Source organism: Lepus europaeus, chromosome 7 (genome assembly GCF_033115175.1).
Source record: "Lepus europaeus isolate LE1 chromosome 7, mLepTim1.pri, whole genome shotgun sequence".
In the NCBI taxonomy this organism is placed as follows: domain Eukaryota; kingdom Metazoa; phylum Chordata; class Mammalia; order Lagomorpha; family Leporidae; genus Lepus; species Lepus europaeus.
The window spans coordinates 83,037,572-83,181,750 of record NC_084833.1 but is presented as its reverse complement, the minus strand read 5'-3'; the positions used below and the strand labels follow the sequence as shown (position 1 = coordinate 83,181,750).

Below are 144,179 nucleotides of genomic sequence, written 5' to 3'. Positions count from 1 at the left end.
CTTCCCAGGTGCATTAGCAGGGAGCTGGATCAAAAGTGGAGCAGCTGGGACTTGAACTGGTGCTCATATGAGATACTAGCACTGTAGGCCAGGGCTTTAACCTGCTGTACCACAGCACCAGCCCCTCCTCCTTCTTCTCCTTCTTCTTCCTCTTCCTCCTCCTTCTTCTGATCTACTTTTCTGAAAGGCAGAGTTGCATACACACACGGAGAGAGACAAAGAAAGAGAGGAAGAGACAGAGGATCATGATATTTTCATCCTAATTTCTTTTGCTTTATTCCTTCCAGAATGGAATAGATTTCTATCAGGATTAGGGAGAAGTCATCTATTTCTTAAAATGCTAAGTTTTAAAAAATTGGATGCAAAATGAATGCCCATCAGCCTTGGAAATTTACTTAACCCATAGGGACAAGATTAAGTAAACTGTACTATTGTTGAGCCTGAGCAAATGCAAACAGAGGAGTACCACACATTGATAAAATTTGACAGTCTTTTATTGCCAGCTGCCCAGTGGGCTCATGCCCTAAAGAACTCTCAACCCTGAAACTCATAGCAACAGGGTTTACAAAGGCAAAAACCACAAGGAGGGGAGGGGTAATACATGGTTGCTAGGGTTGGGGGGATACGTGGTTGCTAGTGTCAAGCTGACCTAAAGCATGTGGGAAACTCACATCCATTACAATCTTGACAATACCAATTACAGTCTCCACATCAGTCCAGATACTGACCTAAATCACATGCGGGACATAGACAAAGTATAATCTTAACTTTAATCCAGGTGCAGTCTATCCATTTTAAGCTTGAGCAATCATGCTAGGGGATTTCTATGTTTTGCCAAGTGGGATGTAATGTACTGTTATTGTCTTAGTTGTAGGCCTTAGTTTCAGACCATAGTCTCATGGTGGAAGGTGCTTTCTCAAAATGGAGACTTGGTACTCTAAAATGTGAGTCCCTACTGTCAGTCAGGGTGTCACTTCACTACAGATAGCCGTATCATGATATATAATCTATGAAATCATAATTTAAAATAGATTACCTAGGAAGCAGTTATAATGTATCGATAAGTGAAAAAAAGCTATAAAAATATGTGTAATTTGCTAGTATTTTTTAAAACAAAATCAAAAACTCACTATGTAACTTCCATCTGTATAAATATTTCAGTTGTAGACAAAGGATTTCTTTTGGAAAGTCAGAGTAACAGAGAAAGAGGGAGAGACATAGAGAGAGAAGTCTTGCTGCTACTGGTTCACTTCCCAAATGGCCACAAAGGCCAAGGTTGGATCAGATTGAAGCCTGGAGCCAAACACTTAATCCAAGTCTTTCCTTGTAGGTGGCAGGGACCCAACTACTTGAGTTGTAGTCTATTTCCTCCCAGGGTCTGCATTAGCAGGAAGCTGGAGTTGGAAGCAGAGTCAGGATTCAAACCCAAGCACTGTGATATGGGGTGTGAGCATTACACCCAGTGGATTACACTGTTAGGCCAAACACTTGCCCCTTAAAGTTGGTTTTAAAAGAGTTTTTATTTTAAGTGCTTGTTCAATTAAAAAGTCAAACAAAGTGGTTGCATCATATTATATAATATTTTTTGAAAAGATTTATTTATTTATTTGAAAGAGTTACGCAGAGAGAGGGAGAGGGAGAGGGAGAGAGAGAGAGAGAGAGAGGTCTTCCATCCACTGGCCCACTCCCCAACTGGCTGTAATGGCCAAAGCTGTGCCAATTCGAAGCCAAGAGCCAGGAGCCTCCTCTAGGTCTCCCACATGGTTGCAGGACCAGCGGATGAAAGACCTCTCTCTCTCTCTCCCTCTCTCTCTGCCTGTCCTCTCTGTGTAAATCTGCCTTTCAAATAAATAATAAATCTTAATAAATAATGCTGGCACAAAAAAACTCTGTGCATAAGTCCAATTGGGAAAATATATAGTGGAGCAATAAAGAACAGTACAAAATGACCAGTGGAATTAGAACAGAAACTCTAGCAAGGACACGGTGCTATGAGTCCAGTCCTTGTTAGCACCAGAGGCTGGTGAGAAAGGGAGAGCCTGATTCAGAGCAGCCGGCCTGGGTAGCAAGGCTGAAAATAAACAGGGGTAGAGCTTGTTTATTGGCAGGCATAGAGTAGAAATGAGAAAGGAAGTCTCTGAACATGTTTATAAAGGCACACTGGAAACTCAAGAACAAAATGTCATTATAATGGGTGAATAAATGTCTGTGCCCTCAATCCTTTGTATGATATTCTAACATATATGCGAAATGGCTGGTGATGACATTTTTCAGAAGCTTAAGATTTGAGATTGGTAGTAATAGTAAATATTTGATTGTTCCTACAAACCTAACTCTAGATAGTTTTCGGTGTTTTATTTTTGACAAGCTGAAGATGTAATCCCCCACTTTTAGCCATTGGCCTGCAACACTGTTTTTGGAGTAGCCAGTGATGACAGAGTTCCATAAACATGGTGGTGGTTAGAACTGGCTTACTTGCAGCATCTCATCTAGTGTGCATTAACTAAATGGAAGTTTTTCTATTAAACCTGGGAAAATTTGGATTTTTGACTCAAGAAAGTATTGACTGTTTCACAGTGTAAATATTTATAAGTAGGGAAGGGACACACCCACTAACAAGTCTGTTGACAGCACTTGATTTGTTACATTAAAAACAGCAATGAACTTGAGAATGGTGAACTGGAGGAAGTTTTGAAATGAACTTACAGAGGAAGGAGAATGAAAAGCAGGTAGCTAGAATCCCAGGAAAAAGAACTATTTTTTAAATTTTTATTTATTTATTTTCATTTTATTTGTAAGTCAGGGAGATGGAGAGAGAGAAAGAGAGAGAGAGAGAATCTTTTTTCCACTTGTTCACTCTCCAAAATGGCTGCAGCAGTCTGCTTTGGACCAGGCCAATGTCAGGAAGCTGAAACTCCATCCAGATCTCCCACATGGGTGGCAGGGACTCAGGTACTTGCTGCTTCGCAGGATGTGCATTGGCAGAGTAACTGGGACTTGATCCAGGCACTCCAGTATGGAATGCTGGCTTTCCAAGCGTGACCTAAGTTGCTGTGCCAAATGCACACCTCAGAAACAGAACTTTTTAAGAGGTAATACAGGGGCCGGCACTGTGGCTCAGCAGGTTAAAGCCCTGGTCTGCAGTGCTGGCATCCTATGTGGGCTCCAGTTTGAGTCCTGGCTGCTCTACTTCCAATCCAGCTCTCTGCTATGGCTTGGGAAAGCAGTAGAAGATGGCTCAAGTCCTTGGGACCCTGCACCCACATGGGAGACCTGGAAGAAGCTCCTGGCTCCTGGCTTTGGATGGGCACAGCTCTGGTCATTGCAGCCATTTGGGGAGTGAACCAGCAGATAGAAGACCTCTTTCTCTCTCCTTCTCCCTCTCCCTCTCTCTCTCCCTCTATTTCTGCCTCTCTGTAACTCTGCCTTTCAAATAAATAAATCTTAAAAAAAGAAGAGGTAATATCAGTAAATTACAATAGTTACGTATAAAATGAAAAAGTGAAAAAACCAAATATCAAAGACTAATAAATGAACACATTTAGAGCAAATATGTGAAAAATTTTATGTAATTATTTAATGTGATGTTTTAATGAGTAAGAAATTACAAAATGCCAGTGACTGTATCTAGAAATTATAGGTGAGATTTTCTCTTTATATTTTCTGATCTTTCTAATTACATATATAAGTGTCCCTCAAAAAGTTTGTGGAAAATAGAATTTAAAGGTAAGTTTACTTTGGTGAAAAACATTTTGAAATCCATGCATAGTTTTTTTGTACATGCATTTTCCATGGGATTTTTTTGAAAATCACTCATATGCATGTATTTCATAAATTATTTTGCAGCAAAATAAATATCTTTTAATTCTATTTTCCATGACATTTTAAGAATAGTCTCATTTATTACTTTGAACATTTGAGGAAAAGGAATATTTTTTCTTTTTTCAACTTCTTTTAAACTCTGCAATATTATTAAACTACTTTTAGATCTCACTATAATTTCCTAGGTGTTTATAATTTAATAAATTCTAGAGAAATGAAGGCTCTACCAAAAGTAGCATAAAAATGGTTATCCTTGAGTCAGACTTTTCATCTTGCTAACCATTATCTATCCCTGAACTCATTTATGCTTTTTTAAATTGGTGAACATATTATATTGTAATGAATGGAGGTTTGTGTTTTTAATGCTTATCTTGAAGTAAAGACTCAGTAAACCAGTTTTTGTTTCATCATATGTCATATATTTAATAGAGGCTGAATTAGAAGCCGAATATATTCCAACAGTGACAATCAAAAATAAATATAATGTTTTCCTTCCTTATTTTCAGCTGCTTCCTTTCAGATAGGTGTTGATACCAGTAATAGGAATTACACAGTAATATACATTTTTGTACATTTTAAATTGTGAATCCAACTTGGGTTTCTTCTCTGTTCTTCAGACATCAGAAGAAAAAGGTCCCATCTCAGTGGAAAATTGTGTATTCATCTTATCCTAAAGTAAAAACCATATGTAAACAGATAAGTGAGCATTTTACTTTGAGGAGATGCTCTTTAATTCCAACCCCATTTTAAACTACATTGGACTTTGTGTGCCCAACAGTATGTCATTTGGGAAAACAGAATATAAAAGCCATTCCCAGCTGATCCCATTAACTGGAAAAACCTCTATGCAGTGTTGCTTGCCCTCACTACTCTGAGTGTGGTCTCCAGACAGGTAGCATCAGCATCGCCTGGGAGCTGGTTACATGTGCAGACTCCCAGACTCCAGCCTAGACTACGGTATCAGAATCTAAATTTTAACAATCCTTACTTGATTTGGAAGTGCATGGAGGCCCAGAACTGGGCTAGACAACATTTTTGGGAGACGGGGTAGGAGGAGGGATGTTATAAAGCATAGAATAAGAGGAACATGTAAAAATAAAGGAATACGGTTTGTTAGTATGATAAAAGCAGTAAAGGCTTCATTATCTGAAACAAACAAATTTTGTTTATATGGTTTATATGGTTTCAGAATTTGTTTATATGGTCATGATTCTACATTTGAAACTCCAAATGGCATGTATGAGATGCTCATGAGAAAGGAAAACACCACAAGTGAACAGAAAAAAAGGTGTCAGTGAGGTTTAATTGAATTGTCTAACTGAAGCAAAGTTTGTTGGAGAATATACTGGAAATCTCATGGTTACCTATAGTAACCCTCTCTTTGAAAGCATTAGTTCCAAGGTATATATAAAACATATGCAACTTTTCATGATTGACTCCTGAAAACAGTAGGTTCCTGTGGGGCATGAGCGCGGCCAGGCCAGGCCAGGCCCGGCCCGGGGGCTCCGCATGCGCAGCTGCTCCAGGGTGCCCCCGCCCGAGCTGCGCGGAACGAAGCCGTGTGGAGCCAAGTAAGATGGTGCCCAGAGGAAGTAAGATGGGCGGAATCCAAAGTTGTTTACCACTAAAGCTAATTGGCTGCGCAACATCCGGGGAGGTAACAAAACTAGTAACAAGTGTATAGACATAGGGCTAGTCCTATAGAAATCCCCCCGTAAGGTGACTGTGTAAAGTGATTGGCTGGTCCTTAGCCCTGCCCCAATGACTCTGCAGTTTTGTGCTATAAAAGGTTCTGTTTCTCAGGAAGTAAATGAGTCCTTGCTAGACTTGGCTCCCCGCTGCGTCTGATTGTCTCCGGGACAGGGAGGCTGGGGAACGGGCGAGCGGTCGCACTTACCTTTCCTCGGACCCAGTCCATCCTTGTACGGGTGGACTAAGACCCAACATCTGGCGCCCAACGTGGGGCATGAACAGTTACTTTTCGGCCGAGGCTAAGCGGTCTCTCAGGGTAAGTGAAAACCTTAGTATGGTTTATGCAGTTTCGTCCCAAAAGGACCTGGCCTTAAAGGCCTTACGCTATATGTTAAAAAGTGTCTGGGTAGCTGTCATAACCTTGGCCCTTTGGATTCAGATGGCCAATCTCTTTTCTTGGAACACTTGGTCATGGGTGGAAAAACTCACCCTTAAGAGGGAGAGACACTTTGATACTGCCCTTAAAGCATCCTTCCACCCAGATGCTATAACCCTAGCTTCAGAGGGCGAGAGGGAGAAAGAGGAAGTGCAAGACTTGGGAGAGTCTAAAGCCTCAGAGGAAGATGGCGGGGAGAGAAAATGGGCTAAGTTTGATCAGGAATGCAGAGAGCCTGTGGAGGCACGAACTGTTGAGGTAAAAATGAAAGTAAAAATCGTCCCGCCTAGCCCATCCACCCTAGAAGGGCCGGGACCACCCCCATACCTCCCCGGGGCAGAGGCGGCCTCCCCCTATGTAGAGCCACGGAGGGAGCTTTGTGATCGGGGCACTTATGATTGCCCAGGAGGGGAGAGGAGAAATGAGGCGACCTTTGAGGAAGCTTATCCGGTAGACATAAAGCAGCATAGGGAATTGAACTCTGGGCCAGGGAACCTGCTGCTTCAGGCCTACCCTGTTAATCTAGCTCCAGGCGGCAACAGAGCTCTGGAGTGGTATCTCTGGGAAGCGAAGGACTTAAAGGAGCTTCTCAAGGCAGTGGTGGAAGACGGGCCAAATTCCCCCTGGGCCCAAACCCTGCTGCAAGATATAGCCTATCACCCATGCGTCCCCAAGGACTGGTTGGACATGGCCAAGGCAGTCCTCACAAGTTCACAGTTCATAAAGTGGTGCGCCTTCTTTAAGGAGGATTGCCGGGTGAGAGCTGAAGCTAATGAAACAGCCCAGCCAGCTATCCCTATTACATATGCTATGCTGGCTGGGACGGGGGAAGGATTCTCTACGGGGGTCCAGCAAGCTGCGCTGCCTGCTCCGTACCGTGAACAAGTGAGGCAGGCAGGACTTAATGCCTGGTACAAGCTGGATGAGGGGCCCACTGAATCTCCCATCGCAGGGGTGCGACAAAAGCCAAGAGAGTCATTGCCAGATTTTGTAGCTAGGGTCGAACACAGTCTCCGTCGTAAGTTGCCAGCTGGGGACCTTCGGGATCAGTTTGTTAAAATGCTTGTTTGGGAAGAAATGAATGCTAATCATCTGAAGGCCTGCGCTGGCCTGAGGGAGGCTCATAAATCCCCAGAGGCAGTTAAAACTAAGGTGAAACTTTCAGGTGTGGCGGCAACCCCTCAACGCACTGCGCCTCCAATTCCGCCCATGTGGCCACCCCTTTATGGTTATTCCCCTCCCTTGAATCGCCCGCCGCCATCTTGTAAACAGCGTGCCTACTCAACCCCACAGCCAGTCCTACTAGGCCCCGACGTGCACAGTCTTCCCTGTAAATGGGGGACCACGGCCTTTCTCTGCACTCTCTTCCAGTCAGTGTAGCCTGTTGCACCCGTGCAGGCCACAGCTAGATACTCTAGGGAGACTAGTCCTTGGGCTGCTTTTTTCCTCTCCATTTACGATTCAATGCTGTCCTCACTAGGAGGAAAAATGCCTTTGGCTACCACTGGCCTTACCTAAAGGAACAAAAACTTTCATCCATTAACCCTTTCCAACCTAATGAGTCTTTATTTGCAGTTAATAAGACTTTTTCTCCAGCACTACGGAAGTCTCATTCCCTGCGGCTTTGTTTCAGATGTGTTTCCCTGTCCTAAGCAATGGGCTCCCATGCTGATGACCAGCTCTTTTCTGTGCTGCTGTAGTTAACTTGTCTAAGAGTTTGCACGTGTCTTGAAGGTTTCGTGTTTTATTGGATTTGTCTGTCTTTAATGTTTGAGTGATTACCTAACTCTGATCAGATCTACCCCACAGCCTTGGTTAAAATACTCAGGTTATACGTACTGGTTTTTGGATGAGTGGTTTGACTCTCTAACAGTTTAAATTCTCAAATGGAGTATACCAACTTTGGGACTTCCAGTAGGATCCCTGGAACTCTCAAAGGATGGGACTCTAAATTTGTTAAAGTAACAACTGTTTGGGTCAATTCAAATTATACAAAGTGTATTAAAATGTTGTGAATAATGTCAGACCTGTGCTGTATTCATGTTCTTGCTTTCCAGCTAGAGTGGCCTTAGGAAAATGAGTAAATTCTGTGTATACAAGCCTTTATGTTGCTAACTAAAGTAAGCCAATACAGATTGGTTCAGAGAATTAAGTTAATGCCAAAGCCCTTCGGTTTGCTTGGTAGCTCACTTGCTCAGTTTTATGCTTTAAACTTGTTTCTCTTAACGATGAAGATCTTTTTTCAAAGTTGTAAACATGTACTAGTGTCCATGTTTGCTGTCCAGGAGGAGTTAATGGTGTGGTATTCATTAATAACTCAGTGTCTTATGTATTGTGTACTTTTCACATCTTAAATTCGATAAGAGAGTTAGCATGTATTCTCATAGATTGTCCATACATGACAATTCAAGACTATGTAAAAGTAACTACAGGTATAAAGTTTCAGAAGGTGTGAGCAAGTCATGAAAGGTTTTAAAAGGTTTACAACTTTAAAATTGTTTACAGAGTTTTCTTTAAGTTATGTGCTAATGCCAAAATTACATTGACTTAAAGTTAAAGTAAAAAAATGTGCACTAATGTTAGTAAATATCTGAAAATGGTCTAAGTCGTAAATCTTGGAATCTGTGTTTTTGCAAAAACTGTAATGTCTATTTTAACAGTGTCTGCTTAATGGGTTACTCTGCCATTTCTAAAGTTAGGTCCTTTTTAGCTCTGTTAAGTAGTTCTAAGTCATGTAATCATTTTGTATACTATTATGTTCAAGGTGTTTATTCAATAACAAAAAAACATAAAATTCATGTTCTGTCAAGGTAATCTATTGTGTACTCTACTGTCTCTGTTAAGTTCAAATTGATGAAAAGCATTGCTAAATACCTTTATGATTAGATCTGCTCTAAAAGTGTTAAGATCATCCTGTCTAATAAAGGGTTATCATTTCAGAATGTTAAAAAATTCTATTCTAACCAGATACTCTAAGTTCTCTTGGCACCTTTAACAAACTTTCTAAAAATCAAAGTTCTAAATTCTCTAAACTTTTGGTATCTCCAAAAGGGCCCCTGGAGATATCAAAAGATATATCTCTCATCTTACAGAGATAATAACCAATTGGGATGTTTAAAAGTGCTGCCAAGATGTAAAATAATTCAACACTCTACTAAAATTCCTCACAACCCACAGGAACAGGCTATGGTGGAAAAAAACCATCAATGCCTCAAAAAACAGTTATTAAAACAAAAAGGGGGAGCGGCTACCCCCCATCTACAGTTACATAAGGCCTTGTTCACCATCAATATTTTAAATTTTTCAAAAGGGTCAAGGGAGTCAAGGTTCCAAAAACATTGGGGACATTTAAGCCCTAAACCACAGATGCTCGTTAGATGGAGAGACCCTCTCACTCGACTCTGGAGAGGGCCTGACCCACTGATTCAGTTGGGAAGAGGATTTGGCTGCGTGTTCCCCATAGGGGAGTTAACTCCAATTTAAATACTGGCCAAAAATATCAGGCCTATGCCCGAGGCAAGTAACAACCCACCCAGGGAGCAGTTTGCCCCTGAGGGAGATCCCCTTGTCTTTCCTCTTCCAGAAATGGATGGAGATCGAAATCGAAAGGCAGGCGATAATGTGGACACTACTCTTCACTGTGATCCTGACAAGAAGTGCCCAGCCCAGTGACGGGGGATTCGATGACCCAAACGAGATCATCAAAACACTTCAGGAGGACCTGAAAAAGACGAAGAGAACTCCAAAAAAGCCTCTTTTGGACGAGCCTTAATGGACTCTTTCCCTACCTCTGCTCTCTTCTTGGACTGCTTCTTGCCCTGCTTTTAATCCTTGCTATTGGCCCATGCATAATGAATAGGCTTATACAGTTTATACAACAGCGCATAGAGGCAATAAGGGTAAGACAGGTTGAGGTTCATTACCAGAGGCTGCTAGCCACAGAGGGCTACGATCCCCTGAACTGGGGAAGCGCCCCCGGTGCTCTCCACATTGCCAATGACGGGTAAGATTCTGGATGGACCGGAACAACCTAAGACAGGCGGTGGAGAAAGCTCACCACGCCCCCATAATTACAAGTCACGCGACACCCCAAGACGGGTAAAGCACCCAGCGTCCTGTACCAACCTAAGACAGGGCTCATGGCCAAGCTGCCTGGGTTACCAATGACGGGTAAGGGCAAGGACGGCTGGGGGCAACCTAAGACAGGGATCGCGTGCTAAAACAAAAAGGGGGAATCTGTGGGGCATGAGCGCGGCCAGGCCAGGCCAGGCCCGGCCCGGGGGCTCCGCATGCGCAGCTGCTCCAGGGTGCCCCCGCCCGAGCTGCGCGGAACGAAGCCGTGTGGAGCCAAGTAAGATGGTGCCCAGAGGAAGTAAGATGGGCGGAATCCAAAGTTGTTTACCACTAAAGCTAATTGGCTGCGCAACATCCGGGGAGGTAACAAAACTAGTAACAAGTGTATAGACATAGGGCTAGTCCTATAGAAATCCCCCCGTAAGGTGACTGTGTAAAGTGATTGGCTGGTCCTTAGCCCTGCCCCAATGACTCTGCAGTTTTGTGCTATAAAAGGTTCTGTTTCTCAGGAAGTAAATGAGTCCTTGCTAGACTTGGCTCCCCGCTGCGTCTGATTGTCTCCGGGACAGGGAGGCTGGGGAACGGGCGAGCGGTCGCACTTACCTTTCCTCGGACCCAGTCCATCCAAGGCTTCATTATCTGAAACAAACAAATTTTGTTTATATGGTTTATATGGTTTCAGAATTTGTTTATATGGTCATGATTCTACATTTGAAACTCCAAATGGCATGTATGAGATGCTCATGAGAAAGGAAAACACCACAAGTGAACAGAAAAAAAGGTGTCAGTGAGGTTTAATTGAATTGTCTAACTGAAGCAAAGTTTGTTGGAGAATATACTGGAAATCTCATGGTTACCTATAGTAACCCTCTCTTTGAAAGCATTAGTTCCAAGGTATATATAAAACATATGCAACTTTTCATGATTGACTCCTGAAAACAGTAGGTTCCTTTGGTTTTCCCTCTGTTGTCTGTACTCTAACAATTTCACAGTCTCAAGCAAGAAAAGCCATATACTTTTGTACAGATTAGAGGGAATTTATGAGTGTACTTCCAAGAGTTAGTGACAGAATGGAATTAAAAGATAAGTTTCTTCTGGTGTAAAACTTTTTGAAATCTACGCATAACTTGCCCACAATATGTATTTTCCGTGAACTTTTGGAAACCTCATTGTATGGTTAGCAGCAAGAAGATTCTGAACAGAAAGTAGACATTAAATATATTCTTCCTGGGCCGGTGCCGTGGCTCAACAGGCTAATCCTCCGCCTAGCGGCGCCGGCACACTGGGTTCTAGTCCCGGTCGGGGCGCCGGATTCTGTCCCGGTTGCCCCTCTTCCAGGTCAGCTCTCTGCTGTGGCCCGGGAGTGCAGTGGAGGATGGCCCAAGTGCTTGGGCCCTGCACCCCATGGGAGACCAGGATAAACACCTGGCTCCTGCCTTCGGATCAGTGCGGTGTGCCGGCCACAGCGCACTGGCCGCGGCGGCCATTAGAGGGTGAGCCAACAGCAAAAAGGAAGACCTTTCTCTCTGTCTCTCTCTCTCTCACTGTCCACTCTGCCTGTCAAAAAATTAAAAAATAAATAAATAAATATATTCTTCCTGGTTAATTCTTTCACTGGTTAAGTGCCAGATACACAGTGGTGAGTGAAAGAAATATAGTCTCTGCTTTCAGTGAGCTTTTGATAATGAATTACTACTGGAAATTTTTGAAAATTACTGCAGATTTTGTTCTGGGCCTAGCACCTTCACTTTCCAGTGATAATACAAAGTGTCTAATTCTTAATTATCAGCCATGTAGATGGATCAGTTGAGACTATATAGCAGATAGTAGCAGTTCATAGCTTGTGGCAAAAATGCAGCTGGTAACTAACCAAGTGGAAGCTAAGATATACTTGTAAGGGCTGGGTATGGGCTAAGGATGGAGGGTTAGGAGAAGCTATGAAGGTGGTGTGGATGAATAACAATGAGGAGCCATGAACAAGTCTATTCTGAATGGCATAGATGAAAGTTACACAATTATGGTTGAAATCAAATACACATTTTTTATCATGGCTCCAGGTGATGAATTGGATAATTTATTGGACCTGCATGACTTCAAACAAAGATAATTTTTTTCTTCAGTCTTAGGATTTTCATCTAGGAGACTATTTGTCTTTAAAAGGAATTGCTTTGTGTTTTCTTGGAATGATGGATTAACCCTCTGTAAGTAAGACTTGACAAACAGTGGAAATTTGAGGTAAACAATGCCCAATATACAGGTGGCCCAGCCTTGGGTTGAGTCAACCATTACTTCAGGAAACCAATACTTGTGTGGATTATGGGTGTAGGAGCCTCCCAGATTCCCAACTCTGTGTTTCCATAGCCTTGGCACTTGTGCCTATTTAACCACAACCCTACAGCTAGTTCTGACTTTGTTGCCCAGTGGTTACATTCTCTGCCGTGATGGCCCAGTGGTTAAGGACATAGTCTTAGAAGCCTGATGGTCACGGGTTAGTAGCTCTGGCTTCATTACCTCCTTGGTGTGGGCTCTCAAATGATGTAATGTCTCTATGCCTCAGGTTTCTTACCTGGAACATGGTGATTGCAATCTTCAACTCATGATCCTGTGAGTTACATGACTACATAAGACACTTTATGCCAAGCCTGGCACTCAGTCATTGGTGTCTACTTCTATTTTATGATTAAATCTATGTTTCCATAACTGGTTCCTGTTTGCCACATGAATCTCTTTTAGAATAAGGTTTTTATTTTTGTTTTTAACGTTGTGCATCAGCTTCTGAGTGGCTATATTTCCCCCAACTGAGTACATACCCCAGAGGCTGCATCCCTGGCCTAGGGCCCTGTCTCATATGTGGCACTGTTTCTGAACTCTACTCTCACTCCAGATTCAACAGACACCCCAGTTTGTGGCAGTGTTTGACTTTTTCCAAATTGATGTCTTATCTTTCTTAATGTCTCAAGCTAGATCCTGCTAAGACATGTTAAAAGTTAGTATAAGTTTATTTTGATGCAAAAAATTCTCCACAGCATAGTTTCTTAATAATGTGGAGTTTCCAGAAATTTTTTGATGCTCCCTCATATTATTATACATGTAAAAATTTTTGAATAAGCACTGCCAAATAGCATTTGCTATTTAGGATTCCTATCTTGGCTCAACGTACCCAAGCTTGGCTTTTCCCTACTTCTTCCTTGTAGCTCAGGGCTACCCCCAGCGGTAGATGGTCTTCAGCACTGTGCACCCAAATTGCATGTCCCAGAGTAGCTGGGGCTGTTTCCAAGCTGAGACTTCTGGCCTTTCCCGCATCCTGCTATAATGTTCCTGGCAGCCCCTGGCTGTGGCAGTGAAGAAAGCTCCCGAGGTTATATCTGCAGAGGAGCGGTACACTGGGGCCTTGCTGATGGCCTCTTACCTAGAACAGGGTGAAACTAACGGAGCCAAGAAAAATAGTTGCCTTGTTCTTTCTCAATTCCCTTACCTCCCTTTTCTCATTTTCACTGGTAAATAAAGACCTTTCACCTAGAAGGAAAAATAGTGTGGGATTCCTCTTCCCGGGGACTGACACTGTGCTCCTAAGTCCTCTGTGGGGAACAAGTCAAGAAACAAGGCAGGAGGGTAGCTCAGAGTGTGAACCTCTATTGTATCTATGGGGGCCACTGGTTACTAAGCTGTTACTGGTTGAGGCCCATAATGCTGTATGGAAGCTAAAGTAAAAGTACCCTGCGAGAGGCAAGCCAGAGGAAGGTTGAAGACTGACCGAGACCTTGAAACAATGCTGGAGCACTGGTTTGTAGACTGTGCAGCACCCTGAGGGGCTTCAGCGGGAGGCAGTGGTATCGCCATCTTACTTCTCAGCCCTCCGTGCCTGGAATAGTACTTGGTTTGTGGCAGTAAATTGTTTCTGCTCGGCGGTCCTGGCTTCAGGCCTCCCACAGGGAGATTCCTTTTAATGCTCCAAATCCTCTCCAGAGCCACTGTCAATATTCCCAAAAGCAAGAGATGATTAGTAGCATATTCTCTCTTTAGCAAAGAGTGCTTTTAAAGTTTTTACGTGGTACTTATTTGTTCAGTGATGTGTGTGGAGGTTTATTTGGCTTAATTGATCAAATTACCCCAGATCTTTATCATTCGTTTAATCTTTTTTTCCACTTCATTTACCCAATTATTTCCTATGCAATTAAACCTCTATAGGGATCTTTGATAATTTAACTTAAACAATTATGTGAAAAGGCAGTATGGATACATACAAAGCACAGGACTAGAAATAAATAAGCTAATATATAGAATTTCTTCAGTTAACCTTATCTGATTCTTATTTAATTCATGTAGAACGTGGAACTATTTCCAGAAATAATGGAACTAAAAGTTAGCATCCAAGAATATTCTAAAACTCACAGACTAAATGTTTTTTAAACTCCCCTTGAAAGAAGCAGCACAAAACCTATTGGATCCTACATTTAATCCTCTGCCTTGCGGCACCGGCACACTGGGTTCTAGTCCTGGTCGGGGCGCTGGATTCTGTTCCGGTTGCCCCTCTTCCAGGCCAGCTCTCTGCTATGGCCCAGGAGTGCAGTGGAGGATGGCCCAAGTGCTTGGGCCCTGCACCCCATGGGAGATCAGGAAAAGCACCTGGCTCCTGCCTTCGGAACAGCGCGGTGCGCTGGGCGCAGCGCGCTAGCCGCAGCGGCCATTAGAGGGTGACCCAACGGCAAAAGGAAGACCTTTCTCTCTGTCTCTCTCTCTCACTGTCCACTCTGCCTGTCAAAAAAAAAAAAAAAACACCATAGCAAAATATTGGAAAGTGATGTCTACACATGGGTACGTGTAAAAGTACAGGTCTTGAATCCTGATACTATCCAGTAAGGTTCAATAATGACGATAATTTGCATTGGGTTATCCTCTCTATCTGAAAATCGTTTGTTTGGGTGTTGTGAGTCAGTCAACAAACATTTGGTGAATATCTACTGTGTAGACAACCAAAACTCAGGTCAAGTTAGATGATAAATTCAGGTTAGTTTCAGTAAGTTGTTTTTCCTATTTCAGAGTTTGAAATTTTAATGATGAGTAATCTTCCCATATCCAAGGCTACCAATTGTCATCATTGACATTTGTTCCTTCCCAAAGGGGCTCCATACAAAGCAGGGACAAGGGGCACAGTCTTACAGTTCAGAGGGGAGCTGGGTTCCACTCTTGCTTCCCCCACCTACCAGCTGTATGCCTTTGGGCAATTTATTTAACCCTGTATTTCTCAGTTTCCTTGTTTTAAAAATGGGGATAATAATATCTACTTTGCAAGATTATTATGGGATTTATATGAAATGCACACAAAGTGCTCTGTATTCAATAAGTAGTAGCGACTATTTTCACAGAGACAATGATTTTGCTGTCCAAGCATAGCGTCAGCTCCCATGTCTAGAGGTGCAGTCACTGAGCTGACTCACCGAGCTGATGCCAGTGCTTGCCTCTCCCTGTCTACTCGTGGGCAGGGTAGCTGAAGCTCTCTGTCAACATTAGTTTCTCCCTTCTTCAAAGGACGTCAAGCAAGACTCCATAATCTCCTTCTGCAAGACCGTATGCAGTTTAAGCTGCTCCTTATATCTAACCTAAATCTTCCCCCCTGACATTTAAGTGATTTCCTAAAAGTGCTGCTCTGCAACTCCTGGGTGATACACTAAAAATCGGGAGCTCACAACACGTAGGAAATGCGCTACGCCTTGTAAGAGACAAAGATTTAGATGTGTTCCACACAGAGGACAATCTGGCAAATAAAAAACACCTTAAAATTAGGAACCATGGGAGCAGGTGTATGGCCTAGCAGTTAAGGTGGAATCTATATCAGCCTTGCTCCTAACTGCAGCTTTCTGTAATAGGCATTGCTGATGGATCAAGTGATTAGGTTCCTGCTAAATAGATGGGAGACTTAGATAAAGTTCCAAGGCCCTAGGCCATTAATGACATTTCGGGAACTAAAAGGTGGATAGGGATGGGAGCTCTCCCTCCTCTCAAATACATTAAAAATTAAAAAACAACCAAAAATGGTTGTACTATTCAAATTTAGTTGTGTGTTTTTCAGGTACAATCACAGGATTGTCTAGAAGTTTACAACTTAATAGGAAAATTACATGAAATTTAAAGACAAATGCTCAGAAATGCTTTTTTAAAAACTCAATGCAAAATAGTTATGCATACATATTTAGTGTATTTGAGGATAGAGGTTGCTGGGGAAAAACAAATCCAGCACTACTCCTACTGGATACAGTGCTTGGGTGAAGTTGCAGAGGTGATATATTCCGTTAGAGACAAAGAGGTCTAGAAAGAAGCACAGTGCCCTTTGAAGCACTCTGGGCACACGCGTTCCAGTAAGAGGAAGGCAGACAAGGGAGGAAGTAGAACCACAATGACTTCAATGATGGCAGTGTAGCCCAAGAAGGAAGAGGGCAGCAGGCATAGGAGAGGAGCAAGGCGAAAGCAATCAGATCTTTTCTTTGAATCTTCTCTCTTTCCTTCTTATGCCCCAGACACAGTTTTTTGATCTATATTTTAAAAAGATTTATTTATTTACTTGAAAGGCAGAGTTACCGAGAGGCAGAGGCAGAGAGAGAGAGAGAGAGAGAGAGAGACAGGTCTTCCACCTGCTGGTTCACCCCCCAGATGGCCGCAACGGCCAGAGTTCTGCTGATCCAAAGCCAGGAGCCAGGAGCTTCTTTGGGTGCAGGGGCCCAAGAACTTGGGCCATCTTCCACTGCTTTCCCAGGCCATAGCAGAGAGCTGGATAGGAAGTGGAGCAGCTGGGACTTGAACCAGTGCCCATCTGGGATGCCGGCCCTGCAGATGGCAGCTTTACCTGCCCCTTTAGGTATAGTTTTTTTTTTTTTTTGTTTTTTTTTTATTTTTTTGACAGGCAGAGTGGACAGTGAGAGAGAGAGAGACAGAGAGAAAGGTCTTCCCTTTTGCTGTTGGTTCACCCTCCAATGGCTGCCGCGGTTGGCACGCTGCGGCCAGCGCACCGCGCTGATCCGATGGCAAGAGCCAGGTGCTTATCCTGGTCTCCCATGGGGTGCAGGGCCCAAGCACTTGGGCCATCCTCCACTGCACTCCCGGGCCACAGCAGAGAGCTGGCCTGGAAGAGGGGCAACCGGGACAGGATCGGTGTCCTAACTGGGACTAGAACCTGGTGTGCCGGAGCCGCAAGGCGGAGGATTAGCCTATTGAGCCTCGGCGCCGGCCAAGGTATAGTTTTAATCTAAATTTTAAAGTCTCTAAACTTGGCCTTTATGCCAAACATTTTAGCCAGAATTTTTGCCTAGCCTAGTCACACATGGAAAGTAAGCTTGCCTGTATAAAACACTTTGGCTCCTTTCTGCTGTTTCTGGACTATCAAGAATGAACATGAGAGCTTGAAAGGCCAGTTTAGAGCCACACCGTCAGTACTTCCCTGTGTAGATGTGGTTGGAGGGGTGACCAGAGGAAGACAGAGTTCATTAACCTTAATGACTAACTGGTGACTCCCAGGTGCTATGATTATCTTGGCATGCTTTCAGTGTCTAGTGAATTTCCTGTGCATTGTGGGTATGCAAAATATTTTTGCTGAATGAATAACATATCATCACTTCTTTAGCAACATTTTGTCCTTTCTAAAATTGTACTAAACATAGGGGAGAAGCCAGGCTCAACATTAAGTTTTCATCTATTAAGGTGTATAGAAGCACAAATTAATAGATTTGGCAGGAAACTTTTAAATTCATTGGAAAAGGCAGCGTTGAGTATGGGAGAGAAACTTCATTAATTGAATTTCTCATAACTACTCTAACCTCTTCAGATTTAAGCCAGGAAAATACAAAGCCCTGACAACATGAAAACATTAAATAACTATCTTCGTTTATTTCTGCAAAGCACTTTATAAAAGTTGTTAGTAATGTGGGAATAGCTTTTAGATAGATGGTAAAATAAATGCAATATAGTGCTATAACACTTATTTCACAAGTCTGCCTTTTTTAAAAAAAATAAAGTTGTAAGGAGGAAAAAATCCTCACAGAATCACTGAGAAAATATGAGTGATGACATTAGCTAAATTCTTTCTTATCCAGAAAATTCCATAAGTTGCCCCAAATTCTATTTTCATGTATTAGAAGATATGATCAGACATAGGACTTCTTTTATCTCAGGATGATGGGAATCTTTTGGGGGCAGATCAGACTGTTTGTCCTCATCTGGAACCTGTTCTACCTACACTTGAACCTGGAAGCTGAACTGAGGCTGAACCAGGGAAGAATGACAAATATTTTTTTTCACTAAAGAGAATATTATATTACTGGCTACTAAACCTATTTCAAATATTCCTCTTCTTGTATGGTTGTGTTATAGAGAGAGACAGACTAACCTAACAGCTCAGGGCAGGATGATTAGCTGCTGAGAAGCCTGCGTTCAAGTCTCAGCTGATCCACTTGCTAGCCGTGGGACACTAGACAGGTCACTCCACCTCGAGCCTCAGCTTCCAGATTGGCAAGATGTGAGCAACAAGAACTTATATTTCTCAGGATTGGTGGAAGAATCAGAATAGATCATAAAAAACACACACATCTGTAAATGATAGCGATTATTATTATTGCCACCATCACCATCAGCAATGTAATTATATATATTCAGCTGAGAGCCTGATGGAACAGCTCTTTCTCCTGAGTCCCCTGTGACTACAGCAAAGAACATTATCCCAAAAGGAATAAAATCTTTCACCAATTTCATCCAATGAAAGAAGAAGGAAAAAAAATCACAAAAACAATTCTTAAGCTTCCAAAATGGCCATTATTTGCTTAGTCACTACTAAAACATGCTATACTTTAAGCTGCTTAATCAGGCAAATCTTCCTGTTAATAGAAAGTATAAGCTCAGGGCCAGTGTTGTGACATAGCAGGTTAAGTTTCCACCTGCAGCACCAGCATCCCATATGGGTGCTGGTTTGAATCCCGGTTGCTCCACTTCTGATCCAGCTCCCTGCTAACGTGTGTGGGAGAGGCAGCAGAGGATGGCCCAAGTGTTTGAGCCCTTGTACCCATGTGGGAGACCTGGAAGAAGCTCCTGGTGCCTGACCTCAGCCTGGCCCAACCCCAGCCGTTGTAGTCATTTTGGGAGTGAACCAGCAAACTGGAAGGCCTCTCTCTGTGGCTCTCCCTCTCTCTGTAACTCTGCCTTTCAAATAAATAAAATAAATTAAAAAAACAAAAAAACAAAGTATAAACTCTTGAGTAAGTTCTCCCATGCTTTGTTATGTGGGCCAGAGTTGTAGTGCTTAATCTATGGTTGTGGGAAAATCAGTCTGCACTCTTGAATTCTCACCTTCACCAGTGAATTAATTGGATTGTTGTAAGGATATGTGCAGTTGATTGCTTAAAAATTCAGAGGCCTGCATTGTAGCATATTGGTTAAGCCACCACTTGATATGCCCATATCTCAGTTATTACACACATTTGAGGAATAAACCATCAAATAGAAGATCAACCAATATCTCTCTCTCTGTCTCTATGTCTCTCTTTCACTATGCCTTTCAAATAAAAAATAAACTTAAAAAAATCAAACAAGCCCAAGCACTGCATATATATCCATGCATATTCCTTGAGCTCCCTAGAATTTACATAGACTTGGGCATGTCAGGATATCACATTTATCTAAAGTCACAGATTCAAATATATATATAGGGATAAAACAGACAGGTAAGATAAATTACTAAGGCAGGCCAGAGGTAAGAAATAATTAACTCTCCCAGTCCTTTATTTTCCCACTTAAAAATAAAAACTTTATGATCTCTGTTAAACATAGGAGTGGGAATAAGAGAGGGAGGAGATATATAGGTTGGCACATGCTCACTCGGACTTACCGCCAATGATGGCACTAGAAATGTGCCAGGGGATTTCAACTCAATCTTACCAAGGAGGCAGATACCAATGCCAGCGCACTTGGTAAAGTAATAAGTATAAATACACAACCGATCAAAAATATAGGATATGTGTCGAAGAGATTTCACAAATAAGACCAGTGTAAGCAAATAATGAAGGATAGAATTAAAAGGGAGAGAATGATCCTGCGGGGGAAGCAGGACACACAGCAGACTCATAGAATGGCAAACGCCCAAAACAGCACTCTGGCCTCAGAATCAACCCTTGGGACATTCGGATCTGGCTAAAAGGTCCATGAGAGTCTCACAGGCATGGAAAGCCATGACACGGTGGCAAAAAACAATCTAAATGAAAGACCCTGGTGAACAAGACACCAGCAGAAGGAGCAGGCCATCAAGGAGAGAGGCACCTTTCTCTGAAGGGAGGAAGGAACCTCCACTGTGACACGGCCTTGACTAAACAAGTTCAGAGTCGGTGAACTCAAGGGGCTTCTATAGCCTAGACAGCTCATAGCAAGAGTCTCGGGTGATTGCTGACGTCATAAATAAGCGTGCCAATTGTTAAATCAACAACGGTAGTCACTGGGTACATGCTCCCCATGTAGGATCTCTGTCCTTAATGTGTTTTACTATGAAACTTAAAAACAACACTACTAGTCGAACAATACCCTGTACCTTGTACAGTTGTGTGAATGCAGCCTGTTGAAATCCTTGCTTAGTATATACTAAGTTGATCTTCAGTATATGAAGGTAATTGAAAATGAAACTCGATGAAGGATGGGATGGGAGAGGGAGTGGGAGAGGGGAGGGCCACAGGAGGGAGGGAGGTTGTTGGGGGGGGAAGCCACAACAATACAAAAGTTGCACTTTGTAAATTCACATTTATTAAATTAAAAAAACTATATAACAAACAAAAAAAACTTTATTTTTATATCTTTGAGGGACAGAGGGACTCAGCAAGACAGAGGGAGAAAGGGAGGGAGGGGAGGGAAGGGAGAGAGAGAGAGGGAGGGAAAGAGCTGTCATCTACTAGTTCACTGCACAAGTGCTTCTAACAGCTGGGGCTGGGTCAGCCCAAAGACAGAGGCTGGAAATTCAATCTGGGCCACCTGTGTGACAGGGACACAAATACTTGAGCCATCACATGCTGCCCCCAGGGTATACATGAGCAGGAAGCTAGAACTGGGAGTAGAGCCAGGACTTTAACTCAGACACTCCAAAATGGAATGCAGGCATCCCCAAGCAGCTTCTTAGCCTCTAGACCAAACAACTACTCCTCCGACTTGTGATGGGCCATGGATACTGGAGAAATATCTTTTTTCCTATTTCTACCACAGAGGAGAAAACCTGCAGTGGATATGGTAACATCAATGACCTGTGATATCTCCCCCGAATGGGGAACTTGGTGTGCAATTGCTAACAGTGGTATGGGCAAGTTAGCCAGGGCATCATACCCACCTCCAGCCACCGCTGCCAGGTGTGATTGTCAACTCAGTGTTGTCACATCTTCTCTTGCACTTCTCCTGATCTCCCCACCCAAGATAATCAGGGAATCTTGTTTCATATGCAAAAGATCCTGATTTTTTTCATGTTGACAACTGGATCAGATATTTAAATAGAGAATATGGTGGCAGAGAAAATAAATATGTCTACAAGGTGACCCTGGCATATGGGTCAACAGTTAGGGATCCTGGGCAAACTAAGCCTAATTAAAAGAGGGACACAGTGGCCTGGAATTGGGGATGAGGAAGGCTCTCTGGTTTTGGACTTGGACCTTAGCCATGTTATTCATTGGAATGGATGATAGAGGGGAAGGAACAAGTAGAGGAGAGGTAAAAGTGTCATTTTGGACATGATGATCCTAAGGACTTATGTGATATCCAGAAAGAAAAGTTTGACCTGAAAACACAGATTTCAGAGACAATGGGAGATGGAAATTGGGAACGGCGGAGACAATCCAGGGAGAGCTGGATTAGGTTACATGGTTAGAAGACTGGGAACTCCTTGATAAGCATCAGTGTTTAGAGTGGGAGCTAAGTAAAAAGAGCTCTTAAAGGAGGATGTGGAAGACTAAACATGGAAGTAAGAGGAGAATCAGGACAGATTAGTAAAATGGAATTTGAAGAAACAGCAAAGTTTATGGAAAGAACCATCAGCTATTTCAAATGTCTCAGAAGTCACAAGCCAGCCTAAAGGCAAACAGCACCCACTGGAGTTAGCCATAGGATATCACCAGAGACACCATAGTGAGTAGAAAGGCTATGGGATTTCCAGTCAGACCTGAATTTGGAATCTGGTTCTGCCACTTGCTTAAGGCTCAATTTGGACAAGTTAAAGACCTCTCAAAATTTCAGTTTACTCATCCTAAAATGATCATCATGACACCTGTTCACATAGCTTCTGTGAGGATTTGTGACTAGCAAAATGAAGTCCCTGTTCTCAGGTAATGTATGTTCTAGTGGGAGAGACAGTTAATAAGAGAGTATACAAATAAATATATAATTTCAGGTAGTGATTTTTTTTAACAGCAGAGGAACAGGTATTTGGTGCATCAAAATTAGGAAGGGAATTATATTTTATGCAGCCAAATTTTGAAGATTGTTATAGTTTAATTTCACAATTGAGACAATATAAGTGTACTACAGAATACTTGAGTCCCTGCCACTCATGTGGGAGACCCAGATTGAGTTACCAGCTCCTGCTGTAGGCCTGGCCCAGTCCTAGCTTTTGTGAGCATTTGGGGAGTGAATGAAGAGATGGGAAAAATCTCCATATCTCTCTCTCTCTGTCTCTCTCTTTCTCTCTGTGTGTGTGTGTGTGTGGTGTATCTGACTTTCAAATAGAATGAAAATAATTCCTTAAACTATATATCGAGCCCATAAACTAATCCTATTGAGCTGCTTTCAAAGTACATCCTTAATATCCCCAGCTACATCCTTGCCCAAGCCCCCATGACCTCTTGCACTATTTCTTTAAGAAAAAGAAAGCAGGCCAGTGCTGTGGCTCAATAGGCTAATTCTCTGCCTTGTGGCGCCGGCACACGGGGGTTTTAGTCCCCGGTCGGGGCGCCGGATTCTGTCCCGGTTGCCCCTCTTCCAGTCCAGCTCTCTGCTATGGCCTGGGAAGGAAGTGGAGGATGGCCCAAGTGCTTGGGCCCTGCACTCACATAGGAGACCAGGAGAAGCACCTGGCTCCTGGCTTCAGAACAGCGGGGTGCGCCGGCTGAAGCATGCCGGCTGCAGCGGCCATTGGAGGGTGAACCAACGGTAAAGGGAGACCTTTCTCTCTGTCTCTCTCTCATTGTCCACTTTGCCTGTCAATAAGAAAAAAAAAAAAAAGAAAGAAAAGAAAAGAAAAAGAAAGCAGTAGAAAAGAGAATAGTGTGTGTGTGTGTGTGTATAAAGCAGTTTCTGTTTTAACATGGTAGAAAGGAAAGACACCTTTGAGAAGGTGACATTTGAATTCTCATCTGAATGAAGGTGGAGGAAGACACTCAATGGTCTGGGTGAAGTAAAAGGGTTCTGAGGTAGAAATGGGTTTGGCATGTCTAGAATGTCCAGAGAGCCTGTGTGGCCCACTTGGACTGGGAAAATATATGAGATGAATTCAGAAATTGAATTGAAAGGAAAATAACATTTATTGATTTTAAGGTTCTTGTTTATTAATATAAAGGCAAACGGGAAGATGGAGAGAAGTCATCCCCCTGCTATTTCACTTCCCAAATGCTTGCAACAACCAGGGTTGAGCCAGGCTGGAGCCCAAAACGTGATCCAGGACTCCCACATGGGTGGCAAGGACCCAGGTGACTGTGTCATCACCTGCTGCCTCCTTGAGTGCACATTAGCAGAAAGTGGATTAGAAGTGCAGTAGCTTGGACTCAAAGCAAGCACCTGATATGGGATGGAGGTGTCCCAAGCAGTGATTTAACCAGTGTGCCAAATGCCTACCATAGGAGAATAAAATTTGGTGTAAGAAGAAGAAGCCACTAGAGAGCTTTGAGCACGGAAATGGTGTAAAGGAGCCCTCTGGTTTCTGGGTAGAGCACAGATTGTCAGGGACAACTGTAGAAGTGGGCCTAGGAGGTTATTACTGAGTGCAAGAGGCGGTGGGGGCTTGGGCAAGGATGCAGCTGGGGATATTAAGGATGCGCTTTGAAAGCAGCTCAATAGGATTAGCCTATGGGCTCGATATACAGTTTAAGGATTTGACTTCCATGGGCGTAGCCTAATCTATTGTGTGAATGGTAGAACCATTTCTTGATGTGGGGAAGACCTATTGAAGAATGGGTTTTTATGTCTGGGGGACAGAGTGAGAGCTTTGTCCTAACCATGCCATCCAAAGCAGAGTCAAGTAGGCTTTTCAGGTTTGAGGGGGAAGCAGAGGTTAGAGATACACACGTTGGTTACTACAATAGTGCTAGATGTAATCACTCAGAGAGAAAAGGACCTATGACCAAGTTCTGCAAATTTTAGAAGCAAGAAGAGGGAGTGTTAGAAAAGAAGGTGGAGAAGAGTGGCCAAGAGATAGGAGCAAAATCAGGAGCTAGGAGATGGTGACCTACAGGCCAAGCTAAGACTGTTTCCAGAGGTAAGGGGTACACACTCATGTCAGATGCTGCAGAGAGACTGCATATGAGGGAGTGATCACTGGATCTGACCTTTGAGGAGGGCTTTTCTAAGATCTGACAATGAACAGTCTCTCTTGCACTTGGGGAAAGAGTAAGTGCAGGAGCTAAGGATCAGCAAAGAGATGAAGACAACAGATTACATGCACTTCCTCTGAGCATCTAGGACTCGGTGGTGTAGGAGCCACACAGTCCCTAAAAGCTACATGCAGAATTCTGGGAGTATGTGACAAAGTTTGTCTGCCAGGAGGAGAAGCCCCTGCTCTCATCAGGTGTCTAAAGGAGTGTGTCACTCCAAACCTGGAACTAGAAGATCTACACTTGGTCCAGTGTTGCCAACACTCTGAAACAAGGTTGGAAGAGCGTGATATCTGCTCTGGATGCTAGTTCCCTATTGGGGTGGGGGGGGGAGCAAGTCAAGCTATTGCCTGTGATGCCTGAATCCCTTATGTGTACCGGTTGAGTCTCGGCTACTCTACTTCTAACCCAGAATTCAGATCCCTGCTAATGCAACTGAGAAAAGCAGCAGGAGATGGTCCAAGTGTTCAGCCCCTGCACTTATGTGGGAGACCTGGGAGAAGTCCCTGGCTCCTTGCTTCAGCCTGGCCCAGCCCCAGCTGTTGTGGCCATTTGGGGAGTGAACCAGCAGATGAATGATCTCTCTCCTCGCTCTCTATAACTCTGCCTTTCTAGCCATGAAAAAAAAAATCAGGTGAATTTTCCATAAGTAGAACCCTTAAAAAGTTAAACTTATGGAAACAATCATCAGCTTTGAAAGATTTTTCTAGGCTAAAATAATACCTCTGTGCGGCTTTTAGTAGATGTGATAAAAATGCAACCCAGATGGTCTCCATTTTATGTGATGGATATTTGAAAAGATTTCTTAGAAGAACAAATTCTTATAAATGGAATGATATTTCCTATTCATTTAGACTGCTTCATAATCAAATGTATTCAGTAACAATAATACAACATACAACTTTGTCTTTGAAAACAATGTTAAAAACAACATTAAATCCAATACGTAATGAACTTTAAAAAGTTTTTTTAACTACCAGAGAAATAATACATGTAGACTGAATTTCACAGTAGAAACAGTAGGTAATTCTGCATCCATTCAGAGTTCAAAATAGACTTCAAAGCTCTCCTGGAAGACAGCAGATGAGCAAATTCACTCATTCTACTGTTTCCTTATTTTGTAATGGCTGAAACAATAAGGCCCTAAAGGCATTTCTGTGGCTGGCTTATGAGTACAAATTGAGCATGCAGGTCATGACATCTGCAGTGATCCAACTCGGGGTCAGCTGCAGCTGCTCTTAGGAATCCTGAGTGAATTTGAGCCCCAACTGCAGATGGGTCAAAATTCCTCAGAAAATGTCAAGTTCTCTGAGAATAACAGTCCTGTCTCATGTTTCATTTATATCCTCTGGTGGCTGCTGATACCCAAGAGCATTGCAATAAAAACCTAATGATTGGGAGAGTGTGAAATATGCACTCACTTATCATCAAGAAGAGACTTGAAAATGACAGGCACCAGCAGTTTCAGAATAACACCTGTGAGGGATTCTGGGGCTCCTAGAACTCCTTTTTTTCTCACATGAACAATCAGTGAGGGCCATCAATGCCCAACCCAGATGACAGAACTGATACTGTGTTTGTGGGATAAAATCCCCAGATGATTTGGCCTATATAAATGATTAAGAGGGGTAGACATTAGGCACAGTGGTTAAGATGCCTGCATTCCAGCATTGCGGCTCACCAGGCTAATCCTCCACCTGTGGCGCCGGTACCCCAGGTTCTAGTCCCGGTTGGGGCGCCGGATTCTGTCCCGGTTGCTCCTCTTCCAGTCCAGTTCTCTGCTGTGGCCCAGGAAGGCAGTGGAGGATGGCCCAAGTCCTTGAGCCCTGCACCCGCGTGGGAGACCAGGAGGAAGCACCTGGCTCCTGGCTTTAGATCGGCGCAGCACGCTGGCCATAGTGGCCTTTGGGGGATGATCCAACGGAAGGAAGACCTTTCTCCCTCTCTCTCTCATGGTCTAATTCTGCCTGTCAGAGAAAAAAAAAAAATGCCTGCATCCCATATTGGAGTGCTGAGGTTTGAGTCCCAGCTCTGCTGCTGCTGCTGCTGCTGCTGCTGCTGCTGCTTCTTCTTCTTCTTCTTCTTCTTCTTCTTCTTCTTCTTTTTTTTTTTTTTGACAGGCAGAGTGGACAGTGAGAGAGACAGAGAGAAAGGTCTTCCTTTACCATTGGTTCACCCTCCAATGGCTGCCGCGGCCAGTGTGCTGCAGCCGGCGCACCGTACTGATCCGAAGCCAGGAGCCGGCTGCCTCTCCTGGTCTCCCATGCGGGTGCAGGGCCCAAGGACTTGGGCCATCCTCCACTGCACTCCCAGGCCACAGCAGAGCCAGCTCTGCTTCTGATTCTAGCTTCCTGCAAATGTGCATCCTGGGAGGACACAGGTGATGGCTCAAGAACTTGGGTCCCTGCAACCCACATGGGAGACCCAGATTGAGTTTCAGATTCCTGGCTTTAGCCTGGCCCAGTTCTGGCTGCTGTAGGTATTTGGAGAATAAACCAGCAGATGAAAGTCTGTCTGTCTTTCTTTTGTTCTCCCCTTCACTTTCTTTCTTTCCCCCTCTCCTCCTCTCTCTACCTTTAAAGTAAAATGAAAATAGAATTTAAAAAAAACAAAAAATGTGCCACCCATAAAAAATGAAAACAAGTGATGAAGATTCTTCTGGCTCAGTGCTTTGCAGTAGGGTCTCTGGGCCAGCAGCATCACCATCACCTGGGAACCTGATAGAAACGCAAATCCCTGGGCCCCATTCTAGAACTTCTGTGACAGCTACTCTAAGATCGGGGCCTAGCAATCTGCTCCCAGGTAGTTCTGATGCAATCTACAGTTTGGGAGCCACGGTTATTGGTCAGACTGACATTCATAAAGATGGAAGATGCTGGAAAAAAATTGTCATTAAATAGAAATAACAACCAAAAAAGTGGAACAGCAAAGTACCTTTTGATATCAAGTCATTTTTTCCTAAATATAAAGGTTTATTTGGCTATATGCAAAATAATTATAGACTTGCTCAAAAATTTCCCAAGAACCTATTTTTCTTTTGATAGTTATAGTTTTGTAACAAATAAAATAATCACCCTGCCATCAAATAGGTAATTTCATATTCATTCCATAAGTATACTTCATTTGTGTATTACCTGCAGGTGAATTTTTAATGTGGCATTCATCTCTCTTAATATAAAGTTCTTCTTCCAGTACTTCCTTAATTCTCTTATGTGGTTCACAATATAAAAATTTCTTCCCTGTTAAGGAATTAAGAATATTGGTTACTTTTCATAAATCCTGCCCAACCCTCTATCCATTATATCTACATGAATCACTCTTTATATATATACATATATATGTATATATATAAAGAAAGGCATATCATTCCATTCAAAACAAGATGGTTTGTCCTGCAGATCCTGCATCTTCCATTGTAACTTTTAGTTCTCTGGGGACTTCATGCCTGCATGCAATTCTTGAACCTGTGAGTAAGTTTCAGATATCTCTTTCAGGTATGAGGAAATAATAAAAGGAATTCTTTTCGTTAGCTTCAAGAATACTTTCATCATTTATTCAATAAATTCTTATTCAATAAATTCTTTGCCAGGCATTTGGCTAGGGATGGAAAGACACAGGTATGCATGGAGCTTGCAGTCCAGATACAGAACACAGAACAACCTTGGCATTTTAGTCATCTTTTTAAGGATTAAACCGCAGAGGCCAGCGCTGTGGTGTAGCGGGTAAAACCACTGCCTGCAGTACCAGCAACCCATATGGGTGCCGGTTCAAGTTCCAGCTGTTTCAGTTCTGATCCATGTCTCTGCTATGGCCTGGGAAAGTAGTAGAATTGGCCCAAGTGCTAGGGCCTCTGCACCCTCATGGGAGACCCTGAAGAAGCTCCAGGCTCCTGGCTTCAGATCGGCGCAGTTCCGGCCATTGTGGCCATTTGGGGAGTGAACCATTGAAGGAAGACCTCTCTCTGCCTCTGCCTCTCTGTAACTGCCTTTCAAGTAAATAAATAAATTTTTAAAACAACAACAACCTGAATTGTGGTAATGATCTAATTATGGACATGACTTTTTCCTGGCCTCTAAATCCAGTCCCATATGACGGTACTACAGGTGTCAAAAACCGGATTGTTAGTTCTAAATATCTTAGCTACTATTTTTTAAAAAAGATTTATTTATTTACTTGAAAGCAGAGTTGCAGAGATGGAGACACATACACATACACATACACATACACATACACATACACAGAGAGAGAGAGATCCTTCATCCACTGTTCACTCCCTAAATGGCCATAATAGCCAGAACTTGGTCAGGCTGACACCAGGAGCCAGCTTCATCTGGGTCTCCCACGAGGGTGTCAGGAACCCATGAGCTTGGGCCATCTTTTGCCACCTTCCCAGGCCATTAGCAAGGAGCTGGATTGGAAGAGGAGCAGCCAGGATTCGAAATGACACTCAAGGGGATGCCAGTGTCACAAGTGGTGTCTTTGTCTGCTGAGTCACAATGCCAGCCCCAACTACAATTCTTTTGCTCACTCTGGAGCATAGAACTGGAGAGTAACAAAAGAGCTCCGTGCACTCTGGCCGCACTTATCTCTCCATTCTCTCCTGTTGGCCTCTTTCATGCTCACAGAGCTCCAGCCACACAACCCTCTGACACTCCCACCTTTGCACGTGCTGTGTTCTCTGTCTGAACTTCCTTCTCTTACATTTTTGCCTGCATGACTTCTGCTCAGATTTAGGTCTCAGCTTAAATGCCAGTTCTTTAGGGAAATGTTCCCTGACCCAACAATCTAGAGATAACTTTTTCCTCATAGTTCCCTCCTCTTTCTTTGTCTATTTATTGTAATCTACATGAAGTTTCATTTCATTTCCATACAATTAATTGTATAGCTACTAGTTTAATATCTGTCCTTTCTATGAGACCACAGATGTTGGGTCATCAGAATCCTAGCCCAGAGGTTGGCATAAAAATACGTGAACAACAATGTTCTGTTCAGGTAGAACCAAGCACTGTTCAGGTAGGCAGAGATCTAAGTGAAAGCTGCTCTATGTGCATGTCTGCCAATGCAGCTCTGTGAATGTCCGGGAACCAGTGGTTCTAGTCTCAGTACCCAAAAGCTCAATTCAAGGAGCCGCTGGAAATCTAAACAAACATTTTCATTATTTATAATGTTTTAAACTCACAAAGATTAGGAATCTCATCTTTTCCAGACTAATCAATAAAGAATGCAACCAAGTCAATTTGACTCGAATGCAGACTGGCCCAAATGGGACAAGAGACCTGCTGCTTCTGACCCTGAGTCATTCCTGGGCGTGAACAGCTAAATACAGGCAAGGTGGAATGAACACTTTGGGGGTTCCTTTCTTGCTTCCCAGCAAGAGTCCTATGAATGAGAGATGGGGTCAGCATTACTCAAGCTTAATTTCATTCTAACTCCTTTCCAATAAAGCATGATTTTGAAGCAGATAGGAGTTTACAAACTCGACTACGAAAGAAGCAAAGGCTAAAACAGGACATCAGAGAGAAGAGATCACCTTCTCTAGTTCAAGTCTCCTGACAAACTCCATCCCTGCTGCTAAGAAAACTTAGAGGAAATCAGTGAGGGTGGTGTGAGGGGCTGTGAAAAGGAGCTAGTTGGGCAAATATTCTCTGGGGGTGGGGGGTGAATACTACAGTCTATAATAACAGCAGTTTCATGTTAATTTTCACCAAAATTTTTGGAAAGTTGGTCAACACATGGTTTATATTAAACAGAAGCAATGACATAAGTGTTCAGAGAAACTCCTAAGAATATTATTCCAGTCTTTCTTCTGGAAGCATTGTTTCAGACATTTTTTTTCAATAAGAGCTACGTGTTGCTGCAGTTTATTGAATGGTAGCATGCCCTAGGCACCTTACATATATTTGTTTTTCTCACAGTTACCTATGGGCAAATAGAATTATTCCTATTTTTATTTAAGAAGGAAACTTCTTTCTAAAGTCATAAAGCTAAAGCCATAAAAAGGAGAAGCCATACCTACCTGATCCTCCCAACCCTCCAAGGTAACTAAACCTAGATTAGGGAGGTGTTTTAGTCACAGTGTATCTGAATTTCAACAAGGCATTTGATAAAGTGAATATGCGGGAGGCAGAATGCCCATTCCAAAGATGCTGACTGATGGATCAGGGGCTTGCTAGAGACTCTCCTTAGTCCTGCTGGGAATCACCATCTACTTTGTTGATTTTGATAAAGGAACTTGCAGCAAACTCACCACATGTGAGAATGGCATAAACGTGGGTGAATGATTAACTTGCTAAATGATAGACTCAAGACTCAAAGGACAGCTTACTATAGCTGGAATGAAGTGCTGAAGTCCATAGGATAGTATTGATGGGGATAAATATACTGACTTCTATTTAGGAACAAACAAAGCAAATGTGGAAGTATAGGACTGATGAGGTCTGGATCAAACCTTTTCTACTGAGGAATGGGGGGAAGAGAAACCAAGGCTGTTATAATAAAAGTGTTAGAGGTATTAATAATGTATTTGTAAAAATAGCTAATTTAATTTTGGATGAGCTTAACAGAAGTATGGTGTTTAGATCAAAGAAGTTTTAGTTCTATCAAAGTCTACTAATCTGATCAAACCTAAGATACTGGGTTCAGTGATTCAGTTAGTAGACGCTTGGATCAACCAGCAGGGAAGAGAGCACAAGTGATTTTAAAGGTGACATTGAAAAGTGAGTCTATAAAAGATCTGGTGGGTGCTCAAATAGCCACCTTTACATAATTCAAGGATGTTTATAAGGGTAAGGACCACCCTTTATCTCTGTATATGTCAGACCACACCTGTGAATAGCGAACAGAAGCTGTAGAAAGACTGAAGATCTTTCCAACGCTTAGAGACATCTGGAAATTGAATTGGGACTTTGTGCAGTTGTGAACTACCTGTCTCTGCTTGGGCTGAGAATCCTAAAAGGAGGTTCTCAGGAAGGCTGAGTCAGAAACTGCATAGCTCTGCTTTGACGTTGTGAGCTCATGAAAGTTTGGACATGGGGCCAGCATTGTGGCATAGGCACAGCCACCACCTGTGATGCCAGCATCCCATATAGGCACTGGTTCAAGACCCAGCTGCTCCACTTCTGATCCAGCTCCCTACTAATGTGCCTGGGAAAGCAGTGGAAGGTGACCCAAGTGTTTGGGGCCCTGTACCCACCTGGGAGACCTGGAAGAATCTCCTAGCTTTGGCCTGGCACAGCCCTGGCCACTGCAGCCAAATGGGGAGTGAACTAGCTGATGAAAGATCTCTGTCTCTCTAACTCTGCTTTTCAAATAAATAAAAATCAATCTTGAAAAAAAAAAGTTTGGACACCTCTCTTAATTCATTTATCGTGTCCCTGCAACTTGCCCGGTTCCTGGCGTATAGAAAAGACTCAATACATTTTGACTTGATGAGTGAATGATTAATTCCACCTTTTACTCCTACAGCCATGGGGCTATAGAATCTTTGGATACCAGCACCGTTAATGGGAATGTTCCCAGATGGATTTTAGGAAGGAGCCAAGATACAGGATTTAGTTGCTCTAAGTAAAGCCTCAGCATGCTATTGGCGATGATGACCAGATATATGAAGTGTTACAGTTACCCTGGAAGGAAAAGGATGCTTTCACAGGGAGGTGATAGTTCCACAGCTGACTCTGATGAGGTCTCTGGGGAGGAGGGGTATGGCGGCTGGAGAGTAAGTGCTGAGCTGCTGCATCCCAGCCTCCCTCCTGGGGCCTCGCAGTGTGCAGGGAGCCGGCAGAACCCCAGGTTGCCCTCCAGAGGCCCTCAGGCAGGTGCTGCAGGAGGGCTGGAAACTGCAGGCATTTCCCTGGCCGATTGTTTTCACAATCATTCCTTAGCACCTGCTGAAACCTGTGTGGCACAAGAAGCTATGAGATGCCTGTAAATTCCTGAAACACTATGGATGAGTGTGCAAGCTGGCTAGGACTCAAGTCACCACCATGTCAGCTGTGGTGACTGTGCTTATGCCAATATTGTTTACATGTGTGGCAGGGCAAGGAGGAAACCACAGTGTGGCCCGTTATTATGAGAAATGAAAAGATCAGGCAATAATTTATGGACTGAGAGTCTAAAAGATGGGAGTTCAAATGTTCTCAGTATTTTTCCAGCACTGATTGACTATGGCAAGTCATTTTCTTTCCTCTGATCTAGACCTCAATTTCCTGATCTGTAAAATAAAGGAATTGGCAAAACGAGTTGCAGGTTTCCGTATGTGTGTGCATACACATAAAATACAAAAATACATACATATATAAACATATATATAATATACACACACATAAAGTTAATTTTGGTGTAAAAAATTGTTGAAATCCATGCATGATTTCTTCATAATGCACATTGTCCATGGATTTTTTGAAAATCCTTTATATGCACGGTTTTCAATTATTTAGTACCAACCTAAACTAAAATATATATATATATATATATATATATATATATATATATATATATTTGAAAGAGTACCAGAGAGAGAGGGAAGGAGGGAGAGAGAGAAAGCGATCTTCCATTCTCTGGTTCAGGAACCAGGAGCCAGGAGCTTCAGCCGGCGGGGTTTCCCACGAGAGTGGCAGGAGCCCCCAAACACTTGTTAAACTAAATTGTTAATTCCATTTCCACGAATTTACACACTCCACTTGTATATATCCGTCTCTAGCCTCCTATAGGGAATGCGGGTATTGACCGAGCGATACTACATATCCAGATACACGCCTTGCAGAATAACGCCAGTTCCTGGGAAGTTGGAGGCGATGCCCAACTCGTGGGCTGGAGCTGCCTCTCTGAAGCAGGGCTAGGGACGTGCACCGGACGCTTTCGGCCACAGTGCCTTCACCCCTGCTTTGCCAAAACAGCCGCCCGCCCTGAATCTGGCGGCTTCAGTCAGCCCCGCTCAGGTTCCCCCAGCCCCGTTTCCAGGTTCTGCTCGCCTACCATCCCCGTACGGTCCACGGCGGGGCTAGACTCACAATGTTTGCCGGGCTCCTGGAGGCTGCCGCCGCCGGCCTCCTCGCGTGGCCCGCACCCCAGCCCTGCCGCCAGCCGAGGCTGCCCCGGGTCGCGGCCCGCCTCGGATCCCGCCGCTGCCGTCAGCACCGCCACGTCCTCCCGCCTCATGCCGCAGGGGTCTTCGCCACCGCACTCCTCAGCTCCACCCGACTCAGCCACCCGCTGCCGGCAGCCCGAGGCGTCTCCGGTTGCTATAGTGACCGCGGAACCTCCCCGCCCCCAGCCGTTCTTGGATGGCTACTCCGAGGGCCCCTGCGGAGAAGGCGCTGAAGTTAGGGATTTGCAATTGGTCACCAAAACAAAGGACTTTCCAGTAATCTCTCGAATGATCATGGACACCAGCTTTTCAAGAGAGCCTTTACAGTTATCACACAGGGAAAAGATTCGCAAAAGCGAAGGGAATCCTGGCACAGTTGTAATGTGAACTCAGAAAATTCTGGCTCTGAAGCGCATAGAGATTCCTAGTGGGATTAGCAAAGGTGGGGGGGGGGGCAGGTTCTGGGCAGGTGAGTCTAAGAGCCTGATTTCCTACAGCATTATGCCTGTGGCGACCCGCTCCCCGATAAAATCAGAATCGAAATGGAGTGAGTGTGGCTAAAAGCTGGTTGCTGATCTCTTGCCTCTGTACATATTAGCTTTGCTTGCTAACAGCTAAGGGTTTATTTTGTGAAACTATGTGGGCCCAAATTCCCAGGAACTAGTCCTTCACTGTTATCTTACAATCATATCTTAGATCTGCTATCTGCTATTGAGTTTGTTATTAACTGTTATCTTACACCCTATTTTGTTGTTTCTTTTTATTGTTCACTGCATAGCAGGGGCCTAGTGAACAGAATACTATGAAAAACTGTGTAACCCGCTGTTGAGGGCCGCACTCTGGTAAGGAGTGTTGGTCCCGATCGGTTACCTTGCCTCTCATTTGTCTCTCATTTGCTTCTCATTTTCAATAAAATTCATGTGTGACTGTCACTGGTTTTTGTAATACTCTATTTTAGCTGATGAGTGGATGCAACACCTGCTATGCACAAACCGTGATAGATTAAATCGACCAAAGAGTTGCAACTTTCGGACTATAAATTATTGTGATTACAGTTACAGTTATTATTAAGCAACGGTTGCAGGTTCCAAGCAGTTTTGTATTCAGTCTATTTCCATCTAAATAACCAGTTTTGCAAGGGGAGGAAATCCAATTCAGAAAAGTTAGACTTGATAAACAGGTGGTAAAGTCTAGTTACTATATTTGGAGCATGTGGTTGCTTTCATTTTGCTTTGTTTTGCAGTCATTAAAAGAATTATGTGGGGCTGTTGCTTTTATGAAAGTCAATTTTGCATTTTATGGAGTTAAATACTTTTTTGTAAAACTTGTCACTAAATACAGAAGACTTCTTCTGTCTCCATTGCATTCCACCCCAACCCCCAAGGAACCACTTTACTCCTATGGCTGAGAATTTATTATTTATAACCCTAGAACCAAATGCTCATGTTGGTGCTTTTTATATTTTTCAGTTTTAAGTGTCATGTTGATTTCCTACCATGAAGGTGAAGGTTTGCTTTCATTGATGCTCCACTTGTCATCTTCTTTGTGCTCCCCCATAATCTCAATATAGATTAATTGAAATCTTAGCTGGGGCAATGTTTAATGTTCGCATTACAGTGACTGTATACACAATAGTCATGGCTGAGCTGTGTAGCGTCCTATGGTCACTTTTCCTTTATGCACAACCCTTCCATTGCCTGAAGTAAAAACTTGTATTTGTTTTTAATTTGCTTAGTTTTAATGTCCTTACTACTAATCAATCTACAGATTCTTTCTCCTCTTGTTAGTCCCCTAGTGTGTTCAGATATATTGTCAATTCCACCTTTTTGAAAAAATCCATCCTAGAGAGACTTCTGACCCAACCATTGGACTTGCTCTCCAGACCTACATAGCTGTTATCTTAGGACGTCCTTTCTCCATCCCATGCCAAGGGCATGGGATTCCTTGTTTTGTGAATCCTATCTTGGCTCAATCATTTATTTGGGGAGAAGTGGCATAAAGGTGGTATAATGCTGCCAGTGCACCATTGTCTTCTGGCCTTCAGTGTTGCCATAGCGAACTCTGCTGTCATTCTAGTCCTGAACCCTTGCAACAGGCCTAGTTTTTCTTTCTAGAAACTTACTGGAACTTCCCTTGGTCCTCATTCTTCTGAAATTGTGTGATGATATGTCTTGATTAGGGTCAATTTTTCATCCATTTTACTGGGCACTCTGTGAATCATTTTAGTCTAGAGACCTAGGTCTTTCCTTGGAGAAACTTCCTTGAATTCTTTTATTGCAGTTTCCTTGTTTCTCTTCTCCCTGGACCTCCTGTTATTTGTGTGCTAGATTCCCTTCTCCTCTGATTTTTTAAACTATATTTTCTTTTCTATATCTCTGTATTTTTGCTCTGTTTTCTGGGAAATTGCCTCAACATTGTTTCCCAGACATTCTGCTTATCACATTTTAATTTCACAGAGCTCTGTAACTATTTCCTTTGACATGACATATTGGCCTTACATCATGGATGCAATGTCTTATTTCCTGGGATATTAATAATTAGATCATTTATTTGAGAGGAAGAGACAGGGAGATGGATCTCCTATACTCTGATTCACCTCCCAAATGCCCACAGCAGCACCCAGCCAAAGTCAAAGTCGTGCACCAGGAATTCAGTCCAGGTCTCCCACTTGGGTAGCAGAAACCCAATCACTGCTGCCTCCCAGGGTCTGCATTAACTGGGAGCTGGAGTGAGGAGCAGAGCTGGGTATCCAACCCAGGAACTCTGATATGGGATGCAAGCATCTTAGCCACTAAGGCACTGCCTATCTCCTCTCTGAGGATGTTAATGCTATAGTTCTTTACAACATTATTTTCTTGTATAATCACTGATCCCTCAAAATCACCTGTTGATTTGTTTGATCACTAATGGCTTTCTTCAATCTTCAGATGATCTTTGTATATAGTGGTGGAGAATCCAGTTTGAATCTGTACACAAGAGTAGGGCTTATTGACTGGGAGTTTCACTGATGGTTGGTATGTCTGGGCTGTTTAATTGGGGAACCCCTGGTGTCAATATTTTAAGGTCTTATCTTGTGTTCTCCAGAAGTCCAGCAGTTGGGACTCTAACTGGCATCCATATGGGATGCCGGCACTGGAGGCGGCAGATTCACCCACTATGCCACAGCACCAGCCCCACAGGAGCTTTTAAATGGCCCTAGTTGTTTTCTATATCTTAATCTGTGTGGCAGTAACATGGATGTTTTTGTTCACTTTGTAGGATTCATCAGGATTTCCAGATTTTGCTGTCTATATTCTACCCCTCCACAAAATTATACAATCATTAAGCATATTTAGTTAGAAAAAAAAAAAACAAGAAATTCTTTTACTCATAAAAATGTAGTAATTTATCTGTTCAAATAATAAAGAATGATGACTATTATTTTCCTCTTTTTTTCTCCAATGCCAAAAAACTTGAATATAAATTGTTATCTGTAGTCACAATATTAATTTCAGTGCTTTATTTCCTTCTTCCTCTTTCTAAATGGCCTTTGATTTTTTTTTTTAAAGATTTATTTTATTTATTTGAAAGGGTTACAGAGAGAGATAGAGACTGAGAGAGAGAAGTCTTCCATTGGCTGGTTTACTCCCCAAATGGCCACAAAGGCTGGAACTGAGCTGATCTGAAGCTGGTCTGGAGCCAGGAGCTAGGAGCTTCTGGGTCTCCCGTGTGGGTGCAGAGGCCCAAGTTCTTTGGGCATCCTCCACTGCTTTCCCAGGCTCGTTAGCAGGGAGCTGGGTCAGAAGTAGAGCGCCTGAGACTCAAACTGGCACCTATATGGGATGCAGTGCTGCAGGTTGGGGCTGTAACCCACTGTGCCACAGTGCTGGCTGCTGGCCTTTGAGTTTTGGTCAGAAATTGCTGTATGAGTGTCTTCAATTGTATACCACCAATCTCTTGGTAATAAGTTATTGATAAAAAAAAGTATACAATGCACTGTTTCAGCTAAAAATTGTAGTTTTTCATTTTCCTTTTTTTCATGCCACAAAATTAAACATCAAAAACAGGATGATAGGTGTATAGTTTTATCATTTCAATGAAAGGAAAAACACCAACATGGCCACTAGATGGAAGCAGAGCTCAATATTAAATTTTTCTTGCAGAAGTTAAAAAAAGTTTTCATGAAGTCTTTATCAAAGAAATAAAGCTAATAAAGTATCATAATTCATGAATTACTTATTTAATATTTAATCATGTAGTGAATATCTAGGTGGATAAAGTTTCACATTCTGTTTAATGTTACAGATCTAGAACATGTCTCAAGGAATGATCTCTGGTAGTAATAGGCCAATTAAATAAGCAATGGGATGTGTTATGCCACCCTATTTTTTTTTCCAGAGAAGTGCAACTATAACAACTTTCATATCCTATTCTAGATTCTAACAGTCTTAATCTAAACTTATTTTAAAAGCCAGTCAAATTCTTCTTATATAGCAACTAGATATCTTCTCAAATTTATTGACTGCTAGGAAATGGATTAATTATTTTCAGGCAATTATTTTGTTTCTTATTTTTTTAATGGGGAAATTGCTCCTTTTAATTACAAAAGGCTTGTTGCTTGGGATTTTAAAACTGTAGTAAAATGCATTTTTTAAAAAAATAACTAACAGGACTCTGCAGGCCACCATTAAATATAGTTTTTGAATTTGGGGAAGAAGTCACAATATATCCCTGCTTGGAAAAGGATAAAATTAGTCATCTCTGGATATTTACCTTCAATGCCAATTTTATTGAAATATAACTTATCTGCAAAGAAACTGCATTCTACTTTACTATAGCTTGATGACATTAATCCATTTGCATTTACCTGCAAAGCCACTAACCACTATATATCTTTTTTTAAAAAAAAGATTTATTTATTTATTTCCATGGCAGATTTACAGAAAGAGAGAGGGAGAGACAGAGAGAAAGGTCTTCCATCCATTGGTTCACTTCCCAAATGGCCATAATGGCCAGAGCTGAGCTGATCTGAAGCCAGGAACAAGGAGCTTCCTCTAGGCCTCCTATGCAACTGTAAGGGCCCAAGCACTTGGGCCATCTTCCACTGCTTTCCCAGGCCATAGCACAGAGCTGGATTGGAAAAGGAGCAGCTGGGATTTGAACTGGTGCCCATATGGGATGCTGCTGCCACCCTCTATAAAATGTATATTAATATGTAAGCAAATATCAAGAATATTTCTACCACCTTCAAAAAATTTTTCATGCCCTTTTGCAGTCTAACCTCTGTCCTCACCAAACCTGATCTGCTTTCTGTCCATAAATGAACTAATTTTACCCCCAAATATTCAGTCGTTCTAGTACCATTTTTTTAAAGACTTATTTATTTACTTGCAAGGCAGGGTTACAAACAGAGAGGAAGAAACAGAGAGAGAGGTCTTCCATCCACTGGTTCACTCCCCCAGATGTCTGCAATGGCCAGAGCTGAATTGATCTGAAGCCAAGAGCTTCTTCCAGGTCTCCCATGTGGGTGCAAGGGCCCAAGGACTTGGGCCATCTTCTATTGCTTTTCCCAGGCCATAGCACAGAGCTGGATTGGAAATGGAGCAGCCCAGATATGAACTGGCATCCACATGGGATACTGGTGCTGCAGGTGGAAGCTTAACTTATCAGGCCACAAGGTGGGTGTATCACTTGTTTTAAAGAGTACTCCATTTAATTCCTTAGCACCTTTGACAAATATCAATTGATCATCTGTATCTGTATTTCTAAATTTTATTCTGTTCTATTGATCTAGAGAGCTAGAATTAGAAGCAGAGCTGGGACTTGAACCTAGCACTCCAATGTCATCCCAAGCTGCATCTTATCTGCTGCTGCAAATGCCTGCCCTCTTCATCCTGATTTATAATAAGCTGTATTGTTAGAAATGTAAAATTTCTATTGCGCTCTTGAGTAAAATTGCAAGTAAATCAACAGACAAGCTTTGCTTTAGAAAAAAAAAAGGGGGGGGGGATAAGAGAAGTAAACAACCTCCGTCAGAGAAGAGGGACTGCATAGGCTTGCTGTTGCAGTTTCATAACTTGTTTTGAAACCAGGGCCAGCGCTGCGGCTCACTAGGCTAATCCTCCGCCTGCAGTGCTGGTACTCTGGGTTCTAGTCCCGGTTGGGGCGCCGGTTCTGTCCCGGTTGCCCCTCTTCCAGTCCAGCTTTCTGCTGTGGCCCGGGAGTGCAGTGGAGGATGGCCCAAGTGCTTGGGCCCTGCACCCACATGGGAGACCAGGAGGAAGCACCTGGCTCCTGGCTTCAGATTGGCGTAGCTCCGGCCAGAGCAGTCATTTGTGGGGTGAACCATCAGAAGGAAGACCTTTTTCTCTGTCTCTCTCACTGTCTAACTCTGCCTTTCAAAAAAAAAAGAAAAAAAGAAAGAAAAGAAAAGAAATCAGTTCCTATAAGTCCTATCATTTTATTTTTCTTTTAAAAACTTGCTTTGGCCTTTTATTATTTTTTTTCAACCAGTGAGGTTCTTGCTTATTAATATTTCTATGCTCTAGAATGAAATTTTCTCCTTATGCATGATTCCACTTCTAGGAGGTATCTAAGACAGTGAAGCTCATAGAAGCAGAGAGTAGGATGGTGGTCCAGGGACTGGGGGCAAGTAGAAATGGGAGTGGAAGCACTGGGCCTATAGATATAAGAGGGTAGAGTCCATTTTTTTCTCCTCATAAGAAAAATGCCACATAAGAAGAAACATGCCCTTTACATAGAAGAGGAAGTCAAATTAACAAATTTAGTGGGGCCAGAGTTGTGGCACAGTGGGTGAAGCTGCCGCCTGCAGTGCCAACATCCCATATGGGTGCCAGTTTGAATCTCAGCTGCTCCACTTCAGATCCAGCTCCTGCTGATGCACCTGGGACAGCAGTGGAAGATGGCTCAAGTCCTTGGACTCCTACACCCACCTGGGAAACCTGGATGAAGTTCCACGCTGGCCCAGTCCCACTAAATGGCTGTTGAGGCCATTTGGGGAGTGAACCAAGGATGGAAAATTCCATCTCTCTCTGTCTTTCCCTCTCTCTCTGTAACTCTGCCTTTCAAATAAATAAATAAATAAATGTTTTTAAAAAAGCAAAAAATAATTAGGTATAGGCTATGCATAATATATGGATGGATATGCTCATATAGCACGCTTATTTAAATGTAGCTAGTAGTAGCCAAATTTTAAAATATAGACTGCACCTTTACAAACAAATACAATTTTCTCCTAATAATAATTTGAATGTCCTCAAACTCTACCATAAATAAATTACATAAAAATAATACTAACAATAATGGAATTTTTGTTGCTATGATTGACAGACTAACTGGTGGTATGGTATATAGATATTACTATTCCAGAACCACTGTAACATTCAAGAATTATTGTAATATTTGAATATGATCTCTCTGGGAACATAATTCAAAGAAAATACATGAAACATGTACCAAATCAAGTATTCTTGAACCAGCTTTAGCAATATAGTAGATAGCAGATAGTGTGTGTGGTGAGAGGCAAATGTGGTAGAATCACAAAGATAAGCTTGAAATTTACCTCTGTCACACACTAACTGCATGACAGTGGGCAATCTACTTGATTTCTCAAAGTCCAGCTTCCTCATTTTTGGAATGGTATCTCTGTCCTAGGGTTATTGTGAGGCTTACATGAAATCCTGCATGTGGAGCACCTACAACACATTGGCCTGTAGTAAGCACAGTTGTCAACTGTTACTGTTTCCACATCAGTGGACCACATTTAGTGGACCACATCTTGTATACCTGAGAACATTCATAAAGATCATAGACTGTATTACTCATGTTAAATGAATGAGGGGGTAGAAGGCTGAAAAGCAGATGTAGATTTCTTTGTACTAATGTAAATGATTTTTATGTATTTCATCTTGAAATTCTTAAAGAGAAAGCAATTGCCAAAGGAAATTCAACCACATGATTTTTACATTTAAACAACAGACCAAAAGGATTTGAGATCTGTGATAATTTGGGGAGATTATTTTCTATTGTTCTAGCTGTTTCCACTGGGAACCTATTACCTCCCTCTTCTCTGACAGATTATTTACTTCTCTTATCCCCGCCCCCCCTTTTTTTTTCTAGAGCAAAGCCTGTTGATTTACTTGCAATTTTACTCAAGAGTGCAATAGAAATTTTACATTTCTAACAGTGCAGCCTACTGTAAATCAGGACGAAGGGGGCAGACATTTGCAGCAGCAGCTAAGGTGCGGCTTGGGACACCTGACATTGGATTACTGGGTGCAAGTCCCAGCTCTAATTCTAGCTCCCTTCTGGTGCTCACTCTGAGACAGCAAGCGATGACTCAAGTGATCAAGTCCTTGCCATCCACGGGAGAGACATGGATTGGGTTCTTGGCCCCTGCTGTAGCCTGTTGGTTGCAGGAATTTGGGGAATAAACTGGATGGAATATCTTTCTTTCCGTTTCTCTATCAAATATAGTGAAAATAAATAAGTAAAAATTAAAAACATCAGGATATGACTATCATCTCTATTAATATGCAGAAATTAGAATTTTTCTAAAACACTCATCTGGCCCAAATTTACCATCTAGGTACATTTCCTAGGGGCAAAAACTGGGAGTAGGAAAATATTTTTTCTTAAAAACAACATCCAGGGGCTGGTGCTGTGGCGCAGTGGGTTAAAGCCCTGGTCTGAAGCGCTGGCATCCCATATGGGTGCTGGTTCTAGTTCCGGCTACTCCTCTTCCGATCCAGCTCTCTGCTAAGGCCTGGGAAAGCAGTAGAAGATGGCCCAAGTCCTTGGGCCCCTGCACCCACGTGGGAGACCCTTGAAGAAGCTCCTGGCTCCTGGCTTTGGTTTGGCGCAGCTCTGGCCGTTGCGGCCATGTGGGTAGTGAACCAACGATGGAAGACCTCTCTCTCTCTCTCTCTGCCTCTCCTCTCTCTGTGTAACTCGGACTTTCAAATAAATAAATCTTTAAAAACAACAACATCTAGTATTACAGAGTGTTCTTTTTCTACTTCTATGTTTTAGCCAATTTTTGAATGTTTAAATGAACTCATTAATAAAATGCTAAATGTCCAATGTAGAATCAATGATTATCTAATTTTTCAGTGAACACTTATGAATAACTGGAATGACTATCAAAACTTAGGGAAAACATGTATCTTAAATAAAATCTGCTTACATGCTGATTAAAACATTTCCTTGACCAGTCACATTATGGATTCTCCTCCTGCCTTAGAGATTTTTGATGACATTTAACAGAGGACATTTGGCAATATCTGGAGACATTTTTGGTTGTCACAACTAGGGGTGGGGAAGTGGAAGGTGCCACTGGTATCTAGTGAGTAGAGGCTTGGGATGCTGCTAGCCATCCCGCAATGCCCCATACAACAGTGAATTATTGGGCTCCAACTCTCTGTAGTGTAGAGGCTGAGAAGCCTGATGTACAGCCACCTTTCTGGATGGACTTCAAACTGCTGGACTGTCCAAGGGTGTGGACTAAAATCAAAAGAAAGGATGAAAGCACCCTAATGCCTTTTTCTTCCTTTTGATTTTTTAAGAAATATGCAAAAGCACATGAAAGCAAAGTATGAGTCCTAGTGCTTTTTATCTGGTACTACATTTGCCCTGAAGCATTGGATTGTTATTATCAGGTTTTCTTTCCTTTTTTTTTTTTTTTTTTTTTTTTTTTTTAAAGAAATGCCTGTGTGTATCAGTTTTGCTGCAGATGTAGTTTTGTGAAACTTTTTCTTAAGATTTTTTTTATTTGAAAGTCAGAGTCATATCCAGAGAGGAAGAGAGAGAGAGAAAGCAAGACCTTCCATCTGCTGGTTCACCCCTCAAATGCCCAAAACAGCCAGGGCTGGGCCAGGCTGAAGCCAGGAGATAGAAGCCTCCTCTGATCTCCCATGTGGGTGCAGACGCCCACACACTTGGGCCATCTTCTGCTGTTTTCCCAGGCACATAAGTAGGGAGCTGGATTAGAAGTGGAGCAGCCAGATTCTGAACCGGTGCCCAAATGGGTGCCAGTGTAACAGGAGGCGGCGTCACCTGCTATGCCACAACACCAACCCTATTATCAATGTTTTTAAAATATTTTATTATTTTATTTGAAAGGCATAAAGGGAAGAGAAAGAGACATAGAGATCTCCCATTAACTGGTTCACTCCCCAAATGCCTATAACAGCCAGGGCTGGAACAGACTCAAGCTAGGAACCTAGAACCCCATTCCAGTCTCTCACATGGATTGCAGGGACCTTGAGCCATCACGTGCTGCCTCCCAGGCTGTGCATTAGCAGAAGCTGGATCAGAAGCAGAGTGGCTGGGAATGAACCAGGAACTCTGATATGGGTTGCACACATACAGGGCCACTTCTTAACCACTGCACCAAACGACGGACCCCCAGAGCTTTGCCTTGTTCCTAGAGTTAGTATCTACCATCAAGATACTTTCCTTCATGACTCATCAAGTTAGGGTTTGGAAAATCTGATAGGCATCTGATTTTTTTTAGCAATGGCAAATTTAGTTTATCATTTTGTTCTTGTGGGTTTTTTTTTTTTTTATTATTCTTGTTTGCCTCTATTTAAGGTAGCTGTATCTGAAAATGGAACTCCAATGACAGCTCAGGAAATACTGTCCTTTCTGAATTCACATTAATTCTCTGATGATGTTTACCTAATTTTTAAGTACTCTACCTGTAGCGGAGACAATGTGCTGAACATAATGTAATAGCAGGGGAAGAAAGAAAACAAATTAGGTAGGGGTTTGCTTTTAGATTTTATAAGCTATTTCCTTCATTAGGCTGATTTTCTGGCCTACAAATTCTACTGCAGTGAGATTCACTGGAGGATGTAGTCATGACATTAAATTCATAGGAAGGACTATTAGATGCACTGTGTTTGAATTAAAGTGATGAAGGAAAAATGAGTGTTTTTGTGTTTTGTTCCTTAAAATCCCATCTTGAAAAAGAAAAAGAAGGACATGGATTTGAAGAGCTGCTCATTTGATAGGCATTGAGAAGCTGCACAGAGAATGAGCAATAAAGCATTCTTAGTTTCAAGGCCCTGGATCCACTCAGGAAATACATTTTCTCTCCAAATCTCTCTCCCTTCTAGTGTTTGTAACTATTTGCTGAGATTCTTTTGCTTTATTTTGCTTGTTAACGTGAGTTTTCCTTCTTTTAGAGTAAGAACATTAATGTCTGGCTTGTGGCTTTAAAAATGGGGCAAATACTTTCTCTGAGAATGGAGTTGCTTGGATTCTTGAAATTCAATGCTGCAAATTTTACTGAAAGTCGTGAGAGAGAACCATGGGGATATAAAAGGGAGAGCTGTATGGGCTCTTTAAAGATCTGAATAGCTAAAATGGGAAAGGCACATCCGCTTAAAAAACTTGGGAAAGAAACCACTCGATACCACTTAGAAATACCTACTAATTAAGAGTACATCAACCACATATTCTCATTTATTCCTTATAACACTGCAACTAGGTAAATTTTGTGTGAGAAAAATTGAGATTATTTGCCCACAGTCGTATATAAGTGAATATCAGGATTTGAAACCAGATTTGTCTGACTTGACATAAGCATCCTGCTATGCCTCCAGAGGCTGTCTCAGGCATACTAGATGGGCACTGTTTGATGGAGTAGCCAACCATCAAATGTGTGTATTGAGAACTTGAAATGTGGCTAGTCTGCAGTGAATGGTGCTGCAAATTCATGTATTTTGAAGATTTCCTACAAGGAAGAATGTAAAAAAAATCTCAATAATTTCTAAATATGTACTTCATGTTGAAATGATGATGTTCGATTTACTGGGTTAAATATACATTCTTAAAGCTAATTTCACCCTTTTCTTGTTTTAATGTGGCTACTAGAAAAACTTGAAATTACCTAAATGGTTCACATTATGTTCCTATGCAATAGTACTGACTTAGACCATTTCTACTTAAGTTTCCAGAAGTAAAAATTCAGGGTTTCCAATGGAACTTTCAAGAAATTAAAAACATCACTCAGCTACATTCAAGTCTTCTTAGTTTATTGCCTTTGAACTTAAACATAGGTCTTAAATTCCTTTGGATGGCTGGCGCCGCGGCTCACTGGGCTAATCCTCCACCTTGCGGCGCCGGCACACCGGGTTCTAGTCCCGGTCGGGGCGCCGGATTCTGTCCTGGTTACCCCTCTTCCAGGCCAGCTCTCTGCTATGGCCTGGGAGTGCAGTGGAGGATGGCCCAAGTGCTTGGGCCCTGCACCCCATGGGGGACCAGGAGAAGCACCTGGCTCCTGCCTTGGGATCAGCGCGGTGCGCCGGCCGCAGCGCGCCGGCCATTGGAGGGTGAACCAACGGCAAAAAAGGAAGACCTTTCTCTCTGTCTCTCTCTCTCACTGTCCACTCTGCCTGTCAAAAAAAAAAAAAAAAAAAACTTAAGTTTAAAAAAAAAAATTCCTTTGGAGATATTTGAATTGTACAAGTTGGTCATGTAGGAATCCTACAGAAGAATTAGAGCATCCCATGATAATATGGTTAAAGCATAATTGATATTTTTTGTGACCCCATTTTACAAAAAAGCTCCATAAACTCCTGGAGCCATTTCAGGCAGAATGAAGATGGTATCTGTATTGATCAGGAATTGAGAGTTGATCCAGAAATTTCACTCTGGTATGAGATATTAAGTCTCAGAGCATTCTCTGGGCTTCTACCATAGTTCTGGATGCCATAATAGATGCCAATAAACAGAAATAAATAAGGCTCCTTACATCTATAGTATGAAGACTTTGAAGTCCAATGCTATGGCAGGCTATGTCCCGCGAAGACTCCTTGGAGAAATGTATTCGAGATTTGTAAAAGCAAAGCCCAACTAGTTTCACTGTGAGCCTGTAAATTATGATATATCTCTTGAATAATGTCAAAAGTCACCTCTTCCTCAATCCTGTAAGTTAACCAAAATTAAGCCCTTAGTTACGAGAAAATACATGTTTTATTTTTTAAAAGCCTTTGGATCAACTTTCCAAGATTACAGAATATTTTCAAACTGACGAAGCCTACATAAACTGGAAAGTATAGGAATGTAACACAATTGATAGCATGATTAATGAATGCCTTCCATGGGCAGAGGAGTCTAGCAAATACTAAGAAAATAATTAAGGGAGCAAAGAATACAAATTCTGCCCCCCACGAAGGGGTCTCTCTTATATGCAGAGCTTGTCCTCCAGCATTGGTGAGTGCTGAGACCTAAAAACAAGGGAGTGGTCACATCTCAGCTCCTTAATTAGAAAAGACGGTCCTGGCTGGCGCTGCGGCTCACTAGGCTAATCCTCTGCCTTGCGGCACCGGCACACCAGGTTCTAGTCCCAGACGGGGTGCCGGATTCTGTCCTGGTTGCCCCTCTTCCAGGCCAGCTCTCTGCTATGGCCCGGGAGTGCAGTGGAGGATGGCCCAAGTGCTTGGGCCCTGCACCCCATGGGAGACCAGGAGAAGCACCTGGATCCTGCCTTCGGATCAGTGCAGTGTGCTGGCCACAGCGCGCAGGCCGCGGCGGCCATTGGAGGGTGAACCAACGGCAAAAAAGGAAGACCTTTCTCTCTGTCTCTCTCTCTCACTGTCCACTCTGCCTGTCAAAAAAATTAAAAAAAAAAAAGAAAAAGAAAAAAAGAAAAGACGGTCCTTTGGCCCCATACTTAAATGGAAAGTTTACATAAAACAATGGATGCAACCCATTCTCAAGCATGAATTAAGCCAAAGATCTTGGTATTTTCAGATAACCAGGTGGTCTTGTTGAGCAACTTTATTGGGACAGATGGAGTCCTATTCTACCATCACTGTCAACATTACCTGTCATCTGGTATCGCTTACTTGGGCCACATTAAAGAGTAAGCAAACCTTTTTGCCAAAACCCTTGCATTAGAGATACTTATTTATTTTAAAGATTTATTTTATTTGGAAGGCAAGAGAGAGAGAGAAACTCCCATCCACTGATTCACTCTCCAAATGACGGTAATGGGCTGGGCTGGGTCAGGCAGAAGCCAGGAGCTTCATCTGGGTCTCCCATTTGGGTACAGGGTCTCAAGCAATTGGGCCATCTTCCGCTGCTTTTCTCAGTCACACTAGCAGGGAGCTGGATTGGAAGTGGAGCAGATGGGACTCAAACTGGTGCCACAGGCAGCAGTTTAACCTGCTGTATTAGAGTGCCAGCCCCATCAGAGATATTTATACTTTGAAACTGAGGCATGTTCTAGCCAGAGATCATGAAATAATTGAAGATCTCCTAACTTTCATGATTCTGTTTGTCATAACAATTCAGTTCATAAACTTTCCTGAGATAATTATAGTTTTTTCTAATCAAAGAAATGCCACATATATTTGATTAAATAACATTTCTATGAAGTCTAGGGTGACTGTGTCAATGGCTTACTCAAAAGTGACAAACCTTGGTGGACATTTTTCATTTTTTAAAGATTTGTTTATCTGAAACTCAGAGATCAATCTTTCACCTGCTGGTTGGCTGCAAAGGAAAGGGCTGGGCCAATCCAAAGCCATAAGCCAAGAACTTCATTTGGCTCTCTCATGTGGGTAGCAAGAACCCAAACACCTGGGCTATCTTCTGCTGCTTTTCCTAGGCCATTAGCAGGGAGCTGGATCATAAGTAGAGCAGCTGGAACACTAACTGGCACTCATATTGAATGCTTACATTGCAGGTGGCAGCTTAACCCACTATGTCACAAAGTAGGCTGTGTGTAAAATAAAATGGTTTTTTGAGAGGCAAGGTAATAGAGAGAGAGAGACCTCTTCCATCTGCTGGTTCATTCCTCAAGTGGCCACATAGTTGAGGTAGGATGAAGCCAGGTATCAGGAACTCTACCCTTCTCTCCAACACAGGAGGCAGGGCCCAAGCACTTGGGCCATCTTCCACTGCCTTCCCAGGCACGTAAGCAGGAAGCTGAAGCAGAAATAGAGGAGCAGGGACTTGAACTGGAATACTAATAAGAGATGCTGATGTTGCAAGCAGAGGCTTAACCTGTTATTTAAAAAACAGAACTGAAGAGAAGAGGAACTGATTTAGCTACCTTCCTCTAGGATGTTAGTTCTGGTGTAGAGCAGTTAAGAGAAGACCCTTTGGGAACTTGGGAATGTTCAGACAGGTAGTCAATGGGAAATGGAACTGGAGAGACCAAAAGTAGATACTAAATAAATGTATAATACATAGGGGGCTGGCATTGTGGTGTAGTGGATTAAGCTGCCACCAGCAGCACCGGCATCCCATATGGGCAACAGTTCAAGACCTGGGTGCTCCATTTTTGATCTAGCTCCCTGCTAATGTACCTGGGAAGGCAGCAGAGCACAACCCAAGTACCTGGGCCCCAGCATCCACGCAGGAGACTCAGAAGAAGTTCCTGGCTTCAGCCTGGCCCAGTCCAGGCCATTGTGGCTATTTGGAGAGTGAACCAGCAGATGCCCTCTCTCTGTTCCTCCTTCTCTGTAACTCTGCCTTTCAAATAAGATAAAATAAATCTTAAAAAAAGTACACTGTATAAATATGTTACAGATCCACTGAAGATTTATGTAGGTGAAAAAACCGTTTGTGCCTTTTTGATTATCAAAACTTGTACTTTATTTTTACTGAATATTTATATTTATGTTTTTTGATACTATCCACACGATATATTTTTTTTTTTTTTTAAACTTGAGCCACTTTGTGGTTCTAGTGTCAAAATAACCATCCTTCTTATTCTTAGGATTCCTTTTCCCTTGTCAATTTGTCTTTGTATGGTTTGTACAAAACAAGTACCTTGGAAAATCAACATCTCCTGTGAATTCACGAGACTGTATGAAAAGAGCCTGGCCTAGGAGGATTAGGCAGGTGAACCCAGTTGGAGATTAGATATACTATGATGTCCTGGGCCAAGCTACAGTTATATGCATGTCTAACAGGTCCTACTGACTTACCGTAAGTATAAGGATATCACAGGCTGATCAGGGTGATGCAGGATTGGGTGAATTGTAGTAGACAAGGCATTATACAACATTTATGGATAAAACCTGGCTAAGTGCTTTCCTAAAAATGGTTTCTAAATAATGGTTTCTAAAATGGTTCTAAAAAAACAAAGATCTATGTTTTTGGATCTTTGTTTAAGTTGTGAAGATTGAAGTCACTAAAATGTTAGTTCTTCTGGTTTAAAATGAAAACAACTGGAGATGGACATGTAGAGAAGACAGCTGAACTGCAACAGTATATTTAAAAATTACATTCTGAATTATACCTTATAAAAATACATGTCAGTATACTAAATACTCAAAAAAATCCAAGATATAGGACATTTAAAAATATATTTCTTTTAGATCAGCACCAAAAATATCTTTAGTTTCTGTACAACCTGTGTCAAATTCTTAAGTATACTTAATTGAAACTATTTCTGAGAAAAATCACAAACTCCACAGAAATCATTAAAGATATATCCAAGCAACTCTCAAATGCATTTTGACATTAAGATCAGGCAATTCACCTGGACAGACATTAAAGTGAGTCCCAATGATTTTTTCTTCAGTAAGACATTTGATGTTAACTTTGTATTAGGGGAATATTTTACATCTCACACAAAGGAGGAACTACTACTTAGACACTTAAGAAAATTACTAGAACCATTAAGACTGAGGTACAGAATTTGTACAGCCTTCTACAATTTCAAAGAGGTAGTGATAGATACTTGACCTCCTGGCGATATCAAATGCAGTTTCTTCCAAGTTGTTTTTCAGGCCTGGTTCGATATAACGGTTCATTAGGAGAAGTTCAAGGGTATCCCTGCTGTCTCTGTTCCCAGCAGCAAGATGCAAGGGGGTCAAGAGGCCTTTTGTCTGGGCATTGATATCCGCATCGTGCTGAAGTAAGAAAGAAGCCACGCTGGCATTATTCCACTTACAGGCACTGTGCAAGGGCGTCCAGCCATCCACAGTCACTGCGTGCACATCTGCCCCTTGGGCAATCAGCTCGCGGACAATATCCAAGTGTCCGCTGTAGGCTGCTCGATGAAGAGGAGTATACTGATCTTCATCTCTGGTGTTCACAAGACTGGCCTTTTCAGAAAGTATTCTCTGCACTGTAGTAAGCTAAGAAAAAAAAAAAATGGATCTTTTAAAAATTCAAAAACAAAAACTGTCTAGTGGTGTTAGATTTAATTAAGCTACATAAAAACTTGTTAGCAGGTGACTTGAAAATAATTTAAGATCTGTGTTTTGTAAAGTAAGGGTGAGTAATTTATTAAATGAACTGTAGGCACTCTGTTGCTTCTAAGAGTGTGAGTCTAAATCTCAAACCTTATAGTCACTCTTGGTCCAATTAAAGCTTATGCATAAAAGCTTTAGTCCTAGGTGAATAATACAGGCTATAATTTTATTTCACATTTTAGCTGTGAAAAAATGATTTTTTTCTGTAACAGGAGTATCACATAAATACAGATAGTATGTGAAACTTAAAAATAAGATTTAACAGAAGAATAAAATAGTGACAAGGCATCTACGGATTAAAAAGCTCAATTTCTTCTAAGTACCTTAGAAGCATATCTTCAGGTAGTGATTTTCTGTTTGGTCTACGGACCTCTGGTGAGCCAGTGTACTCTGAGTTAAAAAGCTATTCAAAAATGCACAATACTCTTTTAGTTACCAGTTTATTTACAGGGATATGAGGGAAATTAGCAAAATGAAATATTAGAGCCCAAGGGGAAGGAATAGACACTTGATGCTAATTCTACCTGGATGACACTGTGCAAATTACTACTGCCAAATCTCAATTTCTTAGTCTGTAAAAGGGAAGACTGTTACCTATCCTACAGGGAAATGTGAAGATAAAACAAAGTAATACAGTAAGGCACCTGGTATAACTTGGGTTGGTATTTAATAACAAATATTAATTCCCATTCTCCATTTCATAAATGACATTTATCTTGAAGGTAATTCTACTGACTTCATAGAAATGACTTCTAGATGCAGATGTTACTATTTTTAGAGATAATTGCCCTTAAACTCTCAAATAATACCTAACATAACACTTTCTAGCTTAGTGTGTGTTTTCACGCACATTGCCGCATTTTGATCCTCACAATCCTATAGCAAAGAGATGGGCATTACAATGGCCATTTTTTACAGATAAGAAAACAGAGGTTCAGAAGTAGTAGAATTTGCCCAGAGTTAGACTAAGTTCAAGAGCAGATTTTCTGGCTCCCAACCCAATAATTTTCCTGCTATTTAATGGTTCCCACTTTAATGTTTTTTTACCCGATTTTTTTCAGCAGCCCAAAGTAGCAATTTGCTTGGATCTTTTTCCATTATTTTTTCTTGCAGTTGATACCACTCTTCATTTTCATCTTGCTCTTCATCATCATCAGAATTGCCCACCCAAAGACTGTGAGTACCAGTGGGAATAAGATGTCCATGTGTTTCCAATAATTCAAGTTGGTTAAAGTGCTCAGAAAACTCCAAGGAACTCTCTGGGTCTGGTTTTTCATCTTCATTTATGTTATCTTTTTCCATTTTTACCACTACGCTAAATAAAATGCATTTCAAGTATCAAGGTTTGATTCATCAAGCTCTGAAAAGAAAAACACAATACTTAGCAAAACTGTAGTTGAGGCTTTATCAACAGCATAGATCAGTCTTGTAAAAATATACAAATGAACCTTGTCTAAACTCTTCTGTGTTTCTCTAATGATATCTGCTACATATACTAAATATTGGAGCTGACGGACTGAAGTTACCAATGATCTTTAAAGATCTAAATTGTCTTGTTTTCCTTTACTAAGTTGATGGTTCTATTATTTCAAATCTACTAGTTTAGGAATGATGGTATGCTTAGAGAGATGAATGCTTACAGTTTTAAAAATATAATGCAACACAGACAAGCACATTTGAGATTTTTATAGGGAAGACAGACAATTAAGGGCAGAACCCAAAACTTATAGTTCCAAATCTCTCATCAATGCACATATCTTCATCACAACATCTGTTTTAAAAAGGAGTCCTACTCACTGATAGACAGCTATAGTTCTAGTTGGCTCCTGGTCTTGAACAGAATTGTGGCTGTTATTCACTCCTTCACTCAACAAATATAATACGTGCCAGTCTGTGGGTACTGAGATTCCACAATGAACAAATCTATGTCTTATCAAGAAAAAGTTACTATCTAATAGAGATGACTGGCAAAGACAGCATAATAAATACTATAACAGGAGCAAGTGAGGATACCATAACTGTATGAGAGAGTAATAATTTATCCAGTTCTAAGGCATTAAAGAAGGCTCTCTGAAGGAAGTAATACTTATTCTGCTAAGCTACTGTATTAATTTATAAACCACGATCAGCTTCAAGAGTTACACAGTATATTAAACTTTAATAAATTAAAGAAAAATCACAATAACTAACTGATATTTTAATACCATTTCTTAGCATCCCGATTAGTTGAAACTTATTAGTACTTTAAGGCTCTTTTCTGATGTTACCTCTTCCATTCTTGATCTGCCCAATTAGATCTCTTTCTGTTTCCTAGTTGTTTTGGTGCAAGTATTTTGTTTTATTTCACCATGAACTTTGTACTTGTCTTAGCCCCTTAAAAGACAATAAACGTAAGGCTAGGAACCACATTTAACTTATATTTAGGAACCACTGGTATACAGCAGAAATATCTTGTTGCATTAAATTAGGATCTTATCACTTGATTTTGCCTGGAATGGATTCTGAAAAGCTATTCATGAATGATTCAAAGTTAATCATATGCCCAAAATATTGATTTCTTTCTACCTAATCTCACAAGTTTAATAGCATACAGTCTTTTTTTTTTTTTTTCTTTAAAGATTTATTTATCTATTTGAAAGGCAGAGTTACAGAGAGATCTTCCATCTGCTGGTTCACTCCCCAAATGGCCACAAAAGCTGGGGCTGGGCCACGAGCCAGGAGCTTCTTCCCAGTCTCCCATGTGGGTGCAGGGGCCCAAGGATTTGGGCCATCTTCCACTGCTTTCCCAGGCCATCAGCAGGGAGCTGGATCAGAAAAGGAGCAGCTGTGACTAGAACCAGCACCCATATGGGATGTTGGCTGCAGGCAGGTTTAACCTGCTGTGCCATAGCGCCAGCCCAATAGCATACGGTCTTAATGTGGTATTAAATTTTATTACTAGAGGCAAGACCACTAAATTCAAGTTTTAAGTCTATCATTCATCAGCAGTAATTTCTCTGGGCCTGTTACTTCACTGCAAAACGTAAGGATGCAAGAAAGGATTTCTAACACTCTTCCAACTTTTCAGAGCTTACTGAGACTCCATCAGAACTGCCTTGTGTGTTTTATTTATTTATTTGAGAGGTAAGAGTTATAGATAGAGAGAAGGAGAGGCAGAGAAAGGCCTTTCATTTGCTGGTTCACTCCCCAAATGGCCCTAACAGCTGGAGTTGGGCCGATCTGAAGCCAGGAGGGTCCTGAGTTTCCCAAGTGGGTGCAGGGGCCTAAGCACTTGGGCCATCCTCCACTGCTTTCCCATGCCATAAACAGAAAGCTGGATCAGAAGAAGAGCAGCCAGGACACAAAACGGTGCTAATATGGGATGCCAGCACTGCAGGCAGAGGCTTAGCCAACCATGCCACAGTGCTGGCACTGCCTTGTGTTTTATTATTTCTTTTGGAGTTTCCAAGTTTTTCTTTATCCTCACATTATTTCCTGAACATTGCAACACAAAAGTGATCATACATCAATTCATTAAACATGTAAGAGATGCCATAAAGTTCACTTTAATTATAGCAAATGTAGCACCATTATAGATCTCCTCCCTTTCCTGTTTATACAATTCCCTTTATATAAATTCTGAATTTACAGTTCCAGACACAATGAATTACATATCAAATTTTCTTGGTAAATTTAATGTTAAAAAGTCAAATCCAGGTGTACTCCTTGATTCAGTTAGAAAAAAAAACAAGATCAAGATTTTTATTTGAAGGACAGGTTATTGTGGCACAGTGGGTTAAGCCACCCCACATGCGACATCGGTATCCCATACCTGTGCAGGTTTGTGTCCTGGTTGCTCTATTTGCCATCCAACCCCCTGCTAATAAACCAGGGAAAGACAGCCCAAGTGCTTGGGTTCTTGACATCCACACGGGAGACCAGTTGTGGCCATCTAGGGAGTGATCCAGTAGATGGAGGATTGGTCTCTCCCTCTCTACCTCTGACTTTCAAATAAATAAATAAAGAAATATTACATTTTTTTTATTTGATGATATTCCACCAGGAAGTGGTAGGCATGTTTGCTAGTGAAGATTTAGATCATTTTTACAGCGATCCAAACTATGTCAATGCCTCACAAACTGCTCAATGAAAGTGCAGCTGTAAACCCCATTTTACAGGTCAAGGCGCTAAGGTTTGGATAGAACCGAGGGCCAGTCAATGAATCTGAAAGGCCAGATTCTAATTCAGAAGTTCCACACGATTTTTCACTACACTGTAATTTACTGTTCTCAGCACAAAACAACAACAGATGCTCTGAAAACGGGGACTCGGGGGGCAGGGGGGGGGCGACAACGTGGGAAAGGATGGGATAAAAACCTGCACACCAGAGGCTCCAGACAAGGCCTGGTCACCCGCAGGCCTGCCAAGTCGCGCCTGGGGCCTTTGGAATAGCCAAGAGCAGAGAGGCTGCTTCGGCCCTAGCAAAGACCCACAGCGCGGCCCGACCTCCAGGGTTCAGCCGGAGTCGGCAGGGGACGGCCCCTGTAGACCCAGAGGTTCTCTGTCGGCGCGACTCTACCACCGACCGTGGGCCAGGACCGGGAAGAGCTACCCACCTTCCGAAGCCAAAAATCGCTGCCGCTCACCTCGCTTCCGGGTTCGTTCCCTTGGCTGCACAGGATTGGCTCTGGCACGGCGGCGAATTCTCGCCGCAACTTTGCCCGCCCCCTCATAAGCTTTCGGCAGCCAATGAAAACTGAAGAAGACTCGCGTTATCTACGTCATCAACGAGGTATCGCGAGAGAAGCAGATGGCACTCTGTCGCGCCTAATTCAGGTTTGTGGCGGAGCAGGTTCGCAGACGCCAGGCGAGGAACTTCTGTTTGTTTTTCGTCTCCGGAAACTTGCCCCTTGTTCCCAGATAGAAGGTAGCTTCAGGTCCCGAAGGTGGGGCTTTGAAGAATCCGGTTGTGGGGTAATTTAGAAGTCGTATCCGTTTTCTGTTTGTGTCAGTTTTCGGGTGGAAGCCCAGAATGAATTAGATGCTTTGGGAAGATGGGCCGGGTTGTCTGGAGAGGGGTGCTAGAGGATGCCTCATGGTTGCCTCAGAGGGTGCTGTGCGACCCGACCTGGGACTCCGGAGGGGCGTGGGGTTCCCGGGTGGCAGCCGCTCCCCAGGACCGCCGGGCCGGGCTTTCACTTGAAAGCTTAAGTTCCTGTGCAGGCCACGTGTTTGTTTATTCGCGCTAGGTTGAAACGCGGAAGCCCTGACTTCAAAACAAACCCGCTCCTTTACAAAGTCTTGCGTTTGAGAAGGAAATACGAAATTGCCTCCATGCCCTGTAGTAGCCAGTGCACGCGAACATTTCTGCACGTCCAAGATTGCTAAAGCAACACTATGTGACCCATTTTGCCCATTTATTGAACGTACATTAATTGCCCATAAGAGCAATAAAAACGAAAAAGGAGCTAAGTTTAATTATCATGGTGACACTAGAATGGCGCTGGAATTGTGTTTTCTAAACTCATTAAAAAATAAAAGCATATAATAAGTGCTTATATGGAAATGAGGTTTTTCCAAAATTTCTAGTCTGCATATTTAAGAAGTCTGTTCTTTGTAGCCTAAATCGTGTTGGTGACTTTTTCAATGTGTATTATATAATCTTCTTTTTAGAATTTGAAACAGTGGGTTTTCTGACGTATTTGAACGTACCCTGAGTACCTGGAGAAGAACCTTGTCCCGTGACAATGAGTCCTGCAGATACACTGTGAGCATGTGACCCCTTGCCTTGGTGTTTCCAAAGCCCATCAATTAGCATCACCATTACAGAAAATTTATTTAATAAATGAGCAGTAAATACATAATTTGTAATTAGAATTGTTAGCCATCAATAGTATTTGGACTATTAAAAATCCATACTGTATATTTATTGCTGTAGTACACAAGCTTATGTTCCTTGGCTTAGTCTTAAAATACTGAATTTTTCTTGATGAAATCCTACTATTGTGGTTCTTTTTAAGATTTTTTGAGTAAATAGCTCTAGTATTGAATAAGCTGGAAATGAACTTAAGTAAATTGGAAATCAACAAAAAGACCATGAAAGTTTTGTGGAAAAAGCTTTAGACTTGGTGTCTCATCTATGTTCAACTCCTTGGTCAGTAGTAGCCTAAAGACCTAGGACAAGTCAGGAATTTTCTGAACCTTGCCTTAATTTCTGCATTTGTTTAATTGGGATACTAATGTCCTTCTTAGATAGGTTTTGAGGTTTAAATGGGAGAGCACGTGTGAAAATACTTTATAGGTGTTATGGAAACATATAGTAATGTGATCTGATGTATTTGTTGGCAAAAAGTAATTAGAAAGTGTACATGTCATTTTTTAAGCTTCTGAAATATTTGCTGAAATATTTTTGGATAATGTTCATTATGGCTTTGTGAAAACAGCTTGAGTTTTTTTTTTTTTTTTGAAGAAATTTGAACTTTTTTTGAGATTAATTTTATTTGAAAAGCAGAGTTACAGAAAGAGAAGAGAAAAGAGAGAGAGAGAAAGAATCCATCTGTTGATTCATTTCCCAAATGGCTGAAATGGCCAGAGCAGAACCAATCCAAAGCCAGGAACTTCTTCTAGATCTCCCACGTGGCTACAGGGGCCTAACGACTTGGGCCACCCTCTGGTGGCTTCCCAGGCACATTTAGGAGGGAGCTGGATTGGAAGTAGAGCAGCCAGGACAGGAACCAGTGCCCACCTGGGATGCCTGCACTGCAGGTGGTAGCTTTACTTGCTACACCACATTGTTGGCCCCCAGCCTGTTTTCAGTGTGAATTTTAAGCCTGTTTTTGCCACTATTTGGGCAATAAATCACTTAATTTCTCTGTGTTAAGCATACTCATTTTTTCTCTGAGGTAATAATAATTATGTGGGAGGAGATGAGATCATAGATATAAAAATATTTTAAATAAAAAATTCTATTACGCTTAGAGGGCATTAATAACTATTAATTGCTGCTTCATATTAAAGTACCCTTGAGTATTACCAAATGTAATTTGAATTGAAAAAAATTTTTTAGCTTGGCAAAATTAATTAATGAAAAACTAATTCTGTAGAGAGTAGAGTTGAGTGTTTTCGAGAGCCTGAATATAAGTTACTGTTATCTTAGTTTAAAGTCTACTTATAAACTTGGAGAATGCCTTTTTACATTAACTCTGATTTTTCCTGGAAAAATGCAAAATGAAATAAATAGAAAGTTTAGATATAGGGGTCAAACTCTAGGGTTTTTGTGGTGGAAAACAAGCTTTCAGGTCCGCATTACTTTGCAAATATATAAAACTGGTTACAAGGTTGCAAATTTTTGAAGCAGAGAAGATTTTAAAATTTTATGTACATTCTGTATTGAATTAATAGTTAGGAAAATGTGATGTTAAAGATCTGTTGAGTATGTCAAATTTTCAGACCAAGTTTAAGACAAAACAAATTATTTTACTCTATAACTTGTTATATATTCTATGTTTAGGTATCATTTGCTTCAGTATCTGTATAATGTTTTGTATTCAAATTTTTTCTTAATACAGTGATGATGAAAATACATTTAAAATCTTAGTTGCAACTGATATTCATCTTGGATTTATGGAAAAAGATGCAGTCAGAGGAAATGATACGTTTGTAACACTTGATGAAATTTTAAGGCTTGCCCAGGAAAATGAAGTGAGTTTGGTTTAACATCTATACAGTTTCTACCGATTGCCTTAATCAGTGGGGTCTTTTCCGATAAAAAATTAGTGGTTTGTTTTGTAGGCACATGTGCCCACATTACCTGTTTAAATATCACTGTACTTAAAAGTCCAAAGTAACTTTTGTGTGCTTTGTGTCCTTAATTCAAGTAGAAGCTATTTTTGTAAGTTGTTAAAATTTATAAATATTTATGTGTTTAGAGAGTGTGGGATCTTGTGGCACTTTATTTGAAATGTGCAAATGACTACTATAGTTTCAAAGAACCAAAATGTGAGCTAAGATAAATATCCAGAAATCTCTAATGCAAGGTTATATATGATGAGAGCTCTAAAAAAATCGTGACTAGCACTTCCTGGAAGTTTTGAGGTAGAAGAAATCTCATTTAGATGAGGGTAGCAATGGGAGCTTAATGAAGGAAGGAGCATTTCACTTGGACTTTGAACGATGAGTAGACTTTTGATGAGGGATGAGCATGGAGAACATACATTCTAGGTGAGGCAGCAGTGAGGACCCAGACCTGAGACAGTAGGAGGTGTGTGAGGGCGCCAGCAGGTGAATTTGGCTAAGTTAGAAAGTACACTGAAGGACTAGAAACGAGGGTGTGAGCTGCGTTAAGGAGGGCTTCAAATGCCCTCAGATTCAAATGCCCCTCAGATTGAGGGGTTGGTTTCCAATCCAGTGGAAAGTCTCCTGGCAGAAGCTTATTAGAGCATGAATTGGAGACCAACTTGAGACTATTTAAAAAGTGGTGGCCTTAGGAATGTAAAAGAGGAAGTGAGTAAAAGAGATTACAAAGATAGGATTTGTGTACTTAGATTAGTTATTATGGGGAGTGGGGATGAAGGAGAAGGGTGACCATGACTGAATAGTTGAAGTAAATGGAGTTAACCAAAACAGAAATAGGTAAATCTGAAAGAGGTATTTCTTCAGGTGGGAAAGTGGTGAGTTCTGAGTTAGCCTATTTAAAGTTCGAAATCCAGTAGTACATTTCAGGAAAGCATTCCAGCAAGCAGTTGAAATGTGAGTCTAGACCCCAGGTCATGGCTGGAGAATAAGTGGAAATGCTGCTGACTGAGAAATTCATATCTCCAGCCTTTCCCACATAGTTCTGTTCAGTTTATCTACAGGCCTTTTCCTCCTGAATGACATATGGAACGCCTCCACCATTCTGCAGCTTCACCTTTTAGACTTAGGCTAAACCTTTTGTCATATTTTGCTAAGACTGTAATGATTCCTTTTTTGGTCCTCCTTCCATTCTTTTTTTCTATATCTGTTCAGCATAGCAGCCAAAGTGAACTTTTAAAATGATAAATCAGATCTGTCATTCTGCAACTTAAAGTCTTCCCAGTGGCCCTCCCTTGAATATAGACTGAGATTCAAACCACGAGGCTCAACTTGGTCTGATCCTTGCCAGGAGACCTCATCTGCACCTCATTGCCTGGTTTACAGTGCTCCATCCACACTGACATGTTCCACTTAGAGACCTTTGCAGGTCTGCTTCTCTGGTTTGAAGCACCTTGATCTTGACTTGATTGAAGTTCTCAATTGAACTTTTAGCTTTTTGGAGATAACCTCCAAGTACTCTTTTATTATATCACTCCGTTTTATTTTTATTTATAGTGCTTTTCTTCATAGCACTATCTAAAATATGTTATTGAGTTTACTTATTTATTACCTGTCTTTATTAGACTGTGTTTCTTCATGCTATATCCTAATACCTAAGCAGTGTCTAGAAGCCAGTTGTAGGGGTCCCAGCATTGTAGCTTATTGGGTAATGCCAGTTCATGTCCTGGTTGCTGCACTTGCAGTTCAGCTCCCTGCTGATGGCCTGGGACAAGCCTAAGATGGCCCAGCTGTTTCGCCCCTGCCACCCACATGGGAGACCCGGATAAAGCTCCTGGATCCTGGCTTCAGCCTGGCCCAGCCCTGGCTATTGCAGCCATTTGTGGAGTGAACCAGAGGATGGAAGACCTCTCTCTGTCTCACTCTTTCAATATAAATAAATAAATCTTTAAAAAATAGTAATAATAAAACAGTAGTAGATACTCATGCATTTGTTGACAGAATGGATGGTGCTATCTCCTTTTAAGATTAATTCTTCCTTCCTGAGGGCAGACAAACTTGTGGTTAGAGGAGGTCTGTTTCCTGCAAGAGATTCCCGCCTGTGCTTTCTTTCTCTTAGGTCCTAAGACACTTCTTTCCCTGAATGTAAGCTTGTTTTACTTTGGCCTTTCTTCCTCTCTGTTTCCTGTTTCCTTTTCCAACATCCATTCATCCTAACTGGTCTACTTTCCATGGCCCTGTGCTGAGAATTCCAGATATGTATTATGTTTTCACTTTCCCTTACATGTATATTTGAATTTTTTGTTATTTAAGTCTAAATTCTTCCTGACTTTATTTTTAGTCCCTTGTTTCTTAGAGTCTTTATTATATTCACTTCTTTCTTGGAGTCTTTTTTTTTAACTTAATTTTTTAAAAAAGCTTATTAATATAATGAGAACAGATTTCATGCATTTTATAGGTACAGTAACAACTTTGAAATAATATCAATTTTCAGAAAAACTGCAAGAATAATACAAATTCCTTTAGTCAGATTTTTCAGTGTGTTATCACATTTTTTTATCCCCTCTTTCTACACACACATACACATAAATGCACACTCTTTTTAATGAACCACTTGAAAGTAAACTGCATGTGTAATCACACTTTACATATCAAAATCAGTAAAAGAATGTTGAATGCAATATTATTATGTAATTTTAAGATGTTGACAGCAGTGATACCTGTTTAGGAGCAAGTCTGTGACATCCATGACTCAACCCAGGATAACGTTTTGAGTTTATTATCTATCTTTCCTCTTAGCTTTGATCTTTTATTATCCTGATATTTTTGAAGATTATGAACTGGTCATTTTGGGTATGTCTGATAGTTCCTCATGATTAGATTCAGCTTCCACAGTAGGCAGGAGTCCCATGAAAGGGAGTCATGCCCTCAGTGTTTCCCAGAGTCACCAGTCTAAACATGTTTTTTAGAATTCTGGCAAGAAACACACACGAAATTTATTGTCTTTACAAGATAATGTTTCGTTAGTGTTAGGTGCGTTTACCTTGCTGTGTAACCAATTTTCAGAGCTCTTTTCATTCTGTAAAAGTGACACCTATTAAACGCTCCTCATTCTTGCAGTATATTTTTCATTTGCTTGTTTTGTTCCTTCCATTCCTTTGATTATGATCACTTTCTTCTTTCCTTTCCTGCTTGAAGACCTAGCTTAAAGTGAATGTTTTAATGAAAATTCTACTGTAGCCACAGGGCTTTGTATTCTGGTGTTCTTTTGTATAATTAAGAACAGAGGTGTCTTAGATTGAGTACTTGAAAGCCTAAGTATGTTGGACTGTTTTTTCAGAGGATTATCCTCCTTCACTGAGGTTGTTCCTAGAATGCTGTTCTACAAAATCTCATTTATCCTTCACAGCACAACTGAAATAGCACTCTATTAGCATTTGCCTCCTGATTCTCTATCCTCAGAGTAAAGTCCTCTCCTGCGTTAGAACTCATTGCAGAATCATCTGTGCCTTGTGTGTATCTATCATGTGTATCTACTCTAGTGAACCTAAGAGTCTGGCTTATGTTGAAGTACATAGCAATTTGTCTCTTCCTTTAGAGTTTGAAGGTATTTAGGGTAGGAATCATATTTTGTTCATCATTTTATCCTCAGGATCCAGTCTGGGATTTGCACAGGATTACTATTTAGCGAAAGCAGGATAGGTTGCTATTTCCTGTCTGTAGGTACCAGTGTCTATAGAAATGCTATTAATAATTATTGAATGGAGGCTGGTGCTGTGGCATAGTAGCCTAACCTTCACCTGTGGCACCAGCATCCTATATGGGCACTGGTTCGTGTCCTGGCTGCTCTTCTTCTGATCCAGTTCTGCTATGGCCTGGGAAAGCAACAGAAGATGGCACAAGTGCTTGGGCCCCTGCACCCATGGGAGACCACAGATGGGCCCAGCATCAGCTGTTGCAGCCATTTGGGGGAGTGAAACAAGGGAATGGAAGACCTTTTTTTCTGTCTCTGTAACTCTACCTCTCAAATAAGTAAACAGATCTTTTAAAAAATTATTGAATGGATACTTTGATTGAATTTCATCTATAATTTTGTTAAAGTGCTAAATTTGATTGGAGTTAAAAAATATGACTACTTTGGGTAACTTGAGAGAGAAACTTGGTATAGTAATTTAAAGATGACTTTTTTAAAGGTGATTTAGGAACGTATGTTGGAGTCAGATTACTTAGCAGAGTGGAAGGCCCTTTGAATAAACAGTTTGTAAAAATTTTAATTGCTGTAATAATGTTAGTTTTTTTTTTATATTTTTCCTCCCTCTTATATAGTTTTAAAAAGTCTTACCTTTAAGACATTACTAATTTTAATCTTATTTTCTGCTCATTAGGTGGATTTTATTTTGTTAGGTGGTGATCTTTTTCATGAAAATAAACCCTCAAGGAAAACATTACATACATGCCTTGAGTTACTAAGAAAGTATTGTATGGGTGACCGTCCTGTACAGTTTGAAATTATCAGTGATCAATCAGTCAACTTTGGTTTTAGTAAGTAAGTATATTTTTGTGCTTTGCATGAATGTTTACTTGTGTATATTTTCTGTATAAGACACCTACACGTTAATAATTAGTCATTTCTTCACTATAATCTATTTGACAGTAAGTGTACTTTTTGAATTTTCTTAACCTACTATACCACAATGCCTGTTCCAAGATAATTTTGGAAAAAATACACTTGAAATTGTTATTGTTATTTGCTTCTGAGAAGCAGACCTGGGTGGACCAGGGACAGGAATGGGCAGAATACGTGAAGTTGTACAGGTAGGAAGTGGGAGCTGAGATTTATTTTTATCTAAATCTTTTGGATTCCAAAATATACGTTTCCCCTTTGCCCTCCACTACAAATAAAAACTTTATACAAAAAGTTTGAGAATTTTGAAGTTCTCTTAACTTATCATTGATCAAATATGCTACTCTTTCACACAGTTTATAAGCACCATTTATTGTTGTTGGGTTTTCTTTAAAATGTTACAGTTGGAGATATTTTCAAACTTGAATTAAAATGAATTGTTGTCTATGATTTTATTTTTTAAAACTCCAAACTAGTGGTTATTTGCCATTTTAGATCATATAGTTTGCCTATGGTGGCATTAATATTTTGAAAGGAGATACTTAGGTGAAAGCAGCTTTGGTCTCTTATAGAAACTTAACAATTTTTTTTTTCTCCCAAGATTTCCATGGGTAAACTATCAAGATGGCAATCTCAACATTTCAATTCCAGTGTTCAGTATTCATGGCAATCATGATGATCCCACTGGGGTAATTGTTGTGTTCTTATCATTTGTTGAAATGCTAGAAATGTTTAGTTTATCTGTGGAAAGCATTCTTCTCCCTTTTCCCGGCAGCTTCTTGTCCACAGTGAGTCTGAAAGTCACCTTGACTTTCTTTTATTAACCTAAGTGCTTATACTGCTATTTAGAACATTGTAAAATCTAGACTAAGAGTTGGTATATGAACTGTGTTTGTATTTCATTGGTGCTGAGGTTAACAATTAGTAGTAGTCAGCAGTAGGAATAAACACCTAATAATTGTATAATGCTTTATAGTTTACCAGTGCTTTTCTACCTCTTACCTCATGAGATCTCATATGTAGGAAACAATTGTTTCATAAGCATCCTTAAATCTAAGTTAGATGATCTTATAGCTGTTTGGTATGGAAGTTAAGGCTACAAAGAGGCTAAAGTCAAAGTATCTTTTTGTTTTATCTGGTCACTGGTATTTGTAATCTTCCCCAGGTTTTTAGATGTCTGCTTAATATTACCAAGCACTCATTTCATGAATGATTTTTATTTTTTAATGTCCAAGACATTGTAAGTTTTGATAAGTTGTTAACTCTGTGTTTAGTTTGTGGTTTCAGTTGTTGTGGGTGATTTGTAATAGGGAGAAAAACATGACAAGTACTTTTATTCTTGTAATTTTGTTTTGAGAAGATACTATCCTATTCTATGTTTTTGTAATTAGTACACGAAATATGCTTTTAACAATAATGCAATATATAGATCACTTATTTTTATATACATGTTAATATTATTTTAAAATGTTTTATATAGGCAGATGCACTCTGTGCACTGGATATTTTAAGTTGTGCTGGATTTATAAATCACTTTGGACGTTCAATGTCTGTGGAGAAGATAGACATTAGTCCAGTTTTGCTTCAAAAAGGAACCACAAAAATTGCTCTATATGGTTTGGGTAAGATGATTTTATTTTACTATTATATTAATAAAAATTATTTAAACAGTTGGAAGAGTGATATTTTAGAGATGACTTTGTACTCATTTGGAATAAAGTGGGGCAAATCTGATCATTCCTTACTGGAAAAATATGTAAGGTTTTGATAAAAACTTTTTAGTATTTAATGAAGACCAATAGCTTAATACTTCTGTTTTTTTTTTTTTTTTAAGATTTATTTACTTATTTATTTGAAAGTCAGAGTTACACAGAGAGAAAAGGAGAGGCAGAGAGAGAGGGGTCTTCCATCCACTGGCTCATTCCCCACTTGGCCTCAATAGCTGGAGCTGTGCAGATCTGAAGCCAGGAGCCAGGAGCTTCTTCTGGGTCTTTCACAAGGACTTGGGCCGTCCTCCACTGCTTTCCCAGGCCACAGAACAGAGCTGGATTGGAAGTGGAGCAGCTGGAACTTGAACTGGCGCCCATATGGGATGCTGGCACTGCAGGCAGCGACTTTACCACAGTGCTGGCCCCAATACTTGTTTTCAATAATAGCTTTGATGAAAAGCATAATTTTCCTTTGGTATGTATTTAGTGTTTTGTTGTTTTATTTTTTACTCAGTTATAGAATCCTGAAAATATAAATAAATAATAAATAATCAGCAAAATGCTTTTTTGATACAGATTAAACATCCCCAGTCTGAAAATCTGGAGAGCTTCAAAATCCTGAACTTTTTGAGTACTGACATAATGCAGAAAATAGTACATCATGACTTTATTTCATGCATGAAATATTATAAAAGTTATATAAAATATCATATGAAATTTCCTTCAGACTATGTGTATAAGGTACATATGAAACATAAATTAATTTTATGTTTAGACTTGTCCACTGTACATAAGATTCCTTTGTATGTGTATGTAAATATTCCAAATTTGGAAAAAATCCAAAATCTGAAACACTTCTGGTTGCAAGCATTTTGAATAAGGGATACTTAACTGGTACTTAGAATTTACAATATGTTATTAGTACAGGGGCCAGAGCCGTGGCTCACTTGGTTGATCCTCTGCCTGCAGCACTGACATCCCATATGGACTCTATCTGTCAAATAAAAAAAAAGTTAATAGTACAAAATAATATTACCAGGATTATTAATGAGAAGTTCGATATAGTTCCCTATTTTATTTTAAAGGTCTGCATGCCTAAAATGGAAAATGTTCTTTAAAAGCAACTAACTGGGGTCATACCAAGAAACTAGAATAATACTCACTTAGAAAGATTGTAGAATTCAAATATATCCCTAAACAATAAAATCAAATACTTTGAGAAACATGTAATTTAGAAGCAAAATATATTCATTTTTAAAAGCAAAATAAGAGACTAGTTTAAAAATATTGTGATTTCCATTTCAGGGGCCATTCCAGATGAAAGGCTGTATCGAATGTTTGTCAATAAAAAAGTGACAATGTTGAGACCAAAAGAAGACGAGAACTCTTGGTTTAACTTATTTGTGGTTCATCAGAACAGGTAAAAGTAGTTTCTGAACAATTTTGAGCCAGATACTCAGGTTCCCCAGATCGCTGTTGGTAAGCCCACCTGTTTTAGAAAAAGTGCCCTTATTCTTTCAAGGTTTTCTTTCTCTTTCTTTTTTTTTTTTTTTTTTTTTTTTAAGATTTGTTTATTTATTTATCTGAAAGGCAGAGTTACAGAGAGACAGCAGTAGAGATAGAGAGGGATCTGTCTATCCATCTTCCATCTGCTGGTTCACTCTGCAAATGGCTGCAACTGCCACGGTTGGGCCAGGCCTAAGCCAGGAGCTAGGAGCCAGGAGCTTCTTTCAGGTCTCTCACATGGATGCAGGAGCACAAGGACTTGGGCCGTCTTGTGCTGCTTTCCCAGGCTGTTTAGCAGGGAGCTGGATTGGAAGTGGAACAGCTGAGACTTGAACCAGCTCTCAGGGGATGGCAGCAATTCAGACGGTGTAGGCAGCGGCTTTACTCGCTATATCACAGTGCCAGCCCCTTTCAAGGCTTTCATATAGGATCAGGCAGATTGCTTTGTATTACTTCATTTTGAAAATGTTTTTCATATATATTAGATATATTTTCTATATAGAAATATAGGTATATATTATATACTTATAAAAGGATGTTTGGGGTCTGGTGCTATGGCATGTGGGTAAAGCTGCCACCTGCAGTGCCAGCATCCCATATGGACACTGGTTTGAGTCCTGGCTGCTCCTCTTCCGATCCGGCTCTCTGCTATGGCCTGGGAAAGCAGTAGAAGATGGCCCAAGTCCTTGAGCCCCGGTGCTTGGATTGGAGACCTGGAAGAAGCTTCTGTCTCCTGGTTTCAAACTGGCTCAGCTCCAGCCTTTGCAGCCATTTAGGGAGTGAACCAATGGATGGAAAATCACTCCCTCCCCCCTCCCCTGTCTCTCAAATAAATAAATAAATAAATCTTAAAAAGTGTTAAAAAATGCTTGTACTGTATGGACAAGGTATAAGAATAACCATAAAGTGAGTAACTCCTAAATTTAGCAAAATTGCACCCAATACATTATCCATCCTCTTCCCTTCAGCGTCCCCATATTTCAAGGGGTACATTATTTTCAATTTTGAGTTAATTTTTTCATTGCTTTTTTTATTGTTTTATCACATAAATGTCCATAATTGATACTTTTTTTTTACTCTTGGTTTGCCTGGAATCATACTGTATATTTTACAGTGAACTTATGTTCAACATCATGTTACTGAGATTTGTCCCCTTGATACCTAGGAGGGTGATTTATTCTTACTGATGTGTACAGTTATACTTTTCCTCCTGTCAACATGCGTTTTATTTCTACCTTTTTTGTTTATAAACCTTGCTGTTTTATACATACCTTTTGGTGTATATGTTTGTCCAGAATATGTAAATATGGTTAGTTTGATTTTGTTAGTAGTTTTAAGAAGTTTGATCTGTTGGTAGGGGGGATGATTGATTGAAAGGAAGAGAGGCTTATGGGCCGGCGCCGCGGCTCACTAGGCTAATCCTCCACCTTGCGGCGCCGGCACCCCGGGTTCTAGTCCCGGTCAGGGCACCGATCCTCTCCCGGTTGCCCCTCTTCCAGGCCAGCTCTCTGCTGTGGTCAGGGAGTGCAGTGGAGGATGGCCCAAGTCCTTGGGCCCTGCACCCCATGGGAGACCAGGAGAAGCACCTGGCTCCTGCCATCGGATCAGCGCACCGCGGCGGCCATTGGAGGGTGAACCAACGGCAAAAGGAAGACCTTTCTCTCTGTCTCTCTCTCACTGTCCACTCTGCCTGTCAAAAAAAAAAAAAAAAAAAAAAAAAAAAAGAAAGGAAGAGAGGCTTAACAATGCAAGATTTATTATGTGATCACTGAAATAAAACGTGAGGTGCCAGGAGTGAGGATATTGAAACTGATACAGAAGGACAAACTCAGGAAGTTGTCAAGGAAGACTCCAGAGAATTGGGACCTGATGACATAATTTATTATTTACTGAACACATTTATTGAATAAAGACTCATGCTATGTGCTGGGTAAAGCAAAGTCTTGAGGAAGTAGACTCATTTTGTATTAGGTACATTGTCCAATAAATAGTGTGTTTTACAGAGGAACAGACCAGAGTTTTCATGTGTGTGGTCTCCTTATCACTTTGTACCACTGGGAATTGTTCCTTCTCTTGCTTAGGGCATTTCAATTCTACTACACTTTTTAGTCTGCTAATATAGGGATAAGGTGGAAGGAAATTTATAAGTGATTTTAAGAATTTAAGCCAGAATGAAAGGTAGAATTGGCAGCATTGATAAGGGGAATAGTTATTGATGTGTCTTATTGCTGGTGATAGTAACCTTGATTATTTAATTAAGGAGGTATATAACAGTTTTCTCCCGTAAAAAATTCCTATCTTCTAATTTGTAATTAATAGATATTTGGGGGGAAATAATTTGGCATTGTGCAAATACCCTGTTTTACCTTAAGTTTCTGCCCACTTAGTTTAACATCCATTGGTGGTCTTGTTTCCAGCAATTAATACTATGGTATCATAGTTGTGGTTTTTGATTTCTCTTATTTTTTCTCTATTTGTTAATTTAAATTTTGTAAAGAAGATTTGTACATTTTCCATTTATTTACTAATTTGGTAGTTTATTTGTGTTATGTGGCTTTAAGTATCTTGATTTTATTCTTTGATAATCCATTACCATCAGTTTTGTTGTATTTCCTCAGATTGTTTTCAGCCTTTTATGCTGACTTCTGTGTCCTGTCAATATACTCCCTCCTTTTTTTCTTTTGTGCATATTCTTGGCTTTGTGGCACCACAGGTGCTCCAGGCTCATCCTTTATTTTCCTGAAATTAACCACTTTTCTGAGCAACCCTGATTCTTTTTTTTTGAGGCAGGTGTTTGGAAACCTGCATGTGGGTGCTAGGTGTGCTTACAGCTGCCAGAGCCCTATCAGCCCTATCAACAAGGTTAGGAAACACACAGATGTAGGAGTAGTGACCCAAGCACACATATACATCTCTTATTTCTATACCTCTGTATTTGTGTGTTTAAAAAAATCAAAAATTCACACTGATTCTTATCTTGCCCTATAAGGCCAATTTTATCTTCCTCCTTTTATTATTTGTAACTTTTTTTTAAAGAAATATTTTATTTATCTGAAAGGCAGAGTTACAGATAGGCAGAGGGAGAGAGAGAGAGGTCTTCCATCCACAGGTTCACTCCCCAGATGGCTGCAATGGTGGGAGCTCCACCGACCCGAAGTCAAGAAGCAGGAGCTTCTTCCCAGTCTGCCATGCAGGTGCAGGGGCCCAGGGACCTGGGCCATCCTCCACTGCTTTCCCAGGAACATAGCAGAGAGCTGGATTGGAAGAGGAGCAGCTGGGATTCAAACCTGTGGCCATATAGGATGCCAGCACTGTAGGCGGCAGCTTTACCTACTATGCCACAGTGCTGGCCCCATTTATAACTTCTTAAATGAAAGCCTGGCTCATATTGTCTACAATATGTTTGTTTATGCTTTTCAATCCTGGCTTACATAGAGAGCAATCTCAAAGCTGCTGATTTCCACCCCTGTAGAAACCAGTTTGTCACCTAGAAAGCAGTGTTTGTGTAGGTTGTTTCGCTATTTCAAAGCTCCATTTTCCAGTTACTTAGTACCTTTCTTCTCCACTCCATTATTTTTACTCAAAGTAAAACAAACAGATGATATTAAAAACCATTGGACATATTTATATTGATCTGATTTTCATTTTCTGTCTTCTTTAGTTGTATGACCAGACAACGTTGTAGATTTTTAGTATTGATAGAGCTCCTGCTTTTCAGACTTGCCACAGGGGAATTGTCTGTGAAGTCTTTCATTACCCCTCTCTGAATGTAGGATTGACTGCTTTTTTTTTTTTAGGTCACCTACTTTTTTTTTGTTTGTTTTTTGTTTTTTGACAGTCATTGTGGATAGTGAGAAAGAGAGACAGAGAGAAAGGTCTTCCTTTTTGCCATTGCTCACCCTCCAACAGCCGCCACGGCCGGCGCGCTGTGGCCAGTGCATTGCGCTGATCCAAAGCCGGGAGCCAGGTGCCTCTCCTGGTCTCCCATGCGGGTGCAGGGCCCAAGGACTTGGGCCATCCTCCACTGCACTCCCGGGCCATAGCAGAGAGCTGGCCAGCAAGAGGGGCAACCGGGACAGAATCCGGCGCCCCGACTGGGACTAGAACCCGGGATGCCGGTGCCTCAGAGGGAGGATTAGCCTATTGAGCTGCGGCGCCGGCCCTAGGTCACCTACTTGACCATCCTGCACCTTTGCAAACCCTTGAGGTCATTCATAGATATTGAGTATATCTACATTCCCAATCCACTGCCATTTCTGGTGCATAGAAAATTGTAATAAGTCTTTAGTGAATGGAGAAAGATCTGAATAGATTAGACTAATATGAAAGTTTTCTGTTTCTGTGAATTTATACTATTTTTTAAAAACCTTGGTATAGGAGTAAACACGGAAGTACTAACTTCATTCCAGAACAATTTTTGGATGACTTCATTGATCTTGTTATCTGGGGCCATGAACATGAGTGTAAAATAGCTCCAACCAAAAATGAACAGCAACTCTTTTACGTATCACAGCCTGGAAGTACAGTGGTTACTTCTCTTTCCCCAGGAGAAGCTGTAAAAAAGTGAGTAATTGTTTTATATTCTGAATCAATGTTGCAAAAGTTCTTGCTATAACAGTACTGGCGGTGTTGTTATCCATATGATTGATGTGTTTGTGAAGGTTGATCATTCTGTGTAGTCCTTTTTTTTTTTTAAGCATCTATTTATTTGAAGGCAGAGTTTCAGACAGGGTAGGAGGGGCTTGCATCCTCTGGTTCACTCTCCAGATAGCCGCAGAGACCTGAGCTGCGCTGATCTGAAGCCAAGAGCCAGGAACTTCTTCCAGGTGTCCCACGCAGGTGCAGGGGCCCAAAGACTTGGCCATCTTCTGCTGTTTTCCCAGACTATAGCAGAGAGCTGGATTGGAAATGGAGCAGCCAGGACTCAATAGTGTCCATATGGGATGTTGGCACTGCAGGCAGCGGCTTTACCTGCTATGCCACAGTGCCGGCCCCTCTGTGTAGTCTTACTGTTTTTTTTTTTTTTCCCCAAATATTAAGCCATTTTCAACAAGAGAGCATCCACTGATATTAATGACTTTTCTGCTCATTAGGAAAATTCAAGACTAACAATTTTACTTATTAAATTTTAAGTTAGATGCTATAAATCAGGGTAGGAAACATCTGGTCTGTGGGATGTATAAGGCTAACAAAATTGTTTGGTCTGGCCCTGCCAAGGAAACTGTGAGTAGGACTCAACATTCATTAAATTTATAGCAGGCTAATTTTTAAATTAATGATTTTGTGTAGACCACAGATGATGTTCTAAATAACCAGATGGTCCTTGGCAGAAAAATGGTTTCCCTCCCCTGCTCAATGATGATTATTAATGTCACAAAGTCCATTTATAAAGGGCCCTCCCCAAAACCGTTTGAGATTTATATTAGTATAAATATAATATTACATATCTCATTTTTAAAGATTTTTCAGCAGAATGATGTGGTTTTTGAAAAATCAGTTGAATGATTAAACTCAATTTTTAAAGAAAATATTTATTTATTTGAAAGGAAGTTACAGAGAGGCAGGGGCAGAGAGAGACACAGTGAGCGAGAACCATCTGCTGGTTCACTCCCCAAATGGCTGCAACAGCCAGAGCTGGGCCAATCAGAAGCCAGGAGCCAGGAGCTTCCTCCAGGTCTCCCATGTGGGTGCAGGGACCCAAGGACTTGGGGCTTATTCTGCTTTTCCAGGCCATAGCAGGGAGCTGGATCGAAATTGAAGCATCCAGGACATGAACCAGTGTGCATATGGTATGCTGGCAGTTCAGTTGGTGACTTTACCCATTATGCCACAGTGCTGACCCCTAAACTCAACTTTTATAATGGGTTTTACCCTTTGAATCCATGTAAGTTCTAATTGTTACGATGATAATAAGTGTAAAGAATATGGTAGAGATGTATAGGTGTTGGGTTATTCCTTCATAATTCTTTGCTGGCTCATCTTAAGTATGTGTGTACATGTATACACACTTAATTCATATATATAATATATTCCATATATAGTACCCTCATAATCCTGATAGCATTTTAGTACACTTCTTGGGATGTCTTTTATGAGACTTTATATTAGGACAGGAAAAGTGATGGATGAATGGATTTTATTCTGAGGAAGAAGAATGTTTACTGTTTTTATCTGTGATAATAACATTAAGATTCCATTCCCCAAATATTTTTAAGGGTACAATTGTATAAAGAAATAGTTTGTAGAAACCAAGTTAGAAATCTGATAACTTTGATGTGCATGTTTTCCTAAGATTGACATTATGACTAGGCTGACCCTTTTCTCCCTTTCAGACATGTTGGTCTGCTGCGTGTGAAAGGGAGGAAGATGAATATGCAGAAAATCCCACTTCACACGGTGCGGCAGTTCTTTATGGAAGATGTTGTCCTGGCTAATCATCCCAACATTTTTAACCCGGATAACCCTAAAGTAACCCAAGCCATACAAAGCTTCTGTTTTGAGAAGGTAATTCTTTGAGATAAATCCATGAGCCCTACTTTAGGAGAAATCACTTACCTTCTATCACATAATTCCATAGAGTGGTGGGAAACTTTTTTGTACTTATTATGGTCTTCTGAGGCCAGAAAAGAGCCGCTGTCATTCTGTGAAGGAGTTCAGTAAATGAGTGTAGGTATGTCAAACCTCTTTTTTTTTTTTTTTTCTTTAAGTCATTGGGATGGAGGAATGCTAGGTAAAGCAAAAAGCTTTCATTGAACCCCTCTCCCAGTTCCTTTTCCTCCTTTTCAAAAACATGCACATAATTTTGTCTCCTTTTTTCTCCTTATTTGGTGACTTGTTCATTTTATTTGTGAAAGCAGGCAGTGAGCTTGGGGAATAGGAGGATGTTGTGACCCTTGGGGGAAAATCCTTAGTTATCCTAATAATCTCCATTAAGTACCCCGTTCGCCCCAAAAGCTACTTGAAAAAAAGTCTTTTGTTTTTTAATTAATTAATTAATTTGAAAAAGTTAAAGAGAGAGATTGATCTTCCATCTGCTGGTTCACTCCCCAGATAGATGGCCACAACAGCCAGGATTGGGCCAGGCTGAAGCCAGGAGCCAGGAGGTTCTTCCAGGTCCCCCACATGGGTGCAGGGAACCAAGCACTTGGGCCATCCTCTGCTGCCTTCCCAGGCCATTAGCAGGGAGCTGGATTGGAAGTGGAGCAGCTGGACTTGAACTGGCATCCATCCAAATAAAGTCTTTATAATGTGTTTGCTATTCACCTTGTAGCTTCAGTATGAATCCCATTCTTCCTGTTGCATGCAGATTGCCACCCTTAAGCTTCTAGAGCCACTTCTGAAGTTGGGTGAATGCATTAATAAAATGTGGGTTGACAACTCAAAGCCATTGATTGCTGACACTCAGTTCTAACTCTGTGCTAGCTGTTTTACTTTATATTTTATTCTCAAAAAATCATGTAAGATAGTGATAGCAATAATCATTATGATCACTTGTATTCACTGATGCTTTTATGTGCTGTGCATTTTTTTAAAAGATTTATTTATTTGTTTGAACGGCAGAGTTAGAGGCAGAGAGAGAGAGAGAGGTCTTTCATTTGCTGGTTTACTCCCCATCTTGGGCCATCTTCTGCGCTTTCCTAGGCCCTAGCAGAGAGCTGGATCAGAAGTGGAACAGCCAGGACTTGAACTGGGGCCCATATGGGATGCCAGCACTGCAGGCAGTAGCTTTACCTGCTATGCCACGGTGCCGGCCTCCTCTGCCACTAACTTTGATGGTTTCTGTGTCAAGCTTTACTATAAACAAGACATTTTCACATGGTGCTCCAGACTTATATTATCTTTATAGCTGAAAGAATATTTTTCCTGGTATTTCCAAATCAACCCTACTGAGTTTCATTGGGCTTAATGTTGAGTGTATAACCTGAAACTTAATTTCTGATGCCAGAAAAAATGCACTGGAAATAGGAGATGCATTGACTGATTTTTCCATTGATTTCATCCAGTCTTGAGTCATGTGCCATTCTCTGGCATGAGCCCTAATTTTTTTGTTTGTTTTTATTTTAAAGATTAATTTATTTATTTCAAAGGCAGAGTTACAAAGAAAAAGGAGAGACAGAGATCTTTCATTCACTGGTTCACTCCCCAGATAGCTGTAACGGTCAGAGCTGGGCCAGGCTGAAGCCAGGAGCTTCCTCTGGGTCTCTAACATGAGTTCAGGGGCCCAAGCACTTGGGCCATCCTCTGTTGCTTTCCCAGGCACATTAGCAGGGAACTAGATTGGAAGTAGAGCAGCTGGGAATTGAACTGGTGCCCACATGGGATGCTGGTGCTGCAGGTGGTAGCTTAACCTGTTACTCCATAATGCCAGCCCTAAAATAAAGATCCTGGTTTTGATGTTTTTGTCATACACTTTATTCTAAAACCATGTAAAAATTACGGTAAGAAAAACAGATGAAAAATTGAAACAGAGCTTTGGATTAAAATTTTCTGCTTCTTTATCTTGGAAAGTTTTAATCCTTTAGTTCAGCCTTTTTAACATTGTGATACCAATAGCATAGATTCAAATTTCTAGACTCTAGGTAACTGAATTTTCTCAAGAAATGCATTTCTGAGCTCTCTTAGGGACTTTATCCTTTTCTGAGACCTTGAGATTTGTAGAAGCTACTTGAATGATTTTTTTTTTTTATCTGATATAGAACTTTCAGTTATGCCATGTGGTTCTCTTGAATGGCTTAGAAAATATACATCTATACCTTCAGAAACATTTTTATTTACCATAAGTCCTTAGTGATCTTTTAGTACTTTTTCCTGGGAGCAGATGTTGATAGCATGCTAATATGGCATCTCACACTTAAATCTGTTTCAGGTGTATTGTTAACATTAAAGAACATCTATTCATGTAGATACATCTGTAGTAAGAATTTAGAAACTTAGATAATGTTAAAATTATTGTAGGTCACCCTTGAATGATTCAGTTTGCTTCAGTTGTACTTAACCAAAGTGGAGAAATTTACTGTACAGATGCTAGGTATAAGTTAATGCTACTCATATCTTTCAAAATGAGTGTGTAATATGTGTCAGATACCTATCTGTTGCTGAGGAGTCTGACAAGGAGACTATTGAGAAAACAGGCTGTAAAAACCATTGTGGGCCAAATCAGGCCAGTAGATTTCATGCTGGGTTTAAACAGAAGAGTGTTGTCCTACTCCTTATCAGCATGTGACCTGCCACCCAGTTACAGTGAGAAACAAACTGATCTTTTCTCACCTTTTTATTCTGATCTTAACAATGACCCAGGCTTAATTCCACAGATTCACTCCCCAAATGGCCGCAATGGCTGGGGTTGGGCCAGGCCGAAGACAGGAGCCAGGAGCTTCTTCCAGGTCTCCCACATGGATGACAGGGTCCCAAACACACAGGCCATCTTCTGTTTCTTTTCCCAGGCCAATAACAGCGAGCTGGATTAGAAGTGGAGCAGCTGGCATTTGAACCAGTTCCCATATGGGATGCCAGTGCTGCAGGTTGTATCTTAACCCACTGGGTTTTAGCGCCAGTCCCAGCCCTAGGTTTTTAACTTTGGCTCAGTTGACATTTTGGACTAGGTAATTCTTAGCTGCAAGAAGCTATTTTGTATACTGTAGAATGTTCTTCACTGTTTTCCTTGTCCTCTGCCCACTAAATGCCAGTAGCACCCCTTCCCCAAGTCATGACAATCAAAAATGTTTTCAGGATTGTGACAAAATCACCTACTGGACTAGTGTACCTAAGTCCTGTGGACTTTGAATGGTGGTGTGGAATTAGAGAGGAGTGTTTTTGGGGTCTGATCTAAAAAAAAAATCCATGTGCATTTCAGTATCCTGAAATGTCTCCTTATGTTTTCTTCCAGTAGTTTCAATCTTTCAGATCTTACAGTTTGGACTTACATCTGCTTTGTGTTGATTTTTCATTCATGGTGACAGTTAGGGTGCTAGTTCCGTTTTTCTGGATGGATGTGGAGATCCAGTTTCTCAGCACCATTTACTGAAAAGACTGTCTTTTTAGTACCTTTGTCAATGATCAGTTGGCTGTATCCCGTTCCATTGATGTGTGTGTCTGTTTTTACATTAGTAGAAGTACGTACGGATTCTGGCCTGGTGACAGGACTATTAGTATCTGCCTAGTTTGAGTTTTACCTGCACAATCCTAAGGCACAGGTTGACTGCCCAAGGATGGGGGAAGGGTGGTGAAAGCAGCCCATTGATTGCCCAGTGTGACAGTAATCTGCCTCACACCTGGGTCTCACAGTGGCCAGATGCTGTGCAATCTTGGGGATATATACCAGTCCCACAAGAGTCTGTTTCACTGGGACACAGGTTTCTGCCTGATGCAGGGGGACGTCTGGAAGCTAAGGTTGCAAGCACTGGTCTGGGGCTAGAGGTCTTTGGGCTTTATCAGGCTCTGGTTCTCACAGCAGCAGCCTGCTTTGAGCTCCAAAACAAGGTCTTAAGTTCTCTTTCCTGCCCTACTTCACAGTGTCTGGTTTCTTGTCCGGTGGTCTGCTGGGGTTGGGGAGGGATGGTGAATTCTGATCTTTCTACCTGGCTAAGAATGGTCCAAATTCTATATATATGTATGTATGTATTTGACAGGCAGAGTTACAGAGGGAGGGAGAGACAGATCTTCATCCGTTGGTTCACTCTCAGAATGGCTGCTATCTATGGTTAGAGTTGGGCCAGGTTGAACCCAGGAGCTTGGAATTTCATCCAGGTCTCCCACATAGGTGCAGGGGCCCAAGTACTTGGGCCATCTTCTGCTGCTTTCCCAGGTACTTGGGAGCTGGATTAGAAGTGGAGCAGCTGGGATTTGAACTGGTGCCCATATTGGATGCTGGCATTGCAGACTGCAGCTTACCTCACTGTGCCACCATGCCACTCCAAAGGGACCCAAAATCAGTCTGCTGGTACAATTCTGGGGGGATGTGGGACCCTATCAGATCCTGATATTTAACATGGTACTGTATTTCAAGTCTAAAGTTTAAACTATCCTCCCAAGCAGTAGATGTCTCTGTCTACACTGTGCTACCTGTTGCTAGGAGATGGGTGATATAGCAACTCTTCCCTTCCTGCTTTCTTTACTGTGTCTTTTCTTCTATTGTACTAAAACCAGGCACTGTGATCTTTCACCTGGCTTCTGAAGCTGTTGTGAAAGCTGCTTGGTGCGTGAATAGCTGTTTAAATTGCTGGCGGTGGGGAGAGGATCACGGGAGCGACTGCCCTGGGAAGCAACAGATGATAGCTCAAATTTTGCTTTGCCCCTCTGCTAAACCATTCAAGCACAGAACTCCTGTCTAACTATTCTCTCTTAGCACTTGACCTAGTACAAGGCAAAAAAGTGCAGTGTGATGTTTGAATGCAAAGAATTGATCATATTCTTACATATTCATGCCATCTAATATGATAGTCACTAGTACATGTGGCTATTTTAATTTAATTTAAATTGCATTAAAAATTCACTTCTTAGGTCAGACATTTGGCACAATGGTTGAAATACTGCTTCTGCATCCCATATTGAAGTGCTTGGTTTCCATTCTGGGTTCTGCTACCTATTACAAGTTTCCTGGTACATTCTAGAAGGCAGTAGGTAATGACGTAGAGTACCAGGATCCCTGCCACATGCCTCACATGTTGGAAATCCAGATGGAGTTTTTTTTTTTTTTTTAATATATATTTATTTATTTAAAAGGTAGAGGAAGAGAGACAGAGATCTTCCATCTGCTGATTTGCTCCCCAAATGGCCACAATGGTCCAGGAGCCAGAAGCTTCTTCAGGCTCTTTCATGTGGGTGGCAAGGGTCCAAGCACTTGGGCCATCTTCCACTGCTTTTCTCGAGCCGTTAGCAGGGAGTTGGATCGGAAGTGGAGCAGCTGGTCCTCAAACCGGCACCCATATTTGATGCTGGCATCCTAGGCAGTGGTTTTACCTTTACACCACACCAGCCCCTAGATGGAGTTACTGACTTCTGTCTTTGACCTGACCCAGCTCTGGCTATTGTAGCCATTTGGGGTGTGAACCAGTGGCTGGGAGATCTATTTTTCTCTCTGCCATTCAAAGAAATAAAATAAATAAAAAAAATTTAGTTTCTTACTTATACTAGCCATATTTCAAGTTCTATGTATCCATATGATAATCATATTGAATTGTATAGATATAAAACATCATTGCAGAAAGCTCTATTGGACTGCTTTGTTGTAGTTTAAAGGACAAGATCAGAGGGGACAGATGGTTGGTACAGCAGTTAAGTTGCTTCTTGGAATACCTGCATCCCATATTGGAGTGTGTGGTTTGAGTTCTGGCTCCTTCAGTTATGATCCAGATTCCTGTTGTATGCACCCTGAGAAGCAACAGATGATGGCTCAAGTATTTGAACCTCTGCCACCCATACTAGAGATGTGGACTCAGTCCTGGGCTCCTGGCTCTGGTGTGGCCCAAAACCCTACTGTTGTGGGCATTTGAGGAATGAGCCAACTGATGGAAGATATCTATCTCTATTTCTGTCATCTCTCTCTCTATCTCTGCCTTTCAAATAAAAAAAAATATAAATAATCAAATTTTAAGGACAAGATTACAAAATTTTAGACTTGAAAGAGATCTAAGGCCAAAAGCGCTTGTTCTGTATTGTTCTTGAGGTCATAAACAAGGTATAAGATGGTGGATTTTAATTCTAACATAAGGATTTTCTTTTTTTTTTTTTTTGACAGGCAGAGTGGACAGTGAGAGAGAGAGAGAGAAAGGTCTTCCTTTGCCTCTGGTTCACCCTCCAATGGCCGCCGCGGTCGGCATGCTGCGGCCGGCGCACCGCGCTGATCCGATGGCAGGAGCCAGGTGCTTCTCCTGGTCTCCCATGGGGTGCAGGACCCAAGCACTTGGGCCATCCTCCACCGCACTCCCTGGCCACAGCAGAGAGCTGGCCTGGAAGAGGGGCAACCGGGACAGGATCGGTGCCCCAACCGGGACCAGAACCCGGTGTGCCGGCGCCGCAAGGCGGAGGATTAGCCTGTTGAGCCACGGCGCCGGCCCAACATAAGGATTTTCTAACAGCTATTTTCTAACACTCAGCTATAAAGTTGGCTGTCTGAAGATAGCTAGTCACACAAGCATTTGTGAAACTGATTCTAGTCCTGCCTCCTTGTAACTTGATTCTCACCTCCGGAAAAATATAGAGCAATTTTTTTCCTTGAATTTTTTCTAAAGTCTTAAATTTTATAATATTGTTCTCTTCTAACATGAGACAACCTCAGGTATTTCTAAACATTGCTCAGATTTTCTTTTAGCTTGAACTCTTCCAAGAGAAATAATCCCAAATGCTTTACTAATAGACTCCTATATATCCTTGTCAGTCTCTTGTGGTGGATGATATTACTGAAAAATCTAGATTTCCTTGGTTTTAACTTGGTAAGATGAAGGAAGCTATATTGAAACATGAATAAAAAATTGGAACAAGAGTAATGTTTCAAATTTCTTCTAAAATAATTACTTAAGAGGCTGAGATTTTATTAAGAACTTTTGTGAAGGAAAACATTAAGGAATAGTTATTAGTGGGAACATTGCAAGATGTGCTTTTTAAAGGCATTAAACATCTCCTAAAGGGGCCGGCACTGTAGCACAGTGGGTTAAAGCCCTGGCCTGAAGCGCCAGCATCCCATATGGGTGCTGGTTCTACTCCCGGCTGCTCTTCTTCCAACCCAGCTCTCTGCTGTGGCCTAGGAAAGCAGTGGAAGATGGCCCAAGTCCTTGGGCCCCTGCACCCACATGGAAGATCCTGAAGAAGCTCCTGGTGCCTGGCTTCGGATCCGTGTAGCTCTGTCCATTGATGCCATTTAGGGAGTAAACTAGCAGAAGGAAGACCTCTCTCTCTGTCTATCCCTCTCACTGTCTGTAACTCTACCTCTCAAATAAATAAATAAAATCTTTTAAAAAAAAATCTCCTAGGAAGTAAAGATGATCGTGTAGTACAGGAAAATTCCTGTGGTATTTAGCTGATTTAAGGTGAGTTTAATATTTGCTTTTTAATTTTTAATATTGTTTTTCATGTTCAGATTGAAGAAATGCTTGAAAATGCTGAACGAGAACGTCTGGGAAATTCTCGACAGCCAGAGAAGCCTCTTATACGACTGCGAGTAAGTTTGTTTATATAAATTAAACTTTATTATAACTAATCTTTAGAATGTAGTAATGTATAGTTTACATGGATTTACTGAAGAGTAGTAAGGAGAGTGCTTATAGTAGTAAAAATAATCACCATTGAGGCAAAATAATGACCTACAAAGATTTGATTTTAACCATAGTTTGATTTGTTAGGTTTGATATTTTTCCTTGTTTTTGTCATTGTATGAATAATTGATTTTTTTAATAGATTGGCTCATATCTGTGACTTTTCTTTTGCTCTCACTCTTGTTCTGTTCTAGGCATCTGGACCTTGTGGTCTCAAATGTGTCAGACACACTCTTTCCTCCCTCTAGTTGCTGAAGTGTCACCTCACTGAGGCCTCAGCATAATAAAGGTGTCAGCCCCCACACTTCTGTCTCTCCTAGTTTCATGTAACTTCTCCTACTGTGTGTAATTTATTTATTTTATTGTTTGAATTGTTTCCTGTGCCTATATGTGTGCTTTTCCATTGTGATATAAACAAATATCAATAGACCATTTCTTTGTCACTGTGCTTTTGCTTTCTCCTAGCTCCTTCCTTGTTTCTTTCATTCTGTTCTAAGCCCTTGAGACACATGTGGCCTATCTTCTGCTCCTCAGTCCATTATGATCAAGTTTAAATTGTAACCTCCAGTCATCAAATCCAGTAATTTTTTCTCATCCTACTGAATCACTCTTTGGCATTTTCTGGATTGTCTTTATCCCCTCCTATCTCTTAGTTAACCTTCTTTTCAGTCAAGGCATTTGGTTTTAATGATTGTCTCTAGAGTGTTCATTCCAAAATACATATATACGTAGCATTCCTTGTTGATCTGTATGTCCAGGGTCCCCTAAAGCCTGGTACTCAAAGAGTGTGGTCCTTAACCCAGCATAGCATCATCTGGGAAACTGTTTAAAATGTAGAATCTCTGACTCCATATCAGACTCGCTGCATTTTAACAAAATCTCCAAGAGGTTTTTCCTATATATTGAAATTTGAGAAGTCTTGGGGTGAAGTGTGTGGAGGTAAGGTCCAGAGCCAAACTGCTTGGGTTTGGTTCTGGAACTGGCTTTAGTTGTACAACTTTGAACAACTGGATCTCTTGTCCTTTGGTTTGTGCTTTATACACTTAGGCGATCCCAGTGACTTCAGTAATATCTGCTGTATAGTAAACAGTCTGGTCCCGTTTCTCTATCCCACTGTCGTTGCTGTAGTTGAACCAGTGTTGTCACCTACAGACCTAAACCTGCAGCATTCTATCTGAACTCTGCCTCGTTTTTCCTTTCCCTGCCATGAGGCCTCCCTCTACACTTTGTCAAAAAGATTCCTAAAGCAATCTTGCACATCTATCCTGCTGACAATAACTTGATCCTACACTGCTAACAAGAACAAGTGTAAACTTTTTAGAGAGAACCCAGAATCCACAAGATCTGGTCTAAATGAACTTCTTTGATGACTTCTTCCTTTTCCTGTCCATGCATCCTAAGCTGCTGCCATATGGACTAAGTTACTGCACTCTGGGCCCCATGGACTTATTTTACCCATGTGGACCCTGCGGCATGGAAGGCACTCCCTTCCTCCTTTCTTTGTACCTCCTTCAGCTCTACTTGAAGCTTCCCTCCTCAAAGAAGCCTTTTTTGGCCTCCCCTCAGGGTTGTTGCTTCTTCCTTTGTATCCTCATTCCAAATTGCACAACTACTTAGAGCACCATTTACCTTCTTCTCACAATTATTTATTAATGTTTGTTTTCCCCGTCCGTTTGTGAATTTCTTAACTACCAAGATTTGTATCTCTAGCCCTTAATGGAGTGCCTAGAACATTGAGGACACTCAGTCAATTTGGTGTAATGGATGAATTTTGTAACTCTTAGGAGCAGAGATTTATGAATATAGCTAGTGTGGAGTGTAATTATTAATGTGTCTGAGAAGTTCTGGGGAGACCAATAGCTTTAGCATTGATTATTTCCTCTTTTATAACATGGCAACTGTGGAGATGGTCTGGATAATGCAGTTATTTTAGAGGAACCACATGGTCTTCATCAGGCAGGGATATTTCTCATCTATTCCTGCCTGGCACCATTAGAATTAACCATATTTAATAGAACATTGGCATTCCTTTTCCTAAACGCAGCAAATTATTAGTTCTCTCATGAAACCAAAAGCCAGAGACTTTCATGTATCTAATGTGGTAGAAGTATATTGTATCAACTACCGATGCCTATTAATTCATTGAACAAACCTTACTGAATAGCTTCTGTTAGAGATGCTGGAGGACACAGTGATGATAAACAGGTGAGGTTTTGAGTTTGTTGAGCTTGCAGGAGGTGGAGGCATGAAGAGAGACGTGATAAACAAATAGGAAGAAGATGAACAAAATGAATGAAAAACTTTGAGCATAGTGCTAAGTGTGATGAAGAGTGTAAGTGGGTGGTGCTTAGGTTAGGGAGCACTCTGAGGAGGCTGGTGATGTGGGGCAGGGCTGGTACCCAAAGCGTACTTGGAGAACTGCTAGTTTAGGAAAATTGTTTATATCTCTTCAAAGGAGAGGGAGTATTACTCTTAGTAAAGGTCAGTTTACCACTGTAGACTTCCTTAGAAACAGCCTGCCTTGAGAGAGGTTAATTCTAATGAGATACTATGTTTTAAAGGTAATAGTCTGTTTCCTTCTGCTCATCAATTTGATTTTTTTCCTTCCTGAATTTTTTCAACATTTATCGTTGTTTATTGTAAAGATACATCCCTAAGATAAAGGATTAATTAACATATGCATTTAGAACTGGTATTTTAGTAGGATTTTTTTCTTTTTTAAACTTAGAATTTTGTTTAGAAATCCTGCCTCCTTTTCAGGTGGCATTTCTGATATGTACTAAGACTGTTAGTGTTGTGGGGAGATGTAGTTTTTCCATTATTGTGGAAATTCTTGCTATGTTTTGCTTAATCCATGAAAGTATTTTACTTAAGTTTATAAATCTTGAAGCCATTATTTTTCTCAGTAGAATAAATGATATAACACTGTCATAATCCTTAAAATGTATTATAGAGAGTGGGCCTTTAGCGTAGTGGTCAAGATTCCCACATTGCACCTTGGAGAGCCTGGCTTCGATTCCCAGCTCTGGCTCCTGACTCCAGCTTTCTGCTAATGCAGACCCTGGGAGATAGAACTGAGGGCTCAAGTGAGTAGGGAACCTGGGTTGTATTCCTGGATCCTGGCTCTGTCCCCAGCCCAGCTCTAGCTGTTGCAGCCATTTGGAGAGTGAAACAGCAGATGGGAGGTCTCTCTCTCTCTCTCTCAAAATAAATAAAATTTATTTATTTATTTATTAAATATTTAGTTACTTATTTTAAAGGGAGAGTTACAGAAGGGGAGGGAGAGAGAAAGAGAGAAATCAATCTTCCATCTGCTGGTTTACTTTCCAAAGGGCTGGGCAGGCCAAAGCAGGAACCAGGAGCTTCATCTGGGTCTCCTACATGGAGGCAGGGGCCCAAGGACTTGAGCCATCTTCTAGTGCTTTCCCAGGCACATTAGCAGGGAGCTGGATTGGAAGCAGAGCAGCTGGGACTCGAAATGACGCCCATATTAGATGCCAGTGCTGCAGGTGGGGGCTTTACCCACTACACCAAAGTACTGGCCCCAAAATAAATAAAATTTAAAATGCATTTTAGAAAATTTATAAATTTAAAAATATGGAGCATAAACACTGAAAAATGAGTGTGTTTCTTAACAATTACTTTCTTAGCAATTATTTCTTAGCTTTCATAGATTATTCTGTAATTACAGGTGGACTATAGTGGAGGTTTTGAACCTTTCAACGTACATCGCTTTAGCCAGAAATTTGTAGATCGGGTAGCTAATCCCAAAGATGTTATCCATTTTTTCAGGCACAGAGAACAAAAGGTAAAAACAGGTAAGATAGTTATTTTTATAAGCTAAAAAGTATCTTTTAAAGTTTGTGCAAATCAATCTTTAGTAACAAAAAAGTATAAAGTAATAGTGGGAGGTGTTTTAGTGTGATTATAGTACCTTAGGCAAATAAAAATGATAATTAGAATAATTATCTTCATCTTCTACAGTTAAGTAACAATTACTTTTACACCTGTGTATATCAATTAAAAGATGGAAGGCTTTCTCTGGAAACATAGTTTCTTAAAACAGTGTTGCTGGGTAACAACACACGCAGACTTTGGAGGTTTATTGCTCACAATAAATATTGATTACTTATACCTTTTTAATGTTCAGAGAATTTTTGTTTTCAAATTTTGAATTAAGTATTTTGACTAGAGTGTAGTGTGGTTTGGGGAAACTTCAGACTTTTAAAGAGGTATCTCATAGTTTGATGTTTCTAATGTTAGATGTAAATAATTTCCAATTAAATTTCACCAAAACAAATTACCCCTTTCTTTAGAACTTAAGTAGCAAGGTCGTCTGACTGAAACAGTGCCTTTTCATAAAACATACTAATCTTTTTAAATATAGTCTCTTCTCCTTAGAGATATTGAATCAGAGAATTTTCCATAGAAGCATGGTACTTCTCTCCCAATAAACTACCTAGATTTTTATTAGCCCAAATTAAGTGGGCTTTTATTTTCATTGTCAAATTGTAATCAGATACCAAGTATGCTGTGAATTCAACCTCAAACAATCATTCAGATATTTAAATGGGACTCATATAGTAGTTTTTAGGAAAAATATCCATTTATGCTGTGAATTTTAAATACTTTCTGATAATGGTTTACTAATTGTACATCCATTTCTTTAACAGTTACAGGGAAACAGAATACATAACTAGTACTTTATTTTACTTGAGCTTAATCCCTAGTGAGTTTTGTTTTAGTAATCTCTTTTTTTGTTTAAACATAAATTGCTCAGTGGGAACAATGGCACTTCTGTCTTATTGGAAGCAGTCAGTAATGTGTGACACTGTATAAATTACTTAACGTCTCTGGTGTGTAGTTTTCTTTGTCTTTTTTTTTTTTTTTTAAAAAGATTTATTTATTTGAAAGTCAGAATTACACAGACAGAGAAGGAGAGGCAGAGACAGAGAAAGAGGTGTTCCATCCTCTGGTTCACTCCCTAATTGGCCGCAATGGCCAGAGATGTGCTGATCAGAAGCTAGGAGATTTTTCCAGGTCTCCCATGTTGGTTCAGAGGCCCAGGGACATGGGCCATCTTCTACTGCTTTCCCAAGCCATAGCAGAGAGCTGGATCAGAAGTGGAGCAGCCGGGACTTGAACCAGCACCCTTATGGATTGCTGGTACTGCAGGCGGTGGCTTTACCTGCTACGCCACAGTGCCAGCGCCTGTAGTTTTCCCATCTGTAAATCAGGATAACTATTTGCTGGCCTCATAGGATTGTGAGGGTCAGATGATATATTGGATGTAAATGATCTTTACATAGTGTGTCATAATAAAATGTTGTGTTTCCTTTAACTTCAAAAACATTTTTATTCACTTTGCAAGAAACACAATGAACTTTGAACTGCTGTTATTTCTGGGCCTTTGTAGGTACTTTTCCCCTGCCTGGAAAAAAAAAAAAACAACTTTTATTTGAAGTGCAGAGGCAGAGATCTTCCACTGTGGTTAACTCCCCAAATCCTTGCAACAAACAGGGCTGGGCCAGGCTGAAGCTGGGAACCCCGAATTCAGTCCAGGTTTTCCACATGGGTAGCAGTGGCTCAAGCATTTGAGCGGTCATCTGCTGCCTCCCAAGGTGTGCATTAGCAGGAAGCAGATTGGAAATGGAGGAGCAGTTACTCAAACCAAGCACTCCGGTATGGGATGTGGGTGGTATCTCATGCAGCACCTTAGCAGCTGTGCAAAATTCTTGTCCCATTTTTTCTTCTTGTTTAGTGAATCCTGTGTATTCTTCAACCGTTGATTTCAATGATAGATGCATTGGATACTGCACTTTATGTTCAACCTTTTTTGAGAAGAATTAATTGCTTTTTTCTCTATGTGTCATATTCTCTTATGATGCCTCTAACACCCTACATCATTGTACTCATGTATTCTCATGTACAGAGATCCTGGCTTTTTCACATCGTTGTGTTTTCAGCAGCTGCTCCTACTAGATAGACTCAGCATTACCGGACAGAGGTTATTGTCAGAGTAGATACTGGTCTCCTGTGTCCTGACTTCCCGCCCAGCACTCTCTCTTCTGTACCTACTGTTTCTGGAGACAGCAAATGGACTTGAAGCATGCTATCTTTTTGTCTCAGAGAGTTAAAAAAGATAAACTGAAATTAAATAGATAATTCTTACTGTTTCATCACATTCTTAAGTGAAACTGGCTTGGTTTGAACTGTGAGTACGTGGTGTGACTGATAGTTTTGTGTCACTACCTTGACTCATCCCAAGGATCTGGCAGTTTTATCCACAATTGCCTTTATTAAGATCAGTGCAAATGTCCATACAGTGAAAAAGACAAATAACATTGTGTTTTATGAAAATGGATTTTACACTGAGAACTCCCGCAAGTGTCTTGAGAACGCCTGCCCCCCTCCACCCCACCCCAGGTCTGTGGACCACCTTGTGAGAACAGCTGTCAGGCAGATTACTTAGGGATATGGAAATGGGATACTGACCATTAGGAGAAGGCCAGCTATTGGCAAAGACGGCTCATTTTTATGCCTCAAAATTTACTGTGTTGAGCAAGCTACAGTTGATAGTTTGGCCACACATGAGCAACCTGCCATGAGTTTGGCCACTTTCCCATTATAACAGAAGCTACTGTGTATTTTTGATGGAATTTTTTTTTTTTCTAGAAGAAGATATCAACTTTGGAAAGTTTATCACAAAACCTTCAGAAGGAACAACACTAAGGGTGGAAGACCTTGTAAAACAGTATTTTCAAACTGCCGAGAAGGTAATTTCTTATTTTCGTTCCTAAAACAAATGTTTATTGAGCTCCTATTGTATAGCAAGCACAGTGCCAAGCCCTGAGAAGGGACTCTGAGGAATGAGTCTCGCTGCCTCTCAGCTGGATCCATTCAGGAACACTGCAGCGGTGTTAAGGACCCACGCCACTCCCTTGGCTCTAGCCAAAGGGCTCCGCAGATTCCTGAGCAGTACGTGACGGGTTGACAGAAATACCTGAATACCACCCAGTTCACGTTTTGACTGATGGCCATCTCATAATAGCATATTTAGTTTAGGATATATGTAATTGATAGTTTAAGCAAAATGAATGCTCAAGATGTTTCTCTGAAGTAAGTAGGGTGACAGGTAATTACAATGATTAGTAGTTACTGCATACCAAGAAAAAGATGCTGCTTCAGTGGTTAGCATGATCCTGTGACTGTTGTTGGTGTTGTTGTCCTCTTTCTTTTTATCTCTACATAAAGGTCTTAATCCAGGATTTGATTTGCTTTTCTTGCACTTGGGTGTAATTTCAGAATTACCTCATAAATGCAGTGATAGTGAAGCCCCTCAAACTTACTAGAAATTGAGTATCCCTGTTCCAAAATGCTTGGAATCAGAAGTGTTTCAGATTTGAATTTTTTTCTTTTAGATTGTGAATATTTGTGTATATAGTGACATATTTTGTGAATGGAACCTAAGTCTAAAAATGAAATTCCTTTATGTTTCATATACATCTTAGCCATATAGCCTAAAAGTAATTTTACATATTCTTAGTGCGTCTGTGTTTTGACTGAGACCCTTCACGTGAAATCAGTTACAGAATTTTCCACTTGTGATGTCAGATTGATGCTGAAGAAGTTTTGGATTTTGGAGCATTTTGGATTTCAGGTTTTCAAATTAGACGTGTAGCTTTTATTGTGAGGATATGCTACTCTGAGATCCTCTGGTTATAGTATTTTCCTAGTACTATTGAATCAAATTTCCATTAACTTAGTATAAAACAATGCAGATTTATTATCTTAGATTTCTGTGGGTCAGAAATCTGACACAGGTCTCAATGGACTGAAATCAGGGTGTCAGCAAGGCTATTCTCCCTTCTGGAAGCTCTTGGAGAATCTGTTTCCTTGCTTTTTCATTTCTAGTGGTACCTACATTTTTTGGCTGTTGGTCCCCCTTTTCCATCTGTAAAGCCACCAGTGTTGTATCTCTCTCACTTTTTTCCCACAGTTACAGCTTCTCCTTCTTCACATTGCAATACCCTTTTGATTACACTGGGCCCACTGGGGTATTTACAGCCTGCTAATTAGTAACTTCAATTCAATCTGCAACTTTAATTTCCCTCTGTCATGTAACATATTCATAGGTTCCAGAGATTACACTGGTTAACCTAATCTGTTAATCATCACCTGCCATTTCTGGACTCTAATCCCCCAGCCACCCAGGCCTCTGCATTTTCACCTGTCCTGCACTCCCCTCATATTTCTTGTTTAACTTTGCTTTTTTCTAGCCCTTAGCATTTATCAGTTGCTGTCCTGCTTTTGGATTTTTTCCTTTGGTGACTAGATAACTTCTTTGTCTTTATAGCCAGTAGTAATATTCCATAATTTTCTTCACTCTTTTTTTTTTTTTGACAGGCAGAGTTAGACAGTGAGAGAGAGAGAGAGAGAGAGAAAGGTCTTCCTTCCGTTGGTTCACCCCCCAAATGGCCGCTACGGCCGGTGCGCTGTGGCTGGCGCACTGCACCGATCCGAAGCCAGGAGCCAGGTGCTTCCTTCTGGTCTCCCACGCAGTTGCAGGGCCCAAGCACTTGGGCCATCCTCCACTGCCTTCACAGGCCACAGCAGAGAGCTGGCCTGGAAGAGGAGCAACCGGGACAGAACCGGCGCTCCAACCGGGACTAGAAACCGGGGTGCTGGTGCCGCAGGCAGAGGATTAGCGAAGTGAGCCACGGCGCTGACCTTTCTTCACTCTTATATAGTTATTTTGTAAGGAATAGATGTCATTTCCTCATTCAGTGATTTGTTCTCATACAGAATGTGCAGCTGTCACTGCTAACAGAAAGAGGGATGGGTGAAGCAGTCCAAGAATTTGTGGATAAGGAAGAGAAAGATGCCATTGAGGAATTAGTGAAATACCAATTGGAAAAAACACAGCGATTTCTTAAAGAACGTCATATTGATGCCCTAGAAGATAAAATCGACGAAGAGGTGAGTAACTAATTTGGGTGTTCAGGTCTATGTAGACAGTTTCTCCGTAAGAGTAGCTCTGAGGGGATGAGCATTCAGCGTAGCCATTGCTGCTTAAGATGTCCACATCCCATGTGGGATTATATGGTTTGAGTCCCAGCTGCTTCACTGCTGATCCAGCTCCCTGCTAATGTATACCTTGGGAAGCCGCAGATGGTGGCTCAAGTACTTCGGTCCCTGCCACTCACATCAGACATGCAGATGAGTTCTAGAATGTTGCAGGCATTTGAAGATTGAACAGATAGATAGATCTCTCTGCATCTGTCTACCTTCAAATGAAACCAAAAAAAAGAGAGCAAGAGAAGAAGTAAGAGTAGCTCTGAGTTTTTTCTGATAGACCACTATTTATTTAACCTCTTTTATTTGTTTAGTTTCCTTATCTTTTTTTTTTTTACTTTTATTTAATAAATATAAATTTTCAAAGTGCAGTTTATGGATTACAAGGGCTTTTTTCCTCCCATAACTTCCCTCCCAACTGCAACCCTCCCATCTCCCGCTCCCTTTCCCATTCCATTCACATCAAGATTCTTTTTTTTTTTTGACAGGCAGAGTGGATAGTGAGAGAGAGAGACAGATAGAAAGGTCTTCCTTTTTGCCGTTGGTTCACCCTCCAATGGCCGCTGCGGCAGGTGCATCGCGCTAACCCGAAGGCAGGAGCCAGGTGCTTCTCCTGGTCTCCCATGCGGGTGCAGGGCCCAAGCACTTGGGCCATCCTCCACTGCACTCCCTGGCCACAGCAGAGAGCTGGCCTGGAAGAGGGGCAACCGGGATAGAATCTGGCGCCCCAACCGGACTAGAACCCGGTGTGCCGGTGCCGCAAGGCGGAGGATTAGCCTGTTAAGCCACAGCACCTGCCTACATCAAGATTCATTTTCAATTCTCTTTATATACAGAAGATCAATTTAGTATATGTTAAGTAAAGATTTCAACAGTTTGCACCCACGTAGAAACACAAAGTGTAAAATACTGTTTGAGTACTAGTTATAGCATTTATTCACATTGTAGAACACATTAAGGACAGAAATCCTACATGAGGAGTAAGTGCACAGTGACTCCTGTTGTAGACTTAACAAATTGACACTCTTGTTTATGGCGTCAGTAATCTCCCTAGGCTCTTGTCATGAGTTGCCAAGGTTCTGGAAGCCTTTTGAGTTTGCCGACTTCTATCTTATTTAGACAAGGTCATAGTCAAAGTGGAAGTTCTCTCCTCCCTTCAGAGAAAGGTACCTCCTTCTTTGATGGCCCGTTCTTTCCACTGGGATCTCACTCAGAGATCTCTCATTTAGGTCTTTTTTTTTTTCCCCCAGAGTGTCTTGGCTTTCCATGGCTAAAATACTCTCATGGGCTCTTCAGCCAGATCTGAATGCCTTAAGGGCTAATTCTTAGGCCAGAGTACTGTTTAGGACATCTGCCATTCTGTGAGTCTGCTGTGTAACCCACTTCCCATGTTGGATCGTTCTCTCCTTCTTAATTCTATCAGTTAGTATTAGCAGACACTAGTCTTGCTTATATGATCTCTTTGACTTTTAGACCTATCATTATGATCAATTGTGAACTGAAATTGATCACTTGGATTAGTTTCCTTATCTTTAAAATTGAGATGATAAAATGAAGATTTATATAATAAGTCTTTAGTCCGGCGCCGCGGCTCACTAGGCTAATCCTCCGCCTTGCGGCGCCGGCACACCGGGTTCTAGTCCCGGTCGGGGTACCGATCCTGTCCCGGTTGCCCCTCTTCCAGGCCAGCTCTCTGCTGTTGCCAGGGAGTGCAGTGGAGGATGGCCCAAGTGCTTGGGCCTGCACCCCATGGGAGACCAGGAGAAGCACCTGGCTCCTGCCATCGGATCAGTGCGGTGCGCCGGCCGCAGCGCGCTACCGCGGTGGCCATTGGAGGGTGAACCAACGGCAAAAGGAAGACCTTTCTCTCTGTCTCTCTCTCACTGTCCACTCTGCCTGTCAAAAATTAAAAAAAAAAAAAAATAAGTCTTTAAAGAACTGAGGATAAAATCTCACGTTTGGTGAAAAATAAATGTTAGTTTTTTTCTTATATTTAGTGTCTTCTTTTGAAAATCCTGAAAGTGCTTGAAAATGAACCTTGTAAGATGAAAAATTCTGTGCATTTCAGTTTTGTCATAAATTTTTATCAACATTTTGAATTTTATCTACAACATGCATTCTTTTCTAAGCATAAAGGCAATGGAACCATTACAGGAAAAGCTCTTTAGATTTGATTACATGGAAATGTTAAATGTTTGTTGGCATATCAAAAAACAAAATTAAAGGATACTGTTTTTGAAGAAACGTTTTTATGTGGATGGAAAAAAGTTAATACCACTAATATTAAAGAGTTCTTATAAATCTTAAAAATAGAATATTTTAAAAGGATAATGAATAAAGGATATGGATATTTGGTTCACAAAAGAAATATAAATGGCTAATAATACAGGAGCAAAGACTCATGTATTTTTGTCAAATTGACAAGGTTTTACAAAAAGTGGCATTTAGCACACTGCTGATAAGAATATTATATTTGAACAGCTTTATTGAAAAACAGCTTTGCAGGCCGGCACCATGCCTCAATAGGCTAATCCTTCACTGGCGGCGCCGGCACACCGGGTTCTAGTCCTGGTCGGGGCACTGGATTCTGTCCTGGTTGCTCCTCTTCCAGTCCAGCTCTCTGCCATGGCCCAGGAGTGCAGTGGAGGATGGCCCAGGTCCTTGGGCCCTGCACCCACATGGGAGACCAGGAAAGGCACCTGGCTCCTGGCTTCAGATTAGCGCAGTGCGCCAGCTGCAGCAGCCATTGTGGGGTGAACCAATGGAAAAAGGAGGACCTTTCTGTCTGTCTCTCTCTCTCTCATTGTCCACTCTGCCTGTCAAAAAAAAAAAAAAAAAAAAAAAGAAAAGAAAAGAAAGGAAAAAGAAAAACAGCTTTGCAGTGTATAGCAAACACCTTAAGAAAATTAGCCCATTAACACAGCTATAGGAAATTTTCCTAAGAAAATAGTAAGAGATGGCCGGCGCTGCGGCTCACTAGTCTAATCCTCCGCCTTGCGTTTCTGGCACATCAGGTTCTAGTCCCGGTCAGGGCACCAATCCTGTCCTGGTTGCCCCTCTTCCAGGCCAGCTCTCTGCTGTGGCCAGGGAGTGCAGTGGAGGATGGCCCAAGTGCTTGGGCCCTGCACACCATGGGAGACCAGGAGAAGCACCTGGCTCCTGCCATCGGATCAGCGCGGTGCGCTGGCCGCAGCGCGCCTACCGCGGCGGCCATTGGAGGGTGAACCAACGGCAAAAGGAAGACCTTTCTCTCTGTCTCTCACTCACTGTCCTCTCTGCCTGTCAAAAATTAAAAAAAAAAGAAAATAGTAAGAGCTTTTTGTATGGCATTTTTATCCACATTGGGGAATAAGTAGAAGTGTTTTGGTATAATAAATTTTGGCACATTCACAATGCAGAATGCTCTGCAGCCATTTTTTTTTTTTATTATTTCATAAATGTGAATTTACAAAGTGCAACTTTTGTATTGTTGTGGCTTCCCCCCCCCCAACCTCCCTCCCGTGGCCCTCCCCTCTCCCTCTCCCATCCCACCCTTTATCGAGTTTCATTTTCAGTTACCTTCATATACTGAAGATCAACTTAGTATATACTAAGCAAGGATTTCAACAGACTCTGCAGCCATTTAAAATTACATTTTTTTAAGAACATGGAACAATATTTTCAATATAATATTAAATGGGAAAAGCATTCTAAGGATGCAGAACTATACACACTATGATCCCAGTTAATTTTACTTTTCTTATGAGAATTTCTGTACATCTAAGTAAAGGTTGAAAGAAAATATTCCAGACATGTTATCAGCAGTTTTGTCTAGGAGGTTGAGTTATAGGGTATAGGGGATCACTTTCTATATTTTCTGTGTCCCACCTAAGCAAAAGAGCAAAGCATTGTTTTAAAAACTTATTCCCTTTGGCTTCCATTTAAATGGTCTTAGTTATTATGGTTCTCTTTAAGCCTTATGATATCAGTATATAGCTAGTAGTATTCAAAACTAGGTACTTTGAACGTTCGGCAGGTAATTCATACTCTAAAACTAGCCATTCTCTGACAGTTGTTATGTTGGATTTGTTCATTTTTTAGTACGGGTAGTTTCTTGTGTAAGCACCTGAAATAAGGCATGAGCATTGCCACCCAGAATAATGACTCCTGAGTTACAAAGTGTGAGTGTGAGTGTAGGTGTGTAGCGTGAGCCCTGGATGGCACTGCCAGATTCAAAATCAAAACCTTTATTTGCTGTTTACATATCAGTAAGTTATCTAACCGCTCTGTATCTCAGTTTCCTCATCTGGGTATAAAGGGCGATGATTATAAAACCCCCTTTGTTATTGTGAGGATTGAAATAGTCAATATGTGTAAAGTCCCTAGATAGTAACTCTGAGTCTGCTCAGTGTTTCACTCTCTCTTGTTTCTTTCCTATGAATGACTTAGCACTTTTGCTAGGTGCTACATACCACCTAGAGCACTGTTATGTATTTTGTCGTTTTTAAGAGATGATTATTTCTGTATTCCCTCTCTGCTGAATCACGACACACATGCTGATATTTCTTTCACCTTGAAAGCAGGCACACTCTCAATTCCATTTCCCTTAAACTACTACCCTGTTCCTTTGTTTCTCTTGTATAGCAGAATTGCTTCAAAGAGTTCTATTTGTTACCCTAATTCTTCTCCCTCCACTTTCACTTAATTCCAGCTATTCAGGCTTTCTGCTCCATCATTCCGGTGATCAGGGTCACTAGTGACCTCTCTTACTAAATCCACTGTCAGTTTTCTGTCTTAATTCTCATGACTGTCAATACTTTTTTTCATTGGCTACCAGGACTGTCCACTCTTCTGGTTTTCTTTCTGCCTTTATGGCTGTGTATTCTCAATCTCTATGTTGATTGTTCTCATGTTTCCAGCCTGTTACATTGGAGTCCCCAGGACTCAGTCCTTGGATGACCCCTTCGTATACCTATCTCCTTTGTGATCTTATCCAACTTTCTGGGTTTGGTGGTGACTTTCAGAAGCCTAGCCCAGGGCTCTTCTCAGCTTAAGACTTTCACAGCCAGCAGCCTGCTAGATGCTTGTGCTTGTATGTTTAAAGCCATCTCAACTTTTTACTGTGTCTCATTCTGAATTATTGATCCTCACTCTCTTCTCTCCCTGTAGAGTTCTTGTGGAAGTGCCATTCAGAACTTTACAGTCATGCTTAATCCTTTTTCTGTCACCTATATCCTATCTAGAAATGCTTTTGACCTGACTGTATCTGACTACTTTTTTTTTTTTTTTAAGATTTTATTTATTTATTTTGAGAGGTAGAGTTACAGATAGAGGGAGAGTCAGATCTTTGATCCACTGGTTCACACCTCAGATGGTCCCAACAGCCAGAGCCGATCTGAAACCAGGCGCCAAGAGCTTCTTCCAGGTCTCCCATGTAGGTGCAGGGGCTCAAGCACTTGGGCCATCTTCCGCTGCTTTCCCAGGCCATAGCAGAGAGCTGGATCGGAAGAGGAGCAGCCGGGCTAGAACTGGTGCCCTTATGTGATGCCAGCACTGCAGGCAGAGGCTTGGCCCACTACGCCACAGCGCTAGCCCCCTGGCTACTTCTTACCACCTTCCTTGCTACCATTGGTCTAACACATCTCACATTTCTTACCTGGATTATTCCAGTAGCCTTGAAACTTCTACTCTGCCTTTCTTCCACTCTAATTCCCCACCATGTCCGCCAATTCAGTCATCTGGTGATCCTAACATACTCTAGGTCTAGTCATTCTTACCCTTAAAAAGTCCTTATAGTTGCTCACAAGGCGTTTTTCTGTCCAGCTTTCTATTATTTCTTTACCTTCATATCTGCTCCTGCCTCAGCACTTCCTTGTTTCTTAAACACCATGCATGATTTTGCCTTTGTGCTTTTATACATATTCTTTTCTTTGATTGATTTTCCCCCAATTTGCGGGACTCATTGCCTACCTCTTAAAATCTTAGCTCATATATTAGCTTCTCACTGAGTCCTTGTAATCAGCCTGTTAAGTTGTAACCATTCCTTAGCACTCCTTACCCTTCATTGTGCTTTAATTTTTTTTGGTGCATTGATCCACAGGATTTCACAGGCTCAGATATTTGAAGGGATTCACAATACTCCTCTCTGAACATTCTTACTGAAGGTTTTATTTAAAGGTAAAGGATATAGTACTGTGAGAAAAGAATATAGAAAGGCATTCAGGATGTGAGAAACACTAGACATAAGCTCCCTGTGTCATTATTTTACATAGTTCTCCCTGGATTGTAAACCAAGTTTCCCTGCTTGTGTAATCAAGGGAATGCATGTTGAACATCATCTGCAGATGAACTAACCCTGGGGATGCCAGAGGCTCCTCAGAGATAAATGTTCCCAGTCCAGCTATAAATTGACTTTGGTTATAGACACAATTCAAAATACAGTGTAAGCTCTTATTGTGTTGCAACACCCCCACCCCATGCACACAATAGCTTGCCAACTACTTGACAGTGGCACTTTTGATGATTTTGTTTATTGCCGTGTATTATTACCTGCAGTGGTGCCTGGTATATAGTAGGTCCTCAATAAATACGTACTGAATAGATTATTATATAGGTAGGACTTTCTCCAACTGTGTGGCTATATTATAAGAGCCTTGTGAGCAGAATTCATTTAAAAAGGAATCTGTTGTGTCTGTCTTGGTACAAGGACCATGGTCAGTAAACATTCCGTAGTTGACTGTTGACAAAAATGGAACTTTAAGGGCCCACCTACGTAAGATACCATCCAGAGAGCCTCCTGGATGTCTTACTACCAGGTGCAGAAGAGTCATTTGAGCAGTGTAATAGATTTTTCTTTTTTTTTTTTTTGACAGGCAGAGTGGATAGTGAGAGAGAGAGACAGAGAGAAAGGTCTTCCTTTTTGCCGTTGGTTCACCCTCCAATGGCCGCTGCGGCCGGTGCACCGTGCTGATCCGAAGCCAGGAGCCAGGTGCTTCTCCTGGTCTCCCATGCGGGTGCAGGGCCCAAGCACTTGGGCCATCCTCCACTGCCTTCCCGGGCCATAGCAGAGAGCTGGCCTGGAAGAGGGACAACCGGGATAGAATCCAGCGCCCCAACCGGGACTAGAACCCGGTGTGCCGGCGCCGCAAGGCGGAGGATTAGCCTGTTAAGCTACGGCGCCGGCCTAAAAATTATTTTAACGAAGTATAATACCCATCGGATATAAGGAATTTTTTTTCCTCTAGTTTGACAGTTTTTCAGTGAAACAGAACATTTTGGCAGCACGTGAAATAATTTTGCCTAGGGCCAGTATTTTTTTTTTTTTTTAAGAGTATATTTTGGAATCTAATATAAACAACTTGGAAAATGTGATTAGTCTTTTGGTGAGACAAAATACTTAAATTTCCAAGTTTTTTTTTTATAAGATCTACTTTTTTATTTGTTTTATTTATTTATTTATTTTAAATTTTTATATAAGGTACACAAACTTCATGTATTTCAAACATACAGATTTAGGAACGTAGTGATACTTCCCATCCTACCTTCCCTCCTGCAAATGCTTCAACTTTCTTCCTCCTCCCTCTTCTATTCCAACTCTTAATTTTTATAAAGATCTATTTTCAGTTTACTTTATACTCATAAAATTAACCCTGCATTAAATAAAGTGTTCAATAAATAGTATGAAGGAAAAAAATACACGATTAAGTAGTAGTAGAGACAAAGGCTATAAATGATCATTGAATATCAAAATGTCAGTTTCACCCCAATACATTACATTTTAGGTACTCTATTAGTTACCACAGATCAAGGAAAACATGGTATCTGTCTTTTTGGGAGTGGCTTATTTCACCAAGTATAATGGTTTCCAGTACATCCGTTTTGTTGCAAAAGACAGGACTTCATTTTTTTTTTTAACTGCTGACTAGTATTCTGTAGTGTAAATATACCATCATTTCTTTATCCAGTCATCAGCTAATGGACATCTGGGTAGATTTCATATCTTAACTATTGTGAATTGATCTGTAATGAACATGGGGGTACAGATAACTCTCTCATCTGCTGATTTCATTTTGTTTGAGTAAATTCCCAGGAGTGAGAAGGTTGGGTCATATGGTGGGTCTATATTAAGATTTCTGAGGTATCTCCATAATGTCTTCCTCAATGGCTGTGCCAGTTTACATTCGTACCAACAATGGATTAAGATACCTTTTTCCCCACATCCTTGCCAGTATTTATTGTTGATTTCTATATGAGAACCATTCTAACTGGAGTGAGGTGAAACCTCATTTTGGTTTTGATTTGCATTTCCCTGATGGCTAGTGATCCTGAGCATTTTTTCAAGTGTCTGTTGGCCATTTGAATTTCCTCTTTTGAAAAATAGCTGTTCAATTCCTTTTCCCATTTCTTAAATGTTGTTTTGTTGTTGAATTTCTTGAGCTCTTTATAGATTCTGGATATTAATCCTTTATCAGTTGCATAGTTTGTAAAAATTTTCTACCATTCTGTCAGTTGCCTCTTCCACTTTGCTGAGTATTTCTTTTGCAGTGCAAAAGCTTCTCAGCTTGATGTAATCCTGTTTGTCAATTTTGGCTTTGATTGCCTGTGCTTCTGGATGGGTATTTTCCAAGAAGTCTTTGCCTATGCCAATATCTTGCAAAGTTTCCCCAATGTTCTCTAGTAATTTGATGGTATCGTGTTATAGATTTAGGTCCTTGATCCATGTTGAGTGGATTTTTTTGAGAGGTGTAAGGTAGGAGTCTTATTTAATATTTCCACATGTGGAGATACAGTTTTCCTAGCACCATTGGTTGAAGAGACTGTCCTTGCTCCAGGGGTTGTTTTTTTAGCTCTTTTTCAAAGATTAGTTGGTTGTAGATACATGGATTAATATCTGGAGTTCCATTGGTCTTTACCAGTACCATGCTCTTTTGATTTATAACTGCCCTGTAGTATGTCTTGAAATCTGGTATTGTGATGCCTCTGGCTTTTTTTGTTGTTGTTGCATATGTTATAGAGATTCTTGAGTTGTTAATTTTCAGCTTCATTCCATTGTTGTCAGAAAAAGTACATGATGTGATTTTGGTTTTTTGAATTTGCTGAGACTTGTATATGATCTATCCTGGTATATGCTGGACAAAGTTCCATGCACTGATGAAAAGAATGTGTATTCTGCAACTGTGGGATGAAAGATTCTGTACCAGATACCAGTTAGGTCCATTTGGTCCATAGTGTTGATTAGCTCTGTTGTTTCTTTGTTGATATTTTGTCTAGTTGATCTGCCCATTGATGAGAGTGGGGTGTTGAAGTCCCCCATTACTATTGTGTTAGAATCTATGTCTCCCTTTAGATCCATTAACATTTGTTTTAGCCAGGCACCCCGCATGAGTGCATATACATTTATTATAGTTACATCTTCCTGTTGAGTTAATCCCTTAATCCTTACATAGTGCCCTTTGTCTCTTTTAGCAGTTTCTGTGTTAAAGTCTATTTTGTCTGATATTAGGGTGGATACACCTCCTTTTTGCTGTCTGTTTCTCTCCTTTCATTTTCAGTCCTTGTGGATCTTTGTTGGTGAGATGTGTTTCTTGCAGGCAGCGAATGGGTCTTTTTAAAAAAATTGTATTTAAGTTACACAAGTTTCATGTATTTCATATATACAGATTTAGGAACATAGTGATACTTCCCACCCTACCTTCCCTCCTGCCTATGCTGGAACCCTTCTACCTCCTCCTGCTTCTCCTATTCCTACTCTTAATTTTTCAAAGATCTGTTTTCAGTTTATTTAATGATCCTTGAGGTTAACCCTATACTAAGTAAAGGGTTCAGCATATAGTGTGAAGGAAAAAACACCATCCCTCAGCTGACAAGGGCTGTAAACAGCCATTGAATCTCAAAGTGTCTGTTTCACTCCAGTACATTACATCTTAGGTACTCTGTTAGTTACCACAGGTCAGGGAAAACATATCTGTCTTTTTGGGACTGTCTTATCTGACTAAGTATAATGGTTTCCAGCTGCATCCATATTGTTGCAAATGACAGAATTTCAATCCATTCAGCTTTTGGCCATTTACATTCTAGATTACTATTGATAAGTAACGATTTGGCCCAACCATTTTTCCGTGAATATTCCTATTGTTTGCTTTGTATTTCCTTAGTACTTTTATTGGGAGACTTTCTGCCTTCACATTCTTTGATAATAATAACTGTTGTTCTATGCTCCTGTATGTAGCACATCCTTAAGCATTTTTTGTAAGGCTGGTCAAGTAGTAACAAATTGTTTCGATTTCTGTTTGTTATGGAAGGTCCTTATTTCACTTTCATTCATAAATCAGATCTTTGCCTGGTACAGTGTTCTAAGTTGACAGTTTTTTTTTTTTTTTTTTTTCTCTTAAGACTTAGACAATATCTCTCCTTTCTAGCCTATACGGTTTCTGATGAGAAGTCCACTGTGAGTCTAATTGGAGATGGAGAGCCTCTGAAAGTAACTGTTTCTCTCATATAAATTTTAGAATCTTTTCTTTATGTTTTACTGTGGAGAGTTTGACTATTATGTGTTGTGGTGAAGATCTTTCCTGGTCATGTTTATTAGGAGTTGTGTGTGCCCTGGGTTCTTGGACTTCCCTTTTCTATGACATACTGAATTCTTCATTTCTAATATTTCATTTTGATTTCCATTCAGAATCTCAATTTCAAGGGAGAATCTTTCATTCATGTCATGTATGGATTTCTTTAATTTGTGAATTTGCTTCTTATTGCTTCTGAGTAATCCTATGCTTAATCTTTTGAATTCCATTTATAGCATTTCATCAGTCTCTTCATCTTCACATTCTAATATGGAAGTGTTGTTGTTTTCCTTTGTAGGGGATCATGTTGTCCTCCTTGTTTTTGTTTCTTGAGTTTCCGCATTTATTTTTAGGCTGTATCCCTAGTAGAATAGGTTGCTGCAGTCTGATCTGACCTCACTCTCCTAAGCTGGCACTGTTTTCTGGCTCTTGGCTGCTGAGGTCGTGTGTTGTGTCCATGTTTGTGCTACATATCTGCACCTTCCACACCATTCCATGGCATTCCTGTTCCCTCCATAGAATTTCCACTGTGGTTTTTTTCTCTAACTGGCCCCTGATAATGTACTTCCTGCACTTCTTTTTTTTTTTTTTTTTTTAACGATTTATCCCTACCCTAGAGCAAAATCCACCAAATTCATCAAGATTTATTTATATATTTGAAAGGCAAAACAACCGAGAGAGAGAGGAAGAAATAGAGCTCTTCCATTCTTCCATTTGTGGATTCACTCCCAAAATGGTCACACCAGCTAGGGCCAGGCTAGGCCAAAGCCAGGAGGCTGGAACTCTATCCAGGTCTTCCATGTATTTGGCAGAGCCCAGGTATTTGGGCCATCTGCCTCTGCTTTCCCCTAGCAAATTAGCAGGGAGCTGGATCAGAAGCAGAGCAGATGGGATTCAAACTAGCACTCTGATAAGGGATGCTGATGTTGCAGCTCAGGTTTTAATTAGCTATGCCCCAATGCTGGACTTAAATTTCTGAGTTTTAGGTTATAATGGAAAGATTTCTTAATTAGTGTAGTCCATTTTGTATTTATGTAGCAGGAATAAACAACATGTTTGGATTTATTCTGTTATGATCTAGGTGCGTCGTTTCAGAGAAAGCAGACAAAAAAATACGGACGAAGAAGATGATGAAGTTCGAGAGGTGATTTTTCTGCTGTTAATTCCTATGTTTATGCATCAGTTTGTTAAACTCAATACCGGCAGGTTTGTTTAGAGTAATCAGTCCCCAGGTATGGTAGATAGAAGTGAGCAAGTGTTAGCTGAAGGTAACTGCCTTTGATTTATTTCAGTTCAGCCTGCAAATATTCTCTTTGCTGACATTACTCTTTTTTTCTTTTGCTCTGGTCTAAAATGAATTTAATTATGTGTTGGGGGGGCATGTACAAGAGCACTTGTTAATATGTTATCTAATTGCTGTCAGTGCATCTTGTGGATGTAAACTGCAGTCTTACCCTGTGGAGTTTATATTATGCTGTACAAAAACAGCAACAGTGTTTTGGTTAGTATTGTTACCATTTTAAATAGACAGTTTTCATTGTCCCTTCAAAGTGTTACAGTGAGCTGGAGCACCATCATCACTGTCTTCTCAGTCTCTTTTTATGTTAAGAGGGACAAGTTAACAACCATTTGTTTAAGTTTTGGGCCAGTAACTGACGCATAACTGAAATATATTTTCTTATTTTCTAATTGTCCATAGTGTTTTATGATCACTATCTGGTATTTACAAGGTTATTTTATAAATTATTTGTACGAGGGCTTTGTCTTGATTACTTTAATTCAGCAGACGTTTTTAGAAAAAAATACTTATTTAGTTGAAAAGCAGGGCTATAGAAGGAGAGATATTTTATTGCTGGTTCACTCTCCAAATAGCTACAATGACCAGGGCTGGGCCAGACCAAAGCTGGGAGCCTGGAACTCCATCCTGGTCCCCGACATGGGTGGCAGGGGCCCAGCTACTTAGGCAATTGTGCTGCTTTCTCAGATGCATTATCAGGGATCTGGATCAGAAGTGGAGCAGCTGGGACTCCAACTATGCTTTTATGGGATGCTGGCATTGCAGGCAGCAGCTTAACCCACTGAGCCACAGTGCCAACCCTGGAGACCTCACTTTCATAATACAGTAATTCCCTTGATAATTAATTGCTATACTGATCCATGAATGATCTAATCTATTCATGAGGTGGAGCCTTTGTGACCCTTTCACTTCCCAAAGGTCCCATCACTCACAGGATGTTAACATGTGACCTGGAGATTAAGTTTCCAGCATATGAAATTTCGGGGATACATTCAAACCAGATTTCAGCATGCCATAGGATGTTACAAATTTCTTCATTCTCAGCATACTATTTGGAACTTAGGTAATAGAATTTGATAACTTCCCCAAGCTGTAATTCACAGCTTTGCAAAATTGTTTAGCTCAGAATATGAATCTCACTACTGTGCATATTGAACAGACAAGCAAAGTGTTAAAGATAAAAATTATGATTTACAGTCTTGTGTTCATACAGAAAAACTCTCAAGTCTTTAATTATAAGTTCACATTTAAATAAAGGGCCAAACAGTAAATATTAGGCTTTACAGGTTATATACTCACACTGGCAAGAATATAGAGAAATTAGAACCCTTGTATATTGCTGGTAAGAATGAAAAATGGTACAGCTGCTGTGGAAAACAGTATGGTGGATCATCAAAAACTGACATGTAGAATTACCATATGATGTAGCATTTCCACTTTTAAGTATATGACCAAAAGAATCAAAAGCCAGGGACTCAAATAGCTGACAGCTCTAGAGGCCCAAGATTAGTATACCAGTGTTCTTAGCAGCATGATTCACAAAAGTCAAAAGGTAGAAATAACACAAAAGTCCATCAATAGATAAATTGATCAATGTAATATATAAAAATGCAATGGAATATTACTCCGCCTTTAAAAGGAGTGAAATTCTGATTCATACTACAAGATCGATGATTGTTGAAAATATTAAGGTTGGGGCCAGGGCTATGGCGTAGCGTTAAAGCTCTGGCTTGCAGTGCCAGCATCCCCTATGGGCACCAGTTGAGTCCCAGCTGCTCTACCTCCGATCCAGCTCCCTGCTAATGGCCTAGGAAAGCAGTAGAAGATGGCTCAAGTCCTTGGACCCCTGCACCCATGTGAGAAACTCAGAAGAAGTTCCTGGAGCCTGGCTTCGGATTTGCTCAGCTCTGGCTGTTGCGACTATTTGGGGAGTGAACTAGTGGATGGATGACCTCTCTTTCTGTAACTCTTTCTTTCAAATAAATAAAATCCTTTAAAAAAAGTAAGATCAAAAAAGCCAGGTACAATAGGAAGAATGTATAGCTTCACTTATATGAGGTACCTAGAGTAAACAATTAATACAGACAGAAAATAGAATACTGGAGTGGAGTCTGGACTCTAACTCAGGCATTCTGTATGAAATAGGGAATCCCGAGTAGTGTTTTAACTGCTGCTCCAAATTCTAACCCCTCCCTTATAATTTTATAGTGACAAAATAAGGCAGATAGTTAGAAAATAACAAATGTTCACATGAATGACTAGATTAATAATTGTTAGGATGCTGCATTATCTGCTAATGTGTACTTTCTCCTTGTTATCCCTCTTAGGCTATAAACAGGGCCAGAGCTCTTAGGTCTCAGTCAGAGGACTTGGCTTCTGCTTTTAGTGCTGATGACCTCACGAGTATAGAGTTAGCAGAAGAGATGGCTAATGACTCCGATGACAGCATCTCAGCAGCAGCCAACAAAGGAAGAGGCCGAGGAAGAGGTCGAAGAGGAGGAAGAGGGCAGAATTCAGCATCGAGAGGAGGGTCTCAGAGAGGAAGAGGTTAGCACTGAATATAACCGTGTACACTTCAGACTTGGCAGTTGAGTGGGAAATATAGAATTGTATCTTGTCAGAGTTAAGCGTTTGTATTTCTGAAACAACACTTTAAAGATGTATTTTTATAATGCATAAAGATGGTCATGTATTTTTAATGGCCACATATAAATAGGGTTAAATTACTCTTAACATACTTTTTTTTTAAGCTTCATTGTGTTTCACGCAGCATTTCATGGTCATATGTCATATTCATTCTCACATGTAGAAAGTAATAATGAGGCAGATTGGAGTTGTTAAAGAAAAATCGCTGACTAATAATGGCCATTTACAGCAGGAAGAAAACTCCAGATCATAAAAATACTGTTGTCACTGTCATAAGGTACAGCGTTTTGATAAAAAGGTCCGCTTAAAGTTTGTTTAAAAAGAAAATTACCAAAACTTGATCTCTAAAAGCTTTCATTAACTTTTTTTTTTTTTTTTAAAGATTTATTTATTTATTTGAAAGGCAGAGGCAGAGAGAGGGAGGGAGAGAGAGATCTTCCATCTGCTGGTTCACTCCCCAAATGGCTGTAACTGCCGGCGTTGCACCAATTTGAAGCCGGAAGCCAGGAGCTTCTTCCGGTCTCCCACGGGGATGCAGGAGCCCAAGAACTTGGGCCATCTTCCACTGCTTTCCCAAGCCATAGCAGAGAGCTGGATCGGAAATGGAGCAGCCAGGACTAGAACCAGCACCCATATGGGATGCTGGCACTGCAGGCGGCGACTTTACTCATTACGCCACAGCGCTGGCCCCTTCATTAACTTTACTTGCCATCATTTTATTAAACATGAACATTTTTTGTTATTCAATATCTTAAACAATAGAAAATGGTCATCCAATGACTTCTTGATATATTATATAAGATCCAGCTCTCTACTATGGCCTGGAGGAGCAGTGGAGGATGGCCCAAGTGCTTGGGCCCTGAACCCATATTGGAGGCCCGGAGGAGGCCCCTGGCTCCTGGCTTCAGGTTGGCGCAGCTCCAGCCGTTGCGGCCAGCTGGGGAGTAAACCAGTGGATGGAAGACCTCTCTCTCTTTCTCTCTGCCTCTCCTTCTCTCTCTGTGTTATTCTGACTTTCAAATAAATAAATAAATCTTTTTAAAAAAAAAACCTTCCATACTGATGAGATTGTAATTGCTCTTTGTTGGAACAACAGGTACTGGTCTGGAGACTTCTCGAGGCAGGAATTCAAAGGCTGCGGTGTCAACATCTAGAAATATGTCAATTATAGATGGTGAGTAATTGTCTAGCACCTATTTATAATTCCAACCTAAGAAGACCTAGGAAATTTCCATTTGTAACCTTCATTTGTTTGTGTTAAAATCAGTGGGGAACTAAAAGGGCTATTAGGATCACAGGGTAAATTATTCTTTGAAAGATCTTTGCCATGCATCAGAGCTTCTGAAGAGGTTATGCCTTAAAGGTTACTTTCATAATTCCTGAGTTTTAGACAGATTTGATCATAATTTCCCTTTGACAGAGCAATCAGAAAAGCATGGCAGTTGTTTAGTATACCAACAACAACAGAGAAAGAAAAGGAAATTTCTCCTAATGAAATGCTTACAGTAACTTTTCTGCATCTGTCCATCTCTGCTATCAGTGTAGAGAATTTGTGTGAACTATTTAGGGAAATTATATTTAGGATTCTTTGAATTAGTTTTGTGTATGTTGTGTGGTCGAAAAATTGGTTTTAACCTAAGGGGATATGTTAAACTATACTTAATATTATTGTATATGAGATCAACCTAAGTTGTTAGTCAGATTTACAAAATATATATTAAGATAGTTAATGATAGTTTTCTTGCTAGCTCCTAGTGTATATTCATGTGCATTTTACTTACATTAATGTATCTTATTTAAGATTATTATCTCCTTTTTATATCCAGGATTAATTTTTTTAAAGATTTATTTATTTATTTGAAAGTCAGAGTTACAGAGAGAGAGAGAGAGAGAGAGAAAGGTCTTCCATCCGATGGTTCACTCCCCAATTGGCTGCAGTGGCCGGAGCTGCGCCGATCCGAAGTCAGGAGTCAGGAGCTTCTTCTGGGTCTCCCATATGCAGGGGCCCAAGGACTTGGGCCATCCTCCACCACCTTCCCAGGCCATAGCAGAGAGCTGGATTGGAAGTGGAACAGCCGGATATTGAACCACTGCCCATATGGGATGCTGGTGCTTCAGGCCAGGGCGTTAACCCATTGTGCCACAGCACTGGCCCCAGGATTAATTTTTGACAAATTGGAGAGTTAGACTAGATCTCTTAAAAGTTAAATTTTCAAGGGTAAATATAAACTGCATTTATGTTCAAAAGGACAAGTTGCACAAATAGAGTTGTGAGAAGTAAAATAAACATAGATCAGTAAGACCTATGTGGGGTAGCCTAATTGTTCAAACCTAGTGCTGTCTCAAGCAGTATTATATAAGAGTGCATATCTGCAGTAAAGATGTTCTTCTGTACTGTCATTGAGCACATCATGCCGAGAATTCTATGCTTATCTTTGGGACTGTATTTCAAGAAAGGTCTCAACTATATATGATCGTTCAGAAAAAAACCCAGGCAATAACAAAAAATGGTTGAAGGAACTTGGATAGCTAACCTGGGAAAGACTCATGTTTTTAGAGATTAAGTTCTTTCATTTGGAAGGCGGAATAGAGTTAGTCCCAAAGGCAATGATTTTTTTTTTTTTTTTTTTAAAGATCTGTTTATTTACTTGAAAGAGTTACAGAGAGACAGAGGCAGAGGCAGGGAGAGAGAAAGCCTTCTGTCTGCTGGTTTCACTCCCCAAATGGCCACAATGGCTGGAGCTGAGACGATCTGAAGCCACGAGCTTCTTCTGGGTCTCCTACATGGGTGCAGGGACTTCCACTGCTTTCTCAGGCCATAGCAGAGAGCTGGATCGAAAGTGGAGCAGCTGGGACTCGAACCGGCACTTGTAAGGGAATTTGGCACCACAGGTGGCGGCTTTACCTGCTACACCACAGTGCTGGCCCCTGCCATAGTTTTAATCTACATAGCCACATGAATTCTCTAAGAATCTGATGAAAGCTGTGTTTCCTCTCCCTAAGTAAATGCTTATATGTAATTCCATTCAATTTTAAAGGATTCAGGTACTGCCATGAAGCCCATCCATGTTCTCCGGATTAAAAATTTATGGTTCAGTGAGAATGGATGGGAAAAGCTAGAAACATACAATTTAAGTGTGTTATCTGATAGAATGGACCTGGAAGATTTAAGAACACGTTTGCTGCTCTCATTTTATAAATATGGGAGCTGAGCTAAGCAATTTGCCCTTGGTTGATAAAACTACTAATAGTACCAAAAGTAGCTAATAATTCATAAAATGGTTACTGAATGCCTCTTAACAGCACTGTGGGCTTGGGGCTTACATTATTCTTGTTTTAGAGAAAAGGGAAGTGAAGCTTTGAAAAGATAGGTAAATTATCTACAATCTCATAACTAGTCAGTGCTAGGACTTGGATTGATCCCATATTCTTTGGCCTCCAGAATCAGTAGTTGACCACTATACTAGTTTCCAGAGCAATGTAAGATTAGAAATCTAGCTGCTGGCCCTTAAGGCATTCGGATCCGGCTGAAAAGCCCATGAGAGTATTTCAGGCATGGAAAGCCAAGACACTCTGGCAAAAAAAAAAAAAAATGACCTAAATGAAAGATCTCCACGAGTGAGATCCCAGTGGAAAGAACAGGTCATCAAAGAAGGAGGTACCTTTCTCTGAAGGGAGGAGAGAACTTCCACTTTGACTATGACCTTGTCTAAATGTGAATTCAAAAGGCTACCTACCATAGCTTTGGCAACTCATGACAAGAGCCTAGGGTGATTACTGATGCCATAAACAAGAGTGTCAATTTGTTAAGTCAACAACAGGAGTCACTGTGCACTTACTCCTCATGTAGGATCTCTGTCCTTAATGTGCTGTACATTATGATTTAATGTTATTACTAGTACTCAAACAGTATTTTTCACTTTGTGTTTCTACGTGGGTGCAAACTGTTGAAATCTTTACTTAATATATACTAAATTGATCTTCTGTATATAAAGAGAATTGAAAATGAATCTTGATGTGAATGGAAGGGGAGAGGGAGCGGGAAAGGGGAGGGTTGCGGGTGGGAGGGAAGTTATGGGGGGGGAAGCCATTGTAATCCATAAGCTGTACTTTGGAAATTTATATTAATTAAATAAAAGTTAGAAAAAAAAAAAAGAAATCTAGCTGCTGGTTCTTCATAGAGGAGTCTTTGCATTATACAGAATGACCTGTCTAGTTAGTTACAAAGTAAGTTCTCACTCCATTACAGGAAGGTTCAGCATTTACTGGATGACAACTGACATTGGAGAAAGGATATGAATATCAAATTGATACTGGCTTGTAAGGAACCTTCATACCAAAAATTCCATTGCTGTATTGTCACTCAGGTATTATTGAGTACTTCAGGAGAGCCTCTTCAGACCCTTAGCCTTTGACTTCAGGAACGCCTTCTCTTTGTTGCCCTTTCAGAAGCGGCATTCAGAAAGATGCTTTTCTTTCACAGGCATGTCCAATGTAAAAGCAGCCAAAGGGGAGAAAAGAAAAGGCAGCATGATGTGTTATTGTAAAGTATCTAGGCTGAGTTCACTGTGTGAAAGCTCTGTGACATGAGATAAGCCAGTTTGTTTACATGTGAAGTGGGATAATAATCTGTATTGGGCTATTCTGAAGGTTAAATGAGCAAAAAGCCTGGCACATACTAGGCATTTATGGAATAGTACTTACTGTTATTTTTAAAAATGGGAAAGCAGAGGAACGTAGAAATAGAAAGTGAGTAAAATATGGAACATTTCATGTTAAACCATCAGGAGTTGTTTTATTCACTGTGTCACAGATTGCTTTCCTTCACCTCAGACTAAATTGGCTTTTTTTTTTTTTTTTTTAACAGATAGAGTTAGACAGTGAGAGAGAGAGAGAGAGAAGGGTCTTCCTTCCGTTGGTTCACCCCCCAAATGGCCGCCATGGCCAGAGCTATGTTGATCCGAAGCCAGGAGCCAGGTGCTTCCTGCTGGTCTCCCATGCGGGTGCAGTGGCCCAAGCACTTGGTCCATCCTCCACTGCCTCCCAGGCCACAGCAGAGAGCTGGACTGGAAGAGGAATAACCGGGACTAGAACCTGGCGCCCAAATGGAATGCCAGCACCACAGGTGGAGGATTAATCAAGTGAACCATGACAATGGCCCCCCAAATTGGCTTTTTTAAAATCCTGGTTTGATTGTTTTTACGTGAAGCTTTCTATGATAACAGTGTGTAAAATTAATCACTTCACGTGAGGTTTCAGGTTCCCATTTTTGTTAAGCAAACAGCTTTAACATTATGCTAATTGCTTTTTTAAAATTATTATTAATCTGTTTTTCCCTCAGCTTCCTGTGTTTGGTGTTGTACTGTTCTGCTATGATGAATATAAATATCATATTTTTTTATCCTGCTTAGGGTTTCTTGGGCTTCACAATCTGTGAATTGATGTCTTTCATCATTGCTAAAAAATGCTAAAAATTGCTTCAGCTGTTACCTCTGTGCTAATCTTTCTCTTCTCCTTTTTGGGTCTTCAATTAAATAAATGTAAGATCTTTTCATCTGTCTGCCCAGAATTATTCTTTTGTATTTTCTACTGTTTTATCTTCCTTCATGTACATGCTCAGTAATTATTTCTGATCCATCTTCTGATCCACTCTATTTTTAAAACCTCCTTGTGAATTTTTAATTTTCAATGTTTTTTGGCTGTGTATAGAAATCTTACTTAATGCTTTTTGAATATGATGTGTCACTTTTAATAGTTTTTAAAATTCCCTGGAGATATTTTTTTAACCCTGACTTTAATTTTTTGTGTGTGATTAGTAAGGATATTTGTTCTGTATTTTATGTCCAATAACCCGGTGTTTGGCTTCTTTCTGTTGGTTTTCATTCATGGTGGCTTACTTTGTTACATGCTTAATTATCTACTGACTTGGAAAATGATCAGTAGGAATAACTCGAGACGCCAGCTGAAGCTATCTTCCCCCAGAGAAGATTCATCTTTGTTCTCCAGGTTTATAGGATAAGCCTTAGACCACTTGAGATGAAATTTGTAACTTGAGAGTTATTTGGATCAGTAGTAATAGGTGCTTGTGAAATCCTGTCTATCTCGGATTCTCTGTTTAACCAGTGGTGTCCCAGCTTAAGGTGAGGAGGAAATGCCTCAGGCTGCCCAACCAGGAACAGCCTTGGATTATGGTAGTTCTCTCCCTTTCCTTCCAGGATTCTCAGAACCAATGTTAACATTTCTGCACATCCACAAGTGTCCTCTGGGGGACTCCTGTGCTTCTCTGAGTTCTAGCTTTTCTTCTGTTTCCTTACCAGGTGGTCAGCTCTTCAGTGCCATTGAGAATTTCATTTTATTATTATTGTTTTTAATAGTTGAGGCAGCAGTCTGAGTTGTTATCTTTAATAACCTATCTTACAATGAATAGATGCAGAGGTTTTATCCTCATTTGCTTTATTTAAAACTCAACCGTGGCTGCCTCTTTTGTTTTTATGAGCATGTTTTCACTTTCCAACATCAGCCCCTTCCAGAGCCACTATTCCAGGGAGACTTTCAAAGACTCTGCTCTGTTACCTGTTAATAATGTGGAATATTTGAATAGAGAGACAAGAGACCAGTTATTGTACTTTAAAAGTTTTATAGGTTGACCTATTTTTAAAAAAAAAGCCATAATATTAATCTGTGGAAAGAGGCTATGTAAGTAAAACAAATTAGTAAGAAACATCAGATTTCCTGAATTTTGTTCCAGGCAAAACTCTTACTGGGGTACCTTTTGCAGCACAGCATGTGTTTAAGAACTTGTGCTTTGGAATTAGGCCTGGCTTGGTCAACCAGCTCTTCACTTACCAGTTCAGTGCGCATGTGTGGTAAGGACTGGTAAAACAATCTGCACTGTTTTTGTTCATCTTTTGTTTGGCCTACTGTCATACTCATGAAATACTTGAGATTGAAAAAAAAAGTTAGAGTCTGTATAGCATGAAGGTTAAGAACAATGTCTTCAAGTCAGAAAGATCTTCGTTCGAATCCTGATTCCTTGATTTATAGCTGTGTGTCCTCTAGCAAATTAGTTAAGCTTCCCATCTTTAAGTTTCATTGCCCTCATCTGAAAGGGGTAATGACAGCATCTACCTCATGGGATTGTTTTGAGGATTATTGAAAAAAATATATGTGAAGTACCTGGCACAGTGTGGGTGCTTTAAAGATTATTTATTTATTTGAAAATCAGAGTTATACACAGAGAGAGAGAGAGAGAGAGAGAGAGAGAGAGAGGTCTTCCATCTGTTGGAGAGAGAGAGAGAGAGAGAGAGAGAGAGAGGTCTTCCATCTGTTGGTTCACTCCCCAAATGGCCGCAATGGCCGGAGCTGCTCCGATCCGAAGCCAGGAGTCAGGAGCCTCTTCTGGGTCTCCCACGTGGGTGCAGGGGCCCAAGCACTTGGGCCATATTCTGCTGCTTTCCCAGGCCATATCAGAGACCTGGATTGGAAGTGGAGCGGTTGGGTCTTGAACCGGCGCCCATATGAGATGTTGGCACTACAGGCAGTGGCTTTACCCACTGTGCCACAGCATGGCCCCCTTATTTATATAATTTGCAAAATGTCCTGACTTCAAAGAGTAGATACAGTTATAGTAAAGTGGGCATAAGTGTATATAGAGTAGTGAGCACAGCACCTTGTGAAAATCAGTAGATGATTGCTGCTCTTATTATGAGTGGCACACTGTTTTATGGTAAATGAGGGAAACAGATGTTATATAAACCATTGTTTTAATTTATCTTTTGTCTGATGATTTGATCTGATCTGGTGGTTTAGGTGATTTAGTGGATTACCTGCAGTATTGGGCCTGCTGTTGAAATATGAACTGATTTGTTAATGTGAATGTGTGAAGCATTTTTTATTAGGTCAGATTTGGAGTTTTTTAAGACTCTGACAAAATAACCATGGGGTACTAACTATATTTGTCAGCACGTTGGGACAGAAACAAAATTAAAACTGTAATTTCTAGGTCCCTACTATAAGTGGAGGAATTAAGAGGAAATAAAGGGAAAATTCTATTGTAACGAGCTCTATGGAGTATGGAGATTCATTGTTGTACTGAAATTTTACTGGGAAAGGTAAAAATCACACTCATAGCCAGTAGCAGTTATAATTAAGAGTTACAGCCAGATTTTTCCATTGAAATCAGTTGGCAGAGGATGGTGATTAAGCAAATAAAAAATACCATTGAAGCCACTTCCTTTGCATTTAACTTACATGTGTTTGAATAATTACTTCCTGCTAGGCATTTGCCAAAGCAGTTTATATTAAGTACTTCTTTATCCTTTTAACAATTTTCCACATGAAATATTAACAATAATTTACAGGTAGAAGTTTCGTATTTTCAAGGATGTCAGAGTTTGAGAAATCAGTTAATGTGTAAATATTGAGCAGAAATCTTTTTTGAAAGCATTCTGATTACTGGCTTTCCTGTTCAGTTTCTCTCCAGCCTTTTTTTTTTTTTTTTAAAAAAAGATCAAGCTTTTTTCTTCTATTTATTTATTTGAGAGGCAGAGAGACAGCACATGAGCAAGCAGGGGGAGAGAGAGAGAGAAAACTCCAGTCTTCTCTTTTACTCCCCAAATAACTCTTACAACCAGGGCTGGGTCAGCACCAAAACTAGGAGCCAGAACTCAATCCTGTTCTCCTCAGTGGGAGTCAAGAATCCAATTTCTTTCTTTCTTTCTCTCTCTCTCTCTCTCTTTCTCTCTTTCCCTTTATTTCTTTGATATGAAATTTTTCTTAAAGATTTATTTATTTTACTTGAAAGGTGGAGTTACAGAGAGGGAGGGAGGGAGAGAGGGAGGGAGGGAGGGAGGGAGGGAGAGAGAGAGAGAGAGATAGATCCTCCGTCTGCTAGTTCACCCCCAGTATGGCTGCAACAGCTGAAGCTGGGCCAGTCGAAGCCAGTCGAGCTTATTCTGGGTCTCCCATGTGGGTGCAGGGGCCCAAGGACTTGGGCCATCTCCCACTGCTTTTCCAGGCGCATCAGTGGGGAGCTGGATCGGAAATGGAACAGCTGGGACTTGAACTGGTGCCTAAATGGGATGCCAGTGCTGCAGGGGGTGGCTTAGCCCCCTGCATCACAGCGCAGGCCCAGGAACCCAATTTCTTGAGCCTTTATGCTGCCTCCTGGGTTGTGCATTAGCAGGAAGCTGGAATCAAGGAGCTGGATTTCAATATAGAATCCGGTACTCCAAAGAGGGCTATAGGTATCTTAACAAACAGCTAGGCCAATTGCTACCCCTTAGTCTTTTCAGGAGAGATCAGTAAAAAGTAGTACAGATAAGAACCCTGCCAGTGCCTTTTATCTCTCTGTGGACGTGACAGGGTTGGGAATAGAACCTGGAATGGGAAATATGAGCAAATAATAATATAGTTAGCAAGATTCTTCAGGTTTTCTGATGAGGAAAATTTTAAACATTGTAAGATTTTTTGAGTATTTGTGTTTTTTTTAAACTTTATTTATAAATTTTGAAAGTACAACTTTTGGGCCGGCGCCGTGGCTCAACAGGCTAATCCTCCGCCTTGCGGCGCCGGCACACCGGGTTCTAGTCCCGGTCGGGGCACCGATCCTGTCCCGGTTGCCCCTCTTCCAGGCCAGCTCTCTGCTGTGGCCAGGGAGTGCAGTGGAGGATGGCCCAAGTGTTTGGGCCCTGCACCCCATGGGAGACCAGGAGAAGCACCTGGCTCCTGCCATCGGAACAGCGCGGTGCGCCGGCCGCAGCGCGCTACCGCGGTGGCCATTGGAGGGTGAACCAACGGCAAAAGGAAGACCTTTCTCTCTGTCTCTCTCTCACTGTCCACTCTGCCTGTCAAAAATAAAAAAAAAAAAAAAAAAAAGAAAGTACAACTTTTGGATTATAGCAGTTTTTCCCCCCCATAACCATCCTCCCACCCACAACCATCCCATCTCCTACTCCCTCTCCCATCCCATTCTTCATTAAGGTTCATTTTTAATTTCTTTATATACAGAAGATCAATTTAGTATATTCCAAGTAAAGATTTCAACAGATTGCACCCATACAGACACACAAAGTATAAAGTACTGTTTGAAGACTAGTTTTATCATTAATTCGCATAGTACAACACATTAAGGACAGAGATCCTACATGGGGAACAAGTGCACAGTGACTCCTGTTGTTGATACAACAATTGACACTTTGTTTATGGTGTCAGTAATCACCCTAGGCTCTTGTCATGAGCTGCCAAGGCTATGGAAGTCTCTTTGAGTTCACCAACTCTGATCTTATTTAGACAAGGCCATAATCAAAGTGGAAGTAATCTCCTCCCTTCAGAGAAAGGTACCTCCTTCTTTGATGGCCCGTTCTTTCCACTGGGATCTCACTCATAGAGATCTCTCATTTAGGCCATTTTTTTTTTTTTTTGCCACAGTGTTTCGGTTTTCCATGCCTGAGAAATTCTCATGGGCTTTTTAGCCAGATCTGAATGCCTTAAGGGCAGATTCTGAGGCCAGAATGCTGTTTAGGGCATCTGCCATTCTATGAGTCTGCTGTGTATCCTGCTTCCCATGTTGGATCATTTTCTCCCTTTTTTATTCTATCAGTTTTTGCAGACACTAGTCTTGTTTATGTGATCCCTTTGACTCTTAGTCCTATCGTTATGATCAATTTTGAACAGAAATTGATCACTTTAACTGGTATGATGTCATTGGTACATGCCAACTTAATGGAGTTTGGATTCCCAGGGCACGTTTCTAGCTCTACCATTTGGGGCAAGTCAGATTGAGCATGTGCCAAACTGTACATCTCCTCCCTCTCTCTTATTCCCACTCTTATTTTTAACAGAGATAACTTTTCAGTTAACTTTAAACACTTAAGAATAATTGTGTGTTAATTACAGAGTTCAATCAATGGTATTAAGTAGAACAAGTAAATACTAAAAAGAATAAAATAGTAAGCTGTTCCTTGACAGTCAGGACAAGAGCTGATCAAGTCATTGTTGCTCATAGTGTCCATTTCACTTCTACAGGTTTCCTTTCAGGTGCTCAGTTGTCACCGATCAGGGAGAACATATGATATTTGTCCCTTTGGGCCTGGCTTATTTCACTCAGCATGATATTTTCCAGATTCCTCCATTTTGTTGCAAATGACCGGATTTCATTTTTTTAACCGCTATATATATTCTATAGAGTACATATCCCATAATTTCTTTATCCAGTCTTCTGTTGATGGGCATTTAGGTTGATTCCATGTCTTAGCTATTGTGAATTGAACTGCAATAAACATTGAGGTGCAGACAGCTTTTTTATTTGCCAATTTAATTTCCTTTGGGTAAATTCCAAGGAGTGGGATGGCTGGGTCATGTGGTAGGACTATATTCAGATTTCTGAGGGAATCTCCACACCGTCTTCCATAGTGGCTTCACCAGTTTTCATTCCCATCAACAGTGGATTAGTGAGCCTTTTTCCCCACATCCTCGCCAACATCTATTGTTGGTAGATTTCTGAATGTGTGCCATTCTAACTGGGGTGAGGTGAAACCTCATTGTGGTTTTGATTTGCATTTCCCTGATGGCTAGTGATCCTGAACATTTTTTAACATGTCTGTTGGCCCTTTGAATTTCCTCTTTTGAAAAATGTTTATTTAGGTCCTTGGCCCATCTCTTAAGTGAGTTGTTTTGTTGTTGCGGAGTTTCTTGATCTCTTTGTAGATTCTGGTTATTAATCCTTTATCAGTTACATAATTTGCAAATATTTTTTCTCATTCTGTTGGTTGCCTCTTCACCTTCCTGACTGTTTCCTTTGCTGTAAAGAAACTTCTCAATTTGATGTAATCCCAATAGTTAATTCTGGCTTTGACTCCCTGTGCCTCCGAGGTCTTTTCCAAGAAGTCTTTGCCTGTGCCTATATCTTTCAGGGTTTCTCCTATGTTCTCTAATAATTTGATGGTGTGGGGTCATAGATTTAGATCTTTAATCCATGTTGAGTGGATTTTTGTGTCGAGTATAAGGGAGAGGTATTGCTTCATACTTCTGCATGTGGAAATCCAGTTTCCTCAACAGCCTTTGTTGAATAGACTGTCCTTGCTCCAGGAATTGGTTTTAGCTCCTTGATCAAATATAAGTTGGCTGTAGCTGTTTGGGTTGATTTCTGGTGTTTCTATTCAGTTCCATTGGTCTATCCATCTGTTTCTGTACCAGTACCATGCTGTTTTGATTATAACTGCCCTGTAGTAAGTCTTGAAATTTGGTATTGTGATGCCTCCGGCTTTGTTTTGTTGTACAAGATTGCTTTAGGTATTCAAGGTCTCCTGTGTCTCCATATGAATTTCAGCATCGTTTTTCCAGATCTGAGAAGAATGTCTTTGGTATTTTGATTGGTATCGCATTGAATCTACAAATTGCTTTTAGGAGAATGGACATTTTGCATTTTGATGATATTGATTCTTCCAATCCATGAACATGGAAGATTTTTCCTTTTTTTTTTTTTTTTTTTTGGTATCCTCTTATATTTCTTTCTTTAAGGTTTTGTAATTCTCATTATAGAAATCTTTGACATCCTTGGTTAGTTTATTCCAAGGTATTTGATTGTTTTTGTGGCTATTGTGAATGGGATTGAACTTAGCAGTTCTTCCTCAGCCATGGCATTGCCTGTGTATACAAAGGCTGTTGATTTTTGTGCATTGATTTTATATCCTGCTACTATGCCAGACTTTTCTCTGAGTTCCAATAGTCTCTTAGTAGAGTTCTTTGGATCCCCTAAATAAAGAATCATATCATCTGCAAAGAGGGATAGTTTGACTTCTTCCTTTCCAATTTATATCCCTTTAATTTCTTTATCTGCCTAATGGCTCTGGCTAAAACTTCCAGAACTATATTGAATAGCAAGGGTTAGAGTGGGCATCCCTGTTTGGTACTGGATATCAGTGGAAATGCTTCCAACTTTTTCCCATTCAGTATGATGCTGGCCATGGGTTTTACAGAAATTGATTGTATTGAGGAGTGTTCCTTGTATACCCAATTTGCTTAGAGTTTTCATCATGAAAGAGTGTTGTATTTTATCAAATGCTTTCTCTGCATCTGTTGAGAGAATTATATAGTTTTTCTTCTGCAGTTTGTTAATGTGCTGTATCACGTTGATTGATTTGCACACATTGAACCATCCCTGCATACCAGGGATGGATCTCACTTGGTCTGGGTGGATGATCTTTCTGATGTGTTGTTGCATTCTATTGGTCAGAATCTTATAGAGGATTTTTGTATCTATATTCATCAGGGATATTGGTCTGTAATTCTCTTTCTCTGCTGCATCTTTTTCAGGTTTAGGAATTAACGTGATGCTGGCTTTGTAGAAAGAATTTGGGAGGATTCCCTCTCTTTCAGTTGTTTCGAGTAGTTTGAGAAGAATTGGAGTTAGTTCTTCTTTAAATGTGTGGTAGAATTCAGCAGTGAATCCAGCCATTCCTGGGCTTTTGTTTCCTTGGCCTTTATTACTGATTCAATTTCTGACTCGGTTATAGGTTTGTTTGTTTAGGTTTTCTATGTCTTCATAGTTCAATTTTGGTAGGTTGTATGTGTCCAGGAATCTATCCATTTCTGATTGATTTCCCAGTTTGTTGCCATACAACTCTTTGTAGTAATTTCTGATGACTCTTTTTATTTCTGTGGTATCTGTTGTTACATTCCCTTTTTCATCTTTGATTTTATTTATTTGGGTCTTTTTTCTCATTTTTTGGTTAGTTGGGCCAATGATGTGTCAATTTTGTTTATTTTTTCAAAAAACCAGCTCTTTGGCTGATTTTTGTAATGTTTTTTTTTTTGGATTCAATTTTGTTGATTTCTTCTCTAATATTTCTCTTCTGCTAGTCTTGGGTTTGGTTTGCTGTAGTTTTTCTAGATCCTTGAGATGCATTGAAAGCTCATTTATTTGGTGCCTTTCCAATTTCTTGATATAGGCACCTATTGCTATAAACTTTCCTCTTAACACTGCTTTTGTTGTATTCCATAAGTTTTGATATGTTGTGTTATTATCTTCATTTGCTTCCAGAAAGTTTTTGATTTCTCTTTTGATTTCTTCTATGATCCACTGTTCATTCAGGAGCATGTAGTTTAGTCTCCATGTGTTTGCATATGCTCTAGGGATTTCTGAGTTGCTAATTTCCAGCTTCATTCCATTGTGGTCTGAGAAGATGTATGGTATGATTTTGATTCTTTTGAATTTGCTGAGACTTTCTTTGTGGCATAGTATGTGGTCAATCCTAGAAAAAGTTCCATGCACTGCTGAGAAGAATGTGTATCCTTTAAGTGTAGGATGAAAAGTGCTGTAGATATTTGTTAGATCCATTTGGACTATAGTGTCGATTAAATCTGCTGTTTCCTTGTTGATTTTGTCTTGTTGATCTGTCCATTGCTGAAAGTGGAGTATTGAAGTCCCCCAGAGTATTTGTGGTTTTAAATTATTCTTTCCTTGCCTCATTTAGTTTAAAGGTTGTCTTAATATTTTTATATTAACAAACTGAGAAAGGATAGGAGAAAATAAACTTCAAGTATGTGTTTGAAATTCATTGTAGGTTTTGATCTCAAGGGAAAGAATGGGAAAAGTAAAAGGTTAGCTGAACTTCAAGTTTCTAACCCAGTTCATAAAGCCACAAAAATGAGGATTCAGAGGAAAGTTACATGATGGAATAAAAGATAAGTTAGAATTCCCTCTGGCATATTTCTTTCTTTCTTTTTTTTTTTTTTTTTTAAGATTTATTTATCATTTGAAAGCAGAGTTACTGAGAGGCAGAGAGAGACAGAGAGAGAGGTCTTCCATCCGCTGGTTCACTCCCCAAATGGCCACAATGGCTGGAGCTGGGCCGATCTGAAACCTGGAGCCGAGAGCTTCTTCCAGGTCTCCTACTTGGGTGCAGTGGCTCAAGGACTTGGGCCATCTTCTACTGCGTTCCCAGGCCATAGCAGAAAGCTGGATTGGAAGTGGAGCAGGGTGGCAGGTGGTGGCTCCATCTGCTACACCATAGTGCCAGCTCCTCTGGCATATTTCTTAGGTACTGAATCTGGCCACCAAGGTACAGGTGAATGATAAAGCTCCTTCTCATTTCTGGAACCACATGGCTCTTAATACAGCCATAGGGAAGGTATCATTGGCTGCAAAGGAGGTCTCTTAAGGAAGTTTGCCTTCATTGTATTTGTAATGCAGTTGGTTAGGTGATCAGATGTAATCCTGCAGGTCTGCTTCAATAAAATATTTTTAGTGTGGGTGTATTTATGACTACTGCTTGTTACAATATTTGAATAACTTGCAAAGTTGTGAACTGATAGCTAAGCATTGAGTTATTTGAACATATAATCTACCTTCCTCCAAATTTTAAAAAATATATTGTTTTATAGTTGTCATAGATTTTTACAGCTAAAGTAATGTGCAAATTTTTCAGTCATTTTAAGAATAATATAATGCGTATCTTATCTCTTTCATTCAAGCCTTTAAATGTACAAGACAGCAGACCTCCCAAAAAGTTGCTACTAAGAATTATTCAGAGGTAAGAAAATTTTATGGTTGTGTTTTGATAATTTGTTGTTTCCTGCTTTGTGAATTATTTATTGTTTGATTTGCAAGGTAAATAATAGAAGGAAAGGTGTAGAACTAAACCTGGAGAGAACATTACAAGTTATCTAGAGTGAAGACCTTTAGGATTTGTTTTTTTGTTGTTGTCTTTTTTTTAAGGCAATAATTCACATTATTAGAAATCAATAAATGTTGTGTCTTCAATCATATTTTTAAGGGTAATAGTTTTGAAACAGTATTTTCCATGCATGGGATACCAATGTTGAAAGTGTTTACATTGCCTGCAGAGGTTTTATTTACTCCTGGGTTCCTTTGCTATTTGTGCTCAGGTAATGCTCTGGTTGTGCCTTCATGGTGGATAGAAATCTCAATACATACTGAAAGTTGGAATCCAGGAGTCTCTGTGTTTTGTGTAGATTTAAGCTGGGCCTTCCTCTGGACTCTAAATCTAGCATGAGCTTGACTTTCCTAATCCCTCATTTTCAAAACCCATGTGTCTTAACTCCCAAGTCATTATTCTTCCTCCAACATCAAGTTTTCTCAGTAGCAACACTACTGACATTTTAGATAGATAATTCTTTGTTGTGAAGGACTGTCCTGTATACTCCAGGGTGTTTAGCAGCATCGTTGGCTTCAGATGCTGTTCTTTTGTATTCTCTCTTTAGCTTTATCCTTTTCTGCCCTTCAGTTGGATGAAAACATAGCAAATGTGTATCTCAAGTGTCAAGATAACACAAAATATAGAAGGAATAGTTAATATTTTGGAAGATAGAATCAGAACTATCTATTGGAACTGAACACTTAAGAAATGTTATTTAATAAGGATAAATGTACCAGGTAGATACCCAGTCCTCTCCACACAGTCTGATACCTCATTTAAAAGTGGAGATGGAACACTGATGGTCTAACTTCGTCATTGGAACCCAAGAGGAAATCACAGGGTAGCCTCACATGAGCCCCATGCAGACTACCCAGGTTCCTGTGGGGCCAGTAAAGAAGGAAGCTCTTTTAGACACCTACTAGAGCATACCATTTATGAATGAAGAGACATATTAGAGGGACAGCAGGCAAAGGTTTAGGGTTTTTTTTTTTTTTTTTTTAAAGATTTAATTATTTTATTTGAAAGGCAGAGTTACAGAGAGGCAGAGGCAGACAGAGAGAGAGAAAGAGAGAGAGAGAGGTCTTCCATCTGCTGGTTCACTCCCCAGATGGCCGCAACGGCTGGAGCTACACTGATCTGAAGCCAGGAGCCAGGAACTTTTTCCGGGTCTCCCATGCAGGTGCAGGGGCCTAAAAACTTGGACCATCTTCTACTGCTTTCCCAGGCCGTAGCAGAGAGCTGGATCAGAAGTGGAGCAGCCGGGACTTAAACTGGCGCTCATATGGGATGCCAGCACTGCAGGCAGCAGTTTTATCCCCTGTGCCACAGCGCTGGCCCCAGGTTTAGTTTTAATAGCTGTTGCATACATGGTTTCTGCCTCCCTTTTGTACCATTTTTGTGGGGTGTAAGTTTTTTAAAAAAATGCTTTGAGATTCAGTTGCTTGATTCATATTTAACTACGTGTTCTATTCCCATGCAAATCATTTATTGTTTTGTTTCCCCCACCCCTCTTAGGTGATTGAGGTGGATGAATCAGATGTGGAAGAAGATCTTTTTCCTACCACTTCAAAGACAGATCAAAGGTCAGTGCAGTGACTTCCTGCCAAAAAAAGGAAAAAAAAAAGAAAAAATTAAAATTTTCCAAAATTCCAGTTATATACTTTACTATGCCATAGAAATTCAACAGATATAGTTTTTTTTTTTTTTTTTTTTTTAAGATTTATTTATTTATTTGAAAGGCTGAGTTACAGAGAAGCAGAGGCAGAGAGAGAGGTCTTCCATCTGTTGGTTCACTCACCAAATGGCCACAACAGCTGGAACTGGGCTGATCTGAAGCCAGGAACCAGGAGTTTCCTCTAGGTCTCCCACGCAGGTGCAGGGAACCAAAGACTTGGGCCATCTTCCAGTGCTTTCCCAAAAGCAGGGAATGGATCAGAATGGATCAGAAATGGAGCAGCTGGGACTCGAACTGGTGCCCATGTGAGATACTGGCATTCCAGGCAACAACTTCACCTGCTATACCGCAGCGCTGGCCCCAACAGATTTAGTTTTAATTATTAAAGTATATAGAGAATGAAAGACAGAGGCCTAGTTCATAGACTTAAGACAGCATTATTGCAAGTTTGTTCACTGAAAATATAATAGCCTATGCTACTTCTCCTTTTCTTTTTATTACCCAGTGATTTTCTTAATGGATGTCAGTGTTCTTCCCAATTAAAAAATAATTTTGCATTCTGTTAATAACAAGCGTTTGATTTCAGCTTTCCACCATTATCATATTTTCATGTACTCAATCATATATGTGCTAAACACTCAAAAGGAAGGCCATATAGATGTATTGTGCCTTCCGAGCATTTATGTGCTCTTCCTGACCTTTTCAGTGTTTGCCTGTTGCTGTTAAGCTTGACTTGATTCATTATTAGCATTTCCATTTAGAAGTTAACATTTTTGGTGAACACTGCTTAACTACAGCTCGAGTGGAAATTTTTACCTAAGAAAATAACAGCCCTTTTCAATAGTTATTTTCTGTTTGAGCATCGAATTAAGTCTGATGGGAACATAATAAATGTTAAAATGGTTTTGGCTTAAGGGAGCTTAAATTATAGAAGAAAAGAGAGATGAACACATTTGGATCCATTAAAGGATAATTGAATCAGCACAAAATTATGTGGAGTTTTCTGATGCAGACCATTAATTATGATTTTTTAAAAGATTTATTTATTTATTTGAAAGGCAGAGATACAGAGGAAGAGAGAGAGATCTTCCATCCACTGGTTCATTCCCCAAATGGTCACAATGGCTGGGATTGGGCCAGGCTGAAGCCAGGAGCCAAGAGTTTTCTTCCAGGTCTCCCACATATGTTCAGGGGCCCAAGCACTTGAGCCTTCTTCCGCTGCTTTCCCAGGCACCTTAGCAGCGAGCAGGATCAGAAGTTCAGCACCTGGGACGTGAACCGGCACCCATATGGAATACCAGCACTGCAGGCTGAGGCTTAACCTTCTTTGCTACAGCTCCAGCCCCTAACTATGGATGCTTATAAGCCCTTGGAAAAAAGAGCAAGGACTATAGACTATGGTAAAAGAGAAATATTCACAGAGGGAATAGAATTTACCTCAGATTTCAGGTAGGAATTACTTGGCTTAGTAGGCAGGGGACTGATGATCCCAGTCGTGACTAATGACCTGAACAGGAACTACAGAAATGCGGAGATTGAGAGGAAAGGTTTGCATCAGTATTTCTCCAGCTTTCAACTTGTATGCCATTACCTACAGAAAAATAATAAATAAGTTTAATTCAGTGTCTACCTAGCAAGAAAAATTGAGTATTAGCAAATGAAATTTTGTTGGATAGGTTAAGCTTACTGGGACCAAAAGCCATTGTAATGTCTTAAGATTTGTCACCCCATCCCACTGTACCCTGGGAACCAGTTTTTGTTCCTTGGCTGTGATATTGAGCCCATTGGGAATACATACTTTATGTGAATTAAAGGTCAGTGTTGGAAAAGTTGCTAGTATAGCCATGATAATTTATTAGGTCTGCTAAACATTGTGCTAGGTGCTGAGATAGAACGATGAAGGAAATGACCCTTCCTTCAAGATATTTACATTTTAGGTTATACCAAGTAAGATAAGTTTTTTTGTCAAGAGTAATGACATCCAAAGGAAGTGTCAGCATATTCTTGGGAAAGATCACAGGGCTTTACAACAACAACAGGTACCATTTGAGCAGGTCATCAACAGGTGTATTAGACTGTGTGGAAGGAAATGATCAGGGTCCTGAAGAAAGAGCCATGCCATAGGCACAGTTGTCCATTTTGAAAGGGAAAGCCTCTGAGGAGGTTACATTTAAGCTGAAGTTTTAGGAATAAGAGAGAAGGGGGGGGGGTAAGGTGGAAAGTATCATTATGTTATTAACACTGTATACAGGAAATACATGAAATTTGTTTCCTTTATATAAAAAAAATGTAAAAGAATGAGAGGCTTTGTGTTGTAATGAGCAGAGGGAAAAGCACATGCAAAGTCTCTTGAGGAAGAAAACAGCTTAATGTAGTTTAGGAGCCAGTAACTAAAAGCCGGTGGAAAAGAAAGCTGAGATGAGAATAGAAAAGAGGCAGGGCTAATTCATGCAGCGGGTACAAGTGAGAATGGTAAGGATTTTGTACTTATTATAAATGCATTGGGGAGCCAGAGGAGACAGGAGAGAAGGATCCCTGAGGTTGCAGGAAGCTTGGAGTGCAAACAGGCTGATTAGAAGGGGAGGGCACTGTAGGTAGTTGAGATAAGAGATGATGGAGGCTTGCACAGGCTGATGGCAGGAGTAGTGAAAATAGATGGATATAGTTTGTAGATGGACATGATGAAACCTAGGGGTGGATTGAAAACTAAAATCAAGGAGAATGAGCAATCAGTGTTGATTTTCATGTTTCCTGCTTCAGGATTTAGGTTATACCTTAAGTTGAGAAAGTCATTCAAGTTGATAGGGATAGTTGTTTGTAAGGGATGATAACCATAAAATCCCAAGTTCTGCTTTAAATTTGGAAAGTTTGAGATGACTTTGAAATTTACATGAAAGGGTTTATAGGCAACTTGATATGTGAGTCCTGAGCTCAGATGAGCGGTTTAGAATGGTAACTAGATTTACCTCTGGACAGCATACAGTTGGTACTTAAAGCCATAGAGACAGATAGGGTCACCTTGAAAGAGAAGGTGGAGAAGAGGGCTTGAGTTCCCATCCTGGGGCTTTGAACCTCTAGAGCTTGGGTAAAGTTGAAGAATCAACAAGAAAGGCATGAGAAAAATCTAGGAGACTAGCAGGTTACAGAAGTCCGTGCTGGACTTTTTAGAAATAAAAAATACCAAGATGGTAGGAAAGTGTGTAAGGTCTACCACTTACTAAGTGTGGACCATGGGGAGATCATTTGATTTCTCTGTGCCTTGGTGTCCTCTTTTGGAGGTCCCTCAAAATAAAGGTAATAAAAATCGTATTTATGCATAGGGTTGTTTTGAGGTTTAAATGAGTGTAAATATTCATAATGTGATAAGGAATACTGCCTGCCAAATAGTAACAACTATATAAACATTAAATTAAAAAACAAAAATCTCAGAAAATAGGGCAAAGTAATAAGAAAAGCAGTGAGTAAAAAAGTACTGATATTCCTGGCAATTAACTTTAAAAAAGAAACAACTTCCAGCTGTGAAACTCCCTTTTTACTGGATCGACAATAGAAAACCTACTTGTCCTTGGAAAAATTGTTCCAAAGTCTACCTTTGTTGTATTGGAAATAAGAGGAAACTTCCAGAACTGGCAGATAATAACCATGGTCTCCTCACAGTGGCGAGTGAGGACCTGGCTCTGTCAGGCCAAGTGGAGGAGGAGCAATTGAGAGGAGAGTCTGTTAAACCTTGCAGTGAGGGAACTTACATCCTTTTTTTTTTTTTTTTTTTTTTTTTAATATACTTATTTATTTGAAAGAGTTACAGAGAGGCAGAGGCACAGAGAGAGAGAGAGAGAGAGGTCTTCCATCCACTGGTTCACTCCCCAGATGGCCCAGTGGCTGGAGCTGCACTGATCTGAAGACAGGAGCCAGGAGCTTCTTCTGGGTCTCCCATGTGGGTGCAGGGGCCCAAGGACTTGGGCCATCTTCCACTGCTTTCCCAGGCCATAGCAGAGAGCTGGATCGGAAGAGAAGCTGCCAGGACTCGAACCAGTGCCCATTTGGGATACCAGCACTGCAGATGGTGGCTTTACCCACAGCGCCACAGTGCCGGCCCCAAGGGAACTCACATCCTTTGACCACCTTTCATGTGCCAGGCATAGCCTGCAGCTAATTTAACATGCTCTAATGCTATGACAACTGTCTTGTTGACTAAAGAGCTCTAGACAGGAATTCTGGTTTCTGGTCACACATTGTTTCTGAACAAGCCTCAACATTTGATGTGATCCCACACCCTGCCTTTATTTTTGATCCATACATGTAAGACTGATCAAATTAAATACTTTTAAATATCCAGAACGAAGCTCATTTATTGAATCCAACAGTCAGAATAGTTTAGCCATTTCTTTTCCTTCTGCTGATTGCTGAGGACAAAGGGCCTCTCAAGGATGACAACTCTGGGTCTTTGGGACCCTCTACTGCAGAATTGTGGCTGTGGCCATGTGAGTCAGCACCCATCACAGATGCCTGGCTTACTTCTCCTGAGACCCAGTAGTTGGTTGCCTGGGGATGTATCAGAAGGCGGGGTCAGGTCTCAGTGTTTTCTTTCTGTAACTCTCTTCTCAATCCCTCTTTTGCCAGTCATAACACTGGGTTTATACTTTTAATGATCTGTTATTTCTGGTCTCTAATGGAAAGTCAGCAATTGACCAGTTCCTACTTGGGTTGGGACTCCATAGACGGACCAATTGATAAATTCTCTGATTCTCACTGAACCTTAGTTGTTCAGCCAGTTTGCTTGAGAAATCCTGGTCCTTATCCACACATAAGAACGTGTGGGTTTTTCTGTTTCCTTCTGACACAGGATCCTTTGATTCTCAACTTATTTATTGGAACAAGACTTTGAAACATATTTCTTTTGCTATAGTATTTCAAAGCTGTTACAAAATAACAAAATAAGTTAATAAAATTAACAAAATAAGTTAATAAAATTATTTGCTAGGAATTTACAAACATTGCTTTTATTTAAGACAGGAATTGGCAAAGTTTTTCTTAAAGGGCTAGATCATAAATATTTTAGACTTTGCAGGCCAAGAGGTAAAAATCATGGATATTATGTAGGTACTTGTATAATCACTTAAAGTGTAACCATTTGAAAATGTAGAAGCCACTAGTAGCACACAGGCCTTAAAAACTAGGCCAAAAATAGGTGGCAGGCTGGATTTTGTCACTGGCTTTGGTTTGCTGATCTCTGAACTAACTCCAAACTTTTTATTAATATAAGCATATAAGTTTCATTAGAGTAAGAATCATGATTTTCTGATTTACTACTATTTCCCAGAGCTATCATAGCACTGGCCAAGAGCAGACACTTAGTAAACATTTGCTGCTTGATCCAGATTGAGCTGAGTAACACAAGCAGGGGCACAGCTCTGCAGAGAGGTGAGCCTTTCCTGAGATCCTTTGATCCTGTGGTGGACACATTACTGAGATTTGAATAAAAATACTTCAGGGTTGCCTCGATTTTCAGAAGTGGGGCCTGATAATTGATACATTTTAACACATGATAAAGAGGACAATAAAAAACATAAGTAACCATCTGTGTAGTGTTGAATATGTGTCAGGCACTATGCTGAGTGTTTAAGCATATTAACATACTGAATCCTTTCACTAGCAATCAGGGAAATGTAAATCAAAACCACAATGAGGTTTCACCTCACCCCAGTTAGAATGGCACACATTCAGAAATCTACCAACAATAGATGCTGACGAGGATGTGGGGAAAAAGACTCACTAATCTACTGTTGGTGGGAATGCAAACTGGTTAAGCCACTATGGAAGTCAGTCTGGAGATTCCTCAGAAACCTGAATATAACCCTACCATACAACCCAGCCATCCCACTCCTTGGAATTTACCCAAAGGAAATTAAACTGGCAAACAAAAAAGGCGTCTGCACATTAATGTTTACTGCAGCTCAATTCACAATAGCTAAGACCTGGAACCAACCCAAATGCCCATCAACAGTAGATTGGATAAAGAAATTATGGGACATGTACTCTATAAAATACTATACAGCAGTAAAAAAGAATGAAATCTGGTAATTTGCAAAAAATGGAGTAATCTGGAAAACATCATGCTGAGTGAAATAAGCCAGTCTCAAAGGGACAAATATCATATGTTCGCCCTGATCGGTGACAACTAACCGAGCACCAAAAAGGAAACATGTAGAAGTGAAATGGACACTATGAAAAACAGTGACTTGATCAGCCCTTGCCCAGACTGTTGATGAACAACTTAATATGTTATCCCTTTTAGTATTTTTTTTGTTCTACTTAATACTATTGGTTGAACTCTGTAATTAACACAATTATTCTTAAGTGTTTAAAATTAACTGAAAAGTGATCTCTGTTAAATGTAAGAGTGGGAATAAGAGAGGGAAGAGATGTACAATTTGGCACATGCTCAATCTGACTTGCCCCAAATGGTAGAATTAGAAATGTGCCAGGGAATGCCAATTCAATCCCATCAAGGTGGCATGTACCAATGCCATCTCACTAGTCCAAGTGATCAATTTCAGTTCACAGTTGACCATAATGATAGGTCTAAGAGTCAAAGAGATCACATAAACAAGACTAGTGTCTGCTAATACTAACTGATAGAATCAAAAAGGGAGAGAACTATGCAACATGGGAAGTGGGATACACAGCAGACTCACAGAATTACAGATGTCCTAAATAGCACTCTGGCCTAAGAATCAGCCCTTAAGGCATTCGGATCTGGCTAAAGAGCCCATGAGAGTAGTTTAGGCATGGAAAGCCAAGACACTCTGACAAAAAAAAAAAAAAAAAAAAAAAAAAAAAAAAAAAAAAAAAAAAAACAAACTAAATGAAAGATCTCTGTGAGTGACATCCCAGTGGAAAGAACAGGCCATCAAAGAAGGAGGTACCTTTCTCTGAAGGGAGGAAAGAACTTCCACTTTGACTATGACCTTGTCTAGCAAAGATCGGAGTCTGCGAACTCAAAAGGCTTTCATATTTCATAGCTTTGGCAGCTCATGACAAGAGCCTAGGGTGATTCCTGATGCCATAAACAAGAGTGTCAAATTGTTAAGTCAGCAACAGAAGTCACTGTGTACTTACTCCTCATGTAGGATCTCTGTCCTTAATGTGTTGTACTATGTGAATCAATGGTATAACTAGTCTTCAAACAGTACTTTACACTTTGTGTATCTGTGTGGGTGCAAACTGTTGAAATCTTTACTTAATATATACTAAATTGATCTTCTGTATATAAAGAGAATTGAAAATGAATCTTGTTGCAAATGGAATGGGAGAAGGAGCAGGAGATGGGAGGGTTGTGGGTGGGAGGGAAGTTATGGGGAGGAAAAAGCCATTGTAATCCATAAGCTGTACTTTGGAAATTTATATTTATTAAATAAAAGTTTAAAAAATTACTGAATCCTTAAAACCTATTATCCCCATTTTACGGATGAGGAAATTGAGGCACAAAGAGGTTAAGGAATTTGCATAAGGTACATAGTTAGTAAATACAAAAATCTATAATTCTGATGTAATTCCAGGGTTCTTTTCTGTACTGTTATTTTTTACTGCTTCTTATGTTTGTTAAAGGGGATTATGTACTATTTCTTTTTGTGGCTGCTGGGAGATTGGAAAAACTTAATTAAAAATTGGTTTTGATGAATTCTGTAGTTCATTGTCTCTCTCTCTCTCTTTTGCCTCAGGTGGTCGGCCACATCATCCAGCAAACGCATTTCTCAGAACCAAATAGCTAAAGGGGTTGATTTTGAATCAGATGAGGTAATAAAATTGTTAAATTTTAATTAATTTTTAACTTATAAAATTTAAATTGCTAGCTAGATGCTAAAAGTAATTTTATAAAAAAATATACATTTATTTGAAAGGCAAGGCAGAGAAAGAGAGAGATCTTCTATCTACTGGTTTACTCCCCAAAAGACTGCAACTATCAGATCTGGTCCAAACTGAAACGAGGAGCCAAAACTACATCCTGGTCCCCTACACAGTTTTCAGGTGCCCAAGCACTTGGGCCATCTTCCAAGCCATCTGCTGCTGCCTTCCCAAACACATTGGAAGGAATTTGGATCAGAAACAGGGTAGCAAGATGTGATATGGGATGCCGGAGTCATAAATGACAGCTTAGCCTACAGTGTGCCACAACACTGGCCCCTAAAATTATTTTCAAAAATATTGTTTTATTAATAACCTTCCTTTGAACTATAATGTTGAGTCATCAACAGGTAACATCTGTTGAGTATCCTTCAATTTAATTACTAGATATAAAAGGCCTAATAATATTTAAAATGTGATGTTTGGTCAGCTCTTAATTTTCCAGTTAACAGAAGAATCAGAATGGTTCTTTGAGCATCTACCATTTATATTTGGAAGGATGAGAAGGAGGATGAAGTCAGAGCTTTTAATGTTACTTCAATAGAATATGTATTAAGTATAAGTACCACTGTGTTCCCTATGTGTTTGTTACACAAGATGGTGATTTTCATGTCATGGAGGTATTCAGACATTACCTGAAAATGTCATCAGGCAGGGAGAAACACTAATTCAAGACAGTTGCCTGAATCAGATTGCCATACAATCTCCTGTAACATTAATGGGAACAAATGGGTAGAGGACCATAAGAGGTCTGATCAAGACTTGCTTCTTCCCTTTATTCGTGTGCTGTTTCAATTGAGTTAAAAAGCCTCATGACTCTAGCTCTTGGCCTTTCCCTGTCCTCCGTGGCTGCTGTTTGGAGGGTCTTTGGTAGCAGTTGAGTTGCTAAAAGGTGTTTCTGCTCTTGCTGTTTGTTTATCTTTTAATTTTAAAATGCTTCAAATTATAGTAAAACTACATGAAACATACCACCTTAACTATTTTTCCTTGTATATTTGTTGGTATTAAGTAAATTCACGTTGTTGTAAAACAGATCTCTAGAAAAAAGTCTTATAAAATCTTATAAAACTGAAACTCTGTACCCCTTAAACAGGTCTCCATTTCTCCCTCTCACCAGCCCCCTACTTGCTCTTTCCATGAATTTGATTATTCTGAGTAGCTTGTATAGGGGGGATCATGCAGTATTTGTCTATTTGTGACTGGCTTATTTCACTTAGCTAAGTGTCCTCAACAAGTCATCTGTGGTTTTAAAGCAGCCTAAGAGGGCTCACCACAATGGAGGCTGTGAAGAAAAATGGTAGCAAGAACTCAGTCCACCTATTAAACGCTAACTCTGTGCCTCTAGGAGGTGATGAGCTCTTGGCTCATTTGGTAGTTCCAAAGCAACTAGGTGTGCATGCTGTGTGTTAAAGCTCCGTGCTCTAAGAGCTGGTGTTGTGGTGCAGAGGATTGAGCCTTCACTTGACATGCCCAAATTAGAGTGCCGGTTCTAATCCCAGCTACTCCTCTTCCAATCCAGCTCCCTGTTAATGTACCTGGGAAACAACAGATGATGACTCAAGTACCTGGGCCCTTGCCACCCATTTGGGAGATCTGAATGGAGTTGTTGGCTCCTGGCTTTGCCTTAGCCCAGCCCTGACTGTCTCTCTGTCTGTTTCTCTGTTACTCTGCCTTTCAAATAAATTAATTAATCTCTGGTTTTTTAAAGTCTGTACACTAGTTCATGTTTAACTGAAAGGAAGAACTATTAGCAAATTCTCTATTAAAATTGTTAATTTGGATTTATCTCTGGCTTCTTAAGTTCTATCTTTGATAGTAGCAGGAAATGAGTCAGTACATAGAAATTTTCTCAAGGCATGCATTTCTCATCAGAGATAGTTAATTTAGCTAACATTAGAGTGTGTTGGTACCTCCAATAAAGCTTAATCTCACATAATTCTTTCATTAAAATCTTAAACATAAAATGTCATAAGCAAATTTGCTTCTGTCTTCTAAATATTTTGTCATAGAATATGGAAGACTCAATTTCAGTTCTTTTTTTTTTTTTTTTTTTTCTTTTTTCTTTCCTTTGAAAGGCAGACAGAGAGGCAGAGAGAGATCTTCCATCTGCTGGTTCACTCCCCAGATGCCAGCATCAGCCAGGGTCACACAAAACCAAAAATCCAGAACTCAGTCTGGGTCTCCTGTGGGTGGCCGGGACTCAAGTGTTTGAGCCATTAGCTGCTGCCTTCCAAGGTACACATTAGCCGGAAGCTGGAATTGGAAGCAAAGCTGTGACTCTCTGGCAAACAAAACTGATGCCCTAATGCGGGATGTAAGCACCCTGAGAAACATCTTACATGCCTGCCCCAAGAATCAATTTTGTGTTATCTTCATCAAATTTTATAACTTAGAATTACTTAAAGTTTGTTTTCATTTTCTTTAATAAAATTCTTAGTTGATCTGATAATTCTTTATATCTTTACCATGTATATAATATACAGCGCAGAATTATGGGAACTTTTGAAATACTCCATCTACTTGCTTTGCCAAAAAAACAAAGATTGCTTTGCTGGATTGTTTCAGGCTTCTGTGTAAGAGTAGCTATCTAACATTAAGTGGAAATAAGAGTTACAGCTATTTCCAAGTTAGATTTTCTCCATGTGTCTTCATTGTTTTTTGGCAGTGAATTTCCAGAACAGCAGATACGTATGATAAAATGTAAATGGAAAGAAAAAAAAGCTGTTCAAAAACCAGATGGGAAGGACTTGATGAAGGTTTTTTTTTTTTAAACTTATCCACACCTCATTTGCTTTTATTAATGTTAATATTTGTGGGAAATGCAGGTGTATATACATTGCAGGGTAATTTTATTTCAATACTCACTAAGAGTTTACTTGGACTTATATATTTCACATTTATAAGGAAATACAAAAATGAAATCTACGCTACGTGAAAAGAGAAAATTACTCTGATAGCACTTTGCTTATAAGAACTTCTGTCAGTGAGCCATGCAGCAGTCACTAATCCAACTTCTGTGTGTCATTTCAGGGTGATGATGATGATCCTTTTATGAATATCAGTTCTTTAAGAAGAAACAGAAGATAATATATTAAATGGAACTTAAATTTTGAAAACACAAGAATAATCAAAATGTTGCAGATTAAGAGTGTACAGTTGAAGATGTTTAAGTATTACTGTTAACTGAAAAAAAAGACTTAACAGAGAAACTGATGTGAAGAATTTATATTTTTGAGTATCACATCTTGGACATGACTCCACTACTTACAAAATCTCCCAGCTTAAGGACATATCCAATAACACTGGTTGTCCTCATTATAATCTGTTTATTATATTATGACCTGGGAATACTCTACAAAATTTAGACTATTTGTTTTCCTGGCATCTACTAGTATCTTAGGGGAAGAGCTTGGTTTAAATATTATTGATTAAGGTTAAAAATAATATGCGATTATATATTATGCATCAGTTTCATGATCAAAGACTATATCAGTATTTTAATGTTATATTTGGTCAAATTTGAGAGAAAGTGATTATAAAACCTGACCTTGTCATAATTTTAATAATTTCATAGAGGTTCTAGATTTCCTGAAAGTGAAACAGTCTATAGGGAACTGTGCCTAAGCTCACCTTGTTACTATGTATGAGTTTTTTTTCCTAATGCTCATTGCACAGTCATTCACAAACACTTTAAATGATTAGAAGTACCTTGTAGTTTGAATAATTACATGTAAGTTTTCATTTTAAAAAGAATAGTCTGTTGAATTACTAAGCCTTTATTTCAAAAGATTATGTTCCCATTGAGTAGTAGCAATTTTCTCTGTTATTCTCCATCAGTAGTTCCCCCTCTCCCCCATCTATTTCTGGGAGGAAAATAATTTTTAAAATTTTAAACTGTATCTTCTGGAAAATATCAGATAACTTTTTTTAGGGAGTTGGTAAAATGAACAGTTGAAGCTTGTGGTTATATTTAAAGTACTGAAATATAACTTCAGTGGAATACTGTTGCTAGTGTTTCTCAATATTTTATCTTAACTTGGTTCCTATAAGACATTTCTGAACAGGCAATTCCAGAAATCTTAGTAAGTCATGTTTAAGTTTATATTTTCTTACATGTTTTAAGGGGGAAGTAAGATTTTTTTTTTTTTCAGATTTAAGTTTAAAAATCCCATTCTCTTCCTTCACATTCTGTAAAACATCCCTGAGAGTAGTCCTTCCTTTAATCTTAGGAAGCACCTATATTTAAAGACTCCTTAAGGCAATTACAGATCTTGGCAGAACAGCAGCTGGACATTGCCTCATAGGTAGGAACGAATGCTTCACTGAGAGTATTCCTGGCCAGTAGAATAATCATCCCTGGAACATGTCAGATTGTGAGAGGGAGAACAATTGGGTAGTTGCTGCCTCTGTGTTATTCCAACATGACATTCTAATAGGTTTCTTTAAAAGTATTTTTTTACACTTGAGTGTAAGGATTACTTTAGCAGGTAGCGTTAACTCAGCTGAAGACACTGTCTTGTAAAACATTCTCAGACAGCCCACATCTGTATTGCACTTTAAATCTAATGTTGTCGGTATTTGCGTGGAGCAGAGAAGAAATCAGGAGCTAACTCTGCTTCTTATGATGGGTTGGGAGGTAGCAGGGCAGGCAGCGCCTGGGCAATGGGGTATTACCCCTGCATGTGGCGTGCTAGCTCTGGCCAATCTCTGGGGCAGCGTGGCCAGTGGCTCATCTCCTCCCCAGTTACATATGCCGCAGGGAGGGTCATTGTGAGGCGCTGGTCACTGAAGATGCTGACAGGTTTCTGGGAAAAAAGAATAAGATTTTTTCCCTTCAAAAAATTTTTGCTCTAGGTTATGAAGAGAGATACACAATGGGCTGCACTTAGCAACTAGAAAAAGTGAGTTACAGAGGATGAGAATCTCTTCCAGGTGTACAGGTCATTTTGCAAATAATGTGTCATTTTGTGAATAAAGGAAAACCTTTTTTGAGCAAATATTGTGGCATAGTTAAAAATGCCACATGGCCTTGAGTTTCTGTATTGACACAACAGAATCTATTGTTAATGGTTCTTTTTCAGTTTTCAGGCCGTAGATTTAGGTGGGTTAGAGGCCTTTAGTATGATTCCAGAGCACCTGTGGTTGCTCTTGGGGGCTGTGAGAGAGCAGCTATAACACTGAGGAAAACATTAGTGTGGAATCTTCCCCTGCTTACCAAAGAATGACCTTTCTGGTGTTTTGTTTCCTCACGACAATATAACAGTGTATTTACAAGGGTGAAGATGCACTGTAGTTCTAGGAAATAGAATTGGTGCTTAAATCCAGCAGTTAGGCCTGTGACCTTTAATTCAGATACATGTAAAATATTTTTTCCTAAACTTTTAAGATTGCAATAAAGAAGTCACACAATTTGACAAATAATTACAAAGTGAGCCTCTAGTGGGATCATGTTACAGGTCAAGAAATAGAGCAGCTCTGGGACCCTGAAAGCCTACCCGTGCTTTCTCGGGGCCTGACTTGTGTCATTAAGAAGTTCTTTCTTCTGCCACAAGGTGGTGCTTTCACCACAGAAGCAATTAGGATGATGCAAAGGCAAACCTCAAATTAAGAAGGTAGTGTAGTTTTGCAGTAAATGAGAGCCTATGCAGTTTAGCATTCTAACCTCTATGCAGTAATACCACAGTTAGCCTTTAATTATATATGCAAGTTGTTTGATATATTTCACCTGATTCAGCCTCTTACTATGAAAAAATGCCAGTTTGCTAAATTTTACATACCTATAATGGTTCAAGAAGAAAGAAAATGCTCAATATTTTAATGAAGACAAAAATTCTTTTTTTTAAAGGTTGAGTAAGAAAAGGTCTCCCAATGTAAAATGTTTCTTTTGGAAATGTACAGTATTTAAAGGCAATTTTGCCCCAAAGCAATCTGATGTCTTTTTTTTTAATCTGTCATGCATTTGATTGTTAGTGTTTTGTGGCTTTTTTATTGAGCTAATAACCATTAAGATGATTATAAATGTTTTACATAATAAAGATTTTGTTAGTTGAGTCCACAGTTTCCACATTCTTTAAATGAGAACTGTCCACATTTCATCATTTGCTTATCTCATTTCCTTTTTTTTTTCCATTCTAGGATCTGGAGTTTTCCTTTGCTCATTTTCATCTTATTTCATCTGCAGGTTCATTCTTCAAATGCCAACAAACAGCCAGGGCCAGGCCAGGCTAAAGCCAGGAGTCAAGACATCAGTCTGGGTCTCCTTTGCAGGCAGCAGGAACTCAAATAGTTGAGCCATCACCTGCCTCCTTCCCAGGTGTACTTTAGCAGGAATCTGGATTTGAAGCAGAGTACCTGGAACTCGAACCAGGCACCTTGTTGTGGGATGTAGGTGTCCCAACCCTCAAATTAACTGCTGTGCTGTTTGCTTGCCCCTCATTACCTTTTAATAGTTTAGAAATTAATGTTTATTAGTTAGGTCTGAAAGTACTGCAGTTTTTAAAAAAGTATTTGTTTATTTACGTTAAAGACAGTTAACAAAGAAAAAGAATACTGCAGTTTTAGTTTGATTTCTGTGAAGCCAGTTTGCATTGCGTACTACGGCCATGCTCATTTGTTTATTTTTGTGACAGATGACCAGGTCTGATGTTAGCTCTTTTTAATTAGCAAAAGCAATGCATATCTGTTCTTCAAAATTTATATATATTGAAATGTGTATCAAAATGTATGTCCTTGTAATCCCTTTTGGAGATACAACCTGTCAACAATTAGATGCATGTTTCTCCAACTGCTTTTGACATGATTATCAAACACTGTTGGAACAAGAACTCCAAATTGTAGGCTCAGATATTTTAGTCCCCATGTCAAAGTCTGAGTTCACCTTAGTGCATACCTTGAAATCCTGATTTTCCCACTTCTACTTATCAGCTTCTTAGCTAAGGCATAATAACCTATTTTGGGGATAAGTATTCTGCTTTTGAATATGTGATTTAAATGTTACTGCTCAGTTTGGATCAAATAAAAGATACTTATCCAGTGGTGCCCTGATGTCAGAAATGGCAGTGATTTTAAAGGACTCTTAGCTGGTGATTGCACATTATGACTGATTAGCCTGAAGAGGTGCAATGGCTATTAGGCTGAAGGTCCCAAGTCACATTCTGTTTTGTCTCTCAGAGCCACTGTGCACTCCTGATGGTTCACGTGTAAATACCCAAAGTAGTGCATAAATACCCTTGAGCATAATGTCTGTTTAATTTCTAGGGTTTCATTTTTGTTATATTTTATTTAAAAAGCAGTATTTTCTACATTATAAACTTGTAAATACAACTGCAGTCTACAAACAGTGCATTTGAACTGATTGTAGGGTATGGTCTGACTTTGAACACATTTTTCTAGAGGGAATAAGAGGCACAACTGCACTTTCTTGCTCCTTCAATAGTCTGGAAATTAGACTTGTGAAATGAGTGCATCCGGTTTACTTTCATTAAAATGCTTGCCATAGGGTGTTTAGCCTAGCAGCTAAGATGCTGGTTAAGATGCTGTGTTTTCGGGCTGGAGCTGTGGTGTAGCGGGCTACGACTCCACCTGTGGTGCCAGCATCCCATATGGATGCCATTTCGAGTCCCAGCTGCTCCACTTCTGATCCCGCTCTCTGCTATGGCCTGGGAAAGTAGTAGAAAATGGCCCAAGTCCTTGGGCCCCTGCACCCACGTGGGAGACCCAGAAGAAGTTCCTGGCTCCTGGCTTCAGATCAGCTCAGCTCTGGCCATTGCGGCCATCTGGGGAGTGAACCCGTGGATGGAAGACCTCTCTCTCTCTCCCTTTCTCTGTCTGTAACTCTCTCTCTCAAAATAAATAATGAAAATATGTATATTTTTAAAGATACTGTGTCCTGGGGCCAGCTCTGTAGCAGAGCAGGTTAAAGCCACTGCTTACAGTGCTGGCATCCCATAAGGGCACTGGTTCGAGTCTTGGCTGCTCCACTTCTGATCCAGCTCCATGTTAATGTGCCTTGGAAAGCAACAGAATATGGCCCAAGTGCTTGGGCCCCTGCACCCACTTGGCAGACCTGGAGGAAGCTCCTGGCTCCTGGCTTCAGGTTGGCCCGGCCCTGTCATCTTGCCTTTGACTTCAGCCCAGTTTCCATTGTGGGCATTTGGGAAGTGAACCAACAGATGGGAGCACTCTGTCTCTGCCTCTAAAATAAGTAAATAAAATTTAAAATGTTTAGGGTGGGCATTTGGCATGGTAGTTAAAATACTGCTTAGGACACTCACATATCAGAGTGCCTCGGTTCAAGTTCCAGCTCTTCCTCTGTTAATATGTGCCCTCGGAGGCAGCAGTTGATGGCTCAGGAGGTCAGAAATCCAAAATGGCTCCCAGCACTGGCCATTGTGGATGTTTGAGGAGTGAACCAGCCAATGAAAGATCTCTGTCTATTGATCTCTCTCTGCCTTTCAAGTAAAATGTTTAAATTTTAATTAAAATGTTTGCCACAAACAATGAAACAAGTCTACCATAAATATACCTGGAAATTCTCAGATTTTTAACATCCTTGTATTGATAGCTGAGATTTTCAGCAGTTCTTTAAATCCAGATTTTAAAACTATTAATTTTGAATACCTATTTTACAGGAAATTTGCAAGAAAAATAGAAAGCTTTTTATCCTTTATACAAGTTGGCCATTTTTTTATTTTAGCTTTCCAACTTTTAAAATGTTTGATTTATTTGAACTATGGAGAGAGGGAGAGAGATTGAGATTCCATCCATTGGTTCATTCCCAAAATGCCTGAAATAGCCTAGGTTGGGCTAGGCCAAGGCCAGGAGCCAGAAACTCAATCCAGATCTCCCATGTGGGTGGCAGGGACTCAAGTACTTAAGCCATCATCTCTGCTCCCCAGGGTGCACATTAGCAGGGAACTGGATATTCACCAATTTTTAACATTTGTCATTTTAAAAATTCTATATAGATGGGCATTGTGAACCAATAGGTTCAGCTGCCACTTGGGATGCCTGCATGGTCTGAGTCCTGGCTACCAGTCCAGCTTCCTGCTTTTGCACATCCAGGGAAGCAGCAGATGATGGCTCCTGTACTCGAGTCCCTGCCAGTCACATGGGAGATCCAGATGGAGTTCCAGCCTCCTGGCCTCCATCAGCCCCAGCTTTGGCTGTTGCATGAATTTAGGGAGTGAATCAACAGATGGAAGATCTCTTCCTATCTGTCTCTCTCTGCCTTTCAAATAAAAATGATGTAAATAGCTTTCAGTTGATTTGTTTTAGATAAAATCTATAATGAATGGTAGAACTGAGAATGGTTTACACCAGGATTTACAGGAATGATTAATGTGTGCATGAACTAAAAAGTTATTTAATAGTGATTTTTCACAGGTGGTTCTATTTATTTTTTTTCTAATTTGTTAGTTTTTTTCTAATTAAAAGCACATGATATTCTAGAAAAACATGAATGGTAATAAACAGCATAAAGAGTGCTTTGTTAGACTGGATTCTTTGATGTGAAGTTTCAGATATTGAGTATAGTCATATTTAAATATCTGGTAAACACTAACAAACTGCTTTATTGCATGACCAAACAGTATGAATTTTAAAATGACAGACTGGAAATGCAAAGAGATAATAAGCCACGATTTTATTAGTAACTAAGCCATAAATGGTATATCACTTTTACTTATTAAAATAGAATTTTTTTCATTCATTCAGTAATGAGTGCCAGCCATACATCAGGTGCTAAGCAAATGCCACCCCCCCCCCCAATGTTACAGACATCATGTCATAGAGCTTGGGGCCTAAAAGAAACCATTTATTGAGCTCTTTTTATGGGGCAGGACTGTGCTAAGCACGTTATATACGTCATCATGTCTCATCACCACAGAACCAACTAAGGTAGGTATATTTTTGTACTGAATGGAGAAGCAGATGTCCAGAGACTGCCTTGCATGAATCACACAGCCATAAGGGCTGGAGGATTGAGCCCAAGTCTCACTAACCATTGCATCATTAGCTTCTGAGCACAGAATATTTTTAAAGCCTAAAATCTGTCAAAGGGACCTTTTAAACAGCATTTCTCAAAATCAAGTGAATAGGTGCTGGCTAGGGTACAGTGAAAAATGCCCCCATGTTGGGGCTGGGAATATAAATGGATATATCCTTGCTACAAAGCAATCTAGCAAAATTGTCACTAACCTTAAAGCATTTTCATGTCCTTTACCTGGGAGTGTAGTTTTTGGAATATCCTAGTCCATAATCTATATCACAGGAAAGGAAATGGATTGAGGTTGGATGACAGATGCAAGTAAATTTCTTATGCCACATCTCCATATAAAAGTTTATTTATGTGATGTGATGATTCCATCAAGCAGTATTCATTATAGTGCTAAGTATTATGTGGTGGTACTCCGTGAGACAAAATACTTTACAGCCATTTAAAAGGATATTTCTCAGGGGCTGCTGTAGTGGCACAGTGGCTACAACCTGCAACACTGGCATCCCACATGGGCACCGGTTTGAGTCCCTGCTGCTTCACTTTCAATCCAGCTCCTTGCTAATGTGCCTGGGAAAAGCAGTGGAAGACGGCTCAATTGTTAGAGTCCCTGCCTCCTACCTTGGAGACCAATAAGAAGCTTCTGGCTTCAGCCTCGCTCCAACCTGGCTATTGTGGCCTTTTAGGAAGTGAACCAGTGGATAGAAGATTCTCTCAATTCTGACTTTCAACTAAGTAAATCTTAAAACAATAAAAAGTATTAATAGTGAGATTGTGATTTTTAAATTTTTCTTCCCCATAAATACCATTTGTCCTCAGAAAACAAGTACTTTGTACTCAGGGAGGAAAGATCCAGTAGTTTACAGAGGGCCATGGCCAGTTTTTAGCCATAGCAGTTCCCTTTTTGTTGTCAGCATCAGAGGTGAATCACTGATCTTAGTCAGCTGAGCCGATCAGCTAGCTGAGCCGATCTGACCTGGGTTGCAGTATTCGGTTCCGTGTACTGAAGATTTCAGCAGAGAGGAAATCAGATCACTGGCTTTGTTGTTGATGCCCTGCCCGAGCTCTACAGATCACAGCCGTTTGTGTTTATGACAGGTATTTCCATTGTCAGGACGTGATGATGAAAGTAACAGCTCTGCTTGCTTTGGAATTGTTTTCTTTAGCAGCATCTGCATTTTCACATGTTCTCATGTTAAGAACTTAGTAAGAGGCTGTTATGTGCCACCCCAAGCTAGGCTTGGTTTTGAGGGCAACAGTGGGTCTGGCAGTGGGGCACAGCTTGTGGAGCCACTGCCTGCCACACTGGCATCCTATAGGGATGCTGGTTTGAGTCCTGGCTGCTCCACTTCTGATCCAGCTCCCCATTAATGTTCCTGGAAACAGCAGCAGATAGTCCAGGTGCTGGGCTGCTGCCACCCATGTAAGAGACCCAGATAGAGTTCAGGCTCCTGGCTACAGCTGAGACCAACCCCAGCCATTGTGACCATTTGGGGAGTAAACCAGAAGATGGAAGATTTCTCTGCAACTTTGCCTTAAAAAAAAAAAAAAAAAATACAGCAGAGGAACAGCTGGGGGCCTGCCTTAACTTAGTTGACTGGGAGGGGCAGGTGTCAAGAGTTACTCCTTGTGTAGGAAAAGGCTGTGGTAGAGGTTAAGTTTCAGGTGAATCCAGGCTGGGGGTCCACAAGCTTTGCAGAAGGCACTCGTTGGTGAGAATTTTCAGTTAGCATTTGCATAAATGGTGGAGTCATTTTCCTCACAAAATTTAAATTAGAGTTTATCACTCTGCCTTTAACTTTAGGCTTTCATGATAGCCTTTGTGGCTGGGTATCTTGTTTGTTTGTTTTGGTTTTTGGCTTTTTTTTTTTTTTCCTGCTACTTTGGTGGATCAAGCTCTTTTACATTCAGTTCCCGTATGTTTACTTCACTCTGGTTTTTTTTCCCTCTGAGAGAGATGATCACTGCCTTTCCAATACCGCATCCTTCCTTGCTTCTTTTGCCTGCCAGCTAGACTGTAATTGCTAGAATTTGTCTTTATCGTAGCATGAACTTTATGAAGTAGAAGTCAGTATAAAATTAATATGAAAAATGACAACTTTTTCTGGCGTTCAAAATTAATGGCCTCAAGTAGTAATTCAACAAAAATCTTATTAAAGTATTTTTCAGAAGAGAGTAAGGCCAATGATAGTTACTGCTTATATCCTTGAAAATGAGTTGCACATCCAGTAATGTTTTCTAGAAATATCTTTGAATAAAAGTTTTACTTGCTATAGTAAGACAGGCACAACCTATTTTAATCATCATCCCCTTTCACCCATAACATACCGTATTATCCAAATGACTTAAATACCAAGGTTAATTATCCTGTTTCGTGTTCTGAGGATCTGATTTGAAACAAAGCACACAGCAGAAATAAGAGCAAAGAAGGAAAAAGAGCCTATTAGCAATTAAGAGCATTCAGTTAGAGCTGGTGCTAAGAAATATGACTCAACTTACAGAATTACAGAAAACCACCTTGCAACGTTAATTCCATGGCTCTACCCATCATAGGAAATGTATCTTCTCTTCACCCTTTCTGAGATCTAATGGAGAAATTCTCATTTTAAGTGATTAACCAGCAATCAAATGAGAAAATAGTTATTTTCACAGAAGGTAGGTTTCACATTGCTTACAGAAGATGTTTATCTGATTTTAAATGACTAGCTATGTCCCAGGACCCTAGGTCTCTTCACCTGTACTCCAGGTTCTTGCCTCCCCACCAAGGGGATAATAAGTCAAAGCATAGGCATAATACAGTATACAAAATAAGGCAGTATTTATTTAAAAGAGGATGAACATACATTCACACATGAGTGCGGGCCACTCTACAGTGAGAGCTACTTGTCATGAATGGGGCAGAGAGTTGCCTATGAAGAGAGAGGAAGAGGAAACCTGAGTCGGATCCTCAAGCATAGTCAAGGGCAGAGAAACTCCTCTCCCCAGGTATCAGCCCGTTTGGTGAGGTAGGGGTGGTGCCTTAACTGAATAAACAAGCAGGGTGGAGTCTTAGCATCCGTGAAGCTTTCTAGGATTTCTGTGACACCTCCACCTGGAGTTTTTCTTCCAAGGGGCCATCGTGGTGTCTCCTCCTTCTGGTCCTGGATGAGACACAGGTGCATCCTGGGAAGGTAGGCATATCAAAGTGACAGGCGAAGGGATAAAGTTACAATGTAGGGCTGGCAAACATTCCAGCTCACCTATTTCAGTTTAACTCCCTGCCTAGTTTCCCTGTCATTACCAGAGAGATTATGTTCAGAGAAATTAAGATTTGCTTTGCGGATTGTCTGATTCCAGGTCCAGTCTCTTCCACAGCTGCTCATGTTCCATGTCTCAGCACCATGCTAGGCTGCAGGAGGTCACATTGGGCATTGGATAACTTCTGGCCAGGAAGAGCTGACAGTTTAGTGGGAAAGACAGAAGTGTAGCAAATAGTGAGACTACAACAAGGGAAGGACAGCGGGTTTTGAAGAATGAAGAGTGTTGCTGGCCCTTGGAGAGTAAAAGAATGATTCTAGGCTGAGAAACAGCATCTTCAAACACAAAGCCTCAAGGAAATTGGTGAAATGACTCCAAGATGAAGAAAGCAACCAGGAAAAGAGGCAGTGTAAGTAGGTGAGGGGAGAGGAGGACATGATGAATTTAGTTTGGAGCTTTTTGAATTTTAAGTGTATGGGGTGTTCCAGGGGAAACTGTCCTAGTGACAGTGAATATATCACATAGGTATGGAGCTTTCGAAAAAGTGGTGATAGAGATACAGAGCTGGAGTCGTTGGTGAGTGCTTGATGGTTACATCAGTGGAGGTGGCTGAGATCCCCTATGGCACATTTAATTCAACATGAGCAGAAAATGGAGAACAGGGAACAGTAGACAAAAGGAGCCTCCCCTCACCCCCCGCCCCGCCATGGCTTGACCTTGCTTAACAACAAGCTGTCTGTGGCTGCCTAACATACTTAGAGCTCACAATAGTTCTTTGCCTACCTGTTGCATAGTAACTTGCAATCCCATAATAGTTGCTTTTACAAAAGATATCTGCTGAGCTGTCTTTACAAGGCCCCCCATAAAACTGGACAGAACCGGTTGCAGCCAGCCTTGTAACTGGAGCCTGCACAGATAGACACAGGCTGACCTGAGAGCTACCTAGTGGTTCATTATGTTGGGTGACACACCTCTGATGACATTTCACTAACCACCCTAGAATGTAGGATGTATATAAAGACATGATTTGGGGTTGGTGCCATGGTGTAGTGGGTAAAGCCACCACCTGCAGTGCCAGCATCCCATGTGGGCACTGGTTCAAGTCCCGGCTGCTCCACTTCCAACCCAGCTCTCTTCTGTGGCCCGGGAAAGCAGTAGAAGATGGCCCAAGTCCTTGGGCCTTGCACCCACATGGGAGACCTGGCTCCTGGCTTCAGATAGGCTCAGCTCTAGCCATTGTAGCCATCTGGGGAGTGAACCAGCAGATGGAAGATTCTCTCTCTCTACCTCTGCTTCTACCTCTCTGAAACTCTGCCTTTCTTTTCTTTTTTAAGATTTATTTATTTGTTTGAAAGGCAGAGTTACAGAAAGGCAGA

At 40.6% G+C, this 144,179-nt stretch overlaps 3 protein-coding genes across 8 annotated transcripts; 1 reads left to right on the top strand and 2 right to left on the bottom strand.

The window, feature by feature from the left end:
* Positions 1-4,257: 4,257 nt before the first annotated feature.
* On the bottom strand, positions 4,258-33,768 carry C7H11orf97 (chromosome 7 C11orf97 homolog). The gene is made up of 5 exons (XM_062198313.1): positions 33,621-33,768; positions 27,747-27,851; positions 13,779-13,995; positions 10,628-10,663; positions 4,258-4,492 (listed from the first exon to the last, which is right to left on the bottom strand). Exons 1-4 carry the CDS (start codon positions 33,766-33,768, stop codon positions 10,660-10,662), a joined length of 474 nt encoding a protein of 157 aa, XP_062054297.1. The 3' UTR covers positions 4,258-4,492; positions 10,628-10,659.
* Positions 33,769-46,678: 12,910 nt separating this feature from the next.
* Positions 46,679-55,740, bottom strand: ANKRD49 (ankyrin repeat domain 49). 2 transcript variants are annotated; one of them, XM_062196892.1, is made up of 3 exons: positions 55,542-55,740; positions 51,964-52,276; positions 46,679-50,799 (listed from the first exon to the last, which is right to left on the bottom strand). In XM_062196892.1, the coding sequence occupies exons 2-3, from the start codon at positions 52,216-52,218 to the stop codon at positions 50,338-50,340; spliced, it is 717 nt and encodes a 238-aa protein (XP_062052876.1). In that variant the 5' UTR covers positions 52,219-52,276; positions 55,542-55,740; the 3' UTR covers positions 46,679-50,337. The 2 variants fall into 2 exon arrangements, with proteins under 2 accessions (XP_062052876.1, XP_062052875.1); XM_062196891.1 differs by having other exon boundaries at positions 55,512-55,739.
* On the top strand, positions 55,690-135,622 carry MRE11 (MRE11 homolog, double strand break repair nuclease). Of its 5 annotated transcripts, none has more exons than XM_062196889.1 (20): positions 55,690-55,731; positions 56,569-56,662; positions 58,464-58,596; positions 63,072-63,232; positions 63,912-63,999; positions 64,791-64,932; positions 66,325-66,439; positions 70,903-71,088; positions 72,858-73,029; positions 80,600-80,680; positions 84,466-84,592; positions 87,450-87,550; positions 89,580-89,753; positions 101,472-101,534; positions 104,015-104,234; positions 105,430-105,507; positions 119,808-119,866; positions 121,508-121,575; positions 129,389-129,464; positions 132,603-135,622. In XM_062196889.1, the coding sequence occupies exons 2-20, from the start codon at positions 56,643-56,645 to the stop codon at positions 132,657-132,659; spliced, it is 2,121 nt and encodes a 706-aa protein (XP_062052873.1). In that variant the 5' UTR covers positions 55,690-55,731; positions 56,569-56,642; the 3' UTR covers positions 132,660-135,622. The 5 variants fall into 5 exon arrangements, with proteins under 5 accessions (XP_062052873.1, XP_062052874.1, XP_062052870.1 ...); XM_062196890.1 differs by having other exon boundaries at positions 55,718-55,822; positions 87,453-87,550; XM_062196886.1 differs by having other exon boundaries at positions 55,718-55,822.
* Positions 135,623-144,179: the final 8,557 nt, after the last annotated feature.

Coding starts and splice junctions, on each gene's coding strand:
- C7H11orf97 (XM_062198313.1), bottom strand. CDS start 33,768: ATGAGGCGGGAGGACGTGGCGGTGCTGACGGCAGCGGCGGGATCCGAG. Junction 27,852..33,620: donor CCAGGAGCCCGGCAAACATT/GTGAGTCTAGCC, acceptor ATTCCTTAACAG/GGAAGAAATTTTTATATTGT. Junction 13,996..27,746: donor CATTAAAAATTCACCTGCAG/GTAATACACAAA, acceptor GAATATTGACAG/TGGCTCTGGAGAGGATTTGG.
- ANKRD49 (XM_062196892.1), bottom strand. CDS start 52,218: ATGGAAAAAGATAACATAAATGAAGATGAAAAACCAGACCCAGAGAGT. Junction 50,800..51,963: donor GGGCTGCTGAAAAAAATCGG/GTAAAAAAACAT, acceptor TTTTTTTCTTAG/CTTACTACAGTGCAGAGAAT.
- MRE11 (XM_062196889.1), top strand. CDS start 56,643: ATGAGTCCTGCAGATACACT. Junction 89,754..101,471: donor AAGATAAAATCGACGAAGAG/GTGAGTAACTAA, acceptor GTTATGATCTAG/GTGCGTCGTTTCAGAGAAAG. Junction 121,576..129,388: donor ACTTCAAAGACAGATCAAAG/GTCAGTGCAGTG, acceptor CTTTTGCCTCAG/GTGGTCGGCCACATCATCCA.